Source organism: Ochotona curzoniae, unplaced genomic scaffold (assembly GCF_017591425.1).
Source record: "Ochotona curzoniae isolate NIBS_2020 unplaced genomic scaffold, NIBS_Ocur_1.0 scaffold_4683, whole genome shotgun sequence".
Taxonomy (NCBI): Eukaryota; Metazoa; Chordata; class Mammalia; order Lagomorpha; family Ochotonidae; genus Ochotona; species Ochotona curzoniae.
In genome coordinates, this window is record NW_024467121.1 from 12,727,142 (window position 1) to 12,871,320 (window position 144,179).

General features: G+C 42.2%; 4 protein-coding genes across 5 annotated transcripts; 2 read left to right on the forward strand and 2 right to left on the reverse strand.

Annotated features, from left to right (window-relative positions):
• Nucleotides 1–32,067: 32,067 nt before the first annotated feature.
• UCN3 (urocortin 3) lies at nt 32,068–32,571 on the forward strand. Its single transcript, XM_040968223.1, has one exon. The coding sequence runs from the start codon at nt 32,068–32,070 to the stop codon at nt 32,569–32,571; it is 504 nt and encodes a 167-aa protein (XP_040824157.1).
• A 10,789-nt stretch (nt 32,572–43,360) lies between these two features.
• Nucleotides 43,361–57,102, reverse strand: TUBAL3 (tubulin alpha like 3). Its single transcript, XM_040968293.1, has 4 exons — nt 56,902–57,102; nt 47,704–47,947; nt 45,712–45,860; nt 43,361–44,305 (listed from the first exon to the last, which is right to left on the reverse strand). Exons 1-4 carry the CDS (start codon nt 57,100–57,102, stop codon nt 43,361–43,363), a joined length of 1,539 nt encoding a protein of 512 aa, XP_040824227.1.
• A 36-nt stretch (nt 57,103–57,138) lies between these two features.
• On the forward strand, nt 57,139–94,774 carry NET1 (neuroepithelial cell transforming 1). 2 transcript variants are annotated; one of them, XM_040968329.1, is made up of 12 exons: nt 57,139–57,281; nt 68,614–68,680; nt 73,373–73,432; nt 86,723–86,830; nt 87,288–87,455; nt 87,830–87,892; nt 88,236–88,332; nt 88,466–88,542; nt 89,240–89,497; nt 89,881–90,051; nt 90,562–90,748; nt 91,533–94,774. In XM_040968329.1, exons 1-12 carry the CDS (start codon nt 57,154–57,156, stop codon nt 91,925–91,927), a joined length of 1,779 nt encoding a protein of 592 aa, XP_040824263.1. In that variant the 5' UTR covers nt 57,139–57,153; the 3' UTR covers nt 91,928–94,774. The 2 variants fall into 2 exon arrangements, with proteins under 2 accessions (XP_040824263.1, XP_040824264.1); XM_040968330.1 differs by lacking the exons at nt 57,139–57,281; nt 68,614–68,680; nt 73,373–73,432 and adding an exon at nt 81,604–81,874.
• Nucleotides 94,775–119,950: 25,176 nt separating this feature from the next.
• CALML5 (calmodulin like 5) lies at nt 119,951–120,834 on the reverse strand. The gene has a single exon (XM_040967926.1). The coding sequence runs from the start codon at nt 120,736–120,738 to the stop codon at nt 120,289–120,291; it is 450 nt and encodes a 149-aa protein (XP_040823860.1). The 5' UTR covers nt 120,739–120,834; the 3' UTR covers nt 119,951–120,288.
• Between the last annotated feature and the right edge of the window lie 23,345 nt (nt 120,835–144,179).

Below are 144,179 nucleotides of genomic sequence, written 5' to 3' on the forward strand. Positions count from 1 at the left end.
ACAATACTGAGTTATAAAAAGCCTTGAGGACTTTGAAATGGGACTAATAATAAACACAGGAATGATAAACTTCTTACTAAAATTATGATAAAAACAAAAATGAAGAAAACAACAGTAATGTGGATGGTGATTTTTAAGTACACACCTCTTGGAAACAGATTTATGCCATAAATAAAGAAATGATCCCTGTCCTGAGCAAGTCTGAAGCCTAATAGTTGTTGGTTTTAAGTAACAGATAAAACAAACAAGTCTGAGAAAAATAGGTGTATCTATCTTACATGCATCACCAAGCCCCAGATAGGCCATAACTACAGAAGAATGGAATCCAAGACCCAGGGCTTCCATTTGTCTTCCTGAAGTCATCATCTGTGTTTTCCTGTAGACCACTCCTCTGCTCCTTCAGTCCCGTGGAAGAATCTAGCCATTCCACAATTTCCCATTTTATGTTTTGCACTGCTATCTATCCCTGAACATTAATTCTGCATTCTGAAGGAGGAGTATTCAACTGGATTATCCTGGGGCAGCTATGTAATCCCAGTCCAAACAAATTCACCTGTTAAGGTGGGATTGAGCAGGGACAAAGGGGTAGTTTGGGTAGAATAGAAAATAATAGAAAATGCAAATGAATGGGAATGATGCAGATAGGAACAAGATCGCTAGCAGGCAGAACAGAATACCTTGACAGGTCAGGCATTATGTTATAAGAGCACTTGCCCCTAACACTTGTAGAGCCAGGATAAGCACGAATGGAAGCCCCGCTTCTCTTACCTGTTTCCTGCCACACCACAGCAGCCTTATGCATATAAACCTTGACATTCAAGCCCACATACTCACTCTCTGCAACTTGCTGTCCCACGCAACCCTTTCAGCAAATGGTTGTGCACTTAATGACACTATTCTTCAGAGAACAAATCCAGAGGAAATCAGATCCAGAATGATCCAGATCCAGAGATTCCCAGCTCCAGAGGAATGGAGCTTGGGTGATCTAGACATGACTTCTAAGTTCTGAAAGTGAAGGATGTAGAATCAGATGGGAATTCACTCTTTCTCTCATGGGAAAATGCTGGCTACCAGACCAAATATGGCCCTCAAGAGATCAGATCTCGTAATGAATTCTTAAATTAGATACTAAAAGCGTGAGCAATAAAAGGAAAGATAAGTTTTATTTCATCATAATTTAAAACTTCTATGTTTTAAAGAACACTATAAAAAATAATATTAAAAAGGGCGTGGTGTGATAGCTTAGTGGCTAAAGTCCTTGCCTTGAACATGCAGATATCCCATATGGGCACCAGATCTTTATTTTTTTTTCCTAAGATTTATTTATTTTTATTGCAAAGCCAGATATACAGAGAGGAGGAGAGATAGAGAGGAAGATCTGCTGATTCACTCCCCAAGCAGCTGCAATGGCTGAAGCTGAGCCTATCTAAGCCAGGAGCCAGGAGCGTCTTCTGGGTCTCCCACACAGGTACAGGGTCCCAAGGCTATGGGCCACCCTCGACTGCTTTTCCAGGCCACAAGCAGCGAGCTGCATGGGAAGCAAGGCTGTCAGGATTAGAACCAGCACCCATATGGGATATCAGAACATTCAAAGCAAGGACTTTAGCCGCTAGGTTAGCATGCTGGGCCCTTATATGGATGCCAGTTCTAATCCCAGCGGCTCCACTTCCCATCCAGCTCCCTGCTCATAGCCTGGAAAAGCAGCTGAGCACAGACCAATGCCTTTGGACTCTGCACCTGTGTGGGAGACACTTCTGGTTCCTGGCTTCAGATGGGCTCAGCTTCAGCCATTGCAGCCACTTGGAGAGAATCAGCAGATAGAAGATCTTCCCATTGGTCTCTCCTCCTCTCTGTACATCTGCCTTTCCAATAAAAATGAATAAATCTTTTTAGCAAAAATTAGAAACAGTTAAGATACTCTTCTGCAAAATCAGAACATCCAGGTTGGATATGCAACTCTGGATCCCAACTCCATTCTCCTTAGAAGACTTCTTAGAGTCTTTTAAGAAGCTAAGGTGAAAGATCAAATAACGAAGTTGAGAAGTGATCAAGATAACTTAAAAAGCAAATGATTCCAAATGATTTTTCAACTATGCCCTTGTAATAATAATATTGAGTACACACTTCTGGGTGCTGTGCAAATAATTTTTATGTAACTTCCTTGTGGAGTTTATTAAAATACGCAGTGAGATACAAATTATTCTCCTAATCTTACAAATTATAAACATTAGGAACTGGAGAACAAAAAGTCGTGACTCTAAAATTTAGTTCTTGATTCTAACTAGAGAACATCACTGCTAGGGATGACTCCATGTCTTTGCCTGTAAAATCTCCACTTTTTCTTATTCATCACCCTGTCTTATATGCTATATGCTAAAAATCCACTTGTGTAATAATCTGTCTCTAGGGATAATAGCAAAAGAGCAGCTAATTGATGTGGAAGACTCAACCACAATACACTGTAGTCCCAAGGAGAGATACACATATAGACACATTGGACAAAGCTGTAGTTTATTACTAACTAGATCCATATTTTAAACGAAATTCTTAATACCACTGAGGTACAATGGATTCTTTAAGTCATTAGCCAAAGGCCACATGGCAAACCAGGAAGAATGGTTTTATAGAGCTGTCCTTGCCAAGTCTCAAACTTTAAAAAACTTTAAAACTGGGGTTAGCTCTATGGTTCAACTAACCCTCTGCCTGTAAGTGCTGGCATCCCATATGGATGTCAATTCATGCCCCAGTTGTCCATCCAGCTCCCTGCTTGAGACCTGGGAAAGCAGTAGAATAAATAAGCCTTTAAAATTAACTTTAGGTATTTGCCCAAAGGATAGAAAGATTCAGAAAGACAAAACCCCAAGGAAAAACAACAAAAGGAAGCAGCTAGAGGATTGGTATGGGATTAGTCATTCTTCCTGCCAAACTTCCAACCCTCACAACAAGGCCCAAATTCCATGACACTAACTGATGTCATCCTTTCTCCTCAGAGGAAATCCTTTGGAATATCTTAACCTCCACCCTGCTTAGCAGCCCGTGGGTTCCTGAAGCACACTCAGGTTTAGTGAACTGACTTCCAAACTGTCCCAGGATAATAATTTGGAGACACAGACACACACAGAAAAGTCTTTGCCATCAAATGACGATACAAGATGCATAATGACAATGCAAGATGCATAAGTACTGGGGCTATTTTATTTTAGCCTAAACATGTTTTAGGTGTTTATTTGAAGTGGAATAAAAATATGATTGTTCGTAAGTTCTAAAAATAATTCTAAAGCAGTATATTTTTTCCATTCAGAAATTCACTCGATTTAGTGTCGCTCTTTATTATTGATGTCTTTGTATATCTTTTGGGGCAAAACCTTGGACAAAGTTCCTTCTGCATGTATATGTTTGTGTCTCCTCCTTTACACAGGAGTTGAGCCAGTCCACTACAGAATCCAGATCTCTCTAATGATCCGGAGTGGTCTCAGTGGAGAAGAGAAGGTTGGGAATGACATCACAAAGGATAAGAACATCCTGGCACACTGAGCCGGGCAGCTGATAGGATCTGAGCATTGAGGAGAAGGGTTTCAGTTGCTGTGTGTCACTTGATCCATTAATTCTCCAAATAGAACTCTGAATGTTCCCATTGAACAAAAAAGACTGTGTTCTTCTCTTGAAAGTGCCTTAACTGTCGAACTATAAGGTAAAGGACTTCGGTCCAGGAATTCTGGCAGTTTATAAATACTCTAGGCAAGTTTCATCTGTAGAAAGAGGTGATAGTCATGAAGACTCTGCCTTGGAGAATTGTTGACAATGTTCTCCAGGCACTGACATCAAGCACACAGATTTCCACTTAAGGGGGATAGTACCTGTAGCATCATTATACCTTGATCCCACCTTTAGAGCAGCAGAGATCTGATGGGATCTAGATGTAGTTGGCCAAGCCAGATTATGAAAAATGGCAGGGACAATGAATTACCAAGTGTGCACCCCCCTGAGGAAGCCCAAGAAGAGGCCATAAAAGTACTCATAGAGTCAGGCGGGAGCTTACACCAAATGAGAACTTTAGATTAATAACTAACAGTAATTCATCTAAACTCCTGTAGCTGTTGAGCCTGAGACTTTTAATTATATTGATGTAAAAGTATAACTTCATTATAAAACTCAAGTTATATTTGGTCTTTGTTCCCTGTGTCTCATAATAACATTTGGCCTTTCACATAATTGCATTGTTTGCCCTCGTGTGAAAATGCTCTGCTGACAGCAGCATCCATACTAAACTGGTGCCAGCAGGTACCTCTCAGGTTCAGTCCTACAGGGAATGGCATCCACCGCAACTGTATCACACTTATTAGAAATGTGAGTGCTTGCAGCTGTTGTGCAATTACCTCCTCCAATCCTCACTCCTAAAATTCTACTCTGTGGGCCTTAGGTTGCATTCTCATATGTTCCTGTAGAGATTATAAATTGACATACTCTTTGGGGGGAAATTTAACAACATTTTTTTCAAAATTACAAAAGTATAGATACTTTAACCCAGCAATTTCACTCCTAGGAATTTATCCAACACTATATACACATACAGTAGCTTGTTTGTAATAGCAAAGAATTGGAAGCACAGAACCATCAACAGGAGACTAATTATGGCATATTTAAACAAATGAATAAGTGCTATCCATTTTTATCATTTGTAAGGGGAAAGGGAAAATCATGGATACACATACATAAATGTGCATATGTATGTGTGTGTTCTTTTTCTGCATTAACTAGATGCAAAAGGAAATGCAAAAATAGGTGTTTGATTTCCTATAGAGAGTGAATTATATGGCAAGGGAGCCATAAATAGAAGGAAGGTTTTTTTTTTTTCCCAATGTGGTTTTGTTACCTTTTTTGTTTTGAGTCATAAGGATGGATTACTTCTTCAAATAAACAAATAATTTAAAATCACAGACTTCCTTTCTTTTTATGCTAGCAAGTAACACATTTAAGTTTATAGAAATTTTACAATATTTTCACTGCCTTCTCCTTAGGTAGGCAGAATTAAACATAAATGCCCATTGATTAAAGCAGAATGCCAGAGACCTAACAAAGTACTCTGGGTAAATGGTAAATTCATCTGTTGGAATTATATAATTTCCAATCATCCTCCAGTTTTAACATAACATATAGTTTATATGCATACAAATCTTTCCCTGGCTTCAAGAATTTGAAGGCTGATGTTCCACATCTTCAGAACACTCTGGACTTCCCTCCCCATGGCAATCATCACTTCACTGGCCCCCACTGCCTGTTTGTCCTTCCCTTGTTCACACCAGCGTATCCTCCCAGTGATGCTGATTCAACAAGCCTTAACTTGAGTTCTCAAACCTGAAGCAGAGATATAAATGGGTATAACTGCAATAGAAGGCAATGGCCATATTTTCCAATGTTCCTTTTTTTAAATTATGAAAGTATAGATGTCTTGAGCCAATGGTTCTTGCACAAAATGACATTTATTATTAGGGTTAAAGGATGAATAATAACTACCAGTTCTAAACAGGAAATGAGTTCTTAGTTAATTCCTTCAGCGCTGCCCTGACAGCGAGAATTTTGACCTTGACACGTGTTTTTAATGTCTAGCAGACAGAATCATCCCTACAACCACAGACCCAGTAAACATTTCAATGAATAAATCATCAAATATTCCATATTCCCTTCATAATGTAAAATTCCTTTTCAAAAGACCCATTAGGTCCCTACTTCAGAGAGGACAATAAATCATAATCTGAAATGGCAAAGCAAGACATCTCTGAAGCATTTCTGTTGTTGAATCTACAGTAATATTTATTACTGACATTTAAGTTTTTCTCCCACCTACTCTCCTATTGCAAATTTTTCCAAAGATGATCCATCTCAGAGACTTACTTGTCTTAATTTTCATCTAATTCTCCCCAGATGGCATTCATTGGAGGAGTACTAGAAAAGGTTAGGGCATTAGAGAAATGTGACAGCCAAAAAGTAAATTCAAAGCTTCAATCAGCAATTAGTCAGCATGAGTAAAGCAGCAAAGAAACTAGATGCTTTACTTAGTAGCAGCAAAGGACTATCGTTGCATGTGACTGACTAATAGCTCCAAAGAACACACACACACACACAATCACAGTCACACACACACATACATACACATTCATACACACAGATACAAAAACACTCGCACACATACAGACACACTTACACACACACACAAAAACACACAGCCACACAATCATACAGACACAAACACGCACATGCTCATACACACTCACACACACATACAGTATTCTTGCCTAGGACTCCAGATCCATAAACATGACCCTGAACAGGTAGACATGACATCCTGGGAAATGTTTACTCACCTAAGGAGACACATCTTCCTCGCATGTCACAGAGGCCTAGAATAAAGGACTCCTAAGGTATCTATTGGAATAAGAAATACTGACCATGAGTCTATAATCAGTAACAACTGTGAGAAATTGGCATTTGTAAGTGAGAGTGGACCCGGTTCCTGTATTTGACGAAAGTCAAACTGATCCTAAAACAACCTTTCTCTAATTTGTACAGCAATCTTTCCCCACAGGACATGTGACATTTGCTGAGAAACAATGATTTAAAACAGCAATTCTCCAGTTTTTGTTCCCAGAATCTCTTTATACTCTCAAGAAAACTTCCCTAGGCAGATAACTTAGCCAGTTGAGTCCTGACACTAAGTGGCATATCCAAATGAGGTGTCCAGTACCTGGAGTCAGCCGGGTCCAGCCATAGATCTTGTGAGCATATGAGAATGAACCAGCCTTTCCAATAATTTAAAGAAATACAAATTTAAAGAAGACTCCAAAATATTTTTGTTTATATAGGTTGTATCTATCAAATTATGATAATCCCCATTAAAACTAGGACTTTTAAAAATAATTCTTTTTATAATTAATCAAAATTATTGGTAATTTCTATCAATAATCATTGACATTCCTAATATAATTGATATTATTAGTAATATGTTAATGATAGATTCATCTATATAGAATAACAAGAGTAACTCTTAGCATATTATTATAAGACTATAAAAAATAACTACAATCTCCAAAACAAAAGCTTATTCGGAGTAACTTTTCTGTAGTGTTGGAAATGTTTCAAATATTAAAGAGGATTCTTTTCATAAATATTAGACCCAAGTCCTTTGACAGTGTGAGCCTCAGAAGTATGGTTTCCCAGACTGAGTCTCAAATTTTCCCTCTTAATTCCATTAAGCAAGTCTTGTTTTTATAAAGGCAAATTTGTCAATTATTAAAATAAATCAGGCTTTTTTGCTGTTATTTCTTTAAAAATGTTTTTGGCTATACACAGGCAATGAACCACAATACAAACCCCATAAATGAATCCCTGCATCCCTGTGGAAGAACAGGAAGTCGCTCCTGACTCCTGGCTTTGGATCAGCTCAGCTCCAACCGCTTATGGAATGAACCATCACATGGAAGATCTTCTCTGCCTCACCTCCTCTCTGTATATCTGATTTTCCAATAAAAATTAAATAAATCTGCAAAAAAAGTACAGATAGTATTGAAAATTCTTGCTAGAGATATTAGGCAAGGAAGACAAATCAAAGGACTAGTGGAACTCAGAGAACTTAGCATGGTAGCAGGATGCCAAATTAATGGACACGAATCAGTGGTACTAGAATATACCCATAACTCCATGGCTGAGAGAGAAATTCTAAGCACAGCCTCTTTAAAAATAATAGAGAGGAATCTCAAGTACCTTGGAATTAACCTAACTAAAAATGTGAAGACCTCTATAATGAAATTTACAAAAATTTTTTTTAAAAATAGAAGATATTAAAAGGCAGAGAAGCCTACCATGTTCCTGGGCTTGCAGTACCAACATCATCAAAATGTCCATATTTTCTAGCTCTGTGTACAAAAGAAAAAGGATGTAAAAGTAATAACATCCCAGCAGTAAAGAACACACTAGTGAATCCTACATAACACTACTTCTGAATACCGCTCCCCACTAAAAAGAATCAGGGGTTCCTGGAGCAATTTTTGATCTAGAAATGGGTAGCAAAGTACGAGAAATTAACGATGTGTATTGTGTTTTTAATCTAATAGGGACATGTCAATGGACATAGGAACTAGCATCAGTGGGACACAAGGGGTACATTTGAGGTAACAGGGGAGGGAGCAATCATAGCATCAAATTACGATATTTGGGTTTTTTTTTTTAAGAGTCTTTAAAATGAGGGAGAAACAAAACAGGAAAATAGTCAGAGATTGAGACAAAAGCAGACAAAGAAAGGTATTGGAGGCAACAGCTCTCATGCACAAAAGAGTGCCATCTGGAGCCTATTTGTGGCATAGCAGGTAAGGCCACTGTCTGCAACATGGATGTCCATTATCAGTGCCAGTTCATGTCCAGGTTGCTCCAAGCCTTCTTTCTTTTTTTTTTTTTAAGATTTATTTATTTCTATTGGACAGTTAGATATACAGAGAGGAGAGACAGAGAGAAAGATCTTCCGTACGATGATACATTCCCCAAGTGACCACAACGGCCAATGCTGAACTGATCCAAAGCCAGGAACCAGGGGCTCTTCCAGGTCTCCTATGCGGGTGCATGGTCCCAAGGCTTTGCTTTCCCAGGCCACAAGCAGGGAGCTGGATGGGAAGCAGGGTTGCCAGGATTAGAACTTGCGTCGATATGGGATCCCAGCACGTTCAAGGCAAGGACTTCAGCCGCTAGAACACCACGCCAGGCCCCTGCTGCTCCAGTTCTGATGAAGCTCCCTGCTAAGGGCTTAAGAAAGTAGCACAAGATGGCCAAACTACTTTGTACCCTGTCACCCTTGTGAAAGACCTGGAAGAAATTCCTGGTTCCTGGATTTGGCCTGGTCAAACCCTGACCATTTCAGACATCAGGGAGTAACAAATAGGCTCTCCTTCTCTCTCTCTCTCTCTCTCTCTCTCTCTCTTCCCCCCTTCCCTCTCTCTCTCCCAGCCCTTCCTCTCCCTCTCCAAGATTTTCAAATATATAAACACAGCTCAGCACAATGGCTTATTAGCTAAATCCACACCTTGCATTCACCATGATCCCATGGGGTTTATGTCCCAGCTGCTCCAGTTCTCTTCCAGCTCCCTGTTTGTAGCCTGGGAGAGCAGAGGAGGATCACCCAAAGCCTTTGGACCCTGCACCCAAGTAAAGACTGTGAATAAGCTCCTGCTTCATGGCTTCTGGCTCTGGGTTTCAAATCAGCTCAGCTTCAGGTGCGTAGCTACTTGGGGAGTGAACTAGCAGATGGAAGATTTTTCTCTCCGTATATCCTTCTCTCTGTAAACCTGCCTTTTCAATATAAATATATATATATAAATGAATAAAACACATATATCTATATATATTTAAAAAGAGAATGCCAGTCAATAAATATGAAGGAATTACAGGATAAGCTAATATTCATTTTACAATATTATAATTCATTCAATCATGTGTAGTGAATAACTGCTAAACCCAGCAGTTGAAAGTTTGTTGAGAATTAGCATATTCACATGTTCTAAATACCAACAGATAGGGGAAAATAGAGAGATTTCATAAAAATCACCTTAACCAAGTAATCAAAATTAACTTTGCCATCAATGGGACCAACTGTTATGAAGCACTTCTTAATGTGGCATAGAAACAAAGTGTAGGCAACTGCCTAACTTGCCTTGTACTTAGGCAAGTGTTATACTGCTGGGAAAAAAGCAACCAATAGCTGGGTATTCTAGACCTGGACAATGTCAAATATTTGCTAAATATACCAGTGTGCCAGCATGGTCCCTATTCTCTTTTTCAATATGTGTGGAAGGCTAGAGACATGACACCAGGACGTATTGCTCCATCCCCCAGGAATGCTACATGCCTCAGGCTGTGTGGCAGGGTGGCTGCAGACTGACTGGTGAAGCGGGGATGTGTTGGATGGACGCCCCTGAAGGGTATGTTTGACAGGGGAGGAGTGAATTCTGGGTCTTCCATAGACCAGGCCAATGCACTCACAGGTCAGTGAGGGAACTGAGGCTGGGTTGTTTACACGGTAGAAACCAGAGGGCATGTCTGGGTCAGGCCAAGGTACCTTCCAGCATGCAAGACCTCAGCTGGGCTGTGTAGCACCATCTGCTACATACAGGACCATGAAAGAGCTGGGGCTAAAAGGCATGCCTGGCTGGGCTGGGCCACAATACCCAACCGTGAGTGTCAAGGCAAGGGGTGGGCCAAGTCAGGCTGGGCTCTAACACCCACCAGAAGATAAGAGAACCAGATATGTGGACAAATTCTGTAGGGAATTTGTGGTTCACCTCTGTGGGACTGTATGAGAGCTGTGAGTGATGACAAGGCTGGATGACGGAACTCACCTGACATTCACTGGAAGCAAGGATACAGTACCTGACTGTACATACAAAGGACAGGACTGGGGAAAGACCATACCAGTCAGGATCATGGCTCTCACCAGTACACACAGATCTGGTTCTGGGAGCAGACCTGGTAGGGAAACTTGAGGAACTCCCCTGCTAAGCCACAGTTGCCCCTGGAGATTAAGAGAGCTGAGATTAGGGTGATCCAGACAAAGCAAGATTGTAGCACTTAGCATGTGTGTGGGCCTGGTCTGTGGCCAGTCCAGACTGGGCCAGGCCATTGGTACACTCGAGAGCCAGGATGAGGTATGGGCCATGCCAGGCCACTAATGAGTGTGAAAGCTGGGACTGGGAAGGTCAAGCTGTGCTAGGCTGCCACATCTGCTGACAAGTGCCAGGACTAGGTGTGAATCATGTCAGGTTAGACTATAGAACCCCCTGCAAACACAAGATCCAGGGCTGGGAGCAGGCCTGATGGGGCAACTGTTGGTACTCCATTGCTAGACTGCACCTCCTGCTGGCAAATTCAAGAACCAGTGTTGGAGGCTGACAAGGCTGGGCAAGGCAACAGCACACATCAGCATACATATGGGCTTTGTCTGGGGCAGGTCAGGCAGAGCTAAGCCATAGCACCTGTGAGTATGTATATGAGCCAGATGGGACGTGGGACAGGCTGAACTAGAATGCAGCACATGCAGGCAAACACAGAACCCAAGGCTGGGAGCAGACCTGGTGGCTGTTTTGGGGGTTGCCCTGACTAGGCCAAGCCACCTGTTGGTATGCATGAAGACCCAGCCTGTGGAAGTCTGGGCTGGGCTAGGCCGCAGCATCCATCTCCTCCAGAGATGAGACTGGGGGCAGAATAGACCAAACAGCTGCATCCACCAATATATGTACTGACTTGTACAAATGATGCACCAAACCTTGCACTCCCCCACTGTGTGGCTGGACTCAAACCCTGACCACAGGAAAAATCACAAGATAAATGGTCTGACCTTAGAGTATATATATTGGGCCTGAGCCTCCTCAGTTGCTGAGGCCTGTGCAGTGGACAGCATACCCAGATGCACACAAGGGATGTAACGGCTACTTCATCTAGGCCAGCAGATGATGTCAAGTGCCTCATTGGAGGATGGAAACTAGAACAGGTTGGACAACTCTCCTGGACAAGCTTTGCAGCAAGTATCTGTGTCTGTAGATGCACTAAGATGGACATGTTCAACCTACAGACTTGGAAAAGTTTTCTCAGTCTTGGAGCAATTAAGCCAATGATGTCCAAGAACTTCCCAAACCACTCAAGTAACATCCTTGAAACATTCTTCTCAACATCAGGGTTTCTAAGGAGTCATCAAATAACTGTCCCCTATTTATGAATGCTGATGTAGTTTGACAGCACAGGGTGGCACCTCACCTTCCCACCCTGTACACACAGGAGGGGAAAAAAAGAATAGTGCTAAAATATTGTCTGCCTCCCTTCCTCCATGCAAGAATCCTCCCCACTCTCACTGGAGAACCACATGTGCTTGTATCTCTCCCAATCACATAAATATTAAAATTATGTAAAAGCAAAAGAGAAAAAAGTACACACAGGGCCGACAATGTGACATAACAGGCTAATCATCCACCTGCAGTGTCCGTATCCCACTCCCTGCTAATGGTTTGGAAAAGCTGCAGAGGATGGCTCAAAGCCATGGGCTCCTGCACCCACATGGAAGACTAGGAAGAAGCTCCTGGCTTCAGAGCAGCTTAGCTCTGGCCTTTATGGTCACTTGGGCAGTGAACCAGCAGATGGAAGATCTCTCTTTTTTCTTTTCTCTCCCTCTCTGCCTCTCCCTCACTCACTGTTAACTCCTTCAAGTAAAAATAAATAAGTTTTTAAAAAGTAGCAAACACCACTGATGCGATATTCTTGCAAAAAAAAAAACTAACCTGAGAAAACAAATAAAGGCAAATACACGCCATTCTTTAAGGCATCTTGTTCATTGTTTTAAAAGAAAAAAAAGAAAAAAGAATGTTCAATAATTTCTCATTAGGAATGAGTTGGTGAAAGAACATTCCAATGTTCACTATCCTTTTATTTCCAATTTCATGCGGACCAGGAATTTTCCAAAATAAAAAGCTGGAGATAAAAAGAAAACATATAAGAAGTTGTTTAGGCAACTCTTTATTTCACAAAATAAGGAAGCCATAGTTAATCTTCATTGTAGAGCCTTCTTTTCAATAACAAAGTCCGGATGTTTGAAAAACAAGCTTAGGAGAAGAGGGTAAGTCCTTTGGGAAGCGCCTCACAAGCAGCTCAGGTGCAGACCCTGGGTCTGCTAATTACTGTGATGACTCTTTCCAATAGGAGCTGTATAGGCTCAACAAGCCATTCTCTTACAGAGTGCAAAATTAGAATAGCAAGGTTATTATCCTCATAACACCAATTGGGACAAGTGTCAGATGTCCATAAATAGAAGTATCCTTTTTAAATAATTGAAAGTATAATGGGAGGGAAACACAGCACTGACAATAAGATCTATGCGTTGGCTACAAGCAAATGACACCCAGCTTTCCTCAGACTATCAAACCCCATGTCATGCATTTGTCTAAATGCCCTGAAACCTCTAGTGTCACATTACTCTAATTTCCAATGAGCTGTTTCTGGGAAAAGACTTACATGAACTACTGAACACAATTTTTATTCGACTTCCAGCCCTATCTCATAAAACATGTATGTCCTTCCTAACCTATAGATCCTAATAGGACCAAAATGATATTAATCCCATCAGTTTTCACTGCGGTGTAGTTAAGCTGGGTTCCAAATAAATAATCATTTCTGATATTCTCGAGAGATTCACTTTCAATTGTATAATTTCTCAAACTAGTCTTCAGAATAATTCTTGAGATAAAGCTCTTGGTTGGTGCTTCCTGTAGCATCACTTCTTACTTGGGTTCTTAATGAAGTGTCAATTCCGGTTCAGTAGTGCTGGAGTCAGAGCGTCTAGCAAGTCACAGTGTTGCTAACATTGCCAGTCCATGGATCACTGCTTGTGTAGCCAGATTTGGAAGTACAAAAAACTATGAATTGGGATGCTTAATACCTACATTTCTTATACAGCATAAATATGCAATAAATGCCTTTTGAAGGGATGAGCAAATTTACAGAAAGTTTCTATCAAAGTAAAATAAGGGAGACCAACTTCAGTAAGACATCTACCATTCACTCTTCCCATGTTTCACATTGTCTCGTAGTTACAAAATTAGAGTATTAGATGAAAGCAAAAATGTTAAGGTGTGCTTACCTTTTGGCCCAGGCATCAAAACAAGAGATAACATTAATATTTTATAGTTATCTATTCTAACTATGGATCTGTGTTCCTAGGAACCAATTTTTACAATGTATTGCAGCCCCCATCCCTATCACCATAACAATTACAGGCCAAAATTATAGATTTATTCATTGTTTACTCTTTCCAGTGTCATCTATTGCACGCGCACACACACACACACACACACACACACACACACACACACACACACACAGCAACAGTCGCTTGTTAAATTACTTCTTCCACCTTTACAGTGGAAATTCATTCTGTTTTACACTCTCAGAAGCAAGCTGTCAGTGGTGTTGCTGCCTCCTAACCCAGACACAAAGCAATACACACATCCTTCACCCTTGCTTGACTACTGGAGATAAAATATAATCCTGATGTCATCTGACTCCCTATGCTTGTCTTTTGAATAAGTATCTAATGATCTCTCACTTTTATTTCATTTCAGCAGTATTTCATTTTCAGTTATAGGCCCCATGTCTAAAGCAATCATCCACTCTTGAAGAATTCTTTCCTGTACTTGTGGTCCAAAATGCAGAGCCATCCAGTTCTGCCCAGAACGAGACTCTTGACAACAACAGTGTCAGGAAGCCTGAGCATCTACAGTAACCTGTGCGTGACCCTCACTAACCACACATATGTCTGTTTCTTCCCATAAATGAAGAAATTGCCCTGAAATTGGAGGTCCCTTTGGCCAAACATTCTATGATATTGGGAAAGTGCACTCCTCAAAAATCATTTAAAATACCTAAACAGATTCTGTTTAAGTATATGTGATTATGAGTAATATACACATAATTTTGCTAGTTCTACATTGTGTTATATCTTACAGACTAGCAAAATGAAAATTACCACCATACAGGTCTAAGAACTAAGAGCTTGGACCCTTTCCTCACTCAGGGACTCCGAGCACGTTTCTGTCTGCCTTAACCCTATCGTCTTTAAACAATGTAATTTTCAGACTTGTGGCCTGGAAAGGATTTTTGTTTCCTTTTAGTCTCAGTTTGTTTCACTAAATTTGATTTTTAAAATAAAAGCATTGCTCTGCAAGAATTATTATGCAAAACCCCTGTACAAAAACAAAATTTGACATTCGAGTTACAGCATGAAAGACAGCCTAATTCTCTGCTTCCTTGATTTCCACGAACTCCCACACTCGCCCAAAAATTACATTCTAGTTACACCATCCTGATAAACAGTCGTCATTTCATTATTGTAAAATTTCAGTGACAAGAATTTCTTAAATTCCCTCTCTGCCTCTCTCTCTCTCTTTCTCTCTTTCTGTGTGTGTGTGTGTGTGTGTGTGTGTGTGTGTGTGTGTGTGTAAAGCAGAATCTAAAAGATTCCAGACTAAGAAAACTTTACCCTCGATAATTTTTATTCACTATACCTATTTCTATCACCTGGCATATATATATTTTTAAGTAGAATGATTATAAGAGACCAGTTGAGATACTGATGTCCTGTATCAGAGTGCCAAATTGCAATATTTGACCCCACTCCCAGCTCCAACCTCCTATTAACACAGACTGTGGGAGGCAGAAGTGATGGCTCAAGTAAATGGGACTCCTTCTACCCACAAATCTATGGAAAGCATGGATTTGGTTTCCATCTCCAAGTTTCAGCCTGGCAAGTACTGGGCATTTGGTAAGAAACAAGCAGATGGAAGTTACCTGTCTCTCTCTTTCTCTCTCTGTCTTTCTCAAATACATATGAAAACATTAAGCCGTACTGTTAAAAAAAACAAATCCCTCTTCCATATGAAGTTCTTTCAATATCAGCTCACATTTCTGTCTTCTCCAGACAAAACCTCTCCCATCTCTTTGGCTTCTGCAGCAGATTTCATGTCCTTCAACATCTTGCTCAGTATTTTCAAGTCAAGCTCATCAAGCTCCAGTGAATCAACATCACTTCAGAGAGACCATGTACATGACATAACAGCTCTGAATACGCATTTAACAGCATTGCCAAACACAATGTGTGCTTTTCATTATCCTAATATCTAGAACCTTTCTTTCTTCATGAGAACGCTAGAACCTGAAGCATTTGTAATAAAAAAAAAAAAAACTTTTCAGGGGCCAACATTGTGGTCCAGTGGTTTAAGCTGCCCTTGTAGGCTTCTCTTTCTTAGAGACATGCTCCTCAGTGTCCCACATGGGCACATGCTCTTCCCCCATCTCAGCCCACTGCTAAGTGCATACTAAGGACGGCCCAGACATTCTGCATTTAAAAACAAGACAAATAAATCATTTTTAAAATTTTGGCAAAGGAAAGCATCTGGTTCTTGAACATGTATTTGCAAGTACCTGCTCTGATGTCTGCAGTGCCAGACTAGATCACTCCTTTAGATAAGAAATAATTCCTCGCATATTTCTTCTCCCAATGTAGAAGGAGGTTAATCATTCATCTATTTCAGTTTTCCAATTGTGTCAAGTATGTAGTCATGAGGCCTGATCAAATGATACATTCTACAAGCTCTTTGTAGGGGTTAATGAATTGAAATATTCCAGGAAGATATCCTACTTCTATGATAGAAAAGTTCCTCCATATTTCTTCCACATTTTCTGTATAAATGATCAATATTTCTTTATGAATTACTTTAAATTAGATGTATGGCAGTCACAACAACAAGGAAATCAGTTGCCCTGCATTAGAATAGCTAAGAAAACGAGGAACAGAGATAACTTGATCCCACAAGTTCTGCAATCTACGTACACAGATAGCATTTTGACCTGTGAAATTGGTTTTGCCTCAGAACAGCACCACTTTTTTCTTCTTTTCTCCTATTCAGTCAGTCAGATCTGCTGTTAAGTACTCAGAGAAGAGATAAGGCAGGCAGATAAACCAGATATCTCCCTGAGCTGGGTTTCCAAACTCCAGCACCTAAGAGGATACTTCCAAAACTTCATGGGAAATGCAATAGAATAAGTTTATTTTGGTGGCAAAACAGCTTTGCAATTCATGTATACAAGGCATTGTGGGGTAGACCTTCAAAGAGTTTATGAAAACCTGTATTTTGAAAAAATTGCAGAGATTTGAATGTATTTGCACCAAAATAGACGTGCTGTTTAAATCTATTTTTTCCATCAACTTCAAGAAGCATCTTCATTTAAAAGTAGCAGAGGAAATAAAACAAATGTTTTCTTTTTTTTTTTTAAGATTTATTTTATTGGAAAGGCGGATATACAGAGAGGAGAGACAGAGAGGAAGATCTTCTATCCAATGATTCATTCCCCAAGCAGCCGCAACGGCTGGAACTGAGCCAATCCGAAGTCCGGGTCTCCCACGCAGGTGCAGGGTCCCAAAGCCTTGGGCCATCCTCGACTGCTTCCCCGGGCCACAAGCAGGGAGCTGGATGGGAAGCGGGGCGCTGGAACTAGAACCAGCGCCCATATGGGATCCCAGGCGTGCAAGGCGAGGACCTTAACCACTGCATCACCGCGCCTGGCCCACAAATGTTTTTAAGAAATAAAAAGAGTCAAACAAAAACCAAGAATCTTACCTACCCGACAAGCTAAGAAATTTCACCGAGTTTAACAGGAGTGATAGATCAGAGGGTTAAGAGATATAGAAAAGAGAATGAGCACAGAAAGAGCAAAGAACCCAGAAGAGTTTCAGAAATGCTTTACCATTTTATTACAAAGAAAAATTAACTAAAGTCAATGAGAGGGTTCAGCATATGGCTCAATGCCTAAATCCTTGCTTTACACTCACTGGGATCCCACATGGGTGCCGGTCTGTACCCCACGTGGGTGCCTGTTTATGTCCTAGATGCTCCATTTCCCATCCAACTCCCTGTCTGTGGCTTGGGAAGGTAGTCAGGGATGGCCTAAAGCGTTGGGTCTCTGCACCCACATGGGTGACCTGACAGAAGCTCTTGGCTTCAGATCAACTCAGCTCTGGTCATTGTGGCCAACTGGCCAAGTGGATAGAAAATCTTTCTCTCTGTATTTCCTTCCTTCTATAAATCTGCCTTTCCAATAAAAATAAATATTTTTAAAAGAATGAGAAAAATTGGCAAGGATAGGAAGAGATGGTTTATCTCCTACACTGGAGCATGATTTGAAAAAGTTAGTAGATAATTGCAGCTAACAAAAACTGACCTGGTGTAAGCGTTTTTCTCAGCTGAGGTCCTGGACTAGGCAATAACATACACTATCTCATTTCATCTTCACAAATGCCCAATATGCTGGGAATAATTATCCTCACTTCTGCTGATAAGGAATCTGAAGTCCAAAGAACTCCAACGACTGACAGTAGATCACCCACAATAAAATTAGGCAGAACAATTTTGTAACAATAAATCTGTCACTTTAAAGTACATCTGCATTTGGCATGATTTGATTTCCCCAAACGCGATTTAGAAGAGCACTATCCAACAGAAATATCATACAATAACATATGCAACTTTATTCTAAGCGACCAAGTACGGAGTAAGAAAGACATTAGGGCCTTATGCACTGGTTTAATTGGTTAATGTACCCCCTTTAAATACCAGCATCCCAAATGGGTGTCAATTCATGTCCTGGCTACTCCACTTCCCATCCAGCTCCTTGCCTGTGGCCTGGAAAAGCAACAGGAAATGGCCCAAAGGTTTGGGACCCTATGCCCACATGGGAGACCTGGAAGAAGCTAGTGGCTTCTGGCTTTGGATCAGCTTAGCCCCAGCCGTCGTGGTCACTTGGGGAATGAACAAACAGATGGAAGATCTTTGTCTCTGCTTCTCTCTTTAAATCTGCCTTGCCAATAGAAACAAATCTTCTTTTTAAAAACACATTAATAAAATAAATTTGAATACTATATTTGATTCAATTCAATATATCCAAAGTATTTTCATTTCAGTATACATAAGGATATAAACATTATGAAAAGGACAATTTGCTTTTTTGTACTAAATCTTTGAAATCAAGTGTGTATTTTTTACTTATAGCCTATGTCAATTTAAATTAACCTCATTGCACATGATTGAGAGCTACATGTGTCTACAAGCCACTCTCTAGGACAGCACAGAGCTGGAGTATCAGAGCAAACTTTTCTTCCAAACTCTGTAATAAGGAGTGTAGGTATTTGGGGCAGTACTTAGGACGCTGCTTGGGACACCTGAATCCCATGTCTTAGTGCCTGGGTTCAAGTTTCAGTGTCTCCACTACCCAACTGAAAGACTCAGATTGAGCCCTAACTCCTGGTTTAGGCCTGTCCTTTCAATTCTTTTTCTTCACCATTTTAATTAATAATTAAGTAACTTCTAGAAAAAAGTTTGTGATGAGGAGCTTTCACTAAACAATACCAGAGGTATGTACTATGTGGTACAGTCTTGCAAATCATCTTTTTAAAAAAGTCTACCATTCGGGCTCAGCGGCGTGGCCTAGCAGCTCAAGTCCTTGCCTTGAATGAGCCAGGATCCCATATAGGCGCCAGTCCTAATCCCAGCAGCTCCACTTCCCATCCAGCTCCCTCCCTGCTTGTGGCCTGGAAAAGCAGTCAAGCAGCCCAAAGCTTTGGGATCCTGCACCTGCATAGAAGAAGTTCCTGGCACAAGGCATTAAAAAACTAAAAATCTAAATGAAAAATACATAAAATAATGCCACATTTATCCTTAAGGAAGATTACTGTTTCTGGTATTCAGGGATATTGATTTAAAAAATCTCTGTATGGCAGAGGAGAGGGTTTGGGGCCATGCAAGATTGTTAGAACTGAAAACCCTATAAAAAGCTCTTTGTAAAAGCAAAACTTTCATAAAATAGGGGGCTAAGAAAAAGTTCACCATTGACATAATAAAGTTTTCAATATCTAGTTTCTAAAAAAGAGAGAAAGAAAGTAAGAAACTTCATTTAAAAAATTGAAGCTCCAGTTGATTGTCTCAGGATTATAACTTGAATTTAATCACTGTCTCCATAGTCCACAAACCTTCAAACTAAGAAACTAACAAAAATTGATGCTAAGCATCTTATATATCCAAGACAACAAAAAGAAACAAACCACGCCATATATGCAATAAAAGCTTCTAATAGCTCTGAACATGTGCCAATAAGCCAATAAGCCATTATTAATAATAAATACCCAAGAAAGAAATATGAATGAGAGTCAACTCATAAGAATAATCGAAGGACTGAAACAGCAGGTATTTTAGATAAGAACAATCTAGAAGCAGTAATAAAGTGTACACATTTTTAAACTATTGGCAGGGCAGAGAGGAGATGTGGAAATCCTAAGAAAAACAGGTATTTTTCAAATTTAGATTGGAAGCATTTTAGGTACTCAAGATTTTTTTAATAAGTAAAATATAAAGCTCTTCAATAAGATGTAAACAATGTGTTAGAAGAGTTAAAGAAGTAGCAAGCGAACTGACAAACAATATACAACAGACACAAAAAACAAAATAAGTTAGGTGAAAGAAATCATGATACTTAGAGGAAAACAATGCCAAATGCAAATTATCACTCAAGGTTATCTTTTGGCTTGCAAAGTGTTGAGTCCATCTCCCTTCTTTCAACTTTCCCAGCCTCGCAAAAATTTCTCTGAGGAATTCTGGTCAACTCCTAATGAGAATCATAAAAGGCAATTCTGGGAAGCATAATTAAGTTAAGCACAATCGGCACATCATAAAATTCCCACAGATTATACTTGAATCAAGAAGGAATGCCCAAAGGACATAATAAAGAATGGGGAAGAGGCATACCCAAAAAGGTAACTGGGAATTTCCAGAATTCATAAATTCATAAAACATCAAATTAGAGCACAATAAGTCCTAACATGAAAACAAAAAATGTTGGACCCAGTGCGATAGCCTAGCTGCTAATGTCCTCACCTTGAACATGCCAGGATCCCATATGGGTGCCAGTTCTAACCCTGACAGCCCCACTTCCCATCCAGCTCCCTTCTTGTGGCCTGGGGAAGCAGTCGAGGATGGCCCAAAGCCTTGGGATCCTGCATCTGTGTGGGAGACCCGGAAGGGGCTCCTGGCTCCTAGCTTCAGATAGGCTCAGCTCCAGCCATTGCAGCTGCTTGGGGAGTAAATCAACAGATGGAAGATCTTCCTCTCTGTCTCTCCTCCTCTCTGTATATCTGGTTGTCCATTAAAAATAAATCTTTAAAAATATATATGGTTGTGAAACTACAGCATCCCAAAGGCAAAGAGAAGGTGATAGTAAAATCATCAAGTAACAAACTGTGAATTATCTCAGAGGGAAACCATGTAGACCTACAGAAAACTTTACAGCAACCATTTCAAAGAGAGAACAGTGGAATAATGTCTTTCATAAATAGAAAACATCTCTTATCCAGAATTGGATTGCCAGATAAATGATCTCAAAAGAGGGAGGACAAAATAAAGACATCTTCAGATGTCGGAAAGACCTGTGAGTCATAGTTTCCTGAATAATAAGGGAGGTTCTTCCAGAAGACAACAATTGAACACTGGAGGAAGGTGCATAGCTCAAGGAGTAGCATCTACAAAGAACCTGATAAATACCTGAGTAAATTTAAACAATCATATGATTACAATCATATGAAAGACTAATTTTGTTGGCATAATAGCTAAACAGAACAGAATTTTAAAATATATCTAAAATAGTATGCAACAATATCATATAAAAAGGAAGGAAAATATTAGCTAATTGATCTAAGATCTTCTTTATTGCTTAAGGGTAGAGCAGCCATATTGATTAATTTTAAATTTCATTAAGTCAAATAAACATCCAAAATATTTACATAACTGCATTGCACATTTGGCCTAGCAGTTAACATGCTTGTTAGAATGCCTGAATCCAACATCAAAATACCTACTTCTGACTCTGTTTCAGCTTCTGATTCCAGTTTACCACTAAGACAGACGGTGCAAGGTAGTAGTTCTGGCTCAAGTAGTTGAGTTCCTGAGACACACGTGGCAGATGCGCACTGAGTTCCTTGCTCCTGGCTCCAGGCTACCTTACTGCCAGCTATGGTAGGCATTTGAGACATAAAACAGTGAACAGGACTTCTCTGTCCCTATCTCTGTCTTTCAAATGAATCAGCAAAATTCTCAAAAATACATAAAGGAGAGTAAATCTCCTACAATGTTTGATAAGTTTTAAATACAATAAAACAAAGCACAGTAATTGAAATGAAAACTTTTACAGCAAAATGATAAAAAGGAATTATTTGTATATACCTCACCCTGTAAATTTGGGCACATTTATACAAATGTGTACAAATACACAAAGCAAACTGGACAGATCTACAAGAAGAAATTTGTAATTCACAAACACATGGGGAGATTGATATACCCCTTTTAAATGTAAGAGGTCAAGAAAACTCAACAGTCATCTGAGAAAATAAGACAGAACTAAACAAAACGATGATGATATTCTATACTCATGTAAAATTTTATCAACCCATTACAATATCAACTTAACATCAATCTTGATGTAAAAAATAGGAAAGATACATCAATATACACTTTTATAAAACAGGAAACAGCACAAGAATTTTAGTGACAAAAATAGAATAGACAAAGAATTGACAAAGGCAAAAGTGGAAACTGACTAGCCTGTCTCCAAATTGAAACCTTTTCCCAATACATCAGATTTTCTGGAAATTCTCTAGTTTTTTAATTCTGTTATTTTACTGCCAAGCCCAGATATTGAAGAAATAAGTATACCATTATCTGGAAATGCTTTCGACATCTTTGAGAAATGGGTATATAAATATAAGCTGCTTCTGTTCCTAGATAAAGCTGACCTGCTCAATCCTCACACCTTTTCCCCAACACGCATTCTCTACAGAGTACCAGCAACCCTAAACAGCCTTCCAGATCTTGCTGCTGAATTCATGAACGATACCAATGGCTCACCTTGGCCAGAGAGAAGTGCAAACACTGCAACATGCACATTTTCACTTCAGCAATTGGTCAGGAGGGAAATCATTATTTGCTAGAAATGACACCCCAGAGATTTTGCTCAATAAGCATTCTTTTACTTTCCAGGATGCTTCTCCATCAAATACAGACAGAAGCCGGTTTCAGGTTGTAAAGTGAATGCACTGCTTGGTGAGATTTTCATTTTTGAGAAAAGTTTGCTTAACTCAGCACCTTTTCTCCCTCCCAAGCCCATGGGACAGCCAATTCCATTGGCTGGGCACTGGTTCCAATGGGTACCAATAAGCTTGCTCAGTGTTGGTGAGCAAACAGGGCTCAGGAGACACCCAGGCCACTAGGGTGCATCAGTCCCAGGGAAGTCTGGCCTAAGGGAGAAAGGTTTCTAGAAAGTTTTGCGTAAACAGGACAGATCCCTGAAAAAAGACCACGCTATATTGTCTCTATATTGTCTAAGGAAGTGGCTATCTAATGGGCGAAACTTAGGCATGTTGCTAAGCATCTTACAATGCTCAGGAAATTCCCCAGATCAGGAAATGCATGGTCAAAATGTCAGGAGTGTCAAGATTGAGAAACCACCAGCCAAGACTGCCTCTCTGATATAACAGAGCTCATAAAGTCAGGGAAGGGCACTAAACTCACATTTCCTGCTATCTACCTCTTAACTTACAGAAATCCTACTTCTGATTATGTCAAGTTGAAAAACACTAGAAAAAATCAAAGTCCAGAATAGAGGAAGGAAGGAAGGAATGGATGGATGGATGGATGGATGGATGGATGGACAAATAACAAAGCAAGAGATTTGGATTACAATACATTCAATTACATGTTGTTATTAATCTAGAAAATATTCCAGTCCAGAGAGCTGTTGTTAGAGGAGCAGGATTGAGGTCCCATTTGCATCTCTGGAAAAATCCTGAAACTGGAGGAGATCGTACTTCTCCACCTATGGCTTTTCATACAACTCTCAAAATGCTCACGCATGTCTCAAGATTTTCATGACTTCAAAAGTACACTGGCCTCTGCTGTTGTGCAGGATTTTGAGATCCCCAGAAAATCACTGAGTCTGAAGTCAGTGCTAAAGCATAAATGGCAGTTTATTCAGGTTAACCCAGGTCTTCAAGCCACCACCCCGCCCCCCACCCAGCCCAACAGGACTGGGCAGGGGAGGGCCAGCTGCAGCCAAGGCTGCAGCAGGAATAACAGGGCTGAAAAAGAGAGCAAGATTGAACAGCACAGAATTCTTATACATTTCAGGCTATTAATTATACAGTCGTGATTGGTCAGTTTAACTGTTAAATTTCAAAAAGAGCAAGTGGCAGGCTTCTATTGGTAGGTTTGAAGCAAGCAACTTTCAAAAGGTACATACTGATGGGCTATAGGGCAGTGAGTCTTATCTAACTCCAGGTACCTTCTTGCTGAGGAGTGCTCTGCCAACGTGACCTGCCAGGTGTCCTGCCGCGAGTCACGTACACTGTCAGGCGTGGAGTTCACACAGCCCCCAACCAAGCAAGTAAGACAGAAATCACAAAAGCAGAAAATACCAGATTCTTCACTGCCACACAAGAATCTCATAGGACACCGGTTTGTTTACCAGGTTTCCCACTTTTGATTTAGTTCCCCATTCCTACGCCTGGAAAAGAAGCAGAAGATAGCTCAAGGACTTGACCCCCTGAATCCACGTGGGAAACTGGGAAGAAGCTCCTGGCTTCTGACTCCTGGCTCCTGGCTTTGGACTGGCCCAGCTCCTACAGTTACAGCCATTTAGGGGAGTGAACCAGTAAATGGAAGACTTTTCTCTCTCTCTTTCTCTCTGCAACTCTGCCTTTGAAATGAAATAAACCTTAAAAAAAAAAAAAAGTAGTGGGAAGGGAAGAAAGAAAGAAATGGAAGGAAGGAAGGAAGGAAGGAAGGAAGGAAGGAAGGAAGGAAGGAAGGAAGGAAGGAAGGAAGGAAAGAAGGAAGGAAGGAAGGAAGGGAAGAGAAAGAAGGAGGGAAGGAGGGAGGGAGGAAGGAAGAAATTTTGAGGGAGAGGAGTAGCTGTCCATGATGGGGCCAAGTCTGGCTGACACAGCTGGGGAGCCACAACATGCTGCCCACTCCCTCAGTCCAAAGTTCAAGTGGACATGCAAAGTACAAGGCCCAGCACGGTACCTGGCTCTTTATCCCATTCCGTCAAGCCCGTATGTGTAGCCTGGGTAAGTCACTCCTCAGAGCCTCAGTTTCCCATCTGCAAACTGAGGCATGAGCTGTCTGAACTGCCTGACATCTCCCCATCACTTATACAATAAAATCCATGCTTTCCAGGGCATTCATCAGGGCTTATCCTGGTGTAGACCAGCTCTTAACTCCCCATGACTCACCTCCAACCTGGACATCTTCCTTCCCAGCCCCAGTCCCTCTCTTTCTTAGCTCTATTCATCCTTTCTGCATGATGCTCGTTCTGTTCCTCTCCTGACAAATGTGCTGTCTTGAGTGAACAGTGTTATTCCCTTGTGACCTGCATTTGCCACACGGAAGTTAGATCTGGTCTTGGCCTATCGTACTAAACTGTGGGAGCCCTGTAAGAACAGAAACCACAACTGGTTTTGCTTTCAAACCCTGAGATCCTGGCAGTCCCTGATGCACAATTGATGTACAATGAATATAAAAGGTATAAACTGCTGAAATTCAAGTGACTTCCTAATAAAAGCATGGTCAACACTAGCATAGCAAGGCACAGGATAACAGATAACACATTCAGAAGCCACAAAAATGGCAGAACAATAGATGCATTTCGAATCATCTTCTCCACTTGCAGTGCTCCTGGCTTCAGATTTCCTTAAGGAGGGCTGGAGTGGAGATGTAAGTAAGGCTGTCAGTAATCAGACATTGCGTCTCAGTTTACCAGAGTGGTGTGGCTTGTTTGTTTGTTTTATCAATGAAGCAAGTTGCTAAGGGCTGGAAGGGAATTGGGAGGTGAGAGGAGGGGAGGGAAGTGGGAGGGGTCAAAGCTGTGGAGCTCCTGTCATCAGCATGACGTCGACAGCTGGTTCTGGTTGTATTTTAAATGAAATCTCATCCCAGTGTAGACACTACGTCTGGAATTACGATCGACCCTGTGATCTGTCTCTTTCATATATATACACAGGGGATTGAGGCAGTTTCCATAGAGAGAGACTTATCATAGTTCACGTACTAACAATACAGAAGAAAGAGCCAGTGACACTCCAAAACCTGAAGAAGTTCAAGGGGATGTGCCCGGGGCAAACCTCCTGACCCTGAAGCCGTGCCCACCTGCCTGAACATTTCAAACTCCAGAGTGAAATCCATTCACAGGTAAGATTGTCACTGGGGACTGGTTTGTATAGGAAAAATGGATTTGATCTGAGCAGTACAGCAGGTGCTGGGTACCAGACAAGTGTGTGAGATGAGAGTTGTTAGCATCCTGGGAGGCATCCATGAGAGAGAGTATCGAATTCCCATGCAATCTTATTTTTATTTGGCATAAATTGGCCACAAAGAGAGAAGTTTCATCTTTTTCTTGTTGGTAGAGAGAGATATGCTTTGCACAAAATGCTAGAAGAGAAGCAGAATGTGTTTGTTTCTGAACCGAGTTCAGTTGCGTGTGTGAAAGGCAGTGCTTGAGGTGCTTGGGGCAGAGCTTAGTTTAGTACCTAAGGATGGGGTGGGGACTCCGGTAAAACAGAAACTATAGGACATCTGCCCATACCACCTGCAGGGTAGTAACTGTATTTGAATTTATTTACAGTGTGCCAGTCGTTAACCTTTCTCTCCTTTCATTCTATGATACACCTGGGAGACAGGTAATGTCTTTTTACGATTGAGCAGCTGGAACAGAGAGGGTAAGTGAGTCATTCGAGGCTCGTTGTAGGTGAAGCAGTTTTGGAGCCCAGGTCCTTTCCTGCAAAGCCCAAAGTCCTTTCCTTGCTGTGCTGGACAGCGGGTGTGACGAAGAGCCAGATAGCTGCAGTGATTAATCTCCAACTGTAAAGAGAGGACGTAAAGATGGGTGATCGATGTCCATATTGTAATGTCCAAATTTTCTGAGAAATCCCTATCTGGGAAAACAGAAAGAAAAAGCACTTCTGAGACCAGATTGAGTAAGATCCCACCGTGATTAGGATGTCAACAGCAAGCCAGTGTTCTCCTGGCTTTTCTTACCTCAGAATGGGATGCTCCCCATGTGGATAGTCCTTCCTAGGCACTATGAGAGTATAGAATACAAACCAGCTGTGCTCACCTGTGCTGCACGCAAACCCTTCCACAAATCTAAATGAAGTTTTCAAAAAGCTGATTTTGAAATGCTTAAAGGGTTCCATAGGTGTTGCAATCACTGCTTCAATTTCCACGGTTCCTTTTGTAGTTAAAATCGGGTCATCCGGAGGAGAGCTCATCTTCAGTGCCACACTTCACATGACAGTGGAATTTGTGCCATATTCCTCCTGGCTTCTGGATCCTACATTGTTTCCTCACACTTTAGCTTTAGGTCCGTCACAGTTTTTAGAAGCATCTATAACCCTTTACAGCACTATTAAAAGTTACTACTACACTAAGAACTCAAAGGAATGATTCCATTTCAGGCATTCAAACAGAAAAATACAAATGCAGAGCCTTTTCCCTTAAATACAATAGAGTGCTCAGTTTCCACAGAAAGTTGTAGGAAATCTTCAGCCTTTGTGTTATTTCCCGGGGGAGTGTGGTGAGAGAGTCCCCAGAATGCATGGGAGTAGCTTAGGAAGCAGACTAGGTGAGGAGCTAAGGACATCTTTTCCGTGTGAAGAGTTTCATGTATCTGTGTTTCCTTTCATGTTTAAAAATCCTAAAATGATAAAGATACCTAAATCTGATTTCCAGTCCACAGACACTGACTTTGATGGTGAAATATCGAGGATGGCAAAGAGTCTTATATTTTAGATAATCTAGAACGAAGATCAGCATGATGCATTTCTATCAGGTGCAATTCCTGGCTCTGGGGAGTTCTTTTTACTCTGTAACTTTGCATCAATGCTGAAGACAAGGAGATGCTGTCCAAAACCCCGGCTGCCCTGCCCATGCTAGAGTCAAAGGCTTGCAAAAACATACACAAGTTTTGCTAACCTGCATGCTTGTAGAGCAGAACTCCACGTAGGACATTTGCTTCAGGGAACAATTTTTGTGTGATTTACGCATTTTAGGCACCCCTGCCACAAATACTGCTGCCTTAATGGGAGTCATGGGATTTGAAAAGTAAGAGGGAGAGAAAGTAAATTAAAAGAAATCTCCCATCCCTGGCTCCTGTGGATTGCTTTTGTAATTGAGATGAGTTTAGCCACTTTTGCCGGAGGCTATGTCCTGAGGCTAGCCCACCGTCCTGGAAACTTTCTATATTTTTTTGCTGGCAAGACTGCAGAAAGGAACTGATTAGTGGGAAAGTCAGTGGGAATCTCTCCAAACCAAAGTAGGAGACAAAAGAGCAAAGTGACAGAAACAGGAAGTCTCTGTAGATCCTCTGCTGGCATTAACCCTTTCTGATTTGAATTCCTTTAGGGTTAACAAGTTATTTAAATTGTTCCCAAGCATTAAAACATCTTCAAGTTATAAGGCAGCTAAAACCTCAACCCAGAATTTATGCAGAAACAACTAGTGGGTCCTTAGTACAAAATAAAATCATTTATCTGGTGATTGATTGCAATGTTTAAAGAAATATTAAGTCCATTTTAAGTCAAGCCACCTTGTAAAACATTCTCCAGGTCTGGTCTATAATTTTTGGAAGTGCAGAGAAATTTGGAATCCATGCAACAGCTATTGTTCAAGCGTGGTCCACAGAGCCACACCAACAGTCTTATCTGGTCCCCGAGAGAACTGCATGATAGCAGCTGTGTAGTTAATTCACTGAATCAGAAACTCCAGAGACAGGGTCCCTTACTCTCAGTTTGCACAATCTCTTCACTGATTCTGAAGCTCTCAGAGTTAGGGAAATACTTACACAGTTAAAGGAAAAACTCACCAGAAATAGACAAGATGTATGAAAGCGTACTTTAGCCAACAGCTCCAAGCCAGAGATCAGCACAGCCATGGAACTGACCTGCAGAAACAAATCACTAGCTCATGCCATCCTGCATTCCTCTGGTATGTACGCAGATCAAACGTTCTAGTAGGATCTGGAGATTACTTGTGGGTAAGTAGATATGAACCAGCTTCTATTATGTATCTGCTCACACCAAGAGCTCTTACTGATTAACATTTTAAATTTAATTTTTCACTTAGCCTTTATGAAGTAGCTGTTGTGATCCTATTTATTAGCAAAGGAAACAAAATTCTCAGAGGTTAAGGAACTTACGCACGGTCGGTCCTCAAGCAAATAAAGATGAAGGTGGAAACTGACGAGTGTCTGTCTAGCTTCAAAGTTTCTGATGTTTTCACAGCATGACACAGTATGCCCAAATCTGGCTAGTGCATATATATTAGCTCACATAAATAATGGTGAATTTTTTCCTTCAAATATTGTGAAAAGTATCATTCAATAAAATAAGCTACAAAGGTAAAATAAATAAATAAATAAATAAAACAGAACCTGGTTTCTAGAAAAAAAAAATTTTTTAATAAGGAGCAGAAAACACTGAAGGTTAAAAACAAGTGACTGATACAGGAAACTTATCAAGTGAATGCACACGTGTGTGGCTGTGTATGTAAATATGTGCTCGTATGCAGACGTGTGCAAAAATCAAAGCAAATACACATACATGCTTTGTGTGTGCAAGTGCCAAGTGTGCACATGTGTTTGTGCATTGTTTAAATGTGTGTATATGGTGTATATGGTTGTGTGTGATTTATGTCCAAAGTATAAGTAAATTTCTCTGTACGTATGAAAGTATGCATGTGTACACATCGTGTGTACATGTGTGTGAATCCTGTGTGTTGTATGTTTAGTGTATACCCATGTATGCTGTGCACATGTGTTATTTTGTGCTTGCATGCAGATATATAGATGTACGTCTGCATGAATCCCATGTGTGAAGTATTGCACATATGAGTCATGCATTGTGAAGCCTCTGTATATGTGTGAGATGTGTGCATGTGTGCATGGAGTGTGAGATATATTTAATGCAGTAGTAATCTGTGTGACTATATTGAGATGCATATATGAGAGGTGTGTATGTGTGCAGTATGTGTTTGTCTGTGTTTCTATTTGTGACTATCAGGATATTTAAGACATTTTTCAGAAAAACAGAATTAAAATAGGTTTATTTTGTTAAAAAGAATTTTGAAATCCATTCATAGTTTTTTTCATAATGTGTGTTTTCCACAAAATTTTTTGGACACTCCTGTTTGCACAGATGTGTGTCTATTCGTGTATTTCCAGGGTAAGTGAAAAAGCAGGAATCTACAGGATCCTCTTTTGAAGCAGGCTTAATTTAAGGGCCAATTCTAGTCGCACCCATCGCTCACAGCCTAGGGAAGTCTGCAAGGACCTTGGTTACACCCACTCATTTTTGTGGAAAACAGCCTGGTCCAGGTCATACTGAGAGTGAATTGCAGAGCTGAGCTTGGAACCAGGCTTCTGCTGCCGACTCAGCCTGGCTCTACGTTCTGCTGCCACCAGAGAAATCAAAATGATCCAGCCAGCCTCACACTATTTAGGGCCCCAGATAATCTCCTCATTGATTGGTTAGCCAATTGTTCATAGCGATTTTTGAAAGATTAACATAAGAAAATCATTGTCCCAAGTTTCATGGTTAACCACACGATTCTTGCTCCTTAATGGAAGCCAAGTGTGTCTTAGCTAATTAAAAAAAAAAAAATCTCAAATCTAAGTAATATAAGGCAATGTGAACACTGGAGAATGTGCATCCCATATGATAGCCTGGGGCAGGTTCATTGTCATGGCACAGCTTAGGGGTGAGCCTTAGATGTCACACTGTGAGGACACCAGCCGTACATGCTCCAGAATGGCTGGACAATTTAATCTCACTTTTGTCCTCTCTTGCATGATCAGGGATGACAAGGAAGCAAATCAATCTCATGTCCTTATGTAAGAGTCGTGTGTGCCACAGGCCAGACAACAGGACTAGGGTACAGGGTGACTTTGGTTCCAGAGTGTAGGAGGTAAACTCTGCCCACACTGCAATTTCTCTGAGGAACAGTGGCCACAGACAACCCTTCTGATGTCCTTCAGGGACACCTTCCTGTGGGCCGTTATGTCAAAGAAACCTGAGCAAGAGGACATGCGTGGCTCAGCCTAAGTCCTTGTCTGTCACAGGAAAAACAAGCGATGTGAAGTCTTAACTGATGCTGCTGGTGGTTGAGGGTCCCCACAACTGTATCCTATGGCTTCAAATGTAAACGCTCTGAGGAACAGGATGGCCACTGATCCGGTTGACTTCATTGCTAACATATTTCACATAATAAACCTTAGTTGCTTTTTATAAGACAAAGAATGGATTCAGATCATCACTCTTAAGCCAAGTTCCTTTAATATCTCTCAGCATCTTGTATCTTGGACAACTGTATATCTTACCCAGCATTTGGAAATAACAATGAACACGCACCTGAAGAAGGTATTAAGCCTCTCCCAGAGAGTGGATCCTCAACCAGGGCTGTCTCCAGAGCGACCTTTGCGGTCTCAGAAAACCAACCAAGTTTACAAACCCGTTTCTTGTTAAGAAACTAGGAATAACTGACCATGAAACTAACTTTAAAGATCTGTTTTAAAAGTAATCCATGGATACCCAGTCATGATTTTTCAGCTGTAAGCATATGCCAATCAACACCATTAATGACAAAAAGAAGTTTTTCATTTAACCATCCTCATCAACCCAATCAGGTTACTAAATGCCTACCAGAATATCTGATGTTCACTTTCAGAGCCAGTACCTACCTGCATAGCTGAATTAACAAAACCTGTTCGAAAAGTCAGGAGCTTCAAACTCTTAGAGATCATCAAAAGCATGTGAAAGTTTGTTAAAACGCAAATGTTGGGCCACCGAGTTTTTGACTTACTAGTTTTGACCAAGGCCAGATAATTGTTTCCATTTTTTAAAGATGTATTTATTTTTATTGGAATGTCAGATACACAGAGAGGAAGAGAGACAGAGAGGAAGATCTTCCACCCGCTGTTCACTCCCCAAGCAGTCGCAACGGCCAGAGCTGAGCCAATCCAAAGCCAGGAGCCAGAAGCCTCTTTCAGGTCTCCCATATGGGTACAGGGTCCCAAGGCTTTGGACCATCCTTTTGTTGCTTTCCCATGCCACAAGCAAGGAGCTGGATGGGAAGCAGAGCTGCTGGGATTACAACTGGCGTCCATATGGGATCCTGGTGTGTTGAAGGCAAGGACAACCTGCTATGCTACAGCGCCGGGCCCATTATTTGCATTTCTAACAAATTGTCAGATGATGCTTAGGCTGCTGATCTGTGCACCATACTCTGGGAACCTTTGCAGTAGAATAGCAGTGCCGTACAGGTGCACTGCCATGTCTTTCTGAGTTCTAGCTGCTTCTCACACCCCCTCTCCGCACCTCTCTTTCCTTTGCAGGGAGAGATGCTAAGGTCAGCTTATTTCCTGCTGCTGCTGCTGCTGCTTTTCCCAGAAGGTCCACGGACAGGCCTTTCCCATAACCTCTACAAAGACAAGCCCACCTTCAGCTGCCTCAACACTGCCCTCTCTGCAGCCAAGAAGAGCCAGCTGGGAGACGTGCCCCCGCTGAGCAAGGCCAGCTTCTTCTACCTGTCCAACCAGGATCCATCCTCAGAAGAAGAGCAGGAGGGAAAAGAAAACCAAGACAAAGTGAAAAGGACTTCCCCTGGCTCTGGGGGTAACAGTGGATCTGGAAATATCCGATACAAATACCTGTCCCAAGCACAGCTCAGGGGCAAAGTGTACCAAGACAAGGGCAAGAGCGACCGGCACAGCAAGCTCACTCTGTCCCTCGACGTTCCCACCAACATTATGAACATCCTCTTCAACATTGCCAAGGCCAAGAACCTGCAGGCCAAGGCCGCTGCCAATGCCCACCTAATGGCACAGATTGGGCGGAAAAAGTAGAAACAATAGCCAGGCAGGTGGCAACATGTCAAGGACAGAGTTTAGGGGTGGAGACTGATGGAGGACTGAGGCTGTGCCTTCTAGCTGGTTTGCATTACTGGGGATGAATCCAGTTTGTACAGGCTGCTTTATTGCTGAACCCCCCATTGTTTTCTTGTCTGCAATCCTGTTTCCCTTCTGATCTGTAATTGCCCATAGACATACAGTGTTATTCAGTCTTCACAGATGTAAGATGGTTCATTTCTCTCCCAGTATTCTGTGTCTTGTTTCTCCTTTCCCAATGGCAAGAGGCGAAGGTCTCCCATGCCTCCTCTCCAGGCTTGTCCCCACTCACCTCCTGTCTGAGAAGGGAGCCCTCGGGGCTCCTCTCCTTTGTGTGCATCAACTCCTGCCAAGCAAGAGAGAAAAGGAAATACCATTAGGATCATCTTCCCACCAAATCCCTTTCCTACCTTTTCAACCCCATTGAAACCAATGGCTCTGGCCCAGCACGATAGCATAGTGATAAAAGTCCTCGCCTTGCACACGCCAGGATCCCATATGGGCGCCAGTTCTAACACGGTGGCCCCACTTCCCATCCAGCTCCCTGCTTCTGGCCTGGGGAAGCAGTTGAGGACAGCCCAAAGCCTTGGAACCCTGTAACCACATGGGAGACCCGGAAGAGCTCCTGGCTCCTGGCTTTGAATTGGCTCAGCTCCAGCCGTTGCGGCCTCTTGGGGAGTGAACCATCAGACAGAAGATCTTCCTCTTTGTCTCTCTTATTCTCTGTATATCCGCTTTTCCAATAAAAATAAATAAATCTTTAAAAAACAAACAAACAAAAAAAAACAATGGCTCCCTGAGCTCCTGGTTTCAGTTCCTCTTCCTTCAAATTCTGATATTGGAAAAGGGAAGGCTAATGAGGGCTGCTTCTGATGAGTTAATTTCCAGTCTTTCCCAGGAGGCAAGTGTTCTGGGGACGTCTTAGGAGTAAAATAGAGCTTTATTCATCAATCCCAATGGCTTGATTCTACCCAAGGATTAATATGGGATCTGTTTCAGAGTGGGAATCCAGGCTAGAAGGAAGAGGAAGCTTCAGACTATTCACTGAGGGATGAGTACTGTGGCTCAGCAGATTCTCACCCCTTGGGATGCCCACATTTGGTACTGGAGCACCAATTTGGGTGCTTGCTATTCCGCTTCTGAACCAGCTTTCTACTACATTTCTACATTGCCCAAATGCAATGATGCCTCTTATTTGTTTGTTTGTTTGCATTGGAAAGATAGACTTATAGAGAAGGAGACAGAAAGATCTTCCATCTGCTGGTTCATACCCAAAATGGCTGGAACAGCCAGAGATGAGCCAGTCCAAACCCAAGAACCAGAAACCTTTCCTGGGTCTCCCATGCAGGTGCAGGGTCCCAAGGCTTTAGGCCATCTTCTGCTACTTTCTCAGGCCACAAGCAGGGAAGGATGGGAAATGGAGCAGCCTGGATATGAACCAGTGTCCATGTGGGATCCCAGCACTTGAAGGGGAGGATTAGCCAGTTGAGTCATTGAGCCAGGCCTTACTTAAATCTCCCTTTCAAATAAAGAAATCTTTTTTTAAAATCTGGAAAGGATTACATGTGTCATCTGACTTGAATATCAGATACCAATGTAACTCAAGTATACGAGTGTACTAGGGATTACCCTTTTCTTCAACCAATGGAGTTCTTTCTGTAGACAACGATGGGGCTCTCCATGTTCTACTAAGGCTTCGAGGAACCAGGCACAGTTCAATCATTAAGAAGCTCAGCAAGCTGAGAAAGCAAAGATTAAAAACGTAATCTGGGGAAGTTAACCCCAAAAATACTAGATAATATCTTCTCTTAAAATTTGGTTTTGCTCTGTTTTGTTTATTATTTTAAGAAAGAGAGAGACAGAGAAAGACCTACCACCTACTGGCTCATTCCAAAACTCCAGTAACAGCCAGAGCTGAGCCAGGCCAAAGCCAGGAACCAGGAGCTCAATCCAGGGAACAACACAAGTACTTCAGCCTCATCTACTGCCTTTCAGGAATGCGCATTAGCAGGAAACTGTACTCCGAGGCAGAGCATGGTGCCAAACCCAGACACCCAGATAAGCTATGCGGCGTTCCAAGTAGCATCCTGACCGCTGCACCAAACACCCACCACGAGGGTAAGCACACTTAACCTCAAGAGATAAAGCTCTCTCTCTCCTCCATTGCCAGCCTTGACCGTCCTTAGGCTGAACTCCTTTGCCACCACTGTTTCCCTCATTTACTGACAGTTGTGCCAGTCTACTTCACTTTCTGCTCATTTCAGCTTGTCTTTGTCGGTTTGTGTGTACACGTAGACGACCTCTCCATGGCCTGGCTCACTCCCATGCCACAGACTTTACTGCTACAAATCATAAACTTTCTGACCATGATCTTCTATTGATGCAGATAATTCTTTCTGGGATTCCCATCCCAATAATCTTTTAGCCCCTCTGAGAGCAATAATCTGCATTTCCTGTTCCTCTCTTATTCCCACCCCCCGACTCCTACATTACAACTCCAGTCCCTCCCTAGCAATTCCTGCTCCACTTTTGCTTTGCCTTTTAGATAACTTTGATCAACTAAAACACTCTATGATTGAGCCTTTGCATGCTACAGCTCAACACATAAGTGCATATGCTGACTGATGTCATGTTAAAATCCTCGAAGGACCACTTGAGTAAATGCTTCCCAATACCTGGCGGTTACATTTCCTCATGGCATTCGTAACTGCAGTATCCTAAGGCTTTATTAATTTTCCTCTCTCCTGATAACTTCTCATTTGATCCTCCCTTCAGATCTCTTCAGTGACCTTCCTTGCTTTAAGAATTGGCTACCGGCACAGTAGCCTAGTAGATTAAGTCCTCGTCTTGAACACGCCAGGATCCCATAGGGGCGTCGGTTCTGATCCTGGCAGCCCCACTTTCCATCCAGCTCCCTACTTGTGGCCTGGGAAAGCAGTTGAGGATGGCCCTAAGCCTTAGGACCCTGCACCTGTATGGGAAACCCAGAAGTTTCTGGCTCCTGGCTTTGGATCAGCTCAGCTCTGGCCGTTGCGCTCACTTGGGGAGTGAATCATCAAACGGAAGATCTTCCTCTCTGTCTCTCCACCTATCCGTATATCTGGCTTTGCAATAAACGCAAATAAATCTTAAAAAAAAAAGAATTGGATGTTCAGCTCCTGGAAATGTATCCAAATGAAATGAAATCAGCCTATGAGAGAGCTCTCTGTACCTGCATGTTTACAGCAGCTCAGCTCAGTTCACAACAGGTGATATGTGGACTCAACCCAAAGTCCATGAGCTGATGGACACACACACACACACTGGAGTACTAGGCCACCATGAAAAAAAAAATAACAAAATCTTGTATTTTGCAACCAAACGGATACAACTGAAAAACAGATTGCTAAGTGGAATAAGACCCAAAAGGACAAATGATCTGTGATAGCTAATTCAAAGAGTACTAAAAACAGAATCTCCATGAGTGAGATCGGTATTTTGGAATTTGATTATTGCTTGCAGCTTTTGTCTATAGTCCTGAGGAATTGTAGCCTTTTTGTTGTTGTTCTTTTGTTTTCTGCTTGCTGTGAGTTCGTATTTTCGCCTAATGGAGTGTGTTAGGCCTGTGATCAGGAAATGAAATGAAAGTATGTCATTGTAGAAAGTAGAAGAAAAATAAACAAATAAGGAAGAAGGAGGGAACGTGGACAGGAAGAAGGGTAGGGTGGGGAGTGTCACTCTAAATCTGTATCGTGAAATACACGAAACGTGTTCACTTCATATACGTAAATAAATAATGGGATGCTTTGGAAGTGGAATGTCACAGGAATTCCACCGTCATACACTTCCCCAAGAGCATCCGTAGTCACGTACTCTACCCTCCATTCTATTAGACAAACTCTCCCTGATCCAATGTACGGATAACCCTTGTGTTATGTGCTAAGTTGCTATATGCTGTCAGCCATTTAAGATGCAGATCCAATAACTTCTACCCTCCTGACAACGTCTTTCACCTCAACATATGAACCCATTTTTGCTTCTTCATGTAAAGTCTTAAACTAACTCACTCTTCCAGAAAGTAGCCCATTTCCTGCTCCTTTTTCCAACACCTTTTGAACAATTAACTAACCTCCCTCAATCCTCTGTTTTATAAAACTTGTCTCATCCAGGGTGTCATCTCTATCATTCCACTGAAACTGCCCATCAGGCCAGCCAGCACCTGACACGATGGTCAAGTCTCAGCCTGGGCACACAGAACTACCCCCTTCTTGACATGCTTCTTTACCTTGTTTTTTTAAACATTGAACTGAGTTCCTTCTCCCTCCATAGTTTCATCTTATAAATTTCAAGTGAATCCTCTCTCCAGAATATTCTTTCTCCAGGTATCTGCCTTCTTTATTTCTTCCTGAGAATCATTGCCAAATGCTTCTTTCTGGATAACTCAGGATTCACTCTAAAACTACAATCGTGTAGCAGGTATTTGGCATAGTGGTTAAGAGCCCGTTTGGGGCATCCACACCTCATCTCATTGCGCTTGGATTTTGAGTCCCAGTTCCAGTCCCAATTCCAGTTTCTTGCTGATATATACGGAAGTAGCAGGTGGCACCTGGCTTTCATCTGACCCAGTCCAGCTGTTGGAGCCGTTTGGGGGAATGAACCAGTAGAGCAGAAATCTCTCTCTCTCTCAAATAAGTCGATAATTTACAATTCTCTCTCTTCCATGTTCTGTTGTTTTCCCAAGCTTACTCAATGGCATGTAACACAATGTATTTATTATGTTTAGTGGTTACTGTCGCCTACCTTCAGTGCAGTGTCAGCTCTTACAAGAGCAGGAATCGTTTTTGTTTTGCTCATGATGCATTCATACTCCCAGAATAGTATATAAGCACATATATCGTGCTCAATAAGCAACTGGTGGGTGAATAAGTCAAATAAACATCTACTGTGATAAGAAAAGTGTGTATATTTGGCACTTAAAATACAGCATTTATAATGTTGAAGATTACTGGAATAATAATCAGCATTGAACTCTAACTAAAAATATTGATAGTTTATAGACAGTTTTGGAACACTTGTCAGTACTATATCACCATACTTACAGTATAGTCTTTTTTTTGTTTTAAATTATTTAGGGTATTTGGGAAAGTTTATTAAAGTTCCTAAAGACAATTAAATCTGCTAGATTCATAGGTCATCTAAACATTTAAGGACATTTATCTAAAATCTAAAAAAGACCAAAAGTTTGCATTTAAACACATTAAAGTTATTTAGACGAATTCATCAGGCATATAAATAAGATTCACCCATTGAACTAAAACAAGAAAAAATTGGGTTTTGTCTGCACTTCAGCAGGTTATTAACCTTTAAAACTGGAAGAAAACCCATCGTCTTTAACAGGATTATAAATTCATATGTACACACACACACACAGGGGCGCACACCAATGTTATTTACACAATTCAATAGTGCCCTCCAGTGGCCAAAAAGAGAAACAACAGAAGTACATTGAAGGGAAACCATCAATAACCCGTAAAAACCTAACAGATGTGTAACGTGTTATGTTGAAAATACAAATGGGTCCTACTGCAATATTTCCCATAAAGTGGGGGATTTGCATAAAATATGTCAATTATGCAAACATCCAGGTGAGAATCCATGGCTGCTCTAGGCTGCTTTGGTGGCAGAAGGTGACACTAGCTAGAACTGGGTTTGAAGCAGAAATTACATATAACGACAGAGAAGGAAACAAGGAGAAAGAACTCAGCAGGATCAGAGGGAAAGGTACACTGAGAAATGCTGAGCAATCTCATTTGAACGTAATGCAAGAGGTCACAGTGAAGGATAAGACAGAAAATGTAAGCGGAGCTTAATTAGAAAGGGACTCTGAATGGCATGTCTTAGAGTCTGCGACTTATGTCAAATCGAGGGGAAATCATTAAAGCTTGTGTGAAGCAGCAAGATAATTCGAGTAGGCTCAAGTCACAGAGCAGTGGAGGTCCAGATCATGGTCCTGACTTCTCTCACTGGCCCGGCTCCAATTATAGCCATTTGAGCAGTGAACCAGTGGAAGAGATAGACTCTTTTAAAATAAGGGAGAGAGTACAAATCATCCGTGCCTTCTACGTGGACAGCACGGGAGAACACAGTAAAAAGAACTAGCTTTTACGGGGACAATGACATAAGCAAGCAAATAGAGAACTCTGAGTTTTTTAAGGAGATTCTACAGCAAGAGTAGTTAGATGCTAAGTGTAGGCAAAGCTTCTAGGAAGAGAGGCCCAACAGGCAGTTGGAAATTTTGATATAAAGAGAGAAGCAGTCACCTACACAGAGATCATGTAGCTGTGAGTAGTTATCTATCTTATGATCAAGAGAAGAAGACAGATGTAGAAGAGGAGCCTGGGAACACGCCAGACATGGGCAAAGACTCTAAAGTGCCCCTGGTACATGGAAAGGCTTCCAGGAAATTGCCAAATGCCTAAGGCAAGATACCCGAATGCTGAGATAAATATGATATCACTGATAATCTTCAAAACCGTTGCTTCAGTAGAATGGTGGAGAAGATATTAAATTACAAAGTTGGGGGAGAGGAGATAGGTTGTGGGCAATACAGGCAAATTCTTTAGAGAATTTTGACCGAATGGGATACATTATGAGGATAGCTAAACCTATGGCAGGAGTGGGGAGGGGTGTTGATTTTTTCAACAAGAAAACATGGACATATAAGTAGGGAAAAGAACATAAGAATATAAAGGAAAAAAGAACATAAAGGAAGGGAAATAGATTGCAAGAAAAACCTAAAGATTTTCTTGTTTGTATGATGAGCAAACTGACAGCTTAAGGCACATAATTATAGAAATGAAAAGAAATATACTAAAATGCTCATTTAATCAGTGAATAAAATAATGCATGTGTGGAAATAGCATTTATAATAAATCTATGCTATTTTCCACCTCAGGTACAGAAAGAAGGAAAAAGTATAAACTTTAGGGGTTCACAACCTCTTGGCTAAAAAAAAAAAAATGAGGAAGCAACAATCCAGGTTTTCATTCTGATAAAAGACAAACAAAAATCACTGCATAAAGTACCCCGGTATCCCAGGTGTAGGCAACTGATACAGACTGCATTGTACCTAGGTGTTACATTCCTGGGATAAAAGCAGTTAATAGCTGCCAGGCATCCTGGACCTGGTTAATGCCAAATTTGTGTTAATTATACCAGTGTATCAGCATAATTGCTTTGTGTGTGTGTGTATGTGTGTGTGCCAGCATAATTGTCACTGAAGTACCTTTCAGGGCAGCCCAACACAACCATCCACAGGGGAGTCCTTAGCTGGCTGAGCTGGGTTTTTTGGTATCGAACACCATCTATGGACACACATACGGACACAGCTAGGGCTGGGGGGACCTGCCTGGCAGGTTCGACCACAGTATCTCTCAGTGAGTGTCAGGGCAGGGGATGGACCATGTCATGCTGGGCCATGACACTAGCCAGCATGTGAGAGAGTCAGGTCTGGAAGGAGATTCTATGGGGGATTTGTTGACTCACCTTCATGAGACTGCCGTGTCAGCTGTTTTGCTGGAGAATTCAGAGTGGTGATGGGCTGAGCTAGGCATAACCATGGAACTCACTAACACTCATAAGTGCTAGGGTTGGGGACAGACTGGGCAGGTCCAGACTGTAGTACCTACAGAATTGGTGTAGGGGTGGGCCATGCTGCAACATCCACCAGCACACACAAAGGCCAATACTGGAGGGCAGACTATGCCAGGTAAGGACCTAGCACCAGCTGGCACATGTGAGATCTAGGTCTAAGAGTAGGCCTGGTGGGGGAACTTGGGGAACTCCACTGGTGGGCCATAGCTCCCACTGGTGAGAATGTGAGTTGCTCATGTGTTAGTCAGGCTAGGAAGGGCTGCTTCACTTGTTCGCAGGCGTGAGAGTTGGCTCTAGTGGGGGGCAGGAGAGGGGCAGACCAGGCAGGGCTAAGGCAAACCATAACACACTAGCATGCACAGAAGCCAGGATGAGATGTGGGCCATGCTGGGCTAGGCTAAGCTATCACACCTACTGGTTTACATAATAGCCTGAGATGGGTGCAGACTGAGCAGGGCCAGGCTGCAGCAACCACCATCAAAAGTTAGGACTGGGTATGGGCCAGACCAGATCAGGCTACAGCATTTGATGGCAAAGGCCAAGACAGGAGACGGGTTACTCCATCAGAGCATAACCACTGGCATACATAAGATTTGTGGCTGGGAGCAGCACTGGTCAGGGAGATAAGGGGATGCCTCAGCTGGTTTGTGATTCTCACTGGTGAGTGTGACAGCTGGAATGGGGGCAGAAAATTGGGCTGGACATGGCTACAGCATCCCTCAGCATAAGTGTAGACTGGGTCTGTAGTGTGCCAGAATAGGCTGGGCTCCAGCACCCACTGGTGTTCACAAGAACCAGAGCAGATGTAGGACAGGCTGGGTTAGGTCTTAGCACCTGCTGAACCACACGAGAGCTGGGTGTGGGGAATGGGCCAGGCAGGGTTGGACTGTAGCTCCCAACAGTAAGAACTGGAATGAGTGTGAACCGGTTGGTCAAGGCTGCTGTTCCTGCCAGGAAAGCAGGTGAGCTAAGTCAGGCCGGACCAAGAATCCTCCAGTATATGCAAAATTTGTGACTGGGAGATGACTTAACAGAGGAACTTGGGAGAAATGCTCTGTCAGGTGAATGCAAGAGCTGAGGCTGGGAGCAGCCCAGACCAGGCTAGGTTTACAGTACTCACTGGCATACATGTGGGTCAGGTCTAGGGGCAATCCAGGCTGGGCCAGTTCATAGCAGCCAGTGGCAGATGTGAGAACCAGGATGCGGTGCAAAACTATCTAGATTGGGCCCTCATAACATCAGCCAGTTCACACTGGGGCTGGGGCTAGCGGCAGTTCAGGCTGGGGTATGTTGTAGCATCCACCAGGAAGAGCTGGGACTAGGGGCAGACCAGGCCAAGCCAGGCTGCAGCACCTGCCAATGAATGATAAGGTGAAGCAAGTCATGCCAGACTGGGCCATAGCTCCAACCAGCACACTTAACACGCGGGGTAGGGATGGTGAGTAAGGTAAGAGACTGTGAGTAATCCCTTGCTAAGCCTCTGCTCCGATTGGTGACCATGAGAGATTGGGACTGTGGACAAACCAGGCTTGACAGGACTACAAAACCTACAAGGCCTATATGTGAGCTGGGTTATGGGGAGAAACAGGCTGAGCTAAGCAACCATATCCACTGGTACATGCATGAGCCAGTTAAGTGCAAGCTGGTTGGGCTTTACAACAGCATCCGCTAGCAGGTGCTGGAACTGAAGGAAAGTGCTGTCAGGATATATTACAGAATCATCTGGAAAGTGCAAGATCTTGGGTTGGAAGTGGGCCTTGAGCTGCAGCTCCCACCAAGAAGCAGGGGAACCAGGGCTGGTGGTGTACCTGGCTGGACAGGCAGTGGCATTCACTGGCATGAGTGTGGGCTGGATAGTGTGGTTGGTCAGGCTGAGACAGGCTCCAAAACCCATTGATGTGTACAAAGCCAGATGGATTAGACTTGACCAGTCTGCTACACACAATGACATGCATAGGAACCAGGACTAGAAATAGGCCAGATTATTGGGGGTTGCTCTGACTAGGCTGCAGTTTCCCCCCTAATATGCATGAGGGCTGAATGTGGTGGGCTGGCCTCAACATCCATTTGTTTGCATATAAGATAGAACTGAGACAGAACTGACTAGGCCACGGCAACCATCAATGTGTATATACTCTGAGGTAGATGAGGGACTGAGCCAGACTCCACATTGGCTGGCACACACATGTGTCACGACTGGGGTCACCTCTGATGAGATTTCTTTAGGAACTCCCCAAACTGGACCACTTGACTCAGAACTCCAATCACAATGAAAATCACAGGATCTGTGCTCTGACTGTGGAGTATATATGTCAGAACTGGGCCTCCTCAGGTTTTGAAGTCTGTACAGCAAACAGCATGCCCAGATGTACATTGGGGACATGACAACCAGTACATTGAGGCCTACAGAGGACATCTAATACCATAGAGGGCAGAACAAATTGGATAGGTCTCCTGGCCAAGCTTTGACAGCAAGTATCTGGGTAAATGGAGATTCTAAGGTGGCCTATATCAGCCGGTGGATCTTGGAAGGATTTCCTCAACCTTGGAGCAACAAAATCAACAACATCTCAGAACTATCCAATCCACTTGAGCAGTGTCCTCAGAACATGCTCCACATTGGAGACCCTTGGATGATGTTGAGTGGCCATCTCCATCCCCAGGTTCTGATGCAGTTGGGCTGCGGGGAGCAGCCCTCTCCCCTTCTCTTTCCACTTTCTCCTGATGCAGGAAGAAAAAATGTGATTGGAAACAGTTGTCTCATCCACTTCCCTCCATTCCTTAACTGTCCCTATCTTAATCTGTGATCCGCATGGGGTTACATCCTTCTTAACTATGTAAATATCATCAAAAATAAAATAAATTTATTATTTTTTAAAAGTAACCCACTAATTCAAAGAACTCTGAACCCTAGAAAGGTGCTAAGAATCAGAGCTGAATTAGACAGAAAAATATGTAATCTTTGTTAATACTAACCCACATAGATTAGTATGAAAAGCAGTCTTGCCTGGTTTGACTTATTCTACTAATCAAAGAACTGCTTTTCACTAAGCATATAATGGCTTGAAGGGAAAGCACATATTTTAACTTAACATTTTCACCATTCATGCTTTCATCAGAAACCATGTCCCATTTCCTCATAATCCTTCTCCAGGGCTGCCAGATCTTCCCTGGCCTCTGAGAACTCGCTCTGTTCCATGCCTTCTTGAATGTACCAATGTAAAAATGCCCTCTTGGCATACATGAGGTCAAACTTGTGATCTAGGCGGGCCCACGCCTCCACAATGGCTGTGGTGTTGCTCAGCATGCAGACAGCCCTCTGGATCTTGGCCAGGTCTCCTCCTGGCATCACCTTTGGAGGGTGATTGTTGATGCCCACTTTAAAACCAGTTGGACACCAATCTACAAACTGAACAGAGTTCCTCGACTTCAGGGTGGCAATCGCGGCATTCACATCCTTGGGGACCACATCCCCTCTGTAGAGTAGGCAGCAGGCCATGTACTTTCCAAGATGAGGATCACACTTGACCAGCTGGTTGGAGAACTCAAAGCAGGCAGCAGTAATATCTGACACAGAGGGATGCTCATGGTAGGCTTTCTCAGCAGAGATTATGGGAGCAAAGGTTGTCATTGGAAAGTGTATCCTTGGATAAGGGACTAGGTTGGTCTGGAATTCAATCAGGTCCACATTCAAGGGCCCTTCAAACCGAAGAGAAGCAGTAATGGAAGACAACACCTGACCTACCAACCTATTAATATTGGCATAAGAGGGGCGTTCGACACCAAGTCTATGATGGCAGATGTCATAGAGGGCCTCATTGTCCACCATGAAGACACAGTCTGAGTGTTCTATGGTGGAATGGGTGGTGAGAATGGAATTGTATGGCTCTACTACAGCTGTGGCGATCCGAGGGGATGGATAGACAGCAAACTCCAATTTAGTCTTCCTGCTGTATTCTACTGAGAGCCGCTCCATTAACAGAGATGTAAATCCTGAGCCCGTGCCTCCTCCAAAGCTTCGGAATATCAGAAATCCCTGAAGTCCACTGCATTGTTCTGTCTGGGGAAAGTAAAGCCACTGTGAGAAATCATTCAAATCTAAAGACAGTCAGCAGGAGGATAACAGTAGGATATAATTCCTTCAAACAAACAAAAACAATCCAGAAATAACCAGCTTACCACTAACTCTGCCACAAACATAGCTACTTTGAAATATGCTTGAGGGTATTAATCCAAAAACAATAATCTGGAACAATAATCTGGATCCTGACATGATGCCACAAGTGAAAAATTGTATACCTGATTCAATATCATGGATTGTAGTCAAATGCAGATATACTAACAGCATGGTACAAAATAACACAAACTACCAACTTTACCCTTTGCTTATAAGATGTATATGAAACATAAATAAATTTTATGTTTATATGTGGGTTTTATCACCAAGATAACTCACTTCATACATGCAAATATTTCAAAATTTAAAGAAGACTAAACTCTAAAGCAACTTTATTTCCAAGAACACCAGATAAGGGATACTTGATCTGTACAAGCAAAAGTATGAAGATTAAACTATCTTTCATTGTCATCTGTGTATTTATCCTTGTGGGATTTAAAGACTTTTTATCAACAACAAAAGCAAAACCAAAAATGATGAGCAAAATGTTCAAATAAGAAGGCCTAGCAATTAAAAATGTTGCTTAGGATGCTGGTATCCTATATCACACAGCCTGATTCAAGTTGGAGCTCCTCCACTTCCTACTAAAAAGCATCCTACTAATAAGCATCATAGTGATGTATCAGCTTGGTCCAGGCCACCCACATGGGAGACCTTAATTATGTTCATGGCTTCTGGGTTTGACCTGGTCCAGGCCAGGCTGGTCCTTGTGGGTATCTGGGGAGTGATCCAACAGATGAGAGATTCGTTTGTCTCTCTGTCCGCTTCTCAAGTAAACAAATAAACATATAAGATATACAGAGACACAAAAGAGGAAATGTCCACCACTTCTGAGCTCTTGTGTACAGTGCTGATAGAAAAGATTTGGTGTTACCCAAAGATTATAGTAAATACCAAAGCACTTATTCAACAAGGTATCTCCAAACTCAGGTCCCTATAGAAGAGTTAACTGTCAGTAACTTCACAAATAGTGGTGACTATTGGAAAAATAGTGTTCTGAAGTGGTTTGGAAGCCTCTTACAACAAGGTAAGCCTTGGGTTACCAGAAGCAAGGAAAGATGGGGCTACTGACAAAGAACAAAGGCTTTTGGCACCTTTCCCATCTAACAGTGCATAACCAAAGCCAAGGTTAAGATCCTTCTCTAGTTCTGATAATTTACACTGATGCCCCAAGTAAAAGGGTTAGGTGACAACGGTGAAGGTGAGAGAAAGAGAGAATGTGAGGGAGCCCTGCCACAGGGTCACAGCCACTCAGATAGTCTGGTCAGAGCAGAGGAAGAGACACTTGCCAGCTTCCGGATCCTCTCTAGCACAAGATCGATGATCTCTGACCCCACGGAGTAGTGACCTCGTGCGTAGTTGTTTGCTGCATCCTCCTTTCCACTAAGCAGCTGGTCTGGGTGAAAGAGTGAACGATACTTCCCAGTGCGGATGCCATCTGCAGAGAGCAAAAAGAACTTAGCACCGGTGGTTCAATTGAGCTGTTAGTTGCTAATCCTCCCAGTGTCCCCTATCTAGAACCCCAAATGTTTCTCTGGAGGATAAACAATGGCTATTGCTGTAAATGAACAATTTCATGTGATTCAAGCAAACAGTGGAAGGGATGACTATTCAGAGATTCACGGAACATCTCAGGAGGTAACTACATTTGCAGCTGCTCCACCTCCCATCCAGTTCCCCACTTGTGGTCTGGGAAGGCAGTGAAGAATGGCCCAAATCCTTGGGACCCTACACCAATGTGGAAGACTCAGAGGAGGCTCCTGGCTCTTCATTTCAGATCAGCTTGACTCTGGCTGTTGTAGCCATTTGGGGAGTGACCTGGCAGATGGAAGATCTTTGTTTCTCCTCTTTGCAAATCTGCCTTTCCAACGAAAATAAGTAAATATTCTAAAAACTAATGAGAAAAATTAAATGCTGGAAGGAACATGAAGAAAAGAGAACCATTACACACCACTGATGGGAGTGTGAATTTGAACAGCCATTTTGAAAACAGTATGGAGGTTCCTCATAAAACAAAGAAACAGAATTATCTGATAATCCAGCAATCATACTTCTGAGTATAAATCTAAGGAAGATAAAACCCATCTTGAAAGAGACAACTGTACTCTCGTTTTTATTGAAGTACTATTCATAATAGCCAGGAAATGATGAAGTACCCATCAGTTGCTGAGTAATAAAGAAAACGTGGTACATGGGCCAACACCACTGCACAGCAGGCTAATCCTCCACTTATGCCACTGGTATTTCAAAAGGAGATGAGTTCTTTGTCTAAACCAGCACAAGACCCTCCAAGACAACATCCTTCCAGGCCGAGTCCCAGAGGACTTGGAACTTTCTTCCTGTCTTCACCTTCTGCCTTTCCCTCCTCTGATTTCTTCATCTTTGAAAGTTGTGCTTGATTCTCCCATTTACCAAATATCTTTGGATTGGCATAAGCTAAAATATCTGCCTAAATCTCTAATACTGGGATGTGACTTCTTATCTTGATCCCAAGCTAATCTGCCAAAGTTCACTGAGAACATATTTTCTAGCCTGTGCAGCTCCTGCTAAGATCAAAGATCTCTGCTAAGACTCAGAGTTGCAAACTCCTATTTGTACGAAACAAAAATATAGATATTCTCTCAAAGCCTGTGTGACTCAAGTCAGAACACAACACAGTTTTTCATCTTAGCCTTTGGTAAGAGCCTCATCTATATCTATTCTTAAAGACATCAATACTGTCTTATTTCTTACTCTCTCATATTCTCTTTCAGAGTAACAAATAAATCCACATATAGACCTCAACAATTCTTAATTTTACCCTCTCAAAATTATTGATCTGTTCATTCACACTGACATTAATCTACTTTTCACTATAAGCTTGTAACTTATTCTACTCTATTCTGATAGGAAAAATCAACTCCAGTCTAGGATGAACAGATGATGTTTTATAATAATAAAGATGGCAAAAATATATCCCATTTAATATGCATTTCTAAAACCTCATCATTATAAAACATGGGGTCGTAAGATGTTTTTTAGCAATTGACTCAAATCCAGCAACGTGTAGATAAATTGAAAAAGTCTAAGCTAATTTCCTCACATAGGAAAAGTCTAACCTGATCTGCCCTTTAGCTACGTTTTTCTTTCTCATACAAAATGGCCATTGAATGAGGCTTTATGTTTCAGGAAATTCCACATGACTTTGTCCAGGCAGATCGGTATGCTCCGGGTATCCCAAGCACTTGGCTTGTTTATTTTCATTAGGTTAAGTACACACTGGAGTACAAACCTTACATTACCTATTACAGTTGGTTCCAAATCCACGAAGAGTGCCCTGGGTACATAATTTCCAGCTTCTGTCTCAGAAAAGAAGGTATTAAAGGATGTACTCATGTGCTCCGTGTTCGTGTTTTCCAGCTGATCCTCTTTACTGTTGAGAAGGATGCCATCTGGCTGGATTCCGTGTTCCAGGCAATAAAGTTCCCAACAAGCATCTCCAATCTGGACACCGGCTTGACCAATATGAATGGAAAGGCACTCCCTCTGAAACAAGTCTTTGTAAGTTAGAACCAAACAAGAGTTCTTAGGCAACATCAGCAGCATTACTCAGCACCTCTTGTTATAGCAGACAGAAACCAAGTTAATACCACAAATTCCTTATAATCAAAAGTGTCTCATGAAAACAAACAAACAAAAAATCACACAGGTAAGCTCTAGAAACAATCAAATCAAGGACTCCAATCTCATTTAAACAGTCTCTTTCAGTAACATAAATTAAGTACCTACTGTGAGAGAGAGACAGAAAGATCTTTCGTTTGCTGGCTTAGTCTCCAAAAATTACCTAGGCTGGAGCTGGGCCAGTCTAAATCTGGGAGCCAGGAGCTTCTTCCAGGTCTCCCATGTGGGTGTAGGGGCCCAAGGCCTTTGGCCATTCTGCTGTTTTCCAAGGCCAGGATAACATGCAGCTGGATGAGGAGTAGTCACAACTCAAATCCCAGTGGAAGATTAGCTTGCTGCATTCTAATGCCAGCCACAACAATTGCTAATTTTAATGATGTTGTATTTTGATTGCCTGAAAGTAGTCTATGCCAAAAGTTCACTTTAATATTTATTTATTCTTATTAGACAGTGTAGAAAGTCCACATGGTGCACAGCTTGACTATTGCATCTCAGAGTCCTTCGAGCAGTTTGACTTTATAAACTGCAAGGCAAACCTGTATTTGTCCAGAACTATGCTGCCCCTTAGACTAAGATTCCTCTACAAAAGGACCTCAGATTCCTCTGTCAATCATTGGCCTTTGATCTATGCAGATCACTGGCCTGTCAGGAGAGGGAGAGAACCCTAACGGTCACACCCCAGCGAACTGACTTGGACTCTGTTCCTGCACAATGGCTTCAAGCCCTTGTACTTTGTCTCTGTGATTTGTGAGGTGTAGCATAGTTCTCTCTGCCTCATGAGGAACTCAAGCTCTGTGCTTTCATAGAACTACCGTAGTTCTATGGTGTACAGTCACGCAACGCAAATGTAATGTCCTTCATTTAGAAAGCACCGCATTTAGGACTGCTGAATATTCCAACTTCTGTTTGGTACATACTAAACTATTTCATCATAAATAGCCTTTAAATTCTCTAATCTTAAAAGCAGTTTCATTTCTTCATCCCTTCTGTCAGATTTAAAATGCTCTAAATACATTAGCTACTTTAGTCACATCAAAACTTTGTTTCCTACATGTAAGTTACTACTTAGAATGAGGTGAGCTTTGTTTCCCTGTTACTAAAACCTCTCCATCCGTGAAGTCTATGTGCAGATTTCATACACTAATTTCCACCCTTAGCTGTCTACCAGTCAGTCCTAAGACTCCATGGAGATACATTCAGGAAACTTGCTCACAGAACTCAGAGAAAAAATTATTTTAAAAGTGCTGTTCTTCATGTAGTTTGTTCAGCAAGTGATTCGGATATCAAAGAAATAATAATACTTTTTAACTCAGTAGGAACAATTTGACCCAACAAACACCCTTTCCTGACTTTTAGAAACAGAGTATGAAATTGCCTTCCCTTTATTTGCTTAACCTTTTCTTCTTTCCAAACCGTGAGTCTCAGTAGAACACAGCATAACATTGTAAAATGTTCACTGAATGTCAACACTGGTAAATCTCAGCAAATTAAAGTGTTGCTAAAAAGCATATATGAGTTACTAGAAAGGCATAACTTAATAAACTTTCAATTTTGAGATCATTATAGATTCATATGCAGTTGTAAGAAATAACTCCCAAAGGGTGAGTATTTGGTACAGTGGTAAAAATGTCACTTGCATCTCATAGCACGATATCTGGTTCAAATCCCAGCTCTGCTTGCACTCCAGCTCCCTGCTAATGTGTGCCTTGGGAACAGCTAGTAAATTCAAGAGGTTGAGTCCTTGTCAACCTTGTTGGAAGCTCAGACTGAGTTCTTCTAACCTTAGCCTAGTTTAGCCCTGGGTATAGTTATTCACGGAGAGAGCCAGTGGATAGAAGACATTTTCTCTCTCCCTCGCTCTCATTTTCTCTCTTCTCTCTCTCCTTAACCCCTTTTTTCTCTCCCCTCACCCTCTCCAAATAAAATAATGATAATAATAATAAAGATCCTATTTCTTTGCAATGGAAATATCTTTCAAGTACAACATCACATTCAGGATGTTGACAGTGAAACAATCAAGATGTAGAATATATCCCTTGTGTTGAAACACATAATTTTTAAGAAGTAGAATGATTAGAATTGGCCTTGTGCCATAGCAAGTAAAACCACTGCCAGCAATGCTGGCATCCCATATGGGCACCAGTTCAAATCCCACCTACTCCACTTCTGATTCAGCTCCCTGCTAATGTACCTGGGAAACCAGCTGAAGATGATCCAAGTGTTTGGGATCCTGCAACCACATCAAGAAGACCCCAAAAAGTTCTTGGCTCCTGACTTTAGGAAGGTATAACACCAAGCATTTTAGCTATGTGGGGACTGAATCAACAGAAGGAATACTCTCTCTCTCTTGCCCTTACTTCTCTCTCCCTCTTCCTTACCATATCCCTTTCTTTGTATGTGACTGTCATTCAAATAAAGGAATATTTTAAAAAATCAGAATATTTTAAATATAATTAACATTAGAGTGTCTAATGATTATAAATAAAAAGTTTGAAAGATTGCTTCCATTGAAGAATTAAAAATCCGATACTGAAAATTGATTCACACAAAAGCAATTTAAGAGTAATAAATTTAAGACTTTAAAGGGTGGACTCAAACAGAATTCTTGTAAGTATTGTTTATGATTGAACTAAAAAAAAGTAAACTCCAGGGAAGACAAAGAAGAAAAGATATCTATGCACTTTACCCTGCTACGCATTTATAATCTTGGCAATGGTAACCCGGGTCTGAAGTTCCCAGGAATTCTGACAACATAACTAAAAAGAAAGTCGCTGATCTCTGCAGCAAAACCAGCATGCCGGGTACAAACAAAGGAAAAAAGTAAAGGAAGGAATGTTTCTTGCTTCCACACTTCAAGCAGTGGCCACTAATTACTGCAAATCAAAGGAACTTTACTGAAAAGAAGCAAAACTACAGAGCTTCCAAACTATACAGATAAATATTGGCAGAATATTTCTGCCAAAAATGTTTCATCAAAAATTCTTCTCTCATAGGAAGCACTTACTGAGAATATCAGAGGGTGGGAGGCTGAGTGGAAGTGCCAAACATAATAATTAAAACTTACTATAATACCAGATTGACACTGTCAACAACAGACAAGGACCATAGCCACTTACCATTCTGAGCTGAGCGTGCCCTTACTGCCCTGTGGAAATGATTAAGGAACATTCCTAACTATGCTTTTTTATCACCAGCCCGGAAGTGGCTCCACCTGAGCGCTGAGAAGCCAGCTTCACTTAAAGCAGTAGAGTCCCTTTTCAGTTCTCTGGTCTCCCAGTAGTGTGCTGGACCTGAACAACCTGTGATTAAGTTTGCACATAACTGCAGATGAACTGACCATAAGTTATTCAACTTTGCTTCCAACTTTCATCTACGATGAAATTAACCAATGTTCATTTAAAAAGTCCTCCTCTCTTATTATGCATGATGGGGGAAAGGAGAGAATGTGAAGAAAATGTGTTTCAATAGCAAATCAGCTTTTTGTATTACATGAACACAACAGGAGTATTCTGTTAAGTAACAATTCAACAGGCCCTAAATACATGAAGCAAAATAGGAACGTAATAAATTTTTTTTTTTACCTCTTTCTACCCCTCATGCACCTCAATCATATCATTTACATTGCACAGGAAATTTGGAGAGTTTGGTTTATCATAATTTATTTCACTGTTACATATAATAATTCTTATATTTATTTCACTGTTACATATAACAATTGGATTGAGGCCGGATAACATTCCCTTGCTAGGATTCCCTTTATATACTGTTATGGGATCAACTTTTTAAGATGTTTCAAAACTACTTAAAAGCAATTTCATTCTATAGTTTTTGGGTACAATGTTTTCAGATTTGGAAGAACTGATTTATTAAGTAGTTCCATAATAAGTATCAATTATTTTAAAGGCTGTGTTAATATTTTCTTTTATTGTGTATTTGTCTATTATTTCTTTTTCTGTTGATTTTTGCTTTATGTATTTTGAGACTGTTATTAGGAACTCAGATTTGAATTTTCATGCTTTCTGTAGACTGAGACTTTTTATCATTTTTGACTGACCCTGCAGCTGTACAAAGTATTTTGCCTTAAAGTCTTTATGATAAATACTAGTAACAAAATGCCCACCAAAAGAGCAATTGATAGAGAAGCTGTGGTGCATTTACTCCATGGAATACTACTCAGCCATCAAAAAGAACAAAATTCTACAGTTTGCAACAAAATGGTCCCAACTGGGGACCATTACACTCAATGAAATAAGTCAATCCGAAAAGGACAAATGTCATGTGTTCTCTCTGATATAAGGCAACATTCATGCAAAATGCAAAGCAAATAGATATATATGTAAACATATATATGACATATATATATACCTATATTCTCATAGATGAACTGTATAAAGATTAGCATGCCAAGGTGTAAAGATACAGTGGAGCATACATCTCAGCTCCTGAATAAAAGGAGGACTCTCAATGAAGCTGTTACATTTATCTTGACAATATAATACTAGATTTTCTATTGTTGTCTAAACCTACAATGCTATGATATACTTAAATAAAAGAATGTTGGACTTGTGACTGTTGTTGAAGACCTAGACTTTTGTAAATAGTGGTGGTCAATAGTGGGGTGGGGGGAGAATGAGCAGGGAGAAAGTGGAGGTAAAGGGGGAACCTTTATACCTACACAACTGTATCATGGAAAATAATAATGATAATAAGCAAAAACTCATTATTACTTTAGTGTAGTTTGAGAAATAATATTCGTACATCTTTCCTCCTCTTTACATTATTACACACTTAAAATCTTTTAGTATTCTAACATTTTTATGTGCTGTTTGTATGTATAACATGACACCATTTTTTTCTACTTTCAGACTTCAATTAGAGAATGTAGTCAGTTATATATAATTCAATGTCTGTATTAGTTATACCATCTTATTTTGTGCTATCGGTTTGTTTTCTTGTGCCCAAGTTCTCTTTTCTCTCCTTTCTGGTTTTCTTTGAAAAAAAAGACATTTTAGCATGGTAATAGTTGTATTATACAGTAATTAAAACACATTTTAAATTATTCAGGGTTGATGATTTATGCCACTTCTTCCTCACAACTTTGGAAAAATGCAAAAGTCATGGAGATCTCCATCAGTTTCACCCTGAACATTTTATGTGTTGTAATATTCATAAGGCCAATTGTGTCTGTCTCTATTTGCTAATTTTTAGGACTCTGGTAGTTCCACATATTAAGGAGAAATAATTAACCAAGTTTAACTTTATAAAATTAGAGTGACACTAGTTTTTTTTTTTTTTTTTGCTACACTGACGGTTTTTTTGTTTTGTTGTTGTTTATCTATTTTTGTTTTGCTACATCAAGTTTTTTCTTATTCACACCCGACATTTTCCATTTGAAGGAAGCTGAGAGAAAATATGATAATTTGAATATACCATTTCTGGTCCACTGACACACTCAGAAATTTCATTAATTTTTGTAAAAATTCACAACCTCAGAGCTGTGAGTAACTTAAATTTGCAAAGAACCTAGCATAATCACCCTTGTAATAAAATTTAAGAAGGATATCTTATCTTTAAGTCATTTTTTTCTTGGAAATAGTAACTCCAAAAGAGGGAAACTCAACAGGTAAGTGGAACTTTGAGTCTGAAGAGGTCTCTAGAGTGAAGATCAGCTCTGTGTGTGCTCTTGGCTGGGGTACCACCCCAATATTCACTCAGACACACTGATACAAATGTTGCCATGATGACATTTTGTCCTCTAATTAAGGCACCGGTTTTAAGAGAAAATTTGAGTTTTATTTTATTTCATTCTATTTTGAGGAAGACGGAATTTCTCATGGGTAGCAGCCTCAGTTTCAGCTGCAACACCTATCAAAGAGTTTTCACTTACCAGCTTAACCTTTAAATTTTAGGTGACAGGGCCTGTACATTGAAAAAAACCAATCCCTTGGAATATATCATATACAAACACACACACACTGTGATTTCAACACACTTAGTGCCTATCCTTAGGTACTAAGAGTGAGAAAACTTCCAATGGCTACATCTGTGATGTTTACAGTTAGGATTTCCTTTGTTTTTAAAATAAGATTTATTTATTTTCACTGGGAATGCAGATTTACAGAGAGAAAGAGAGGCAGCAGCAAGAAACATCTTCTATCCACTGGTTTACTCCCCAAGTGGTCACAATGACCAGAACTGATCTGATCTGAAACCAGGGATCAAGAGCCTCTTTCGGGTCTCCCACGCGGATGCAGGGTTCCAAGGCATTGGGGCCATGCTGCACTACTTTCCCAGGCCACAGGCAGGGAGCTGGATGACAAGTGGAGTAGCCAGGATATGAACCTGTGCTCATATGGGACCATGTGCATGCAAAGAACTTAGCTACTAGGCTATCAGGCTGGGCCCTCCTTTGCTTTCAAAGTTCCTTTCATTAGAATGCTTGACTCGGCCAATTCATTGACCAAGTAATAAAACAAAGAAAACCCCCTAAGCAAAGAATTCTATTTAAAAAAAATACTCAGCTCCAATAAAGAATTCAATTTATATTTTGAAATTCTGAAGTTCTCTTCAGATAATTCCACCAGTAGCCTTAGTTCCCACAGCAACAACAATAAAAAATTGTGCGTTTCATCCAACCCCCACTTCCACCCAGTCATCACATTCAAGTTTCTTTCTTGTTTCTTGTTTCCATTTACAGAATTCAGCCTTTCATACCCTCAATGATCTTGGTCAGACGGCCTGTGCATCAACGTCTAAACTAGTCTCAGTCTATCTCTGATTAATTGTGCCTTCTCTAGACATTTTTCTTCTCAAGTTTTATTCTTCTCTAAAACCAAACTGATAACTTCTCAATTTGGGGCTTTCTGTTTTCTTCACAGGAATATCGGAAAGCCAATCAATGTAGTAAATAGGGAGTGAAAAGCTGGAAAGGGGAGTACGACTTAAACATCCCCCGCCACGCCCCACCCCTACATACACAATGACCCATTTAAGGGTCATAAGCTTGATACTAATATTCTACTCAGTTGTACCCATGAGGACTCTGCCACTTGTCTATGAACTAAATTTTTCTTCTTAAGTTTGCCATAAAAGAAGCCTTCTCATTGGCAGTTTAAGATCATAATGTCCTTAAAGCATTCTGGTTCTAATTCCTATTTTTCTGTGAAAAACACAAGAACTGAAATTGATGAGATAACAAGGAGACAGTGAGACTTGTTGGAAATGGCAGAAGAAAAATGAGGAATAGAAATTTCTGACTGTTTTTCCCTGGAAGACTTGAGTTATGCATCACCAGTCCATGCTAGTATGATCTTTACTCTTGCTTTCAGAAAAATAAAGCACTTTCATGTCAGCGGGCAAACAACTTCTGTCCCGAGCCCCCAGGTCCCTCTACCCTGCTCCAGCCTCATGAACTCAATTGCTTCTTTTGCCCGGTCTCCACAAGCCAAACAGAAGGAATCCTGACTCAGTTTCTTTCTTAGTACACCCTGAAAATTCAACCTCCCAGCTGTGATCAATAGCTTCCCCTAGGAATTTCAGAGAGCCAGCCAGTGAGCTTTCAATCTTGGATGATGGTGGAGAAATGACTGAACTGCACCTGTCTGTCTCCCTCCCATCAGCTCCTGCCTGTGTCTCCCCCTGCCTGTGCTGCCAAGGCTGTCCAGTTGTGTCCACTTCATATCACTGTCCATGGTCGTGTCTGGGAGCTGTGGCTTTGCCAGTGGCATGGAACTCCACCACCTTCATTTTATGAATGAGTTTATGAATATCCACCAAACTTTCACTCTCCACTGGTTGCAAAATGAAATTTAATAAAGAGAATGACAGCTAAGCTAGCATAGTTTGGCCCTGTCAATAAACCTTCTGAATGCATATTAACAATTGTTATCATTGCCATCTCTGTACATGGTTTACAGATGAAGAACTGAAGTGGTAGAGAGGTTATTCAAATCTAGTGTAGTTAAACGAGAATCTGAATTAGCCTGGTATGACAGCCCACATAATTACTGAATTAAAATGTCTTCACTTGGCAGAAGCAATTAACATTTAATATCACCATCTAGTAAATGATTTTGTAACTTAATTATAGGTATACTAAATATAGGTGTTTTTTTGTTTGTTTGTTTGTTCGATTATTTTTCAATTTCAGGGGGCAGTATGGCAGCTCAACCAGCTAACTCTCCAACTGTACCTTCCTCCGCTGCTTTCCCTAGCCAAAAAACAGGAAACTGGCTATTACATCCCAGAGTTTGAAGGGAGAGTATTAGCCAATGTTGCCATTGTGCTGGGCCCAAGGCAATTCTTTTTTTTTTTTTTTTAAGATTTAGTTATTTTTATTACAAAGTCAGATATACAGAGAGGAGGAGAGACAGAGAGGAAGATCATCCATCTGATGATTCACTCCCAAAGTGACCGCAACAGCCGGTACTGCGCCGATCCGAAGCCGGGAACCAGGAACCTCTTCCGGGTCTCCTACATGGGTGCAGGGTCCCAAAGCTTTGGGTGGTACTCACTGGTTTCCCAGGCCACAAGCAGGGAGCTGGATGGGAAGTGGAGCTGCTGGGATGGAAACCAGCGCCCATATGGGATCCTGGCGCGTTCAAGGTGAGGACTTCAGCTGCTAGGCCACGCCACTGGGCCCCGGCAATTCTTTATATAATCACTTCTCCCCATAGGCTAAAGATCCGGCAACCTAAAAGGCTCTTTCCCTTTGGTGAAAGTCATAATAAATGGGAGAAAGGCTATAGAGGCAACGGGCCTTGGAGATTCAGGTTTGGAGTCAGAAAGAAACTCAAGCTTTTCTAAATCCCATTTCTTGCTCTCCTTCCCTCCTCCATGAGTCTGTGAAGAACCCAGAGAGTGGGAGGGGCGGGACTCTTATCTCCTAGCAACCGCAGCCTGCTCGCTGATTGGCTGATCACTGCGCAGCCGCCATTTTCAAATCCCCGGATGACGGTGTCAGCGGCTTTGGGCTGGCGGATACTTTCTGCTTGGCGGACGCCGGTGGGCGCCGTGCCCATCCGTGCCGGTCTCCCGGGCACCCGGCCACCGCCCCACCCCCTGTCCACGCCATGGAGCCTGAGCCGGCGGCGCAGAAGCAGCCCCGACCGCGGAGGCGAAGCCGTCGCTCTTCTGGGGTCGGTGTGGACGGCGCCGCGGGGCCTGCGGCGGAGACCCCGGGGGAAGGAGCAGAGGGGAGGTGAGTGCTGGGGCGGAGAGGGCCCGGCTGGCCGTGGGTGCCGGGCACCAGGTGAGGATGGCCGCCGGGGCTGGAGGACGGCGATGGGTGCCCCTGGCAGGTGGGTGCCAGCGGGCGGAGGAGCCGCCTCGGGCCTGGACCGTCCAGCCCTGGGAGGGACGGCCGGGCTTGTTGACAATCTGCCGGCTGCTTCCTAGGGAGATGTCGGACAAACCACGGGTTGTTTGGTGACCCAAGACCCAACTGGTGGCTTCAGGGGTTAGAGTTCCCAAGTACAAACACTGAGACCAAAGGAGTACCGGAACTGGTCATCGGCGCAGACACCAGACCTGGAGCCTCCCAAGTTGGAGTTTTCAAACCTTTTCTCGGCAGCAACTGGCATGTCTGTGAACGCAGCACAGCTCAAAGCTCCAGACCTTCAGAGGAAGGAAATTAAAGCCGCTGCTGGCCTTTCCAATCCTGGGTCGCATGCATCTCTGTGTATGGAAAGGGTGCAAACGAGATGGCATGTTCTGCAAGCTGTGTCTCTTGAGGGGAAAATAGAGTGCAGTGTGTCCCCGTCGAGGTATTGCATGCAGCAGCCCCAGTCACCGAGGGTTCCCTGTCTGTAAAACTGGTGCTGTCACAGTACCCACTTCGTGGAAGGTGTGAACTCCATTGGCTCTAACAGTGAGTGTGCTCAAGATACTGCCCATGTGGAGAAGGCGCTCAGCTTTTGTCTGTATCTCCACCTTTTCAAAAGTCTCCAGTTGCATGTTTAACATTGTTTAGATAAACTACAGCCTTTTATATAACTTCTGTTCCTGTTATGCCTAAGTATGCCCGTCCTTTTAAATTTTTTGTTGTTCATTTGGCAAGGAAGCTAGGAACTGAATTACTTGAGCCATCACTGGTACCTGCCAGAATCTGTTGGCAAGAAGCTGGAGTGCAGAGTTGGGACTTAGAATGTGGGTGGGCAGTCCTCACCAACAGCTTCACTCCTAGACCAAAGGCCTGCCCTTCAGTGCCCTGTGGCACCTTTGTTTTTGTTTTTTTTTTTTTTTAAGAATTATTAATTTATTTGAAAGGTAGAGAGAATGAGCTTACATCTGCTGGTTCACTCCCCAAACCTGGAGTAGCCATCATGTCCAGGGCTGGTGCAGGGCGAAGCCAGGAGCCAAGGACTCCTCCTGAGTCTCCCACATGGGTGGCAGAGGCCAAGAGCCTGGGCTGCCTTCCCAGAAGTGCTAGCAGGAAGTTGATCGGAAGCAGAGCCCTCTGAACCCCTCAGTTCCTATTTGGAAAGTAGGAAGATGCCCTCTTTCTTCAACAAGACAACTTTATTAACTTGTATGTTACTCTGCAGAGAACCAGGCTTTCTAAAGCAGCCAGGAGGAAGTCATCATCTCAGAGGCTGAGAAACAGGAGCCATGAAAAGATTAGAAAAGAGAATGTTTGAAAGATGAAATGGAGGGAGTGTCAAAGGATTCTGCATCTGTTCAGCAATGCCATTGAGCACCTGCCTAGTGCCAGGCGTTGTTGTAGCTGTTGGAAATTCTAGTTAACAGAACAGATGAAACCCTGCCATGAGGAAGCTTGAATTCTTGGTGGGGTAAAACACGAAGACCAAATATACAGAATATCCCAACAGACATGTTGTAAAGAGAATTAAAATATGACAAGGGGGGGTTAGTGAAAGAGACAGGTAAGTTCCTGTTTCTGAAAGATCCCAGGGAATGCCTCACTAGTGATAATGGGGAGAGACGGGGAAGTGAAGAGGAACTAAGCTTTGTGATTATTGGAAAAAGTGTTATGGACAAAGAGAAGAGCAGCAACAGGTTGGTGTGTTCAAGGAACTCAAAAACAAGGTGGAGTAATGTTGTATCTGGTTGGCCATTACATTTAGTGAATTGGGAACCTAGAAGATATGATGTGATCTGTATTTTTAAAGCATCCTTTGGATCTTGTGTGGTACAGATAGAATCAAGTTGAGACATCATGTGAGAGCCAAAGACATGGGACCTGGAATGATAGCCCAGTGGCTAAATCCTCACCTTGCACCCGCCTGGATCTCATATGGGTGCCAGTTTGTGTCCCAGCTGCTCCAGTTCCCATCCAGCTCCCTTTTTGTGGCCTGAGAAAGCAGTAGAGGACGGCCCAAAGCCTTGGGATCCCGCAACCATGTGGGAAACCAGGAAAAAGCTCCTGGCTCCTGGCTTCAGGTCGTCTTGGTTCTGCTCTGACTGTAACAACCATTTGTGGGGGGTGAAACAGTGGACAGAAAATCTTTGTCTCTGTCTCTCCTCTCTCTGTAGATCTGCCTTTCCAAAGAAATAAATAATTCTTCAAAAAAATTAGAGTGAAAGATACGATTTTTTATCCCAGATAGTGGGGACCCTATCTGTTGTTTCTTTGAATAATTTTTCTGTAAGCTTTCTTTTATCTCTTGTTGTATTATCCCATTACATGTAGTTGAAGGGAAAGCTGTTAAGAGAAAACACATTTTAATGATTCCTTTATTTTTATGAAGCAGTTATACTTAAGTAATTTACCTTAAGGTAAAAGAATATTACAACATGCTTTTATAGGAAAAAAGCAGTGATAAATATATTATGTAAGTGTAATATCATTGACTGAAATAGTTTTTATTTTTTTTTTGATTTATCTTTATTTTAGATATTTACATAGTTGATCAGGCTGGGAAAGATCTAGGGTTAGGGAACAGTGGATGTGATCATTGTTTCCAAGCTTTCTGTTTCTTTGTCCCATTTATGGGGGGGGAGGGGGGGGAATAAGCCATACCCAGCCTCTTAACCATCCCAGTACTCAAGGATGGAGAAGGGTCACCCAGTATCAACCCAGAGTCACAATGGCACATCTTCTGAAAGTTCTGCCCAGGTGGTGGATGTGATAGTTGCGAAATGTTGTCGTCTTGCTGATCTATGATTGAGGAATCCCTTCAAATGTCCATTGGTTGACGCCTCCAACCTTATAGTCTCTAATCTCCCAGATATTTGCTGTCATCGTTCGACTGGGATAGTTGTCCCTACGTTCTGTTCTCCATTCTCTGCTATGGTACCAGATGTCCTCTGTAGGCCCCAATGTGTTATCATGACCTTCGTGTGCATTATGGTCTGCTGTCCAGCACTCTATCCTCTACACTAAGGAGGACCAGTTCTTCTAGGTGGGCTCATGGACCTGAACCAGGCAACCAGGGCCATGCCAAACCCCCCACCCTCCAGGAGGAGCTCATGGATCCAGTGACCACCTCCATGCCAGGCCATGCCACCCGGAACTCGCCGGAGCCCCCCACCCCCACTAGTCCCTACCACTCAGTTGGCCTGGTGACCTGGCCAGGAGACCCTGGCCCCACCCCTGGGACTCACAAGTTCAGCACCCCCCAGGACCAAAGCCCTAAGCCATGCAACCCCAGGACCCACTGGACCCCTCACCCCCAGGGCTCACAAACCAGGCTCCAACCACATAGGCGGGCTCAGTGACCTGGAACAGAGGACCCAGGCCCCTCTACGCCCCCCCCCCCCGAGACTCATGGATCCAGCACCCACTGCACAGGTGGGCCCAAGGACCTGGGCGAGGAGACCCAGGCCCCTCTTGACCCGCCCCCACCCCTGAGGCTTACGGACCCACCATGCACTGTGTAGGTGTGCCCTAGGACCTGGGCCAGGAGACTCAAGGCCAAACTGGGCCCTCCACCCTTGAGGCTCATGGGTCTAGCACCCATCATGCAGGCGGGCCCAAAGACCCAGGACCCACCAGATACACCATCCGTGAGACTCAAGGACCCAGTCTCTACCACACAGGCGAGCTTGGTGACCTGGACTAGGACAACCAGGGCCCTCTGGGCCTCCCACTTGTGGTGCTCACAGACCTGATACCTACCACCTCCACACTGACATGGCTCATCCCTCTTTGGCATCCACCAGTGGGTACTTAAGCTACAGAGTCAGTCCCCAGTCCTGGTGCAAATGTGAACTGGCTGGTGATGCTGCCTGACTTGGGCTCGACTTGGCCCTACTGCACCCCATCCTGGATCTCAGATCTGCCATTGAATGTTATGTACTGGCCCAACCTGGCCTACTCCCTGACCTGACCACCATGTATGCTGGCAGGTACTGTAACTTGGTCTGGGTTGGGCTGCCCCTTGGCTTAGTTCTTGCACTTACCTGTGGGTATTGCAACTTGACAAAGAGTTTACCAGACTCCTCTATCTGGTCTCTTCCCAGTGGTAGATCGTGAACATACTGGTGGGTCCCTGGCCCAGGTTGGGTTTGTCCACTTGTTGTCCTGGCAGGGATGGTGTCCTTGCCCAATTGGCCTATACCCTTTCTGGTTCTTACTGTTGGGTGTTGCAACCCATCCACACCTGGGCCATACCCAGACACAATTCTCACATGGTTCAGCAGGATCCAAGACCTAGTCTAGCCCATTCTATACCTACCCTGACTCGCATGAGTACTAGTGGGTGCTTAGGTCTAATCCATGCTGAGGGAGACTGAAGCAATGCTCAGCCCAGGACAATGCACGGATTCCCTGCAACTCGCATTCACCAATGGGAATTCCTGCCCAGCCAAGGTGTCTGCTTAGTCCCCAACCAGGCCTATTCCCAGCCACAGTACTTGCACATACCAACAGATATGGCTGTTCCACATGGGTGAACCCATATTTTGACCTGCAAATTCTACTTCCAGACCTGATTCACCCACATATTTGTTGACTTCATGGCCCGACCTCACATAACCTGTTCCCTTTCCTGACATTCTCTGATGGGTTCCATATTGTAGCCCTTCAAGTAGAGTGGCCTTGTCCATGAAATTTCCAGAGAAGTCATTCCTCACCTGGATCTGAGCCCTAAAGTCCTTGATGATTCCCCACCTGTGCCATCTCTCAGACTCCCTGTAAGCCCCACATTCCCAAAATTCCAAAGCACATTGTCAGGCAGCCCACAGGCTTGGCTCGGGTCCCCCCCAGCAGCTGCCAGGTAGCTGGGGGAGTCTAGCATCTGTTCCTCCAGCTTCAAACTCACCTGGGCTCCCCCAACTAAGATGGTGGTGGTGAGTAGAACCTGGGTCCTGCGTCTCCCCAGATCTGCCTGAGATCCACCCACAGTGTAATTTTTGTGGCAGGAGGAGTTTCTCAGGCTTCATGACAACCTCAGGATTTGCCCACCTGACTTTGGTGGCCGAAGCTAGGATCCTATGCATTCCTTCCTTTTGTTATATATAAAGAAAAATGGGCATCATTTTCCTCCATGGTTTCTTCAGCCCGAGTCTGGGTGCAGTGTCAAGCTGGTGGGGGAGGAATGGGAGATCTAGAGAGGCTTGGAGCCCTGCAAAAGAAGCTGGTTAACAGTTTGGTTAAATTTTTTATTGTTTTACATTTGAGTGTGGATGGCACAGGAACAGAGGGAGGGGTTACTTATCAGAAGTCCTATTGAAAAGGTGGCTTGAGTTCTGAGGCTCACAGGAATGCGAGTCTCTGAGGGTTGCTCTGGATGAGAAACTTCAGTCTCTGGATAGATCATGGCAGGTGTTGACAGGCAGCATTCCAGCCATCCTTGGATGGGAGTGTCTGCTTGGCTTTGGCAGGATACTGTGGTCACTGCTGCTCAGCCCCAATATCTCAATCTTTGTTTTATGGTATTGGTGAGGAGTGTTAGGCTGGAACATGTATGATCAGAGACTTGTATCGGCCTATGCAAAGTTGGTTAAAAGACAGTCTAGTGATTCCTTGAGCAACAGGGTGTAAAAAGAAGAAACAAAATAACATGTGTGGTTGTGGGAAAGAGAAACACTTCTGATCATCTAGTGTGCATGATCTAGCAGGATGCTGTGGAGTGGAGCCAGTCTGGCCTGCTTCTAGTCCTGTATTTGCTCATTCCCTCCCTGCTTGTGGGATGCTAGCTGTTGTCAGGAGCTAGGGTGACTGAGCTGAGCAGGAGCAAAGTAGGGGCACAATTGTTAATATCACTACCAATGTCATACAAAGAGCATTTTGGGATTGGAAAGGCGTCATATTCAAAGTGATGATACTAGTTTTTCAGACATGATTTTCATTTTAACATTAACATTTTTTTCATTTCCTGATCATTTCCAGTAGTTCATTTTAGAATAAAAGAACTAAAGTCCAAATAATAACTCTTCCTTGTTCAAGTAAAAAATGGTATATTACAAAAAGGAACTTCACAACTGATCACACAATTCTTTTTTTCTCAAGACAACCATAATTTATTACTACTTTATCCATAAGGAATCTTTCCCTGACAATTTCTATCTTTTTAATTGTAACATTTAATCTACTAACGTTTTAATGTCAAAAGATGTAAAGGTTTGTTTCTTTATTTATTGAAAGGCAAAATTGGAGGGAGAGGGATTTCTTGCATCCATTGATTCACACTTCCTAGCGGTCACAACCAGAGACGCAGGACTTTATCCAGGTCTCCCACGTGGGTTGCAGGGCCAAGTACCTGAACCATTTTTTGCTGTCTTCCTTGGCACATTAACAGGGAGCTAGATCAAAAGTTAACATCTGATGTCTGTGTGGAATGTTGGTATCTCAGGCAGTTCTTGTTTGTATAAGATTACTGTGTTTTCTCTGGCTGCTTTTTACAGTAGAGAAGATGGGACCCAACGTATAAATGGAGGGTGTTTGGCTGCAGATAGTACAGCTTTTCCATTATAATGAGAAAAACAGGTTGTGTGGCAGGTTGGTAGGTTGGACAGTGTAAATGTATGGGGTAAAAAGGTGTAGTCATACTTGAAAATGAAAGAGTATTATAACTGTTAAGAGAGAAGAAATTGAAATAGGTATTTCAATTCAATTCAATAGGTATTTTCAGAGAAAGGAAATGATTAGGTAAGGAATATAACATGATTCAGTCAGGGATATAAAGTGAAATTTGTGAGCATGGGTATTGGGTTGTATGAGTGAGAGTGTGTGTGTGTGTGTGTGTGTGTGTGTGTGTGTGTGTGTGTGTGTGTGCACTACTCAGTCTGCAGGCCCGTGCTTTAGTCAGCCTGTCCCACATGGTTGAAACTCATTTCTAGACACATCCACTGCTAATTGTTAAATTGGTGGCCATCCGAGTGAGAAACAGGCTAGAGAGTGAGCTAGAGAATAGAGATCGGGAGAATGTGCAAATACCAGGAAAGATTGCTTACTGTCTTAAATTTGTACCAAGTTAAATAAAGGATTATGAGCCTGGTTTTGTCTCTGCTAAATGTATTTTAGGTTCTTGCATTAATATTATGCCATCCCAACATTTCCTTCACGCTGACCCTCTCCATCCTAATCAAATCAGAGGCCCACATGGGTCTGCAACCCCCTCACTTTTGTAAGGGGATGTTCAAGGCAAGGCCACACCACTGGGCCCAAGCTAGCACTTCTATAAACTCAGATCAGAGAGTTCCTGTTGTTTTTAAGGAGATTTAACTTTCTAATAGATTTTTTTCATCAATTATTTAGCTTATTTATTTGGAAGGCAGAGAAGACAGCGAGATCTGGTTCATTCTTCCAGATGCCACACAGCCAGGGGTGGGCCAGGCCAAAGCCAGGAGCCGAAATAACCCAGCTATGATCTACTACCTTCTAGAGTATTCATGAAGAAGGAGCTGAAACTAGGAATAGAGATAGGGTTCACGTACACACAGTCCAATATGAGATGCAAGTTTCCAAAGCAAAATATTCAGCACTGTGCTCTATAACTATTCCCTTTGAGCAGCAGCTTTTATCATTTTAGTTAAGCTTTTTAAAGTTAAAACTAGTTTGGCATAAAAATAATTTATATTATTCATACATATCTGAAATGATGAAAGCATATGTGTTTGAGCCCCAGGGAAAATCACAGTGCAATTAAACAGGAAATACAATTTAATATACAAAACAAGTTTCATAACATGTTAGTTTATTTTTGTCCTTACATGTTTTAGTTATTTGGACATATGAAAACACATTGGATCAGTGGATCAGAAACGTTTCACAATATGGACAGAAATTGTTGTGCTCTCTCTCCATTTCAACCTTTATGCTCCCCTGACAATGTCTTGCGTATCTTCTGGAAAGGTCACTTGTAATCTTAATATTTTATGAAATTGAATGTTTATCCCATAAGGATTTAAAATAACTGTTTGTTTTTAGTCTGACCTCTGAAAAGTGAGTGAATGTTTTTCCAAGAGTTAGGAAAATTGGCATTCTCTTACAGACTTTCTGGGCATGATTTATTTTTTGGGTTCCTTTTTCCCATGGGCATTCAAAATAAACAGATATTTGTTCTTAAAATAGGAAAAAAAAATAGTATTGCTGTAAAACCAATGATAAATAGCCCTGAAAAGAATCTTATCAAATCTGGACCAGTTTTCAGTGCGCTAACCCTAATATTTTTAAGCACTATTTTTCTTTCTGGATTTCAGAAATAAATTCCATTCTGAAGTCAATATAAGTCATTCTGGAAGATAAATTAGTACCTTTGGTTTTGTGATTTTTCATAATACTTTGCTTAATACCTAAAAAAATGGATTTTCGTTTGTTTGGCTTTTGGTTGTAAGTTGTTTTTTGTTTTTTTGTTTGTTTGTTTGTTTTGTTTTTTGTTTTTTTTTTACTTTCGAAGTCAAATTAGAGAGAGGGGAAAGAGGTTTTTTTCATCTTCTAGTCCATTTCTAAGTTAGCCACCAGGACCAGACCTGGGTCAGGCAGAAGAAACCCAAAGCTTCTTTCAGGTGTCCTTTGTTGGTGAGAGGAAGGAAGCTGGATCAGAAGTGGATGTGGACCGGCACCCATATGGGAAGCCAGTGTCACCATAATGCAGGCCCCATAAAATGAAGTTTTCAAGGAGTATTTTAAGTGCTACCTAAAATACTACTTTTAATGTGTGTGAGTGTTTGGATGGTAGTCTTTCCTTGTAGGAGATGCCTAAAATCCAACACTGGTTCAAACTTTAACATATGTTGTTTTTCCCACTACAAAAATTTAATTTCAAATTAAGCACAATGATGTGCTCACAGCAATAACTAAAACGAACTATAGCAGTATACTGTGATTAAAATTATGTGACTATGATATTTCTGTCTTCAAAGAGTCAGAACAATATTTTCAGATCTGCATTTATCTTAAGAAATTGCAATTATGGAAAATAAAGATACAGGGAGATTTACTCTCTTTGGTTTTAAATAACCTTTGAGAAGTCATACAGTATAGGAAGGTACTTTAAAAACCTCACGGAAATTGAAGTAAAGATGAATTAATTTTGATACAAAATAAATTTCAGTCCATGTATACAAGGGGCCATTAAAAGATTGTGAAAAATGTATTTTAGGGAAAAACTGCATAAATTTTTTTACCTTCATTCCATTTTCATGAACTTTTTGAAGTATCCTACTGTGATTTCCTGATTTCCTCTTTCCCCTTAGAGTCATTTTCCTTCGTGTGCCTTCTCAAATAGAAACAAAATTCTCTATTTACTTACAAAACTATAGGAGCTCTTACATCTTGGAAAAACTTGTAAATTTTCTCAAGAATGACAATCACTTGCCATGTTTTCATGACTTAGGGTGAATGAGACCAATGTGGAGGTCAAGAGTAAAGCCAGGTGAATGGGCAGTAGCTTGACAAAAGCTGAGGATTTCATTAAGAACTACCAATTTCCAAATTCTTGTCTTTTTTCCAATTTAGAACTAAGTATAGCAAGTCAAGTGTGTATCTAACATCAGTCACAATAGGTTGCCTGCTTCTAGTTATCCCTCCTGCCACTTCTGCCAACAGTCTCAGTTGAGGCCAACCTGAGGCCTTCCCTTTCACTGTTAGTATACAACTTCACGCTCTGCCTCTGAGTCTCTCCTACACCTCCATGATAACAGCTGACTCCCTTGCCTCCACATGCTTCTGTGTTGTTGCTTTTGTCATTGGCTGGCCTGCATTTTGTTCCCCAAGGGAAAGATTATTTGTTTTACTCTATGCATTTATGTCTCAAGTCTACACCTGTGCTAGCTGTGGTCTGTGATTTACATATTTGTAAAATATGTAGAAATATGTACATTTGTTTTAGAAAGGAAGACAGGTTTTGTCATAGGATTTTATTGCTTAATTTCTTTACACTGAATGGAAATGAAACGCCAAAGGAGAGTCTGCCACTCAAATGCTACAGAGCAAAGCTTAGTCATATTCTCACTTGAGAATTTTGTCTCAGATATACTTAAAACTTTTTCATTTGTTTTATTTGGTTGTAATTTTTTTAAATCAGAAAGGCATAATAAAGTGAAATGCAAATATCTGTTACTTTAAGAATATCTCTTATCAAAATTTTTGTATCTGCTAAAAAGTTAATTTATTTAGCCTATTAACACAATATAAAATATTACTAGATTTTCATGCATGCATTTCCAAGATAAACTTAGATTAGTTTGGTGGATTTTTTAAAATAATCTTTCCTTTTTTAAAAGGAAATATGTTTTTTTTTTTAAGAATTACTTATTTTTTTCAAGAATTTTTAAAAATAATTTAAAGAATATTTTTTTAAAGAATTACTTATTTTTAATGGAAAGTCAGATTTACAGAAAGAGAAGAGACAGAGAGAAAGATCTTCCTTCACTGGCTCACTCCTCAAGTGGCTTCCATGGCCAGAGCCGATCCAAAGCCAGGAGCCTCTTATGGGTCTCCAATGCGGCTGCAGCATCCCCAGGCTTTGGGCCATCCTCTACTGCTTTCCCAGGCCATAAACAGGGAGTTGGAAAGGAAGTGGTGCATCCAAAACAGAAACTGGTGCCCACATGGGATCCTGAGGCATGCAAGGCTAGGACTTGAGCCACTAGGCTACCGCATCAGGCCCAATCTGCCCTAATTTTTTACAGGTTCTTTCACCATGAAGATAATCATAATGACCAGAGTCTGTGCCTTGTTTTGTTATTTTGTTTTTACACATCATCTCTTATTTCTAAAGTTGGATGGCTTGGACACTTTTTTTTAGATTAAAATACATTTATTTAGGTACAAAATTTTTTTAAATCAATGCTTTTTTGTGATAAACACTTCTGAGAATATTTTGAAGACCCCCTCATTTTTCTGATTTCAATTTTTTTTTCACATCAACACCAAACTTATCTTACAAAATTTTATAGTGTAGTTATTTGAAGGTAGAAAGACAGATGGAAAGAGATAGAGCAAGCAGGGGAAGAGCTAACACCTGTCTACTGGCTCAACTCCCTGAATGCCTGAGGTGACCAGGCGAGGCCAGGTGCAGGCCTGGAGCCAGGAATGAAATGTGGTGTTATCTCACCAGCACTTTTGTTATTATACTGAACTAACTTTGCTTACTGTTTGTTTTAATTTTATTTTATATTAACAGATATTCCCTTCGGAGAGGTAGCTCTTTCACATTTCTAACACCCGGCCCCCACTGGGATTTCACTTTGGTGAGTAGATAGCTGTATGTTTTATTCCAAAGCATTAGATAGAATTGTTTTGGGGTGTTTTCGGTATAACATATAATTGGGTTGTCTGTACTGCTGAGTATTTGGAGGGCAGATTTTCTATTGCCCTGTTATTTTAAGTAAATATAAAAGATATTTTGCAAAGTAATCATATCTGTTTGTGCTTCCATAGGAGTGTATGTCCGTAAGCATGTGTATCATAAGATATCTTTTTGTAAATAGTCTAACAGCTTTTTTTTTCTTGGTTGGAAATATAAAGTAAAATATAACATATGATTTTCTGCTATTAATTATCTAAGAATGGTGTGACAATATTATTTGTACATTTAATTTGTGTAAATTGACACTAGAAAGTTGTTTTTTTATACTTAAAATCATTACCTGATAATACACATATACAACTAAAGTGTATACAAATAAGATGTAATTTTTATGCTTTTTGTATTTGGGGGAAATAGCAGGAGTGTGTCTTGTTTGTCAGAATTTACCTGTGTGTACTGAAGAGCTGATGTAGCCTGTTCTTTTCTACATGTGTTGAATTCCTGTTGGAGATTATGAAGCCTTTATGAGAAAGCTTGCAAAAAAAAAAAAATTAAAAGAACACGCAATGTCAAATTAACTGGTGAGAATTGAGTATTGTGTGAAGTCAGTAAGATCATAAAATATAAACTTCATAAATTAAATAAAATACAATAAATCCATGCATATTAGTTCATAAATTCAGGGCATTTTTAATAGTTGTCTCATTCGAATTTAATCGATGTACAGGTCATGTGGGGAGAATACATAGCCCAGAACGGAACAGTGTGCAGGCTCACTGTGATAGTTACTAACATAGAGTGTGATATGGGCAAGGAGACAGAAAATGCAACAAAATTAAAAATCCAGAAACAACTCCACATGTACATGAAAACTTATATCACAGACTGACACAAGAGTGAGACTCTGAACAAATGCTGTTAGGAATGGGGGAATTAGCTCTGCTACCTAATACCACATACACATGAAAATAGATGTTGGATAGATTGAAGCAACAAATATGAAAGACAAAACCTGAAAATAACTGAAGGAACTTACAGTCAGCTGTTTCAGAGCCTGTTCTAGGTCTTCCCACCCCTCCTGTGTGCATGCACTTTCAGATGTGCAAGCAGACATGCCTTCTTCTTTTTGTTTGCCATTCCTCCCACTCCTCCCTTTTCTTCCACTAGTGAGCCCTCCCATCCCCAGCCTCCCCCCCCCGTAGCCTGTTTCCCTTTGTGTTTTATTTAGATTCTTATTTGCTAAGCGCAGAGATATACATGGGAGGATTTTGGATCATATTTTTCATGGTTTCCTGCATCTACGGCATATGACTTGAATCAGTAAGGATTTTTTGAGATCTGTCACCTTAATTTTTAGTTTTTCTGATTCTTTTTTATATTGTTCTTTAGATCATCTTAATATCCTTAAACTTGATTTGAAATGGCGTATTATAAATTTTGCTCTGCCTTTTTGAGAATTTCTTTCTGATGTGCCTTCATTCCCTAATTCAGACGTGTGAAGCCTTTTTTTCCACTGAGAGACCTTTGGATATTTATAACATTCATTGATCATACAAAATTATCAACTTAAAAATTAGTTTACTGTAGTTTTATTGAATTTTGTGAAGTTTTTTTCTAGTGAAAAAAAATGTGTTTACTTAGAAACATTCAAAATGTTAACAAAATAGAGGCCTGGTGAGGTTGCCTAATGTCTGAAGTCTTCACCTTGCATCCACCATGATCCCATATGAGCACTGGTTCTAATCCTAGATGCTTCACTTTCCACCCAGCTTGTGACCAGCAGAAACAGTTGAGGATGGTCCAAAGCCTTGGGACCCTGCACCCTGCGTGGGAGATTCAGAAGAAGCTCATGGCTCCTGGTTTTCGATCAGTCAGCCCCAGCTGTTTTGGCCCCTTGGGGCGTGAACCAGAAGACGGAAGATCTTTCTCTTTCTCTCCTTCTCTCTGCAAATCTGACTTTCAAATAAAAAAACAATTTTTTAATGCAAAACAACTGCAGCTTTGTTTTGTTTTGTTTGCTGTTACTGAGATTTTAGTTAATAATTATTTCATACAAAAGCTGTATCAGAGGCAGCTAAAGGTTGAAAAACTGTCATTTCCATATATAATTAATTTAAGTTGTGCACCAACAGGAACCGGCTTTAAATTCCCATGCTAATTTACAACCTGCAAACTGTATGTATAAATTATACCAAAAATTTAAAAAGCCACGGTACAGTTTACAGTTCAAAACCAAATGTTACACAGCCTTGCATTTCAATTTTTTCTTTGAAGAGATTGAATTATGTAAAAGGAGCAGGGTTAAAGCTTGATACATACACACACGCACACAACCCTGTACTAGACCCAGTATTACCATCTCCCTCCTTGTTTTCCTCATCCTTCTCTCCTTTTTCCTGCTGTTTCAGCCTTGGTGACTCTTTTTTGCTGCGTTAGGTTTTCTTTGAGTGCAGTATTTTTCCTTCAGCTTAGCAGAATTGCTTTCATGACATTGCTGGTCATGTGCAGCAGTGTTACTCCATATCTGTCCCGGTTGCTTTGCAGCATCACCAATGGATAGGCAGGGTGTGGTACTTAGAGCAAGAAAAAGGCCAAAGGAGGCCTCTTGGGTGCACTGGGATCTTTGAACTTCTTTTTTGTCTCTACTGTCGGAGAAATATAGATTTTTGTTTCTATTTCATAACAAGTCTTTGTCCACCTTTGCCACATCTTCACATCGTCTCCTCTCTTTAGCAGACATGATCTTCCATCTCTCTTGAGTACTTAGAATGAGTACTTCTTAGAAAACTAAAAGGTGATGGAAGCATTTGGGCCCTCAGGTGCCTCCCATCAAGTTTGTCCCAAGATTATACACAGTGAATTAAGGGGAAAAATACTTATTTTATTGGAAAGACAGATCAAATTTACAGAGAAGAGACAAAGATCTTCCATCTACTGGTTCACTCCCCATATGGCTGCAATGGCCGGAGCTGAGCCAATATGAAACCCAGAGCTTCCTCTGGGTCTCCCATGAGGGTGTAGGATCCCAAAGCATTGAGTTATTCTTCACTGCTTGCAGGGAGCTGGATGGGAAGTGGAAGAGCCAGGTCTAGGTGAGGATTTAGCCATTGAGCCATCACACCAGGCTGCACAATGAGTTTTTGGCTCTCGCTTCGTAGAATCTCCTTCGTTCATGCTTAATTTTCTGTAGTGAGACACAAGCGCATAGTGTTCATCTGGCTGTTATTTCCAGTGTTGTCTCTGTGGAGTTCAGTTATTGAATTTTGAGTCCCACTTGGGGTTGCCTTGACAGGGCCAGACCAAGTGAATTTGTGGACCTTACATGGTCCATAGGCCAGACATTCTCCATCCCTGCCAAATTGAGTGCTATTCTGTCTTTTATCCTTTTTTTCTTAGAATGATTTTGTATAAGATTTGACTATAATTTTGTTTATTTTGGATGTGCATTTGGCTTTCCTAAACTTTCATAAGGAGACTTGATTCAAAAATAGCTGTTTTAACTTCCCAGAATCTCCTTTGTTGTTTCGTGTTTTCTTACTTTGTAAGACCTTCTAGCTTTGTTAATTTTCCTACTTCTGTCTAGAGTCAGTCTTTTGTTTTTCTTTTCTCTATTGACCTTGTCCTGCTCAATTTGATTTTGATTACCAGCAGTTTCCCATGTAAGGACAGGAAAGGTACTGGTGGGGAGCCCTGAGGGATCATTTTTACAAGTTTACAAGAATTAGACTGTCACAAGTAACCTGCAAGGTTTTTTTTCCCTCTCTCTTTTTACTTTTTTTTTTTAAAGATACATATATGGTTCACTCCCAGAATGACTGCAACAACTGAAGCTGAGCTGATCTGAAGCCAGGAGCTTCTTCTGGGTCTCCCAAGCATCCAAAGGCTTTGGCCATCTTCCACTGCTTTTCAGTGCCATAAGCAGAGAGCTAGGTGGGAAATGGAGCAGCTGGGACACAAACTGGTACCCATATGGCATCCTGGTGCATGCAAGGGGAGAAGTAGCCAATTGAGTCATTGTACCAGGCTCTGAAAGGCTATTTGAAATAACTACTACTTAAGCATGCATGCTCAATGAACCAGAAATGGTAGATTTGTAGTTTTTCTACTGTTAGTGCTAGAGGAGCTTTATGATTACACTCAAGTTCTCCAGCAACCTAGGTGTTCATCTGCTAAATCCTGGGTGATCAGTTAATAAATCTGCTTCAAGCAGCAAATCTGAGCCAGGAACAAAAGATACTCTATTTTCGTGCAAGGACCCCCTACCCTTCCAATAGGATAAACAATATGTATTCCTTTAAAAAATATAAATAACTAGTTGTCTTTCTGTATAAAATGTATTTCACCTTTTCTCTAACAAGTTCTCATAGCCTTTGACTTACCTTAAAACTCTGTCCTGGAAGGCTTTTTAAAAAAATACGTTTTCTAATAGGGTAGAATCACAACACAGCACAAGATAGCTAGTTGGGGGTTAGTACTATTTAGAATGTGTGTGAATGTCTCTCATCAAAATGATTTCCTTTGGAGCACAAAGGCTTAACTGCTTAGAAGTGGTTTTCTAATTGCATGGACTCGTTCTTTAATGGGGTGATATGAATTCTTTCTATTTGAGAATGATTTTTTTTTTTCCTTACAGAAAAGAAAACGAAGAGAGAAAGATGATGATGTTGTGAGTCTTAGCAGCCTGGATCTGAAGGTAATCTTGCTGCTTTATTAAAGTAAAGCACTTTAAAATAGGCAGAGTTGTGTTTTTTTTTTTTCTGTGCTATATAAAAAATATGTATGTTGGTCATCTTGAAGGGGAGTACATTTTTCATTATGGAAGGGTTTTCTTAGTTTATTTTATGCTACAAAGACATTATTCCACATTTCCTATTTTCTTCTGATAGCTTTAAATGGTGCTCATAATTGTTGTTAAATGTAAGCTTCTCTATATTTTTAGGTGAGGAGGCCTTGGGATCCTTTATAGCTTCTCAGCTCTAGAGCTCCCACCTCTGTTGTATTCACAGCTGATTTTTATTTGTTTTAAGATTTCATTTACTTACAAAAGGCAGAGTGACAGACAGATCTTTCTGTTGATTTGTTCCTCAGGTACCCACAATACACAGGCAAAAGCTAGGAGTTGGGAACACCATCCAGTTGTCATAGGTGGGTGGCCAGAACCCTAGTGATTGAGCCATGGTCCACTGTATCTGAACTATAGAGTAGCTGGGATTCACCCCAGGCACCAACGGTTTGGAATGCAGGTATCCCAAGCAGGCAGACCAGCATGGTGCTCTGTAACAGTCACCCTACATGTATTTTTATATATGTGGCCTCATACCTTCTGATATTTTTCATTTTGCATCCCTCTTTGATTTTATCTTTGCTTTTGTGCTCTTTTGATTTCACCTCTGTCATCAGGGTTAATTTTGAGAGTTTATATAACCCAGCTTATTCAGTACCTTTTTGAATAATGTTTTTGTTGCCTTTACTTCCCAGGTGAGGTTGCAGTTCTCAGACTTAACATGCTATTGAAGATCTATTGGAACTTAGTGGCCTTTCCTCTGTTTTTTCATTCACAAGTGCTGATACCATGGGAATCACAACTGTCTGATTTGTCACTCTCTTGTCATATTTTGAGGTTTAACAAGAAACTTTGTCTCTTCAGTTTATTGTAGACTTTGTCTTTGATTTTCTCTTTGATATGTTAACTGCTCTATCATTTTTTCTTTAAAGACTAAAACTTGTTAGGTATTTAATTAAATTATTAGTGATAGAACCAAAAGGATAGATCTCAGCAAAGGACTAGGAAACGCTGGAGCAAACTAATAATTAATTTAAGACAGATTAATTTGAATTAAGACAGAAATTCTCTCTTAAGGTATGATCCCAGGGAACAGGATTACAGTACAAAAACAAAGTGGTTTGTGTCAAGTCAGACATTGTGATAGTCATTGCTGTGGGGCAACTAGAGGCGATCTTGCTGGGACCCTCTGAAGAGCTGTGTAGGACACTGCACAATTGTCTTCTCAAGGAAATGAAGTCAGGGGATGGAGGCTTATTCATTAGTTTCCATATTCCATTAGTCAACTGTAGCCCTTCGGATGCCCGTCCCTCACACTCCTGGGCTATGCATTTGCAGGTGCCACACAGCAGTATCCAAAAAGTACAGGTTGAAGACAGCAGGTGCACAAGGGCAGCTGACATGGAGTACTGCTGTGAGGTTACATGTATATGAAGCTCATTGCTGCAGCAGTGCCTGAAGTTAGAATAGGCTTAGAGAAGGAGGCTGGGATAGTAACATTTTCTCTTCAGTTTGGGCTCTCAGCAATTCATGAGAAATGGGCAGCACCTCCTGTTAACTAAAATAAGTGTTCATCTTATGTTATACTGGGAATTATTCATAATCCTTTGTCCTTAAGGTTAAACGTCACCACTAGCACTTATCCTTTATGTGACTTGCTATTTGTGTCTTCAGTGAAAAAAGAATCATTTCCTTTATAATACCAAACCTCTTAGCTTGTCAGTTTGGTTTATGATTCTTTTTAATAGCATTTAATTTGTCTATACTGATGATCTTTTCCCAAAGCAAATTCTTAAAACTAGGGGACTTTCCAATTTGTAATCCAAATTTTTTTAAGAATGCGAATCTACATGCAAGTAACTTCACTAATGATTTATTTCATTCTTATCTAGCCCAAATGTAACTGCCTCATTTGTATTTAACTTGTTATTAAATATTTTGTACTGTGGTTTCTTAATTTTTATTTTTCAGTTGTTACTTCCAATTTTTATTAGGACTTTAAATTCTAGCTGACTTATGTTCAGAGAATTATGTAGTGATATTTGTAATCTTGAACTCTAGAATTTTTTTTAAAAGATTTATTTTATTATTTTTATTGGAAAGGCGGATATACAGAGAGGAGAGACAGAGAGGAAGATCTTCCGTCCGATGTTTCACTCCCCAAGTGAGCGCAACGGTCGATGCTATGCCAATCCGAAGCCAGGAGCCTCTTCTGGGTCTCCCATGCGGGTGCAGGGTCCCAAAGCTTTGGGCTGTCCTCAACTGCTTTCCCAGGCCACAGGCAGGGAACTAGATGGGAAGAGGGGCCGCCGGGATTAGAACTGGCGCCCATATGAGATCCCGGGCGTGCAAGGCGAGGACCTTAACCACTGTGCCACCGCGCTGGGCCTGAACTCTAGAGTTTTTAAATAGAATATACTTTTCTTGTATTTAGAAAACAAACCCTTAAAATATTTCCTATGAGCCATGGAATCTTATGTATTTACACAATCTTTAAATAAATTCTCAGTAATAAAACATGAAGGCATTTCAAGGACTGAAAATACAAAGTATAGTATGACCCATATTGTTCTACAACTTAAAAGATTGTTTATGCGTTCATTCGTCTGTATGATTTTCTTTTTTTTTTTTTTTTTTTTATTGTTGCTTACATTGTATTATGTAGTACAGTTTAATTACAAAGTTAAAAACACGTTGATGGTTGCATTTCACAATGCTCCCTGAAGAGGGCAGCAGAAGTCTGTTTTCCAGTTGGAGGAACTGCAATGGCAAGCAGCCCAGCAATCTTTTTATAGCGGAGGGAAACTGACAGTGTGTAACAAGTACTTTTGGCAAAAATGTAATGATTTTATGAAGCTGCATTATTATTTTTGAAAAGCTGTGTTTTTTTAATTTTCAAATTCCGTTTTCTACAAAGCAAAAACAATCTGTGCCTCAGTTTTACTATTTGTAAACTATATTGTAAAATATTATTGGCTGGAGAGGGATGAAAGAAAGGAGTATCATAATATTCTTAGAATTGTATCTGTGAACTATATTGAATCTGTTTAAAAACTGAAAATTTTAAAGCAAAATTTAAAAAGAAATACTTTACTACCTAATTTATACTTGCTATTCAAAACATGGTAAAGTGTTACCATTGATTGAAATATGATCTCTTCTGACTTTTGTGTTTTCTTTTTGTCGCCCATGCATTGGTTATTCTGTGGCACATTTTTTCGATTCCATGGTGCTGTAATTTTGCTGTTGTTTTAGTTCATACCGGTTGTTGGCCTTATTTTGTGGCTTCTCATTTATGGGAATGTATAGTGATGGAGTAATAGAGATTACCACATCCACATATGGGGATACAATGCAATGTGCATCCCTGCTTTCAAATTAAAGATGGACTCACAGTGAAACTGTCGGAAAAATGTAGGCAGTGGGATGCTGGACTGTCTGAGATTGTCTGTACCAGCAGTGTCGGGGCACATGTAAATAACATACCGATTGAATCATGACTCCTGTGAAGGACTATACCATTGTAGCAACGTGGGGAAAATCAGTCGGGGGTGGGATCTTTGGGGAGGGGAAATCAATCTACAAAATTGTACCAAAAAATTCAAAATAAAAATTTAACAACAACAAAATAAGGAAATACAGTTTCTTCTAAACTTAACAGCTAGAACTGCTATAGTTTGCCTGAGCTGCATCTCATTATGCAAGTGCTCTAAGAAAGATAGTCTCGACTTTGCTTATGGTTTATATCCGCATTGAATGTTGGCAGTTATTTAATGAACATTAAACTAAATAAATAGCCTGGAACTCAAGAAACTTAATTTTGAAAGTCAGTTCTACCACCGGTACTGAGCACCTGATATGTTCCAGGACACATGCTAGAAGTTAGCGTATGTTATCTGGTTGTCTAGAAGGTAAGTTGCAATAGAAGTTAGCAGGCCAGATTCATTTGCTACCTTTCTTTCACCACTGTCCTTCACTCAGCCACATGAAGCTCATGAACCTGGCTGGGGGCTGGGATACACAGTTCTTAGCTTTGAGAACATAGGCAAATGAGTGCTGTTACCTATAAAATTAGGGTTCCTGAAGCCACAGTTTCTATCTGACTCCACTATAATTATATAGAAATAGATTGAAGGGTCTGTTGCAATGTTTCAACTAGCTAATCCTCCTCTCGCAAGTGCTGGGATTCCATTTGGGCACTGGTTTGTGTCCCAGCTGCGGCACTTCCCATCCAGCCCCCTTTTATGGCCTGGGAAAGCAGTGGAGGATGGCCCAAAGCCTTGGGACCCTGAACTTGTGTGGGAGACCTGGAGAAAGTTCCTGGATCCTGGCTTCAGCTCCAGCAATTGCAGCCAGTTGGGAAGTGAAGCAGCAGATAGAAGACCTTTCTCTCTAAATCTGCCTTTCCAATAAAAATAAACGTATTTTTTAAAAGATAGCAATATATCACTTGGGGAGTGAATCATCGGACGGAGGATCTTCCTCTCTGTCTCTACTCCTTTCTGTATATCTGACTTTCCAATAAATAAATAATCTTTTTAAAAAAAGATAGCAATATATTTTAAAATATATAGAGTATATCATCTGTACTTAAAGCAAAACACTGTACACATCTTGTCTACGTGTAGAAAATAATGAAATGTGACCAGCCCCTGTTTTTTTTTTTAGAAAAATATGTTCTCTTTAGACAACAGAATCCAAAATATGAAGCACATTTGTAGGTATAGAAAGGCAGCAGTGGCCCTTTCTGCACTGAGTAGCTTTGTCCTGCTGCAAACCTCAGTAAATTGCTTTTATCAATTATTTGTCATTGTAAGTAACCCATGACCATTACTTTTCTAGTTACTTCAAACTCTGTTATGTTTACCTCTGTCTGTATTGCACTGAGCTAGCACATTGAAGATGTACATTAAACTTATAGTCACTGGGTAGGGCTTTTGGCACAGCATTTAAGATGCCTCTTGGTGTACCCACATCCCATATCAGAGTACCCGGATCTAAGTCTCACTGTGCCTCCAAATGCAGCCTTCTGAAGATGCAGGCCTCAGGAAACAGCTGGTGATGGTCCAGGACCTTGAATCCCTGCCATCCACATGGGAAACTGGATTGAGTTCCCAGTTCTTGGCCTCAGCCTTGGCTGTTGAAGGCATTTGGGTACTAAACCAGAAATCAAAGTGGAAGTTGGTACTTGATGTCTTTCTTGCTCATTCTGCTTTTCTTTTTTTTTTTAAATATTTTTATTTTGAATTTTGAATTATGTGGTACATTTTTGTATAGGCTGGGATTCCCCCCCAAACTCCCACCCCCTGTCAGATTTTTCCCATTTTGTTACAATAGTGTAGTCCTTCATAATGAAGCATAATTCTGTCAGTTTCTTATTTAAGTGTACCCCGGCATTGCTGGTACAAAGTCAGACAGTCCTGCATCCCATTGTCTACACATGTCCAACAGTTTCATTGGGAATCCATCTTTCGTCTGGATGCAGGGATGCATGTTCCATTGTACCCCCACATCTGTATATGATAGACATCAGTACTCCATCACTATACATTACCATAAGTGAGAGGCCATGTAACAAGGTCAGCAGCTGGTATGAGTTAGAACAGCCACATCAACAACAAATTATAGCGCCTTGAAAAAATAACGTGCCACTGAGTAAGCAACACATGAGTGACAAAAAGGAAACACAGAAGTCTTTTGGGAAAAATGATGCCATCGTATAATTCATGAGCACATGATGAATTTGACTAGAGAAAAGACATTATTTGGAAGGAACCAAACTGAAAAAAAAAAAAAAAAAACATATGGGATACAGCCAAAAAAGCAAATGAACAATCAAAAAACAGTATGGATTGGACTACCAGAGTTACACTTTCCATGTTGGTTTCCTTATGTAAGAGAGAATATATGGTATTTGTTCTTTTGTGATTGACTCATTTCACTGAGCATCACTCTGCTTTTCAAATAAAAGAAAAACTATAATTCAGAGACTGTAATCATTAAATTGTAGATAATTTTTTTTCTTGGCATCTTTACTATAATTAACATTTTTCTAATTTTGTTTTTCTATTGCTTTTTACAAAATTTTCTTTCCCTTGGCATTCCTTCAAAGGTGCGTCCTTAGGCTCATGTCTTTTGTCCACATCTTCTTTCCCAGACATTTAATTCACTCCCCAAGCTTCCATTGCACTCTCTGCATCTGATTGTCCTTTCTAAATCTAACCCAGGCTTTTCCAAGGTGTTGTCCACATTGCTATCTACTCCCTAAATAATATCAAGTCAGAATCAGTATATCTAAAATGAAACTAATGAAAAAATTATTTGTGTTAACAGTTGCCTCTTCTATTTTTAAAATCTTAAGCATTTGTGATTTCTTGAATATAGCCTTTTCTTTTCCCACTACTGTGTGCCATAGCAGTGACCTGATTATGATTTATGCATGTACCTAGTAATCTTCAATTCATCTTCAAAACTAGAAATATGCAAAGATATCTCTTTTTTTTTAAGATTTATTTTATTAGAAAGGCTGATCAGATTTATGGGGAGAAGAAGAGACAGAAGGAAAGATTTTCTATCCGCAGGTTCACTTCCCAAATGACTGCAGTGGCTGGAGATGAGCCAATCCAAAAACAAAAGCCAAGAGCTTTTTCGAGATCTCCCACAAAGGTTCCAAGGCTTTAGGCCATCCTCTACTGCTTTCCCCTAAGCAGGGAGCTGGGTGGGAAGTGGAACAGCTAGAACAGAAAACTGGTGCCCATATGAGATGGAGACACTTGCAGGGGAAGGATTTAGCCTTTGAGTCATCGTGCAGGCCTCAAATATATCTTACTTTATTGCAGCTTTCATTAACCTTTTCTGCTCCCTCTGACTACTCATGGCTCTTAACCCTACGTTGTGGGTTTACTCCCTTATCCTGTTGCACTTTTGCTCAAATCTGTAAAAATAATGTGGCATTCAAGGCCCCACTGAAGTAACATCTTAAAATTTCCCCCCTAGTCTTTTCTAGCCATGTCTTAACTTGAAAGTGGTTTCTCATAAACTGTCGTAGCACTTACTAGTTATACAACTTATTTTGGAATTTGCAAAAGCCATCTTGTTTCTTCAGTAATGTCCTGTTACTCATGGATTTGTTAATATTTTAGGAGCAAATATGAAACTGATCTTTCCCTGAGTCTAAGTGTCTAGAATAGTGCCTTAAATGTACCAGAGTTCTCTGAGCTTAAAAATATCCTAAAAATAGAAACGCTGTTGGAAATTACTAGAACCACATTACAGCAATACACGGTTAATATAAAAATCCTGACACTTGAAATAGAGTACAGTATTTTGTATTAAGGGGGAAAAAATCTTCTTTGCAGGCCTTCCACCCAGCAGACGTAGGTTATATAATATTTAGGATATACAGAAAAAAAATCTCTCTTAATGCTCAGAAATCCCAAACTTATTTTAAATAAACTTTTTTCTGTTACTAGTGATTTATTTACTTGAAAGGCAGTGATGCATAGGGAAGGAGAAATACCAAACTTTAAATATCTGAAGTAACCCAATTATACTTTACCCATAATCTACTGGCAGTTTTACTTTAGGAAAAAAGTGAATGCAAATGTGCCTACTGTATTTACACGACTGGTCGTAAGGAAAACTGATGAGAACCTCTTTAGAAAGACTGCATAGTTTCACAGGTGTGGCTTTTCTTTAATATACAGTTATTTAACCCTGAATTACTGTTTTCTTGAAGTTCTGAAGTTGTCCATGCTAAAGTCTGTCCTAAACTTTAGGGTGCAGTAGAAAAAGTGTTTCTGCCAGTCTCTTAGCAGCTGGTGTAGGTAACAGCAATTCCTTTTCCTTTGGAACCTCTCTTTTTAAGTCCGGAAGAGACGTTTCTGCTTTATGCCAGCCCAGGTTCTTCCTTCCTTTTCCTCTTACTGTAGAAATCCCAAAGCTTTTGATAAAGAGCTTTCTCTGGCGCAGGGAAACCTGAGCCGCCTAAGGTGTGTCCACCAGTTAACTGAGTCACGTGGGCGTCCGGCCCCGCCCCCGAGCCTTGTTGGCTGTGCCCGCCCCCGGAGCCCAGAGGTCTGCGTGCCTGGTCCTGCTGCTAGCAGAAGTCAGCTCCTCTGCTGGAAGAGGCATGGGCACATGGCCGCCAAAGGTGGCTGAGTCCACAGAAGAAAAGCCCCTGCGCCTCCGCAGCGCTCCCTGACAGGGCTGACTTGGATGTGGATTAATTTGAGAGATTTGAAGGAGCACTGGTAAAGCATGGTGGCGCATGATGAGAATGGAGGTCTCCTACCCATTAAAAGGACTATACGAGTCCTAGACGTTAATAACCAGTCCTTCAGAGAACAAGAGGTAAGACTTTAAAACCAAAGGAATGTTTCCTTGCCGCAGAATTTCAACATTTCTAGGTTTGTTAACAGTGTAATTTTAAGGTTTGAATTTAGTGAGTGCTGATGTACAGATTTGATACATATGCAAGCGTGAAATGTTTTTCTGGATTGTGATCTAAATAGGTTTATATATAGCATAGCTTGAACATATGCACAAGTTTGCACAAAAAGATTTTTAATCTGTGTGCCACTCTGGTTATATTTGTTCCATTTCTGATGCTTAATGTACTCGGGTTTGTTTTTGAGTGGGGTGTATATTATCCTCTCTTAAGAACTGCTTTATTTGAAATAAGAGGGGAGGGAAAGAATCTTCTTTTGGGCGTTAACACTGGTGAACAAATTCTGTGCTGACTTGGTGTGCCTGTTTATTTTTAAGACACCCAAAAAGTTCATTACATATTACATTTTATCCAGAAAGTATAAGATAATGTTAGTTTAACTTACTGAATCATTGTTTAAAATCTATCCCTTGATAGTCTGAAGGATAGACTCTCCTTGATAGTCTGAAGTCATTATGTTTTTATTAAGTCACTATGAACATTCTTCAAAATCAAATTATTTTTATGCCATTCCGTTCAATCTTGACAGTCGCTTTAGTAATTATGGTGTTCTTTTTATGCAACATATTGTCAGTGGTATATACTACATTGTCACTTACACCATATAAATATTATTCTACATTTGTATTTTGATTGTGGTAATGGTTTTAAAGCCACATACATATATCAGAACTTAGGTAATTATGTACTTCAGGTATGTGTGATTCATTATATATTTCAGTAAAGTTCTGTGTCCTACACAAACATACTCACACGTTTTGCTAGTTAAAATAGCTGCCTTCTTTATGATGTGTGCTTTTATTCCTTGTGGTTTGGCTTTGGTTTATTTGTTTTTGCCTTTTGCTCATACGCGTCAGTTTTTTTAAGTATATAAGCGTTTCCTTTGAGTACAAGTCACAAGTGAGGTCATCAGTACAAACACTGAAACTAATAATTTTCTTGACATCAAGAACTAGCTAACCTTTTTGTTTTCTGCTTAGTCTCAAACATTGGTCATATTTCTGGCATTTGCTTATTCTGATTATTAAAAGTACCAAGAATGTTGTCAGGATTTTAGAACTAGCAACGCAGCCTTAAATAAATAATTAGAATAGTCTGTTGCTAAGTAGAAAGGGGAGAAATTCTAAGGTGACCATAAATCATTTTAAATTTTCTTAAGAAGAACTTTTTTGTTTTTATTCTTTTTACTTTAAAATTATTACCAGGTAGGAGAGGAGCAGTAACCAAAAATGAATATACTCATTTACTGTTGTATTTTTAAGTGTTGATTTGACTGTGTAAAATATGTCCTCTAAAAATATGTCCTCCTAAGTGGCATCAAACCTATGTTTAAAAAAAAATGATACAGTCACAAAAGGAATTTTCCATTTGATTGAATTTATGTATGAGGTACATCTCAATAAAGAACTTTAGCAGTTTAAATATTTAATGTTTTAATAAAAAACTGAAATATTTTAGAGCACAAAACCCAACTGCGAGTGGATTATGGGAACTGGTTAATCAAAAGCCCAGTTTGAATGCAGATCCTGTGTAATCATTCATGTGACTGCTTAGCTAGGTAGTCTGATTAAAAATTAACGTAGGTAAACAACATAAACTTAGCTTGCAGGATGTTCGGTTTTTTCCTTCCCAAGTGAACTTTTACCCTGGTAAAAGGATGCCTACAAATGAAATTTCCTTGAACATGTAAAATTTGTTGGTATTCTTTGTTTATTCTCATGGATTTTCAGATTACCTTCTGAGAAGATTGTGTAGTTTTAATATCCATGTTTGTCAGCCTGGTATCTACCTTAACTTGTTGCCAGCACTCAAAAACAAACAACGAATAATGAATGATGCAAGCTTTACTTTTGGTGGTGGCTTAGAGGGATAAGTTCTTGCTCTTTTTCTTCATCACCTCTAACTACTTAGTACCTGAGTCCTGTCCATGGGGCAGGCAAATGGAGGTCTACTGCCTGTTCTGTGAAAGCCTGGTCTTAAAATATGTTATGACAGTACAGTTTCTTGATAACCAAAGCAGATCATTAAAATGGTTCGCCTGAGCTTTTAAAGATAAATACGTTTGTGACTCACCGTAACTCCAAAGGAGACACATTTCTTCCCAGTATTTTCAGTGGCCCACAAATGCCTAACCCATATCACTTTTCCACTAGTCTGCTGTTTGACATTTTTTCAGATATTGCATATGTCTTGAAAGTAGTATTAGGCTTTCAGTATTATTTCTTTACCCTTCATAAATATAACTCTAAAGTTGTTAAAATTTTTCATACTTTTGAAATATATCTAGAAAAAGATTGTGCTGTGTCTGTCCACCATTCTTCACAGATACCGTTTGAGGAGGGCAGAAAATGACTGTTGGGTTGTCAAAACAAAAACTGCGGCAGACCCTTCCTCTTCGCCCTTCCACATTTCTTGATTTAGCTCCATACTGGGTTAGCAAAGCATTTCATATTCGATCAGCTCTGAAAAGTAACATGACCTTTGTGGAAGAAAGATTATAGTTGGGCTTTTAAAAACCAGGACATGCTTGGCCATCAAACACTGGTTAGCATAATATCCTGCCCCTCTAAAGAGACTGTGTGAACAAAATCTATATTCATTACAAAACATTCTTCAGACATATTTACATTTAGTTATCAAATTCCTTAATTTATATTTTAAATATCACATAATTTTTATATTACCAAGAAATTAGTGATTATGCAGTAACTTTGGAGGTAAGAACTTTCATTGGTTTAATTTTGTATGATACAACAAGTATCACTTTTTTTTCTTTCTAGTTAAATTTTTCCTTAATTCACAAGAAGGAACAACTTTTCAGAGACCCCAACTAGCAATTAAATATTGTGGGAACTCAAAATTTATTATGTTTTAAACAAGGAAGAAGAGTTAACCTTTGTTTCCAAAAAAGTATAGCTAGCCTTTGTGGCAACTGCCTTGTCTGGTTGATATTGGCATATCTTACTTTGTGAGGTAATTCTATCTCCGTTCAAACAGGAGCCTCTTTGTACTGTCTTTACTAAATGGAAAGGAATGCCTTGTGCTGGCCTCTGCACACGCATGTGTCACTCAGTCTGCACAGATGTGTGTAGTGAAGACATTCACTCATGTCCTCAGCTACACAGCTTGTGCCATCTCATTATACATCTCGAGGGTTCCTCTTTCAGTTCAGTCAACATTCGTGCCTTATTGGCCTTAGAGTCACAATTTTCATTTAGAGTTCATTATTTAGGAGTTGGAAAAAGTCATACAACGCCACCTTGTAAATTCTTTCGAGGTCTGAATTTTCTATCTACAAAGTCTCTTTACTCTGGTAGTTCATAATTCTGAAATACATTTATCTTCCAGGAGCTTTGATAATTCTAATTTCTTCTTTGTATGTTCAAATTATTTAAATGGGTTTCCAAATACTTTTTTTAAAAACCCTGTCTGCCAGTTTATTCTTAAATTATTTGAAAGAGATTATATTTACTTACTTTCCTCACTTTATTTCTTAATCATGCCAAAAAATTTTTTAAGAAAAAAAAATCTGTTATTTTTTAAGCAACTTTTACTTTAAAACCATAATTCTGATGTAATTTTTAATTATATATTCTTAAGAATTATATTGTTGGGTATGCCATAATTGTCAACATCAAATGCAATGAAAAAGTAAATAAACAAACAAAATATGCCCTTGGATGTTATAAAGATTAGATCCACCTGTTTCACTACTTTATTTCAATTACTGTAGAGACACCTCAGGGTATGCCTCCATTTTCCTAGCAATAAAATTAGATGGAGCAGTTTTTTTGAAGTATTGAGAACCTGTAAAGATCAGCAATATATTTGCCATATGAATGACATTTTTAAGTTATAGTAACTAGCTATTCTGAATTTTTTATATTTTTAAGTTAATAGATATATGGGAGAGATCCAATTTTTATAAATTCCAATGCTATGTAGTGTCAATATCCCTTAAAAATATTTATAGTAATTGAAATTCACTGTGTATCAAGCACTGCTCTAAGCTCTATTTACTTATTAAGTGATCAAAACAACTTTCTAAGAGGAATTCTACTAGCCCTATTTCACAAATGAGGGAACTAAGACTGCGGGTGTGCCTCAGCAAATACTAGAACCAGATTTTGAGTCCGAGAATTTGATTTCAGAAACTGAGAACTCATTGAACCACTTCCTCTGCCTTGGTTTAGCACCTTTTGACTCATTCAGATATCATGTTTGTATAAAGATTATTCTGTAACTGAAACAGTTAAAAAATGAAATCAGAAAATATCTGGGAGTTGCTTGAAAATATTCAAGTAAAGGCCAGAAGTGAAAGAAGTTGTTATATAGAACACTATTGAAGCTGAGTGATGGATATATGGGACTCATTATACTATTGTCTTAAATGTATTTGAACCTTTTTAAAACTTTTCTCCATGTTAAGCTAAATAATTTTGTAGAGTTTTAGAATCTAACTTTTTTCTTTGTTTTAAAATTAGTTTTCTTCTAATTGTACTCTTATGTTCTCAAAGTGATATTCAGATATTGACTGGCCTTTCTTCACCATATATATTTTGGTAAATCACTGATAACTCAATAGTACTCTTACTGTATTCACAGGGAGAATATCTGTTCATTGTCAGACTTTCATATTTCCTGCGTTTACAGTGTACAGATAGTTTCTGAGAGGCTTAACTTTGTCTAAGCTTGTATGAACTCATTGCAGATAAACACACATTTAGTGTAACCTGATTTTGTTTTTATAGGAACCAAGCAATAAAAGAGTTCGACCTCTAGCTCGAGTCACATCCTTGGCAAATTTAATCTCTCCTGTAAGAAATGGAGCAGTCAGACGCTTTGGTCAAACAATACAGGTAAAAAAAAAAAAGCAGGGGAGGGAGGAAATGTAGTCAGGAGACTTTTTAGTAAAAGCCTGAAATTAGCTGTGTTTTGTTTTGGTTTGGGTTTTTTGTTTTTAATATTTTTTTGTTTGTTTTGGTTTGGGTTTTGGTTTTTTAGCTGCACAGACAAGTTTGCACAAGTGTGCTTAAACATGTTTTCACTGTGGAATATACTGATAAGGAATATCAATACTATAATGATGTTATATAAGCTCATTATGTTAAGTCACATCTTTTATCTAGTCTTGAATAATTGATTTCCAGAGAGCAGTTTTAGCTGGTAAATATTTTAGGATGATGGATTGAAGATTACATAATTGTATTGAAAATCCTCAGAATTTTGTTTTTAATTTAGCTTTCTCTACTTAAAGAAGAGAATATTTTATCCTCCAAATTTTTATTTATCTTTTGCCTCACTTCTTCTTTTAAGTCATTTACACTTCGTGGTGACCACAGATCCCCAGCCTCTGTCCAGAAGTCCTCTAGCAGGTCAACAGTCCCAACACCTACCAAAAGACGAAGCAGTGTGCTGTGGTCAGAGATGTTCGACGGCAGTATGAAGGAGTCTTTAACCACCAGAGAAATTAAACGTCAGGAGGTATGTTAGCACTCCGGACCGGAACAAACCTACTAGACAGTACCAAAAATATGCTGTTTTTTTAAGTATGTGTATACTGTCAGAAGATTAGAGAACTAATTCCTGAGGCAAAATTAAGTTAAATTTTCATATTTGAGCAACAGTTAGCATGGCAAATAATATGACATGATGCCAACAAACTAAACAGCTTTAATAGGACAAAATTAGCAAATATGTGACAACCTCTTAGTTGAAATTCCATTCTGAATTTAGTTTTCAAGACTGAGTCGCAAAATACTGCTCAAAGCTTCAGTTATGTAATGTAAATATCAGTTGCATATATTTGCCTTTATTAAAGCAATGGGTGACCCTGATGTTTGGTGGATGTTTTTTAGGCAATATATGAAATGACTCGGGGAGAACAGGATTTAATCGAGGATCTCAAGCTTGCAAGAAAGGTCAGTAAATAATTTTTTGTTAGATACTATATTTTTTGAAGTTGTATTTCACAGATGCTTGAAAGATCATTTTCTTAATCTTTAGAAATATAAAAGTAGAAAATATCTATGTGAATATATGGGGTTTTTTGTGAATATGTGTTTTAGATGAGAGTTAGACATATCACTATAAAAATGAGTGTTGGTAGGAGAACATACTTAAGGATCAATGTACTTTTTGATTGTTTTATGTGTAGTAAACAACTTCTCTGCTGGTTTTTATATACTTAGCCATTTTTGCAATCCAGATTTTTCATGTTGTTTTTGCTTAATCTGTGTTTGAGACTGTGTCTCTTTCTGATAGGCCTACCATGACCCCATGTTAAAGTTATCCATCATGTCAGAAGAGGAACTCACACACATATTTGGTGATTTGGACTCTTACATACCTCTCCATGAAGGTGAGACATGCCACTTGATTGTCATTAGAATTTGAGCAGCAGTAACACAAGTAATTTTAGATTTAAACTTCCAATGCAATGCTGACCTGTTTTTTAAATAAAGCTGTTCCTTGTCTTTCTTTTTACACCTCAGATTTGTTGGCAAGAATAGCAGAAGCAACCAAACCTGATGGAACAGTCGAGCAAATTGGTCACATTCTTGTGAACTGGGTATGTGGCAAGTTGTCAACCACAGATTGTTTCCTAGATGTTCGTGTTTATGATGAATCTCAAGTCAATTAGATCTCATAACTAGATGCTACAAACAGATGAGGCATAGTTAAATCATGTGAAAGTAAGAGTTACCTTCCTTTTTTTATTATGTTAAAGAAAACTTCATTCTTGGTGCTACAGTTTCATTGTCTTACATATCTGTTTACGAAGGTATGTGTCTGCTTTGGGCCGAACCTCCCACATTATCTGCTCTTGGTTAATCTGTTGTATTCTTTTCCTTGCTTTTTGAGTGCTGTCTAGATGCTGGGCACTCTTCAAAGAAGATCTCACTGGGGAATTTAGTGCTGATAGAGTCTTTGCATCTACAGTCTAGTGAGAAAATAGTCCAGTGTATTTAAGCGTGGTAGAAGGTGCTTGGGTGTTTTGGAAACAAAGGTGACTGAGCATCTGTCTGAGGGTGCGAGCAGTAGTAGTTATAAATCTAGTTGAACTGAGCCAAATGAGGGAATTAGAAAAGGAGATTCTGATGATGGCCCAGAGTACCACTCAGTTCCTGTTGTCATCATTAGGAAAATATCCAAACTTGTTCTGTGTGTCAAGATTGGCTTTATGTTTTGTATCTCTTGTTTACAGGCTTCTTAATGCAGTCAGTCTTAACAAATAGACATTACACATTCTCCTTTTTATTATTCAGTTGCCAGGCTTGAATGCCTACAAAGGATATTGTAGTAACCAGCTCGCTGCCAAAGCTCTTCTTGATCAAAAGAAACAAGATCCAAGAGTCCAAGACTTCCTTCAGCGATGTCTTGAGTCTCCCTTCAGTCGAAAACTTGATCTTTGGAGCTTCCTTGATATCCCTCGAAGTCGCCTAGTCAAATACCCTTTACTGCTGAAAGAAATTCTTAGGCACACTCCAAAAGACCATCCTGATGTTCAGCTTCTGGAGGAAGCTGTAAGTACTCCAGTAAATGATTCTTTTATTATTCAGGTGTATACATTAGATGCCTTAGAAAGGAATAAAATGTGATCATCTCAAATTTTTTATATATTGAATCAGCATTATGAAGTGTTTTGTTAAGTACCCAGTACATTAGTGCACTGTTGCACTTACCACATTTTACATTGATGTGCTAACCAAGGGGCTATATTTTAATCTCATCCCTTCAGTTGGGCTGGGGCTGTTTCCTCATCCGAATGAAGGCACCTGCTGAAGTAACTGATTTTTAGAGTCCTTCCAATGTGGAAAGTCTATTTTATGTGACATTTTTGCCCAGTAGGAAAGCAGGATGAATCAATATACTGAAGTTGCTCCATCAATATTTTTATAATCTTCAGGTGCTGATAATACAAGGAGTTCTTTCTGATATCAACTTGAAGAAAGGAGAATCTGAGTGTCAGTATTACATTGACAAGCTAGAGTATCTAGATGAAAAGCAGAAGGACCCTAGGATTGAAGCTAGCAAAGTGTTGCTGTGCCATGGGGAACTGAAGAATAAAAATGGACACGTAAGTTCTTTTGAATACTAAAAAGAAGTAAGCTGTGACTTCAACACTCAGTTTTTGCATGTAACTTATGAAATAGATTTGTAAAAATCAATTAATGGCATAGAGAAAGAAGGTTATTGGTTTTTATGTTATCAGCTTTGTTAAAGCACATTTTGGTTTCTATAACAGAATAAGTAACTTAAATACCTCAGAGGAGACTCACTAATCTTTGCTTTTTAATTTTGAAGCATAAATCTACTTGTTCTTAACATACTATTAAAATTTTTTTGAGTTTATAGTTATAGAAAGTCTTGTTACTATTCATCAAATTTATTCAGATTGAATGAAAACAAAATTTATGTCCAAAATATTAACTATGAAAGAACCTACCAGAACCAAATATTATAGAATTGATGTTATTTCATTATGAACTTTTCAAACACCTGCTTTGTAAGTTAGGATTTTTAAACAGTATATTTCATTTAAAATCACAGAATTTATTTAAAAAGCATTTGTTTTCCCCTTTTCCAGAAACTTTACATTTTTCTGTTTCAAGACATTTTGGTTTTGACTCGGCCTGTTACACGAAATGAACGCCACTCTTACCAGGTCTACCGGCAGCCAATCCCAGTCCAGGAGCTAGTCCTGGAAGACCTGCAGGATGGGGATGTGCGCATGGGAGGGTCCTTCCGAGGAGCTTTTGGCAACTCAGATAAAGGTAAAATCTAAGTTTCAAAATGATTGAAAGAAACAATTTCGGCCTATAATTGGGATTTTTGTTTTCATTCTTCATTCATTTTCATTTTATCTGAAAGACAGAGATCTTCTGTGCTGGTATACTCTCCAGACACCGTAGCTGGGATTGGGCCAGATTGAAGTCAGGAGTCTGCAGCTCAGGGAGCCGGGTGGACTTGAGTGTCATCTGTCGCCTCCCAAATACACATCAGCAGGAAGCAAGAAGCAGCAGAGCTGGGGTTTAAACCCAGGCACTCTGCTACAGGTTGGGCATGTCCCTGGTGGCATCTCTACCCACCATGCCAAATAGCTGCCTCTGAATTTAGTTGTAATCTTTAAGAATCTAAACCTGGAATAATTCTGTGTTCTTGTACTTGTTATACTTACTGAGTCATCAGGCTCTCTGAAGCTCTTAACACCAGCAGTTATACATAATTTAATTGTATAACCAGGGGCCACACTTGGCTGAGCAGTTAGCCCACTAGTTGACATGCTCCTGTTCTCATCTGGGAGACACAGTGCTAGGAACTGGATTCTTGTCAGCTATTGGGGAGACTTGATTGAAGTCCCAGCTCCTGGCCCTGATCCACCCTTTGTGTTTGTATCTGGAAAAGAAACCAGTGGGTAACAGCTCTGTCTTCTCTGTCTCATTTTCTGTTTCTCTCGCTATCTCTCAGACACTTGCATTCAAAAATCTAAAAAGGTGTGGCCACTGCCTGTAGAATAAACAAAGTCTAATTTACTTTTCTCAACTTTTATCTTTTCAGCTAAAAATATCTTTAGAGTTCGCTTCCAAGACCCCTCTCCAGGCCAGTCTCATACTCTGCAAGCCAATGACGTGTTTCATAAGCAGCAGTGGTTCAATTGTATTCGAACAGCCATTGCCCCTTTCCAGCAGGCCACCAGTCCACCAGAGCTTCAGGATTTGCCAGAACTCCACGAAGAGTGTGAGGAGAACAAGCCTTCTGCTGGGAACCTCAGGGCTCAGAGAAGGGCATCGACAGCCTCTAGTGTGATTCAGGTAGAAGTTGATGAAAACACTCCAGAGTGCAGTTCCAGTGTACAAACAGAAGATACCAAGGCCCACCGAGCACAGTCTGGCTTCCACAGAGCAAGGGACAAAGCCCAGTTAGGTGGCAAGCGGAAAGAGACTTTGGTATAAAGGAAGCTCTGTGTATTAACTTGTGGAGAGACTGTTTATTTATAAATGTGTACAGTTTAATTTTTCTTGTAATGTGAGCATGGGAGCATCATAGAGTTACTTTGTTTCAGCTGTAACATTTTCATTGTTTTGGGTATTTTCTTTTTTTGGTTTTTGTTTTTTTTTTTTTTTTTTTTTTAATGGCAGCTAAAGATACATGAATTACTGTCAAATTACAGGGTTTTGTTTTTTTTTCCCCCAAAGATATTTTCTTGGGTTACTTAGAACATACAATCTTGATATTTTTTAATCAAATGAAATACTTTTGAAATGGATTTTCTCCTAATTCTGAACTTGTGACTTTCCAGACCTACCAGTTGTAATATTAACAATATTCTCAAAAACTTAGAATTTTACAAGTACTGAAATTCTGCCAATGTTTATTTGATAAACTTTGTGTGCAGAATATGAAGTTTGAATATTGATACCTAAAATCCATGTGGAATATATGGTTAGAGGACTTTAAAATTTATAATGAAACAGTTTCCTCAGAAAGCAAACTATAAAACTTCATAGACTTTTCATTTCATCAAACTGGAATGCTTCATATTAGTTTGTTGCTCATTGCACATTCCTCATTTTTTTCATTCATTTAACCTGCCAATTATTTAATTTTTTTATTGTAAAGTAGTTTTTAGTATTTGCTTTTATTTTTTTACTTTGATGCCTTTTTAAATTGGCATGTCTTTAAAGTGTCTTTCTTCCTGATTAAAAATGTATGTGTGTGTGTATATATATATATTTTTTTAATCATATTAACTTTACCAAGTGAAACCAAGCCATACTGTGTTTGAGCCGATTAGAAGGTTATAATTTTTACATTTTATAGCATATCAGAGTGGTGAAGACACATGAAATGAGTCAGTATGTTCTAGACTACTGAAAGAAAACCACCTCATGGATTTTGTTGAAAGTTTTAGTGTTGTCTGAAAAGCAAGAGAGAAGGCAGTCTGGTGTAAGTAAAAAAATAAAAAGAGGGGAAAGAGAGTAGATTTGTCTTAAAGTAAAAATGTCTGGTTGTACCAGAATATGAAAGGAGATAGAAAAGTTCAATTTGAGAGAGTATAGTAAGTTGTAGAAGGCTCGAGGGGAAGTGGACTTTATTTGTCTTGGTTTATAGTACCTGCAGATAATGAGTTTGAAAAGAAACAATGAAATGTCTTAAAATTGGGCCACATTAGATCAGTTTTGGTGGATGTATTCATAATATGGAGAAAAGATTGGTGAATCTGTTACTGCAAAATGCTTCTGTTAAAATGAAATGATAATCATTACAAGGAGGGGGTGGGAGGATTTTTATGCCCAATGTCATATAAATTTATAATGGTGATCAATTCAAGTCATTGTTGACTATTATGTGAAATATGTTTGGCCAGTGGAAGTGCAGAATTGGAAAAAAATTGTAAATAGATCAATCCAAATGATTTTTCTGTATAAATGAATTATACAATTAAAGAAAGCACACACATAATCACCCTAAAGGTTTCTTGCCTGATGGATATTTTGGGAGCATCTACTAGAATATGTTGATGTGGCAGGTCTCTGAAAAGTTAAAAGAAGTTTTATAATTTCAGCATGCACTGATGAGTAAGAGAAAGGTTTAGTTACATCAATATGGTGAATCTTATGAGATAAACGTGAACATAGCATACTCATATAATGATCGTATGAACACAGATGAACATCTGGGCACTTACTGGCTGTGTAATAAAACTAAGAGCAAAACATCCCAATTAATTTATAAATTTGATATTTCCATTTAGGTGTCTCAGATCCTAATATTGGAAATTCAAATTCAAAAATGTAGGCTATACCAATAATTGATCTGTAACACCAGACAGCAAGTTTTCTAATCATCTTGGAGGTACCACATTGAATATCATTCCTTTCAGAGTTACCTGGCTTCTGAAATTATGGAAGCCAGTGGCAGTCCAAGTATAGGAGGAATGATGTTGTATCTAAAACATGTGTTTCTTTGGTTTCTTCCAAATTAGAAAGACTCAGAAACTGATATGTGAAATGAATAGCCTTCATCAACTGCATTTATGTTTGAGAGCATTCAGTCTTACAGCCCAGGAGTTCTAAAATTTGTTTCAAAGTCAGAGTCACAAGTGGTGTTTAAACGTGCCTATAGCATTTTGATGAATCCAGACCAGGGTTGAGGGAGAGTAGAAGGTTAACCATTTATGTTTGCAAATGCACCCTCCTAGTAATTCTTTGGATCTGCATTAGGTAATCAATTACCTAGTCAATGTGCTTTATGTACGTGACTTACAATAAGCCTTACCATCTTTCCTGGTTGCCTTCCAACTTGGAGCTGAAGAGAAATCTTCCAGAGAATAGGCTTATGTATTTTCAGCAAACTATAAATAATGCCTAACTGGAAGTTCTTCTTAAACTCAGTGCTCCATTTCAGGTTGTGTGCACATAAAATGGTAAAGGAGGAGACCAAGTCATCTAATTAGCCAGCAGTCAATAAGGTGATAACCTCATCAAATCACCATGTATTAAAACAAATGTCACCTGACCCTCTACAAGTGTTCAGCTACTTTCATGCTACTTTGTGTTTAATACTTCTTTAATGCAGATGAAGCACACAATGCTTGCTTATTTTATTTCAGATTTAATTGGCTAACTGTAATGTTAACAGATTTTATAGGCATCAGAAAATGCATCGTTAAGACCTCTGTGAATCATGATGGCCGAGATACAGAAAAAGTGGCCATTGTTTTTCTTTATCATCCTCTATGTCAACTCCTGCTTCTCCCTCAAGATGAAACTATTTAGTAATAAACTTTGTCTTTGGGACATTTAGGAGCAGTCGGGTTGCAAGACATAGGTGATCGCAGCCACAAACGGGCTTTTTTTAAGTTGACAAACACCTTTCAAAGAGTGATACACTTTATCCTTGAAGCTTCCATGAGCTTCCTTGTCTGCATCTGAGCAGTCATCAGAATAGCCACAAGCCAGAGGACATCTCCCGTATGAATGGTTATTCAGTTCCAGTAGTACCTACACTGAGACCTGAAGATTTTGAGATACTAAGAAATGCTAGGGACTTTCTCCTCAAGAAAAAGTTGATGTGTACATGCGTGTCTACACAACTGAGGAGGCTCAGAGATATTCCACAGGCCACTTTGTGAACTTGAAGCTCACCCAAGTGGGTGTCCTAACCAGGATTCTTGGGGAACCTGCTAGAGAACAAGTATTCACTTTTCCCAAGATTCACACTTGTTACAAATAATGATCAAAAGTTCACTTAGTGCTGCAGCCACACTTGGTGACACATTTGATTATTCTGAAGATAGTATTCTTTGGGGTAATATAAAAATGTCAGGTCTGCTTTTTGGAAAGTACCTTCAACATATTACATAGCTGTACTTCCTTTTTCTAAGTGCTGTTTTCTTCAGAAACATAAGTGTCCCTCCACTGCCTTCCCAGCAGATGGGCTACCCAGGAAGCGATGAATGTAGACCTGAGTAAAACCCTCTTCCATCGCTAAGCATGAGGGCATGCCGGTAGCCAAGTGTACAAGTATCTCATGGGTGGAGCATTGGCTGAAAAGGATTTCAAACAACTAGTGTCAATGAGGATCATTGTAATCTACAACTCTTTGATCATTCTTCCTAAGGTAACTTCTAATCCACTTTGGAGTGTCTGAGAGAACCATCTTGGTGCATTGAAAACTAGCAAAGGGAAAAGATCAGGCATTTATTTTATCCTTTCCTTAAGGATATGGCTAACGAAGGGGAGTGTTCCTGGATAGCAGCAGCCCAGGTAACAAATGAAGACGGAATAGTAGACGCTCATTGTCATGTAATACTCAGGCAAACACCACACACCACACATTTACAGTCCTGCCAAGAAGGCCAGACCAGGAAAGTAAATAAATGAGCGTTTCTTTTTCAATAAAAATGGGCAGCACGGGGATGAGAGATGAAGGACAGTATCTGCAATTTCCTTCAAAATTACAGAGCAAGAATAGCTGGGGATAAAAATGAAACAAAACTGGCCATAAATTGAGAATTGTGGGAGTGGGTGAGTCTACATCGGAATACATTCATTGCATATCCTTTGGCAAGTTTGAAATTCTTTACCAAAAGTAAACATTAAAAGGTGGGCTCTTGGGCTAGTAATTGAGACAACTGCATCCCATATCGGAGTGCCTGGATGCAAACCCCACTCTGCTTCCTGTTCCAGCTTCCTGCTAATGTGACACAGCAGTGATGGCTCTAGTGATTGGGTTCCCACCTCTTGTGGGGAGATCTGGAGTGAATTTTGAACCAGTGTGTTGGGAGCGTGTTTCTTTTCTTTTGTTCCTTCCACTCTGCTCCCACGCACTGAACAGGAACAAATCTATCAAGTTAGACCTGGAAGCCCATACATTTAGTCTCATTCCTCCTTTGCTAACTGAGGAATCTGAACCATATAAACATCAAGTGATCTGCCCAGAGTCACAGCTAGTTTGTGGCAAAGCTGAGATTTAACTCCAGTGAGCCAATTCCCTGAAGACATTGTGTTGTTCCTCTCTAGACGCTGCATTTTTGCTGTCAGCCTTCTGCAAACAGACCTCAGAAACAAGTACGATCTGCCCCTGTATTCACAGGTTCCCATATCCCTGGACTACGCCAACTATGGACTGCAAAAGAAAATGCAATGTACTGTACTATGAACTTGCACAAACTTTTTTTTACCGTTTGTCCCTAAATAACAGCATTTTCTTGTATTTGTCATTGTGAGTAATGTAGAGAGGATTTAAACTATATAACCTGCACAGGGTACATACAGAATGACATAATTTCAAAGACTTGTGCATCTGTGAATTTTGATATCCACAGGGGACCTGGAAACAATCTCCTACAGATACTGGGGGACAGAGATGACTCTACACCCCCTATATAGAATCTTGGAGAAGCTCATCTCTCAATTTCTAAAATAAGAGAAAACTGAATTGCTTTATAGTTCAATTCCCATTGCATAGGCAACTGTTGCTAGGCTGGCCACTTCACTTCCCTGGACTGCTCTAATGGACACAACTAATGATTGGGTCCCCAGGAACAGAATATTTTCAAGTGAGAGACTAAAGTAAGAGCACTGCCCATCCCCTTTGAGCAGTTACCTTTTATAGGGGTTCTGAGATAATCAGAGAGTGTTCTTTCCCTTGGATCTGTAGATTCTGAGTGAGACCAGCCACTCAATTGTGGTTGTTGGCAAATAGAATAGAAACCAAGACTTACTCCAGGTTGCGTCTCCTGCACTCACTGTGTTGCTAACTCTTCAGGTCCTAGAACATGCTGGGAGAGGGGTAGTGTTTTACAGGTAGATCTCTGTAGTCTGGCATGGCTGGTCAGCAAAGGGGGACTTCCCAATGTGCACCCTGCAGGGCAGCTGCATGATTGCCTTCAACCTTTCTCAGAGAGCCTGTTCGTTCTCTGAGAGCAGCCGCTCAGTCGGTGTGTGCTCTTTAACTTTGAAATAAAGGAGAGCAGTATAGTGATTGGCAGAAGCATTGAGAGTGAATCTGAATAAGACATTCTACTCCTCTTCCTGGTCTAGGTATTAGGATGTTTAACCCACTTTGAAAAGAGTCCCTCTGAGCTCTTGACCTAGCAGTGAGAAGGCCCGAAGGTTACTGGACAGTTAGGTCCCAGTCCTCTTGCCAAAGAACTAGATCCCCTAGTCTAGAAAGCAAAGGCTTAGCTGAAACTTAGGTCCCTTGCCATTTATTCTTCAGACACCTAGAGTCTGTGTTTCAGAGAGACCTCACGCCCTTAGATTTTCCAAGTGCCTGGTATAATTATCAGACTCAGCCCATATGAGGGAACTCCCAAATCCCATTACTCAGCAGCCACTGGTGAAGGCCAACTCCAGCTCTTAGATTTAGACCAAGTGATTGTATTTCCTGTTACCCTCCCGCACCCAACCCTGCCCTTCCCCTTATGCTGCATGGAGTCCTCACCAGGTTCCCCTCCTGTTGAGGAGGTTCTTCCTCACCCTCCTGCACTCTTGTCGCAAATACAAGAGTGTTCACCCAGAATGCTCCAAGTGTTCTGCTCAACAAGCCCCTACTCTCAGGGACAGGTAGGCTCTTTACCACGCAAGTCTCAGCATGCATCACCTCCCAGGACCACCTCTCGAGGTACTGTTTCCCCAAAGTCCTCTCTCAACTACTCAATTCTTCTACTCAATTCTTCAATGATCATGAAGCAAAAATTTGGTCACGATAAAAATCAATTCATCAACACTTTACAGCCTCAGCATCTCACCCAGGCCAGCCTGTCCTGATTTTTGCTTGCACCTGCAGCCCTGGGCACATATGTGGTTGTGGAGTCAACCTTTAAGTGCAATGAACAAAGCACCTGGGGTGAGGGAAGGAGACTGAGGGTGCCCCAGACAGTCTCAATAGCAACACCCTGATCTGGGGAAGACAGAGGTCACCACCTCTTAATCCTCCCTGAGTTCTTCGTGTCTCCCTTCTCTTTCCTGCCAGGGTGACTTGCTCTGTGCTCCAGAATACCAGGCCAGAGCTAAGGAAGATCTGAGCCATGAGATCGTGAGGGCTCAGCAGCTTCTCTTTGCTACAATGTATTGCTGTCTCGCCTACAGGCCCCTGTTTCCACAGCTCAAACTAAAACTCAGTTGCACGTGACTGGAGAAGTTGGCATCCAGCCTCTCTCCGTGTCTGGAAAACTGCCGAAGGGCTGGAAACAAATGTCTGTTATCTGACGTTACTTGCTTTTGCCAAGCGTGGAACTTAGACCTTGCCTGGCGGACTCAGGCCCACGCAGGTTCTCCCCTTCTTGGAGGATTTCCAGCTGTGAGCTCAGCCCTCCGCTCCCCCTGCCTCACCCTGCAGTCCAGGGAGACACCTGGGTACTGCAATAGCTAGGGGAAGGGAGGGCTAGAAACAAGGCATGAGGGACTCTGGGTGAAGAGGGGGCCAGGTAGTGAGAGCAGAAGCTTCCCAGGATTGACTTTGGATATAAAGGACCCAGACTTCAGTGGGGCTGACCCCACTTAACCCCCCCAGTGGAATGGAGTTTCCATTTTGCTACTTTTTCACTCATGTATTAAAGGCCCATGCTCAGGACTTCTCTGTGCACAGGACAAGAGGGAAGAGATTAGCAGAAGGCTTCACTCCTAGGGAATGTGTAATCTAAGACACGTGAAACACTGCAGGTAGATCCTCCAACAGCCTTATAACCACATGCATTAGCAAAACAACAGCATGCTTTACTTTTCCCCTGCACAAAACGTATGTGTGTGTGTGTGAGTGTTTTGCGGGGTGGCAGAAGTGGCTGAAAGCATAAAACAACCTTAAAATTCTCAGAGACTGGCAGGTTTATGAGTCCCTCATATCCTTTTCAGACTTCACCCCATCCCTGCAGGTGGTACACTCTTGCAAACAAAAGAAAACCACGGAGCTCATAGACGCACTCACACATGCCCTATCCCAGAGCAAGTGGGAAACAAATGAAAATTATGTTTGAATCCATGCAAAGGAGCATGAGACAATCTTTTCCATGAATGGAAACTCTGTCATTCTCTGTGATTGCAATTTTACAGCCAGGTCCTCCCTAACTGAATCCTTCCAAAACTTCATAGCAGGTTTCTTGGTTGCAGCAACAAATGTGCCAGAACCCTTTCAAAGGATGAAACTCTGCTGGATTTGGATGGTTCTAGAATCAGAGCACCTTAGAGAAGTAACCTCTGAACCCCAGCCATGCCAGGTTAGCAATGGTGCTAAGCCATGGCTTGCTCTCTTCCCCCTTCTGGAACTCCATCCTTCCCTCTCCTCCCCCCTCCATCTTCCTGGGGACCCTCCCACTCATCTGTCAAAACCCAGCTGAGCCTCACCTTTCTGAGGCCACCTTGCCTGCAACACCAGTAGAACCCATCATTTCCGGTGCCTCATCTCCACACATCCACTCCAGGCTTCTATTGCAGGCTGTCTGATACTTCATATTTTTCAGACTCAGCATTACTTGGTCTCTTTCATTATGTCTCCCACAAGCTGATTAGCCTTTATAGGCCCTGAACCAATCACCTTGCCTGATAAAGAGAATGCATTCAAATTTGTTGAATGACCCCTAAAAGCTGAGTCATGTCAATGCTGTTAGCAAGTACCCATGGCACAAGGGATAGTGGGTCCAAACTCAGAGTTTTTCAGGTCTGTGAACTCCCTTGGTAGCTAACCTTCCAGGTGACCTCCAACAACCTGGCCTCCTAGGATTCACAAGCTTTCCTCAGTGAATCAGCACTGGTTAAGACAAATAGGATAAGATGGAAGTGGCAGAGTGTGACTTGCAAGGCTAGATCCTAAAAGATGCTTGCCCCATCCTGGATCCCCTACACTGGAGGAAGCCCCCTATCACAAGGATATTGGAGCTGCCTTCTGGAACAGTCCATAGGATGAAGAACCACCAGCCTATGGTGTGAAGGAGCCACAGTGAAGCCTTCAGGTTCACAGCCACACCCATATCTGATTCTTTGCTTAGGCATCTCAATGAGGCAGGGACACAGCCACCAGGCTAAGTGCTCCCCACAGACACCGTAAGAGAATGTATACTTACTATTTTTTATGATATGTGTTATGCAATAGCAAATGAATTTAAGTCCCAAACACTGGGTTTAGTTGTAACTGTGGAGACAGTATCGTGAGACCTTGACAGTGCTCTAAGATCTGGAACAAAGCAAGGGGAATAAACAAGAATTTCAGGAAGAGACACCAAGATTTTATCTCCAGGGACCAATACAGAGGGGCAGACCACGCGCTTATGATCCAAGGCCTGAGGCTGACACTCTGTCCTTGAATTTCATGTGTCACTGGACACAGCAAATAAGCTGACCCAGAATGCCTGAATCTTACTCAATCTCTTTTCTTTTCACAGCAGAAGGGAATGAACTAGCAGATGGACATCACACCCTGAGTAGCTATAAAGCAGGGACATTGCCCAGTGCCTCTGGCTTCATTACACACTGATGAAGAGACCAAAGTTTTCATTTTGCCTTCTCCCACTCCAATTCCCTTCCATCTCTTTTCTCACTCTTTTGTGTCTTCCTCACCTATCTTGCCCACACAGAATGTTCCCCACCACCCTGACCCTCACTGCATAACAGTGTACAACTTGTCAGATGTGTGAGCACTGTGGTTTAGTAGAAACCCAGGCATCACCTTCCTTCTATCCTGTTCTCACCATCAGCAAGGTCCAGGGGTGGAGGGGAACACACGTGGAGTACTCTAATCCCACAATCTGTCCTCGTTACCTGTCAGTCCTGGTTGTTTACCCTGCACTGAAGGACCTGGACGGTGCTCCACCCCACTTCTCCATGTTCTGTCTGCATTCCCTCTCCCCAAGTCACCAGTCCTTGGGCAGAATCCAGCTCCATAGCTACAAGTAAATGCAGACTGGAAATGCGTTTGAGGCCTCTGGAGAAAGGATCCAAGGTCCCTCTACCAACAATGGGATTAGAAGTACAACTCTGGTCAGCGTGACCTCTAGGTCCAGCAAGCATTGGCTAAAGAGGTGAGACTGGAGAGCCCCACAGTGGACTCTAACATCAGAAGCGTATGGCATGGTCTCAGCACCCCTGTATTTAGAGAACATTTCCAGGCACTTAAAAAAATGTTCTTTTTTTTTTTTTAATTCAGTTCTCACTATGAACATAGAGAATTGAAGAATCCTCATTTGCTTCGTTTTACCCAGCAATAGAGCCAAAACCTGGACCCAGCTCCTCCTAGCCACACAGACAGGCACAGGGACATGTGCTCAGTGCCTCTGTCCCTACATCTCAGTCACAAACGGACTCTGAGAGTTCCTGAGAGCTTCGCCCAGTGCAGTGAGGAAGGCAGCCAGGCCCACCCTCGCCCAGCCTGACCCCAACCATTCACTGCCCTCCAACCCCATTCAGCACACGTGAGATTGGCTTTTTTTCCCCAAGATTTATTTCTTTTTATTTGAAAAGCAGATCACCAAAGGAGAGAGAGGTAGAAAGAGAAAAAGAAAGGGAGAAAGAGATCATCTTTCTGCTGGCTCACTCCCCAAATGGCTGCAATGGCCAGAGCTGAGCTGATGCAGAGCTAGGAGCCAAGATCTTCCTTCACATCTTCTATATAGATGTAAGTGCCCAAGAATTTGGGTCATCCCAGACCACAAGCAGGGAGCTGGATTGGAAGTGGAACAGCCAGGACCACAACTGGCATCCATACGGGATGGCAGCATAGGATTAACCTGTTCAGCCAGCATGACGGCTCCAAACACAGGCTTCTTGCTGAAGTCACCCTCCCAGGAGGCTCTGGTTCTTCAGTCTCCAGGAATATACTCCTTTGGAGTTTAGCGATGTGTTTATAGGTTGCCAGTGAGCCTGCTGGAGTGACCCAATTGTAGCACCACAGGCTCTTATGAACTTGCTGCATTGCCACTAGTCCTCTCTTAGGAGACTCAGGAGACGAGTTGGTGGATGCAATGACCAAACCCTAAGAGACAACTAGCAGCACCGACCCTGCCCCTCTGCAGGGAGTCCAGTTATGCTCTCTGCCTCCCATGAAACCCACTTGTCCTGTAATCAAGGGGTGTGGGAGCCAGGCTGTGCCTTCCCACACCCCCACCCCAAGCCTGTGCTCTGGAGAAATCAGAGGCATTTGGCTCAGACGTCAGAGACCTAGTAGCTGGTAGGAGCCTGTGATCATTATGCGTTATTCCCAGCTATAATTTCATGCATTTCCCCCCACAACATTGCATTGTTTCCATTTATTAACTCATTTTTGTAAATATAATTAAGCTCTCTCTTACTGCAACACAAGAACATGCCAGCTCAATATTTTCCTTGAGTTGAGGTTAGAATGGCCTGACCTAGACTCACTGGGTAAATATTCTTGAAATTTACTGCGGGCCACTTGGAGGGCATTTGGCAGCCATCTCAAGGAGACTGACTGTGACTCTCAGCAGCACCGAGAGACTGTAAGGGGCACACATGTGGTTTACATGTCAAGATCTCGTGGACAGGGAGAACACATGAAGGCTTCTAATATTAGCTGCAAACAGCAGTCACAGTGCCAGGGCCTGCACTCACAGTGTCTGTTACTGAGTTGCGTCTGTGGTAGTGCCTCACCTTTGCCCCTTGCAAGAGGGGAAACTGTGGGGATTAACCTGCTTAACTCTGTTTAATGATTCTCCTGGGAAAGGCCAGGGAAGCCCTTTGGTTCTATATTCATGTCACAACTAAAGTTTTGAGCAATTCTGTACTAGCCCATAGCCACTTCTTTCTGGCGCATCCTTTGCATCTGGTTTTGTCTTTCTAACATTTATTTACTTATTTGAAATGCAAAGTGACACACAGAGAGGGAGAGACACCGAATGAGAGAGATCTTCCATCCACTGGTTCGCATCCCAGATCCTGCAACAATCAGGGACAAGCCAAAGCCAGAAGTCATGTATTCCACTTGGGTGGCAGGGACCCCTAACAGTTAAACCAACATCCATCGCCTTGCCGAGCTCATGAGTAGGAAACTAGATGAGAAGCAGAGTAGCCAGGACTCGAATTGGACCTCTGATATGGGATGTCAGTGTTGTAAGCAGTGGCTTAACCTATTGTTAACACTGACCCCTGAATTTATTTTAAAAAGTCATTTCACTACTCTGGTCCTGGATAAAGTGTTTAAAGGCAACTGAAGTGATTACTTGTATCCCCAGAATTAAGGATTTCACACGAATTTAAGGGAAATGTCTTAGCAGCTCGGCTCAATGTGAGAAAGCATAGGCTTTTTCCGTATGCTGACGCAGCTTCGTCATTCTCCAATTTTCGACACTTCATGGGCAGTCAGACCTGCACTTGGCTGACTCCAGGGAGGTTTTGGAGGACAGAGCCACTCCTCCTCAAGTGCAAGGGGCAAGGGTAGAGCTATAGGGGCACAGCTGAGGGTGCTACTGCACCTCACCCGAGACTTCTACCTGAGAATTTCAGGATATAAAGGGGGATTCCAGAGACAGTTGCAGGTTTACCAGTTGGCCTTTCTGCTGTTGCAAAGGCTTTTTTAGCATCTGCTTACAGTTTCTTTTGGGCTTATTTCAATTAACCTTCCTTCTCTCACTTTTCCAGATTCCTGGGTCATCAGGTGCTCCATTTTTCTTCTTCCTTTCGGTCAGGCCAAGGAACATTAATTCTTCTAAGTCTACCTGCTCCTCCGCCCCTCTCTGCTGGGTTGGGTGAAAATCAAATAGGTCTCAGGCAACAAATGGCCACCAGTGCTTTTCTTGTTGTGCAAAAACAGAAGTTTCAGAGACTCAAGGGACTTTTGCAAAGCTCTGGTGAAATGAATCAGCAGAGAGGAAAGCTATCCTTTGTGTGACTGTGGCCAAAGGTTGCCACTGGTCTGGGCCCACATGACCTGGGCTTCAGTAGGGAAGGTAGCCCAGCAATGCTGTGTCCCTTCCTAGGGTGAGCACCCCTGCTGTGAGGGGCTGCAGGGACTGAGCAAGGGGTCCATCTGTGGCTCCAGGGCTAGGAGGCTGAGGGCTCTGAGGCCTTGGCCCATCCCTGGAGCTCAGCAATAACTCTCCATGGGGAAGTCTCAGTAAACCAGCTGTCCTCTGCATCCCACCCTGATGCTGTGTTGTGCCTTTCTTGTTTGATTCACACATACCCTGACTCTACCACATTCTTCTCTCCCAGAAGGCCCCTCTAAGCCCTCTCCTTGCAATGGCCTGGGTCTTCCCCTCAGACACGAGAGGTTGGATGAAATCCATTATTTCCAAAAGCGCATTCATTTGAGTGCCATCACCATAGTTTTACATGTTTCAATAAATTACATATTTGATATTTTCAGCTGCACTCTATCTCCAGTAAATGTGTTTCAGAGAAACACTTTGTGTGTCATTTAGCGTGAATGGAATATTAGCTTCCTTTGCTATACATAAAAGGAAACAACAACAATAAGCATACTAAAAACAAATTCATGTCAATAATCTCTTTCTAGATGTTTTTGCCTCATCTTGTTGGCTGAGGTCAACCCTAATATCATCCCAGGGAATGCCAGCAGTGGCACCAGCCAAATGTTGGCAGGCACAGGTTTACCATGTCAGTGATTAACATTTCTGTTTCTTTCTGCCCTCGCCTTAGCCACACTGTAGACTTCCCTGTAATCATTATAACATACGTACAACACAATCCTTTGACCTGAAAGGACATACTTAAAAGGTTTTTTTTTTCCCCCATAGCTGGCTCTCAGAGCGAGGCTTTGCCATTGTGTTTTGAGAGAGATAAAGAGCTGTTTCCAAAACCCCTCCCACTGGCCTGGACTGATACCACAGTGGTTCCTGAGAGGAAATTCCCCTTCTGCCTCATGGAAAACCCAGTGAAGTGAGCTGAGCAGAACCAAAAGAGCCAGCAGCCTTTGTCAGACACAAGAGAAATGAAAACATCTGCCATCTTGGGCTTCAGGGTGCGGATACCTACAGGCTTTGATCAGCAGCAGGCAAGTGCTATGCGCACTTACAGGGACACAAGTGCTGTGCACACACTTAGAAGGACACGTCTATATACACACAAGAATACAAGAGCTACACACACACAAAGGGACACACAGGCTACACACATGTTTACAGGGACATCAGCTCTACATACACACACAAGGACACAAGTTCCACACATACACTCACAGGGGCACAGGTGCTACACACGCTTACAAGGACACAAGATCGACACACACACTTACAGGAACACAAGAACTATACATACTCAAGGGACACAAAAACTACACACAAGAATATAAGAACTACACATACATACAGGGACACAAGAAATACACACAGAAGAATACAAGAACTATACAGACAGGGACGCACATGCTACACACACTTACAGGGACACAAGGGACACAATTTCTACACACAAACACTTACAGGAACACAAAGCCTACACCATGATGGTGTCTCTGTGGTGTGTGGACTATAGTAGCCAAAGCCACATGTTTGCTTTTTTTTTTTTCTTTTATTGGAAAGGCAGATCAGATTTACAGAGAGAAGGCAAGATAGAGAGCTAGATCTTCCATTTGCTGATTCACTCCCCAAATAGCTGCAATGGCCAGAGCTGAGCCTATCTGAAACCAGGAGCTTCTTCCATGTCTCCCATGCTGATGCAGGGGCCCAGGGCTTTGCGCCATACTCTACTGCTTTCCCAGGCCACAAGCAGAGAGCTGGATGGGAAGCAGAGCAGACAGGACACAAACCAGTGCCCATATGGGATCCCAGTGCTTTTTTTTTTTTAACCTTTTTCTCATTTTATTTGAAATAACATACAAGAATGTAGTGTGCAAAATTTAGGAGCAACATCATAAAGAAGTGTAATGAACTGAAATCAATTTCACAGCTGTGATTCCTAACCAGAAACACCACTTGGTAAATAACAGAAGAAGGCATGATTGTAGTGCAGAGCAAAAGCAGCTGTATTGCCAATGTATTTTCTCTCGGGATCCCAGTGCTTTTAAGGCAAGGATTTAGCCATTGAGTCATTGCACTGTGGCCCCAATGTGGTTCTTACCCAGACTCCTACCCATCTGATAAGTCTGCAAGGGAAGAGGCATCTTGGCCTCCTTCTTGCGAAGGGGGAAATCATGGCCAAGCAGTTCTACCCAAGTTCTAAGCCAGGAAAGCTTTTTCCACTCAAACAACAGGAACACCTTAAACCCATTTCTTGCATTCTGTCATTTCTTCCTTCCCTTCCAAAGTCTTCAAAGGTGGTTCCCAGATCAAAGGCATGCTCACCCCTGTGACAGAACCTTGCTACCTTCCCTGCTGCCTCTCATCCCACCATAGATGGTCTGCAGGAGGTTTTATCAAATACACTCCAGATAATTCCAAAACTTACATAAGGATTAAGTCTCCAAGGCCACTCACGAAGACATGAGCACCAGCATGGAAAGGAGAGAAGAGCAGAGCTCGTTAACAGTCCCAATCAGGCCTGTCCCTCTACAGCCTCACAAGGTCATCCCAGGACTTCCTCTGCTGGTAATGGGGTGAAGGAGCACCCTCTTCCATTTTCCCTTCCCTGAAGGGTTGTGATGCCAGCCCTCAACATCTGCAATAGCCCCAGATTGCAACAGAGTACCAGTTTCAGGGATGGGTAGTCATGCCTAGCACCACCCAACCATTCCCCTGCCTAACCCTATACAGTCCTCCTCCTCTGATGCCTGGCAGATCATGAGTGGAGGCCCAGCGGTATGCTGAGGGCAGCTTTGTGCAGCTAGAGCCTGTCCTCTGTCGTGGTTTACACACAGACTTTCTCAGAGACTAGTTAGGAAGCCCAATCCCAAGACTCGCCTCACTTCACCTGACCTCAAAGCATTGAGTGAAAGTAGGTTCAAGATCAATTTGAATGAATTGCACTGACTAAGTGAAAGCACTGGGATCCCATATGGATACTAGTTTGTGTCCTGTCTGATCTACTTCCCATCCAGCTCTCTGCTTGTGGCCTGGGAAAGCAGTAGAGGATGGCGCAAAGCCCTGGGCCCCTGCATCAGCATGGGAGACATGGAAGAAGCTCCTGGTTTCAGATAGGCTCAGCTCTGGCCATTGCAGCTATTTGGGGAGTGAATCAGCAAATGGAAGATCTAGCTCTCTATCTCACTTTCTCTCTGTAAATCTATCTGTACAATTTGATCAATCTGCAAACACTTCAGTTTGCCAGACTCCTTGGCACTAGCCTACAGGACCTACCTCAGTTTAACTTTGCTTGTTGCCTGTGAAGTCATCCATCTTCACAGAATGCCAGCCTTTTACAGCTGGAGGGGGTCTTCCAGACCATTTGGTTCAATGGTTCCTTTTATTTTCTTAAGATCTATTAATTTATTCAAAAGTCAGTGTGACAGAGACAGAGATATTTTCCCTCCTCAGGCTCCCCAGTGGCCATAATTGCCGGGATGAGGCCAGGATAAACCTAGGAATTAAAAACCAAGAACTCCATCCAGATCTCCCAAATGAGTGGCGGGGACCCATGTACTTGAATTATCATTTGCTGAATTCCCAGGCAAGTTAGCTGGATCAGCAGCAGAGGTGTCAGGACTCAGACCAGCACTCTGATATGGGATGCCAGCATCTCAAGAAACCTAAACCTGTTGTGCCACAATGCCAGCTTCAGTCCAACAGGTTCTAACCCTTGTTCTATCAAAGACCCCTTCTATTTCCTGAAAGAGGATTTTTAACCAAATAATCCATGATACCTGTGCCACGATTTATCTGTTTTCCCTATGTATATTGACCAAAGCCTGATAAAGTGCTCCCTGGGAACCCAAAGCAATAGGGAGACCCTTCCGTGAAACATCTGCAATGAGGGTGCTCAAAACAGCACAACCCACTTTGGAATACTCACTGACACTTTTAAAATTTATCTTATTAGATAAAATTCCTACATCTACACAGCAAAATACTACCAACTGGAATGGTTGGAGCAGAAGAAATGTTGCTTTCCCAATTCTGAAAGCCAGAAGTCTGAAATCCAAGCTGCAACAATGTTGGTTTCCACTTGAGGTCAGAGGGAGGTTTAGCAGGTCTCTCTCCTGGCTTCTGCTGGGAGCCAGCAGTCCTTGGCTTGTGGCAACATCAATCCTCTCCCCACTTCTGTCTTTACCTGACTCTTCTTTCTCTCTCTGGGTTTGTGTGCTCTTCTTCCTTCCCTTCTATTCCTCCTTTCTCCTTTCCTTTCTCTTCCCATCCCTTTTCCTCACCCCTCCCCACTCTTCTAACTTTTCTGCTCCCTAGGAGTATTAAACTATTAACTGTTAGTTTAGCACTTTGGAATGTAAGTGCCTGCATGAACTTGGAGAGCCAAGTCTGCCAGAATAAGTCAGGCTATGCACTAGGTAGAGGATAGAGATGTACTTGGGTACTCAATTGGAGAAGTGAAAGGGTGGATGGTGTGAGAGAACTCTCAAAACTGAACAACCACAGCATGATGAAAAAAAAAAAACTATATTCCTTACACAAATAAGGTACTTTTATAAAATTTCCCTGCAGACTTTAAAACCCCAATGAGATGAGAATTCTGTCTCTAGCTGTCTTTGGTACAGATTTTGAATTTTTTTAAAGTTGATGTGAATTTCAGATCTACTGGAAAGGAAGTACAAAAGGCAAAGCGTCTGAAGTACTGTATCTTTAAAATAAGAATACCTTCTTAGTAGTATCATGCTAAGGATTAAACAGAGAAATGCATATGGAAGAAAAAAAAAGCAAAAGCTATAAGGCTCAATAGTTACAGAAAGCATTAAAACTGTTTTTATGCATCATTTATAGGTTTTTTTTTTTATCCCACACTTCTAAACATTTTTGTTGATGCATTTGGAACAGGCATTTGGCTTGGTGGTGGAGACACCCACACCTGATATCAGAGTACCTCAGTTTGATCTTCAACTCTGACTCCAGCTTCCTGCTAATGTGGATCCTAGGAAGCAGCAGGTGGTTCTTACTGCCAGGTGGGGGACTGGATTGAGTTGCCAGCTCCCAGCTTCAGCCCTGCTCAATGAATGAACTGGCAGATGGAAACTCGCTGCCTCATAAGTAACTCTCTCTCACACACACACACTAACTCACACACACATTGTCTCTCAAATACACAAATAATTTAAAACATTATAATGTACTATAAATACCTAACAACCAGCTCTCTAGGAAAAAGGGCCCTGTTCTGTGAAATTCTGTGTGTATATACTCCTACAATAAACAGTTTCACGTCACCACCATGGTACCATTGAATCATTTGATTCAATATGACTTAGCAGTGTAGTTGTGGAAAGAGTTTTATAAGCCACCCCATGAGTCAGTGTGAGTTGTCTCTGGCTATAAATAAATGCTCCCAAGTTTGGACAGTTTAGTTTTTCTTTACACAAAAAAGTGTATGCTTATCAAGAAAAACTGGAAAACACAGAAACAAAGGAAATCCTTCACAATCCCACATCCTACAAATGACTCTTGCTTATCTTGAATGAATAATACCCTCCTATTTTATTCATGCATATACATGTAATTGGCTTAGCGAAGCTGCAACTGTAGAATAGACATTGTTTATAAACTGTATCAAGTTTTATATAAACTAAATAAAAAACCAACACAATCCAACCCAATTGCAACCCAACCCAACAACAAAGTAGAAGTAAATTGCAGGGAAAAATGCAATGATTAAAAACAGGTAGACTATTGGTCTTCAGAATTACAGTAAATGCACTATTTCCCATAATACCAGAACCTCTAGCCTGTGTTTGGAAATGATCATTGAACCTCAGGAAAGGGATGTCTGAGCCTTTCCAGCTCAACTGCATGGCCTGAATCTACCCTGAGTGTACCCAACCACTGTCTCCCAAGAGAATGAATCATCCTCGGGCTACTCATCAACTTGGAAACAACCTAGCAACTCGCATTCTCAGCTCTCATGCTAACCCTAAAGTGGTTTGGAGATGATCAGAAGGACTTCAAGTATTCATCATCATCTATGTTGAATTCCTACAGACCCACTGTCCTGAATACAGCGAGTCTTCTTGTCATTCTTCTCTGAGCAGCCTCCAGTTCAGAGTGAGGTGCCTGAAAATGAAGACAATGGCCGTGTCATTGTCATGTTATTCATCCATCCTACACTATCTGGTTTTTGGTGCTGGGACAATGGCATTTAGCAAGACAAGGTCTAGAGGTTTTGAAGCTCCTGTTTTAGTGGCAGGGGGTACAAAGGACAATGGAACTAGAGAGAGGTGCATTTAAAAACATACCGCAGTGACAGTCACTTGGTGGACATGCAGAGATGGAAACAGTGTGCAGAAGTGACAGGTGGTGTCAGAGGTCCTATCAGCTTTGTTGAGGGGCTTGTACTTACATTGAGGTCCAAGAGAGCAAAAGGAGCCAGGCCATGAGAACAGCAAAGCCGCTGAGGCAGCAGCAAAGCACATTCTGCCCACTTCACATTCTGAGTCCCCTTCCCAGGTTCCCCAGCCTTTATGCAGCTACCTTCTCTCCAGATCTTAAGCATCTCTCAAACAGGACCAACCCCAGAAGCAGGGCGGGGGGAGCCTTGCACCCCTTGGCATGGAGCCTTCCCAAGTAGCCACAGGAAAGAGGAGGCACACCTCTTACAGGCCCTTGGGATACATTTTCCTGATGGGCATTTCAGAGCTGAATTCAGTGACTTTGAGAAAAGAGGGCAAGGAGTTGGTCCAGGTGACACCGCTCATAACTCTGTGGCCCAGGGGAACCTCAAATGTCTCCGTAAGCCTGTAACACCCAACATCCAAGTGGTCACCAAAGTTCCTGGATGGTTTGTGGCCCTGCAGCCACTGATACTTCGGCAGTAAAATCTTGTGTGGTCACAGCTTCCACATGGCCTTGGGTTCCTCCCTGGCCTGAGTGTTCGTGGCTGCCTTTATCCCAGAGCACTCGCAGGGTGAGCAGCTTCCTGACTCCTAGCCCCGTGCCTGGCCATCAGCACTGCGCATGTTCGCTGAGAGGAAAGCAGGGAGGAGGGAGAGAAGGGGTTTAGGAAAAGGACGGTTGGAGGAAAAGGGAACAAAGTCCTCTCAGGCAAGGGTGCAACTGTCTGAAAGGGTATTGTTTTCCATCCCTTGTGATCAGGAGCCACCTTATCTTATCTTTCCTCCAAGCACAGGCCCAGTAGGGCAGAGACAGCCCCCTTCCCTCTCCTGGCTAAGTGGCCAGGTGGGTGGATGGGGGACAGGACTCAGAGCCTATCTGGAGCAGGATGTGCTAGGAGGGGCACGAGGCCCTGAGTGTGCATTTACAGGGGTCCCTATGTCCCCTTTTGGTGAGCACCATACCCGCCCTTCAGGTGCTCTGCTGTTTGTTTTTGGTCTCCAAATTCAGCAGATAAGACACAGTCTCCTGGGTGGGACTCCCTTAAAAGCCACATACTCTGCCCTGCTCCTGTGAGATGCCAAGGTTAGGCAAGAGGTCTCTAGACTGCCTGTGTCCCAAAAATCCTGAGAACACCCATGTGCTTGCAGCATCTGACAAGGTATGAAGTCAGGTACATATGTTGGTGGTGACCTCCTTTGTTTTTTTTTTTTTTAATCATTTATTTATTTCTCTCTCTCTCTCACACACACACACACACACACACACACTATTGTCCACCTATTCGTTCTCTTCTCAAATGGCCATTATGAGCCAGGCCACAGCCAAGAGCATGGGTCTTCCATCTTGGGTGGAGGGGCCCAAGTCAGTGAGCCATCTTCTGCTGCCTGCTCAGGCACACTAGCAGGGAGCTGAATAGGAAGTGGAGCAAATGAATTTTGAGCCAGTGTCCACATGGGATGTGGCATCGGAGACTGTGACTTTACCCGCTGTGCTACTATGCTGGCCCCAGTGAGTTCCTGATGCTCACTCCAACCCCACTTGGGCCCAGTGGGCACAGAGGCATGGCTCTACCTGGCAGTAGCTGGGGAGCCATTTTTTCCCCTGCTTAGTTCCCACCTATCTCCTCTAGATCTCCTTAAATTCTAGCCCAGCACATTCAGTCAGTCCCCCAGTCCAGCACCTCTTCTCAGCAGTCCACAGGAGCAGGGGCCCCATCCAGCCTCACCCTCTCAGCTCAGACGTCAGCCATCACGTTCACCTCCTACTCCCTCTCGTACTTCATCCTGCCAAAGCAATCTTCCTATAGCACATATTTGGCTCAACACCTTCTCTGATTAGCAACTGTCGGTGAGTCTCCGCCTTCTTGTGTGCACAAAACAACAGCACAACAGGGAGACTTTACTGAAATGGTCTTTTCTACATCCCTCACTTTGTCCTCAAAACACATTACTCCTAACCTTCACTACAGCTGAGAAAGCTCAAAGTGGCACTGCCTTGCCCAAGGTCACACAGCTGGTAAATGTCTTTGCCATGACTTGAAAAAAAAATGCTAACTGCCCAGCTTGTCTAGATGATATAATGGTGTACCACCTCCCTTTATCTCCCAGGCAAGGCATTGCTCATTCCCTCCTCCACGTCTTGACTCAGGAGACTCTCTTTGCCAAGGGTGTCCTATCGCCTGCTGACAGCTCCCTCCACCTCCAAATAGCTGGTTCAGCGCCACCTCCTCCAGTCTTCACTCTTCCGCTGAGCATGCCCCTGAGCCAGGACTCCCTAGCAAGGCACCCACTGCCCCCTCCCTTCCCAAGTGGCCCTTTATCTCCGCAACTCATCAGCAAGAAACTGATGTGACATTCCCCTCTGGTTCTGCATAGACTCACCAGTAAGGCAGCCAAAGACATAGCTGTGGAATAATTGAGTGAATGGGTGAATTTCACCTAGCACTTCAACCTAAGGGTTTCAGATGTGGAGAAATACAGGCGATTTGATTTCCCTTTAGATCAAAGGCCAACTGGTCAACAAGGGAGGAGCTGCAGGACTAGTGAAAGCTCTGATACCAAGTGTCTCTAGAAGTGGGTCTCTAGCGGGCCACCAGCGGAGTGCCATCTGTTCCCTACGTGATGCAGACTTAACTCACTACTGACCCCCACCCCAATTCTTCCCCAGGTTGGGCGCCAGTCTTCCCAGAGGGACAGAGAAGAGCTTGGGCCTGGGGAGCACCTGGTGTAATCACAGTTTCCAGAGACAGGTTAGAGCAGCGGCTTTTAATCATAGCTTCTAATCTTGGCTGTACATACACACCCAGAGAGTTTAGGAAAAGAAACTGCCACACCTGGGCTCCACTTCACATGCACTGTGAGGTCAGAAGTGCAGTTTTCAAAAGCACCTGGGGTGTTTATGCAACTGGAGTTGAGAATGAGTGGCTTATAGCAGGTGGCAAAGGAAGGCAGCAGTTGGATGGGAAGCAGGTGCTAATCGCCTAGAGGTAGGGCAACTGCAGTGGGGAAAGAGATGAGCTCACCACTTTAGAGAGTAAACAACTGCAGATAAGCAAGAAGGAGCTTGCAGAAGGAGGCCTCTGGGCCCTGTCCCAGATTATAATCAAGAAGGCCAGGAGGAAAAAGATGAGGTCACCTTTGGGCAAGGCAGGAGCCACCAGATAAGGGCAGGTCCTCACTTCACAGATACTGTAGTGGGGAGGGCCATACTTGCTCCCTCTAGTGTGCGGTGACCATGGTGGCTCAGTTGCATGATCCTACAATTTAAAAGCTGGACAGATTTCCCAAGAAAATGGGACCAAATATTTTATCTAGATCATTCTTGAGAATCTGAAATGTAACAGTATATATGGGATCTACTATTTATGATTTTCTTTAAAGATTTTCTTCTTTTTATGTGAAAGGCAGAATTACAGAGAGAAAGAGTATACAGAGAGAGGCCTTCCATCTGCTGGCTCACTCCCAATTGACTGCAACAGCTGGAGCTGGGTAGTCTGAAGCCAAGAGCCAAGAGCTTCTTCGGGGTCTCCGACACATGGGTAGGGACCTGACGACTTGGACCATCCTTTGCTACCTTCCAGGCACATTAGTGGGGAGCTGGATCAGAAGTGGAGAAGCTAGAATTTAAACCATCATATATAAAGAGTGCTGGCATCACAGATGGAGGTTTAACCTACTATGCTTTGGCACTGACGCTATGATTTTTTTTTTTTCTTTTTGGATTGGGAACAGTATGGGGAGAGAAAAATATGAAATCTTATAAACTGGCCCAAGAGGCCTCATATCTAAACCTTTGTCTATCCTACCAAGTGATACGCCCAAGAATCTTTGGACAAAGAATTTCTAGGCCAAGAGAGCATGGCCTGCTAGAATTTTAGCAGTGTTTGAGGTCAGTTCTCATGATTCTTTGTTCAAAAAGATTTATTTTATTTTTATTGGAGAGTCAGGTATACAGATAGGAGGAGAGACAGTGAGGAAGATTTTCCTTCTGTTGATTCACTCCCCAAGCAGCAGCAATGGCCAGAGCTGCACCGATCCGGAGCCAGGAGCTTCTTCCAGGTCTTCCACATGGGCACAAGGTTCCAAGGCCTTGGACCATCCTCGACTGCTTTCCTAGGTCACAAGCAGGGAGCTGGATGGGAAGCAGCCCCACCAGGATTAGAACTAGTGGCCATATAGGATCCTAGCACATGCAAGGCGAGGACTTTAGCCACTAGGCTACCATGCTGGGCCCAGTTCTCATAATTCTTAATGACATTATAAGACAGGCATCTTCTCTCTTCAGTCACAATGTGATTTTCCCTCCTCTGATTGATGACAACACCCTGAGGATTCCTTTAAGCCTGTGAGCACGTAAGAGCTACTGCTACTGAACTGAACTGAACTGAAGGAGCTCAGTAGGTATTAAAAGAGCCCCTGAGGTGCCCATCCTCACAGTGAGTGTGTTGAGAGTTTAACACACTTTCTGAGGAGTTCACAATCCTGTTTCATCATGTGTGGGTTTTATTTGATTATTAGGTGACCTGTGGAGGGAGAGTGCACCTTGTTCACATGAAATTATGGTGAAGGTGCACTTCCGTAAGAATTCATAAGGAGGGAGAGATCACATGTAGCCATTTGCTCAGGGGGGGAGGAATGTGCTGACAATCTATTCTGGGTCATTCTCCACTCTGGAAGGCTTCCAGGAGGCGGCATTTGATGCAGACCCCAGGCTGTTGGGAACAGACATAAATTAGGATTTAAAAGGGAATGTGGGATTTGAAACATCTGCATTGATCAAAAGTGATGTAATTCTAAAATCAATTTACTGATCAGTCTCTCAGAAGAGCAAAAGGCTGGTGGTCTCAAGGTGAAGATCCCTGTGTCCCACCTCAAGGTGTCTGGGATCCACTCCTGTAACCTGTCAAAGCAGAGCCTGGGGAGGCAGTGGTGACAGCTAAGTCACTGTGTCCCTGCTGTCCATGTGGGACACCTTGATTGATTCCCTGGCTTCTGAGTTCAGCCCCTGCCACTACAGGTGTTTAAGAAATGAAGCAAAGATGGGAGTACTTATTGCCCTGTCCACCTGTCAATCTGTGTCTCTACACTTGTCAAAAAAAATTTTTTTTTCAAAAATTGATTAACATTCTGGAGGAGCTAGGGGATATTTGGCTTTAGTTTTGGTTTCAATAAGCGGTTTCTCCTAAGCCAGTTCCAGTAAATTCATCAGCTCAGTTCTGCCCAGCTGAATGTCAGTTTTATGTGTGATTCATACTTCAGACACCAAGCACACACCAATTGCTTAAGACAGGAATATTTATCCACTATTGGAAATTGAGTAGGAGACAAGAACCCTGTAAAAGTCCTTGACATTGGAGTCATGGACAACTGCTTCACCTTGCAATTAATCGGAAGTTTTCCTCAATATCAAAAGCCAGTGTTTCAAAATAAACAAATAAATAAATGTCAGAACAGAGAACTTTGGTGCTTGTCAGGTGATGGTGCAATGGTCAGGGGAACTATCAGCAACAAAGACAACATGCTCAGCCGAACATAACGCTTAATATAATGCTAACGATTTTAACTGGAGAGATGTAACTTCAAAGAAATATTCAGCTACTGAGAAGATGCCTTACTCAGAGAGGTAAAGGTATTTTCTCAAGGTGGCATAGATAACAAGCTTCAGAGCTGGGATTTAACAACTATATCATGGAATAATAATCAGCAGCTAAGAGTGACAACGCAAGGGGCAGGCCTTTGGTATAGAAGTTAAGATGTCAGTTGGGACACTCGCAGCCCGTATTTTGCAGTGCCATGGTCCAGGCCCCAGCTCCGCTTCCAATTCCAACTTTCTGCTGATGCATACATACCACTGGGGGCAGCAAGTGAAGGCTAAGGCCTTGTGTTCCTGCCACCCACAGGAGAGACCCAGAGTGAGTTCCAGGCACCTGCTTTGGCCTGACTGTTGGTGACAGGGAAAGAAGCAGTGGAAGGAAGGGCTGAGCATATATATCTTGCCTTTCCAATAATTGTTCAATCTTAAAAATTTTATAAAACATGAAAGCTAAGATGTAATCTCTGCTACTTTCAAAGAGAAAAAGACCCACAGTAAAACCTTACACAAGAAAAGAAATTTCTGAGAAAAGAAACAACACATACACAAAATAGATACACAGGAATGGACAGAAAAGAAAAGGCAGGGTATCTTCCAAAACATTTACAAGGCAGCTTTGGGTAGTGAATTGCATGAGGTTTCCATTTCTTTATTTTCCCTTGCTATCCATGCTTCTGTAGGACAGGGGATTTTCAGTTTCAGGGACTGGAATCTTCTAATTAAACTGATAAAATTCAGACTGACAGGAGAAAATGGTTTATTTTGCATGAATACAAGAGTCTTAAGGAAAATAAGTAGAAATCCAAAGGGACCATTAGTCTTGAGAGGTCACATACCATTTTTGTAAGAGATTTATTCAGTTCACTTGAAAGAGTTAGAGAGAGAGAGAGAGAGCAGGGGGGATCTTCTATGCACTGGTTCATTCTACAAATGGTTGCAACAGCCAACCAGAGCTGGGCTGATCCAAAGCCAGGAACCAGGAGCTTCTTCCAGGTCTCCCAAGTAGGTGCAAACACCCAAAACAGCTAGCAGGCTGAAGCCAGAGTCAGAACCCACGATGGCAGGTGCCCAATCCCTTAAGCCATTTGTTGCCTTCCAGGGCTTGAAGGAAGCCAAGCCAGAGCTGAAACCCAATGTCAGATGTAGTCAAGTTAACCAGTCTTAAATGCAAGCCCAAATGTTTGTCACTTCTGTTTTTAAAAACCTTGTACCAAAGTGGCAAGTTTTAGGGTGGCATATTCTGATCCTTTTCACTTGTCTTATTCTACTGACTTTCTTTTGCAGTGAAAGTGTGCATGCTCTTGATGGGGTCTTGGACAATCAGTGAGTTGCTTCAGGGGACCTGGCTGACAGAGCTCAGAGTTCAGTTTCTCCTTGACTTTCTGAGCCTGGAGGAGGTCCACCCTGCTGCCTCTGTCACCAGCACATTCATTTACCATCCTGGGCTCCCTGCTGAGACTAGTGGAGCCCTGAGTTCATCTACCTTGATAACAAGAGCAGCTAAGACACAACAGAGACAACCGGTGGGGCTCAAGGGAGAGGATCCCAGATCCACTGGGATAAAAAAGGAGGCAGGCAAACACCAGAGATCAGGGGTCAGGTCCAGATTTGCCTCTGTCCTTTCTTCCTGCCTTCCTCATCCCTCTGCCAACTCTTCTGTCTTCCTCTTCTCTCCTCTCCTTTTCCACCCTCAGAGGTCTGTGGTATAACAACAGCTCCCTTCCCTGCCTCTTATCAAACCCACCTAGCACCAGCCCCAGTCCCAGCCTCTCTCATCAGCTGCCCAGGCCAAGGAGGCAGGAAGATACCTGGATGGGGCTGGAGTAGTCTCCAAAGACCGTTGAGAGGGCCGAGGGAGTTCTGTGGTAGGACCACAGGAGACGGGAGGGGTGCCCCAAAAGCATCTGATGGGGGGGGGAGTAGAAATGCAGCTTTCCTGAAGGCAGCAGGCCCTTCTTGCTGTCCTGGACCCCTCCTCACTCCCTAGCATTTTATTCAAACCAGCAAAAAGTGGGCAGTCCCCACCATTCAGTACCACTACAGGTGTGTGTCCATCACAGATGTGTGTCCATCACAGCTATCTTCCCAGCACATATGTGTGTCCAGCGCAGGTGTGTGTTCATCCAGGGTGTGTGCTCAGCACAGCTGTGCCAGGTGGAGAGAGCAGCAGTCATATTTTGCAATAATTGCCCAGGGGCATTGGCTGTACTCCCCACCAAGTTCAACCCTCTGATTGTGCAGGGCTAACCCATGATAAGGGAAGTCACGGCTGAAAATTTGAAGTAAAACTTAGTCAACCAAAATCCACAAGAAAGTCCCTTTTTCCAGAAGAGGAAGTAGAAACCCAGGCCTGTTGAACAACGCATGGACTAGGTTTAGCCTAACAATTTTTTATCCCTCACAGCAGTAACACGGATCTAAAAATGAAGGCCCTGTGCGCTATCAGGGGCAACAGGGTGACCATTCCAGACGTTAGTCTTCCTGCTTCACGTTCCTTCCTCCCCCAGCTCCTCCCTGGGGTGCATTCCTCAGATGGGAGCTGCAGGAACAACATCAGAGCTAAGAGGAGCTATGAGGACGCCCACACTGAGGAGGTCTGGGTGGGCAAGGGGAGGGCAGGAACGAAGACGCTCCTGGGGAATACTATCCTCACCCCTAGATTTCTGCCTCCCTAGATTTCTACAAGCACATTCTTGTGCACATACAGAGAGACACAGACAAGTCATCTTCAGAAAGTTCAAGCAGGGCCCAGCGCTGTAACCTAGGGGCTAATGTCCTCATCTGCCGTGCTCCGAGATCCTATATGGGCATGGGTTCCTGTTCTACCTGCTCCATTTCCCATCCACCTCCCTGTTTGTGGCCTGGGAAAGCAGTAGATCCCAAAGTCTTGGGATCCTGTACTCACATAGAAGCTCCTAGCTCATGGCTTCGGATCAGCTCAACTCTGGTCACTGCAGCCAGTTAGGGAGTGAATCAGTGCACAGAGGATCTTTCTGTCTCTCCTCTCTGTAAATCTGACTTTCCAATTAAAAAGAAAAATCTTTTTTAAAAAAAAATGTTAAAAGAAAAACTGTAAGTTGAAAACACTGCACCTGGATTTCAAACTTAACTTTTCACTCTATTTTTCCACGGACTGTTGGTAACCCTCTCCTATAATCACACACACACACACACACACACACACACACACACACACACACACACACACATGTTCAGGGTTACGGTGCAGTAGGATATGTGCAGAAGATGACATCCTTCCGGGGCTGTGGTACAGATGATGGTGGCCATCCTAGGCTCTTGCTATGGTTTCTGGTCCTCACCAGCAGCTCAAGTAGACCCTAAAGCCCAAAGACACCTGCCCTTTCCATCCCACTCTAATCCAGCCTCTCACCTTTTCTTTTCCTCAGTCCTCAGGGGAGGTAAGTGGTAGACCATGAGGCCTACTCAAGTCAGTTCTCCTGCCAGAACCAAAGGGATGGAAACTTCAGAAAATGACAGAGGTACTGAGACCTCCTACTCTCCCCTTCCCAAGCACAGAGCACACAACTGGACTTTGCATTCCTTTTATTTGGACCATTGCATAGCATAGGGACCCCTCACAACAGCCCTGTGAGGTAGGGAACACCGATTCCACCACCGAGAGGATAAGGCCCAGCTTTTGCCTAGGCTCTCAGCAGGTACAGAGGGATCTTGAGCTGCCCCAACAACACAGCAAACAGGGCAGGAGAGCAAAGTCTTTCTCACCAGTGAGAAAGTTCCCATCCACCAATCCAGAGTTTCCTTTTGTATCCCCTATCACAAAAGCAGGGACTCCCAAGAAGGCGCAAAAACCTAACAGGCCAGAGTCAGGTAGACAGACGGGGTGGAGCCAATGCCCCATGAACCTCACTCTCGGGTTAAAACACGCACAAATTCCTCATAGTTCACCTTCCCGTCCTTGTCTACATCAGCCTTTTCGATCATAGCATTTAGCTGCTCCAGAGGAAGCGGTTCTCCCAGCTTGACCATGGCCTGCTTGAGTTCTTCCACAGTGATGTGGCCATCGCCATTTTGGTCAAAGGCTTGAAAGACCGCCCGCAGGTCTTGCCCATGGGCCGCAGCCTTCAACCTCTTGGCCATCGCTGCCAGGAACTCTTGGAAGCTAATGGCTCCATCACCATCCTGGTCCACACTGGCGATGAGGGCCTTCAGCTCCTCCTCTGAGAGTTTGTGGCCCAGGAGCTGCATCACTGCATCCAGCTCCTTGACACTGATGGTGCCATTCCCATCCTTGTCGAACTTGGTGAAGGCTGCCTTCAAGTCAGCCACCTGCTCTGGAGACAGTTCCTCGGCCATGCCTGCGTCTCCTGTGTAGCACCGGGCTTCTGAGTTCACAGGCAATCTGCAGCAACCAGGGCTCGTGTTCCAGGACTCAGGGCAGCTGCTGAGCAGTGTCTGTGGGGAGTCTTGCCCTGGCATGAGAACCCCTCTCCTTTTCTGTTGATGCAAGGGAGGAGCTCCCCACCCCACCCTTCCCATGCCCTGGGGCAAGATTCTCCTCCCAAGGGAGGGACAGTTTAGTTGCAGACAAGACATGCAGGATTTGAAGTGGGAGGGCTCCTTCTAGAAGAGTCTGGTGGGAACCAGCATGGGGTAGGGGAACAATAGAATCTACTTATCTCTCCAGGCCTTGACCACAGACTTTCCCAACCTTGGAACTTTCTACCCAGGGCAGTTTCCCCTGCAGTTAATTCTCAAAGAGACCCTGACCACATACATAGCAGGGACCAGGGAAGACCCCAACTTCAAACAGCTGAGATTGAGGGAGGGTAGGGTAAGGTGAGCCTCCCTTAGGGGCAGAAAGGGTCAGAGGAAGAATGGGAGGAAGGTTCAGTGCTTTGTTCTCTTCTCTGCTTTTGACCTGAGCAGCCCTGGATCTGTCTGGCAGCCACTATGAACTTGATCCAGTTTCCAGGCCAGGGAAGACACCAGGTCTAAAGACAGGACAAGATTCACTGCCTTTACCTTCCAGAGCAAGGAGTTCTGCAGGCTTGTTGTTCAGGCAAGGAGTTCTCACAGCTGCTACTGAGATGTTGTTTATCAAATGAGCATTCAAAATGCAATTTCAGACAAGAGGGGAAAGCTTTTTATTTCCCATCCCCCTAATGCTCTCTCTAATTCATTGACCTGATGCCAAGTCCAAGGTGTGTTCCATTCACAGGTGAAACAACTAGAGTTGGAATCTTGCTAAGGAAAGATTAGAGAGTATGTTGTGGCCCTTGTGGGACAGCCCAAAGACATCAAAAGGCAGGAACATACAGATGGGGGTATGTTCATGGCTGCAGCATGAACTTGGCCAACCTCTTGGTAGAAGCATGGAAACCCATCTGGGAACCTCTCAGGGCCCATTCATTTTTCTCTAGCAGTAAAACCATCCTTGCCCACTGTTTTAAGCAGCAGGGTTTAAAACAAGAGCTCAGCCCTTGGGAGGCTATCCCTAAGACCTTCTAGGACAGGACCCATGCCTATGAAAGGACATTTGCTATGAGGTCCCCACAATAGTTGGTCTCCTTAGTGTCCCATTTCCTCCCCATCCCTGCCAACAGATAAGGAACATACTGTTTCAATCTCTTCCTAAAAAACTGCATGAATTCCACCTTTCTACTTCAGCCAATTAAGCAATCCAAGCCTTCCCTTTTCCCTCGATGTAAAAATTCTCCCCGTGTGCCTGATGAGAGAGAGATACTAGGGGAATATTCCATTTGCCAAACGCTTGCTATAAAAATATCTTGAAGAGTTTGCATCTCATCTTAGTGCTGGAAAAGTACAGCGGTCTTAGCAAATATTGAGTAATCAATTTCTTGATGAAGCTACGATTTTGGGTGGAGAATATCAATCTAGCCTGGGGATCAGAACAGGAAAGCATCTTGCTTGGTAAGAGGTGTGGAGGGTGGAGCTCTTAATAACTAGATGCAACCCAGGTCATTCAATTATATCTGAAAGAATGATTGAAGATACAAATCTGCACTTCAAATTTCCTCTTTTCTAATCCTATTAGCAGGACCTGTGGTTAAAAACCAAATGTGTAGTAATTACTCTCCTATTAATTTGCCCTGGGAATTAAATAATACTTTACCAATCACATTGGAACTTGACCTATTGGTTATCAATTCTGTCACTGATGTGGAAACATAACTTATGTTTCAATATCTTCATCTATAAACTAGGCTAACACAAACACCCAGTTGGGCCCACAGAGAATCCAAGTCACTAAACAAAGACAAGGTGTTGTTCTATGGTGAACTTCAAATTCAGTAATGAGCTGACTCATGCTTGACACCAGTCAGTGCTCAGGAAGACAACATTTGAATGGGGAGCTCATTCTCAACCTTGTTATCATATCTCTCTTGGTCGAACTGAAGAATCATATTTTCTACCTCTAGGCTTTAGTGAAATCCAAAAGGCCAGTGACCTGGGCATCAGCTGGCTTTTGGACATCAGTTCTAGCAGAAGCAGTTCCCGTATGTGTGCCTGGAACAAGCAGATGGTCATTATGGGTATGGTGTGCTCTTTCCCTAGGAGACTCTAAAAGAGTTAATCCTACAACTCCTGGCTGAGTACTTCTCCTCCCTCAGTCAGCCACGGTGTGTTTCCCTTTCCTTTTGGTACACAGCTTTCACAGAGCTGATATAAACGATAATGTGGTTTCTATAAAGTTTTCCACTCAGCCCCCACCTGAGTAGGCGAACTAGTCTGCTGCATGGGTTCAGACCCCAAAAGTGAATTACCTTCTTCTTGGGAGGTCAGCATAGGAACATCCATTCATGCGTGACTCACACTACAGGGGGTTTAGCACAGTCAACTACCAACTAGGAAAGGGATATCCCACAACGTTTGGCGTCATCCCTGAGCTTCATGGAAATTCTTCTTCCTCTGCTGGTTTAGCACAAAGCAGCCTGGGTGCAGAGTTCAGCTTCACTTTGTGGAAGGAGCAATGGACACTATAAAGGCCTTTTTCTAGCACATTTGTAAGCCTCACAGACCTTCTCATGAGGCTCCTCGTGTCCATCCTGTGCACAGCCCACTGCAGCCAGCAGGGTGGCCAGTCACTTGCTCCTGGTCCCAGAGCTGAACACCAGGGCAAACTCAAGGTCAGTGAGTGGCTGTTGTGTCACCCAGAGCTTGGTCCTCAGTGTAGAGGTGTTAGAATGATGTCATGTGGTTAGGCCATTTGGGGACACTGCCTACAGAAGAGATGGAGGCAGACCTTGTGCTACCCTAGTTAGTTTCTGGGAAGGTGAGTTATTATTGATGAGTAAACCTGGCCCCTTTCTGCACCATTTCATGTCTCCCTTTAGAATCTTTTATATATGTGCCCCATCACAGCTCTATATGTCTGGATGCTCTCAGAAGAGGCTGAGCAAATGGGCTGCCTGGTTTGGGATTTTCAACCTCTAAAACTATGAGTTAAATGATTTAGCCTGTTTTCTGTATAAGTTACCAGCACTGGGTGGTTTGTTATAGCATCAGTGAACACATGTGTGGAGAGAGGGGAGGGAAGAATATACCACATCCAGTCCCTGCCACAGCAGCCGTGGCCCCTGGGCCATGTGTGAGGAGTATGCTAGGGCCAAATAAATGCAGTTGCTGAATGGACCAGGATGAGGTTTGTTGAGAAGTTATACCTGGAGCAAGAAAGGATGAAGGTGTGATTATCAGGGGGAGAGAAGCAGGCAGGTGTACAGGAAAGCTGGAGGCTTTTTGACTGAGGGTTGGAAGCCTCTGCTCTCCCCTCTACACATTCCCTCCCTGACATGGAAAGACAGATTCTAGCCGATCCTCTCCAATGGCTGCAACTCATTCAGTGCCCACAATCTGCCTAAACTTGTTGGGTTTGTTGACAGGAGCGCTCCCCATTCCCATCTGCCAATGACACACCTAGGAATTTGGCAGGACACACATCATTCTGTGTCCCAGATCATGGTCCCTTTCATTGCCATTTCCTAGTCATCTAGTACCCGCCATCTGAGCAGTTTAGAGTGAGGTACTTTTTTTTTAATTTTTTCTGGGAAACTGTAGCATGTTAGAAATCTTCCTGGGCCTGGCGGCGTGGCCTAGTGTCTAATGTCCTCGCCTTGAACACGCTGGGATCCCACATGGGTGCTGGTTCTAATCCCAGTGTCTGTACGTTCCATTCAGCTCCCTGCTTGTGGCCTGGGAAAGCAGTCAAGGATGGCCCAAAGCCAAGGATCCTGCACCTGTGTGGGGGACCTGGTAGAAGTTCCTGGCTCCTGGGTTCGGATTGGGCAGTGAATCATCAGATAGAAGATCTTCCTCTCTGTCTCTCCTCCTCTCTATATATCTGACTTTGCAATAAGAAAATTAAATAAATCTTTAAAAAATATTCCTAAAGTATATTACATGTTTCATTACCCACAACTGTAAACAAATTAGTTAGACGATATTTGTTACACATGGTCTTTGAGACCCTCAGTCTGCCATAATTTAAGTGCAAAGACTGATGTGGGGTCTGTCTGCCACTCATGACATAATAATTTTTCCAGACAATCATTTCCACATGCTGTCACATGTCACTGTCCCATGAGGCTTCTTCCATGTGCCCTCTTCTCCTGTTTATTTCACAAGTATTATTGACCAGACACAATGATACCAAGAAACTAGGCAAGCAGTTGCAAATCAACTCTCAACCAAATACAGTGGCAAACCAGTAGTACCAAGTTAGGATTTCAGGGTTGCCAACACATTTCTGGATTCAGGCCTGTGTTCTGAAGCATTGGGATTGCCTTGAGCCTGAACTCCTGATAAAGTGAGGATCCACTGAGTCATCCTGATGTGCCTGTGTAGACGCCTTTCTTCTGACATCCTCGATCCTAGCCCTTCCGTCTGGCATACAGTAAGTCAAAAAAGGCAGCAAAGCCAAACCATGGCTTCAGATTGAAGGAGTCAGCGAGGTGCACCGAGCGGCCATTCACTGCCTGGGGAATGCAGACTGCAGTGGGGAGCTGGCAAGGCGCAGGCTGTGCACTCTGCTTCCCTACTCCCTGAGGTCAGCCTGGGGAAGATCTAGAGATGTTCCCCATGATCCCAGTTCTCTGGAAAGTGACTTGTCTTGCCAGGCAAGAACACATTGTGTTCTCAGCACCGACATGCCTCATCACTGACAAGCAGGACAGAATCGTCCTGTGTTGGTGAACAATACATTTACAAAGTGTCCATGTGACCAATGCCCTGCCCCGGAGAACCCGACAGTCACTCTTTTCCCCCTCAGCCCCACTCCACACCTGTATTTCCACCACCATATCCATGAACACACATACTCACATTTGCACTCGGAGCAATTACTACCCACATTTTAAAAAATTTTACTAACCCAGGACCTCTTTCTTAAATGACTTCTTTTATATCTACCACTCATTATTTGTTGAAAATATAAGTTCTTGAGAAATGAGCTTCTCAAGAAAAAAAAAACAAATCTAAAAGTTATGCATGCTCATTTCTTTTAGGACAGATGATGCCTTTGGCGTGGTTGGGCACCAGAGCAGAGACTGGCTTGGGGGAGTCCTCAGGGAAAGCACAGCACACAGGTCTGGCAGTAAAGGCAGCACTGCTGCTAATGCCTGAGGGACTAGTGAGGCGTAGGCAGGTCTGGATCAGCATGTGGGGAGGAAAGTGCAGGGTCTTCAGCTCCCCAGAGCAGGAAGGGATGGAGAGGAACTGCAAATGCAGATATTGCCAAGAACGAATAGATTTTTTTTTAACCTTTTGTCAGAGGTTTCAGGGTAAAGGAAATTCCCACTGCTTGATATGGAGACATGGACAGCTGTTTGATGTGATCCTTGTGTCATAGTACCTGCTGTGATGAATATCCTTTTAGGGAATTTAGTTCTAAACATTTAAATGCAGGGGAACGGCATTGCTGTACAGCTTCAGCACGGGTTAAGCCATGGCCTATAACATTAGCATCCTTACAGATCAAAGATTCAAGTCCCAGCTGCTCCACTTCTAATTCAACTCCCTTTTAATGCACCTGGGAGAGCAGTGTAAACTTGCTCAAATACTTGGGTCCCTACATCCACACTGGAGGATCTAGATAGTCAGTCTGGTTCTGTCCCCAGTCATTACGGCCATTGGGAAAATCTCTTTCTCTCCATCCTTCTCTCTCTTTTTCTTTTTCTCTTCGTCCCTCTCTCTGTCACTCTGCCTTTCACAGAAATAGAGTAAATTGTAGTGAATAAAAAATGCAAGTAGGGCCCGGCGCGATGGCGCAGTGGTTAAGGTCCTCACCTTGCACGCCCGGGATCCCATATGGGCACCGGTTCTAATCCCGGCAGCCCCGCTTCCCATCCAGCTCCCTGCCTGTGGCCCGGGAAGGCAGTTGAGGACGGCCCAAATCTTTGGGACCCTGCACCCGTGTGGGAGACCCAGAGGAAGAGGCTCCTGGCTTCGGATTGGCATAGCATCAGCCGTTGCGCTCACTTGGGGAGTGAATCATCGGACGGAAGATCTTCCTGTCTGTCTCTCCTCTCTGTATATCTGCCTTTCCAATGAAAAATAAAATAAATCTTAAAAAAAAAATTTAAAGAAAAAATGCAAGTAGATGAATGTCCAAATTGAGAAGTGAGATAGAAATATGTTTAAATAACTCTGGAAACCTACATACTAAAAAAAAAGATAGATATTTGATTATTGATAATAAAACCTCTTCATATGAATGCAAAAAGAGGACAACGCTTCTTGGATGTAGTACAAGGTCATAAAAGCAAGCATGACCATGGTGTATGTGTGTGAACAGGAAGGAGACACCTGCTGTTCATGTCTGTAGGACCCACAGTAGAGCACAGGGCCCTCTCTTCCCCAGAGACCCATGCTCTCCTCTGTGCTTGTCCTTGGTCACATTGGCATGGCAGTCAGGAAATCACACCCATTTTAACTATCTAGAGCAGGACGACCATGAGAATGAGGGCCTGGGCCCTCCAGTCTAACGCCAACTCAGGCTTAATCTGCATGTGGCCGTGATGATGCCACTGCTGCCCATTATCTGAGGAAGAGGGCGAGTCCTCTGACCCCCAGGCTCAGTGTGTCTCACTGGGAGAGGAGAGGTGGACCTACATCAGCTGTCCTGTCACCTCCCTGGAGCTACTTCCACAGGAACCTGTTCTGCAGGCACCTGCTCCGCCCAGCACAGGGGCAGTTCCATACCTGCCCCTGGATATCCAGGTCAGGGCAATTTAGGACACTGAGCTGCTTGGTTCACCCTGCCCTGTAAGAACTGTGTTAGGGGAGGGATGAGAGGGCACCCCAGGGACGGGGAGAGGACGGGATATGTCTTACTCCAAGGGGAGTTCAGAGATGGGTAGCTAGGCTTGCTAGAGAAGTTTGGCACACATGTCTGTTGTTGAAATGATGTCGTGCCCTGGTATGGTTTCTTCTTGGATCTCCCTACTGTTAAATAGATGTTGAATTATAAAATAAGACATTAGTGCCAATTCACCTAGGCTCAGCATGAAATGTCGCAAGTGGAGGGAAGTAAGGGGTCAGAAAGATCACCCCTCAAGCAATAAACACCAGCTGCCTGCAGAGAGAGCCACCACCAGCAGCCAGCGCTTCCCCATTTTCCTTGGGGAAATGTCTCCTTGGGGCTCCCCCTGTCTCCTTGGGGCTCCTCTCTGCAGATGAAATGGTTATCCCCACCACAACTCTGTGTCTTTCTCAGGCTTTTCTGCCACTTTGTCTACGCATCCAGAGGCAAGCAGCGCACGGAAGTAGTTCTGCCTTGGTTCTGGTCACTCCATCCTTCCTTCACCTGTAGCACCTTGTACCTGACCACACAGCCTGAATTGCATCTTATGGTGGGGTTACTATTACCTGTCTGTATCCCCAACCAGGTTTGTGCGTACATGAGCACACTTGTAGGTGGTGTGTATAAAGAAGCATTCATGATGGATGGGCATTGTCCCCGTAATCTTTGAATTCACTGCAGTTGTTTCTAACTCCCTTCTCATTGCAAATGATCTTTGAGGGGTCAAGTGATCTACATCAGTGGTCTGCAGAGATTCCTGGCCCTTTCTTGGATCTTGGGATTTTGTGACTATGCAACAATGAGGCTGAGGAGATAGGTGTTTCACATGGACATATTAGTGTTCATTTTTCATGATCTTTCTGCTCACTTGTGGGACCAGTTCTAAGACAGCAGTAATGAGCAACTTTATTCCAGAGACTGAGAAACTAAGAAGTTCTTTTTTTCAGAATGGAAGTCTGGGGGAGCAGGGAGGTTGGCAGGTGTTGTGGTATAGTGCTTTAAGCCACTGCCTAGGACTCCCACATCCTACATCAGAATGTAGGAGTGCCTGGAATTGAGTGATGACTTTGCATCCAATCTGACTTCCTGTGAATGAGCTTCCTGAGACACAGCAGATAATGATCCAAATATTTGGGCTTTTCCCAGATGGAGCTTCAGACTTCTGGCTTCTGCCTAGTTCAGTCCTGGCTCTTACAGGTTTAAGGCGGAAACCAACTATTCCCTCCTCTACTGTGTATATGTTTCAAATAAATTTTTAAAAATAAATCTTGAAAGGGCCCGGCCCAGCAGCTAGTGGCTAAAGTCCTCACCTTACATGCACCGGGATCCCATACGGGTGCCCACTTTGTGTGTCCCAGCTGCTTTACTTCCCATTCAGCTCCCTGCTTGCATCCTAGGAAAGCAGTTGAGGATGGCCCAAAGTGTTGAGACCCTGCATCAGCATGGAAGACCCAAAAGAAGTTTCTGGCTCCTGGCTTCAGATTGGTTTGCTCTGGCCATTGCAGCCACTTGGGAAGTGAGCCAGCAGACGGAGGATCTTTCTCTGTGTATCTGACTTTCCAATAAATAAATCTTGAAAAAGAAAGCCTTAAGACAGGAGAAAAGCTGAAGCCAGATCACCTTCATTGTGACTGATGACACCTGTCCGTCCATTGACCCATGGACACTCAGGCTTGTTCCAATGCCTACAGCTCCCAGTCCTACCCCACAGCTCTCAGGCTTCCTCCTGGGTTGCACACAACCCTTGTTATTCCCAGCGTTGGCTGCCACTGCCAAGACTTCCTTTACTTCCTCCTTCAAAGAGTATTGTGGTTTTCCACACATAATTTTTCAGGTTTCTTCTCATATCTGCTATTTTCATTTGCCACTATAATTTTCCAAATGGCCAGATACCTCTCTTCAAAATCCAAATATCCCTCACCATTCACTCCCTACTGCACTTTTTATTTATTTATTCATTCATTTATTTATTTTAAGATTTACTTATTTTTACATATAAAGTCAGAGTTATAGAGAGAAGAAGAGACAGAAAGATCCTTCATCCACTGCTTCACTCCACAATGGCTGCAAAGATCAGAATTGGGCTGGTATAAAGCTGTGAGCCAGGAGTTTCTATCAGGTCTCCTGTTGGGTTCAGGCCCCAAGGACTTGGCCATTTTCCACTGCTTTTTTGGACCCATAAGTAGAGAGCTGGATCAGAAGTGGAGCAGGATACATAACTGGCACCCATATGGAACACTGACACAGCAGGTGAAGGATTATCCTATTGTACCACTGTGCTAGTCTCAAGTTTTCTTTCTTTCTTTCTTTCTTTCTTTCTTTCTTTCTTTCTTTCTTTCTTTCTTTCTTTCTTTCTTTCTTTCTTTCTTTCTTCCTTTCTTTCTTTCTTATTCCTTCCTTTCAGGACTTATATTTTAGCAGAGTTATAGTTAAAGAAGGAGAGATGGGGAGGGGGATCTTCTATCTGCTGATTCACTCCCAAAATGGCTTCAATGGCCAGAGAGCTGAGCCAGCCAAAGCCAGGAGTCAGGAGTTTCTTCTGAGATTCTCACAGGGATGCAGGGGCCAAAGAAATTGGGCCATCCTCTACTGCTTCCTAGGCTGTAAGCAGAAATCTGGATCAAAGTGGAGTAGCCAGGACACAAACCTGCACCCATATGAGATGCCAGGACTGCAGGTGGAGTCAACCCCCTGACTCCACTTTCAATCTTGTCTTTCTTTTCTTCTGTTTTTGGTGAAATGCTCTGCTCCTGTGCTCCTTCTTCCCTAACCTCTAGTACTCCTTAAGAAGTGTGCTTGTGCTGGCCCAGAGGACTTTAAGTCCTAGTGATATGGTGTTTGTTGTGTCTCCCTTCTTTCCCTATGAGAAGACTCTTAAAGCCCTTCCTGCTTCTATTGCTGGCTTTTCCTCTTTCCGAAAATCTTGTCCAATCAACTAGGAGTTTCTTAGAACAGGGACTCTTTCTGCTTCCTCCTTTCTTTTCTCAGGAAGCTTCTCTTCCCTGTTCTTGGGCTTCCTGTGGGCTTTAACTAGTTGATGACAAGCAAGTGACAAAGATCCTGAGTAATGGAACAACTCCATGTTTCTACAACCCCAGCCCTAGTGTTTATGCTTTCCTGCATCAGTGCTCAATAAGGTCTCTGTCCTCCACTTAAATATCTGTTCCAGCTGTGCCTTCAGCACAGTGGTGAACATATCCCATGTTGGAGTGCCTTGGTCTCAGTTCTGACTCTGCCACCTGTTTTCAGCTTGCTGCTGATGCATACCTTAAGAGGCAGCAGATGATGGCTCAAGTGCTAGAGCTCCCATTACCAATACGGAATACCCAGATGCAGTTTTTTGCTGCTAGTTTCTCCCTGGCACTGTCCTGACTGTGAACCACTAGGTAGAGGATTTCTCTCTGTATTTTAAATTCATCTCAGCCTGAAACACCTGGTTACCTAGGCTGAATACAGACACAACCACAGTGTTGCTGCTGCCCCATTTACCTCAGGGAGAGGTGACATTATTATACTCTTCCATGTGCCAACTGCTTTGCCAAAGACTTTAAGCCATGACCTCATTTTGTCCTCACCCTTGGTTCTTGTTTTACAAATGAAGCAATTGAGGCTGAGGGAGGTACAAAGCTGCCTCACAGAGGAGTCAGGAATTTGCCTTGCTCCAGAACCCAACCTTACCCATTCTTATCATAGTGCCCTATTCATGATCGGAGAACTCCAGCTTTCCTCGATAAGCCATTAATGATGGGCAGACCCGTCTCTGACACTGAGACTGGATAAAATCTGCCAGGGAGGCTTTCTCTCCCAGAAGGCACGTTGTGCCCTTTCAGCTTCATCATCTGCAGGTGGTGAGGAAGCACATTTTTAGCTTCCACTGGGACTCTGTCATTGGGTAGAGGCATGTTGGAGGTGTTCTAGAACAATGATAAGACCTCAGGATATGCCACGAGGCAGTGATGACATCATCACGGCTCCATCTGTCACCCACGATGTGGTTTGGCAACACTGAATTGCTAGGACTCATTTCAGAATTTAAATCCTGTCTAATACATGTGCTTGGGTCACATGTGCTTGGTGTACATAAGGTTCTCACTTGATATTTACACAATCTTTGGAAACAGTTTCGCCAATAATACCCTTCTTTGCAATACCATGAAACACTACCTTTATCTACTAATAAGTCGGCCATGATCTCTTTGTCTTCTATGGTAAATTGCCCTTTGATTTTCGCTCCACTTTCTCTTCCTTAAAAACTTATCCTCTGTCCGGATAAATATCTTTTGCTTCAACTCTTGAATTTTTCCTCCTCGATTTTCACTATAACTACTTCACTTTTTAAAAAAGACTTATCTTTGTGCTTATTTGAAGGTAAAGTGCTGGAGGGAGAGAGAGAGCTCTTTCATTCACTGTTCTGTTCCCAAATACTCACAACAGCCAGGTCTGAAGCCAGGAAGGCCGAGAGCATGGAACTCCATCTAACTCTCCTATGAGTGACAGGAACTCAAGCACTTGAGCCGTCAGCCACTGCTTCCCGGATACATTAGTAGCAGGGAACTGAATTGGAAGCAGAGTGGCCAGGGCCACTAATTGGTTCTGCAGTATGGGATGTATGTGTCTCAGTGTCTGGCTTAACCTGCTCTGCCATAATGTCTACCTCCCCCACCCCATTTTTGGTTTTTAATGTCTAACTTTCAGCTAAAGTAGACACAATGATTTGATTACTAGAGACGCTTACCCTTCTCTCCGGAGCCTTCTTCCCCCTTTTTCCCTTTAATCCTGCAGAGCACTTCCTGACATCTTGAAAAGAGCTGAGCTGTCTCCTTCCTTGATCCTCCCATTTATGATGGCTTTGATATCTTTCTCCTCTGGTGAAAGCTTACTTCATCCTCTCCATTTCACCCCAGTCTCACCTCCCTATCCCCAATGCTGGCTCACTTTTATTACTGTCACCTTATCAGGAAGCACGGATGTTTTATTTTCTCATACTGCAGACTCTTTTTGTCTTGCCCATATATTCTTTCATCTGTGTTGGCCCTGCATCTTCCTTCAAATGGATGCTGAAATATCATCACTTACAGTGAAGTTAAACTTTAGAATTCAAGTTCCCTAAGCCAATATTTGGATTCTGTCATTTTGTTGTTTCCCTAAGCTATAACATTTCTTTCCATAAGACATATTTGAAATTCCTTCATGCATAATGAGGATTGGATCTACAGTGTAGCAGTGTACCTGTTTGTTTCATGACAGGTGGTGTGGTTTGAGTTGGGACTGGCACCACAGGGTAGTCCTTTTTTCTCTTGGTCAACACATAGAGCTTCAAACCCAGTCCCTCCAATAGTCACATGTCTTCTACGTCAATTTTGCACGGAGATTTCCAGGGTCTTCTCTCTCGATCCTTCCTTCTATAGAAAAGGGTACCCTGCCTCCACTTCTCTGCTCTGCTTGCATCTCTTTCTCACCTCGGGCCTATCCCTGACTAGACTGAGAAAATCTCAGAGCTTAGGGCACCAGTATATTGCCTTCCTCTGCAACTGTGTCACATTTGTCCGTCCTGGAGTTCTGTGGGGCTGCCTGTGCCCTACTCTCTGCCCTGTCCTCTTGAGCAGCTGTCACTTCCTATGGGTTCCCTCCTCTGCACCACATTACCAGTATGCCTAAGTGCAGTTCTTTTAGTCACCTGCAATCTTCCTTTAAAGACAAGGCCAAAACCATGCTGGTTAATTAACAAAGGCGAAAATGGATATGCAGAAACATCCTGAGGTCTTCTGCAGGTGCTCTGGACTGGATTGAGGCCCCCACAAAATTCATCCATCTCAGCCCTAATCCTTAATTGACAGCACTTGGAGATGGGACCTCTGGGAGATTAACAGGGTGAGATGAGGTCATGAAAGTGGGAGTTAGTACAAGAAATTTTCATCTTTCAAATGAAGAATGTGTCATTCATGTTTGAAAATAATTGTTAATATTGAATGAGCTCTTATTATGTGAGAAGCTCAGACACACTTCTGAATCTCCTCGTGTCCTAAATACCCTGTGACCTGGAAGCTACCCTTGTGTCCATTTTACAGACCTGAGCCATGAGAGCCGCAGAATATGCAAAGCAGCTTAGAGCAGTGCTTCAATGGGGAGAGTCCTACTTCCCCATTGGACTTCTACTCTCTACTTTCCTTGCTCCTGTACGTGTCTTAAAAGGACCAAGAGTTCCAAACAGCATGCTTTAAAACCCTGGGAGTAAATGACAAAGATGGGCTCTAAAGAAAGAGGGGCTCAACTTAGTTAATTCCCATGGGTTCCTTTGAGTCACCCATCCAGGAGTGGAGCCTGTGCCCTAAACTTTTTGCTCAAGGTTACATACAAGTCGACAATGTTCTCACTTAGCTGCTTGAGGTACACATGTGGCTGCACATATAGGCAAGTGTTCACATGCACATAGACACACATGAGAGCACACATACAAATATACCTCCTTGCATTAAATGCTGAGGCTTTCATCACAGTCATAAACTTCAAAGTCTTGGAACTTGAACAAAAGCTTTCCCTGCTTCAGTGAGCCCCATATGCCTCCGGGAAGATCAACTTGTTCTCTCAGAAATGATTATCTCATCCATGTGGTTATGGGGGCATAAAGTCACAGATAATCCCACTGAGCTGATTATAAAATGCATCTTTGTATAAAAATACTACTAGCATGTGGCCCAATGGCCTTAGTAACATCATTTCATTTTAAATCTTCTGCTTGTCTTTTTCTCTCCACCAAACATCAAGCTTGAAAGGCTAGTCTGTCATACAAATGAAGTGCCCCACTGCCAGTACCCCCAGCCAATTATCATTCTCACTCCTCTGACTTCCTGTAACCTCCAAAACCTCTACCCACACCCACACCTTTGTACCTACTACCACCCCCCACTCTCCAAAACACAGCTTCCTCCCAGGAGGGGGCAGTGAATGAACTCCTGGCAAGCCACCAGGGAAGGTTAGAATCCTGGCAAACATCATTAAGAAATAGTCCTTTTCCAAGAAAGGCAAAAAGTCTAAGAATAGATTCTTAGCTATTTGGCTGCTGTTTTCATGAGATGTATTACTCATTTGCTTATGTTTAGAGATAATCGTTTTATCCTGATATAATCAAGCTTGCTCTTGAAAATTAAGTCTAGGCCGTTGGCATACCCTTCATGCTGCCTTCTGGATAGTACAATGGGAAGCTCAGGAACTGATATCAACAAGGGAAGTAGCTTAAGAACTTGACTCTGCAGGTAATGTAGCCTCAGTTCAGGGCAAGGCAGCTGAGGCTGACCTAAAAAACAAGCCTGGAGAAAATACCAGTACATAACATGAGGACATCAACCCAGAGACCCAGCAACTCTCCACTGAATCCAATATTTTGGTTGCCTCAGCACCTGGTAGGCTTCATTTTGCATGCAGTTGAGACCCCAGACCTTCCAAACACACCCCTCTTTGCTTTGTGGCCAGGTAGAGACCTGACAGCTCCAAGAAAACCATTTCCACATGCTGGGCTTCTAAACAACCTGACTGCTTCTTAGATTTCAGTTAAATCAGTCACAGTTCCATTCTGAACAATGCTTTCCTCACCAAACTTAAACTCCAGCCCAGCCCAGGGCCAAGCCCTGCATGAAAATTGATGATTCATACAAGATTGAGCAAAGAACTGGGTCATGCCTAGAATCTGGAATGACTTTTCATGAGCAAGTGAGAAAAAGAAGGCCCAAGACCTTGGCATCCAGAGAAAATCCTTCCTGTCTATTGGAGAAGACCCTCTCCTCACAGCAAACACGTGGCTGAGAAAGTGTTGTATTTATTTCCCTGTGACCAGTGTAACATGAAATATAGAGCAAGACATACTTGTTATTTCAATCCTAGCCCAACAAATCAAGAGGAAACAGAAAGTGGTTGGTCAATACCATGAATGGATACCACTGCTGTTCAAACACAACTTTAATCACTCTCCTTAGGATCTCACCATTGTATCTTCCATCTGTCTGCCTGTGTCATTACTGTCACATGCCAGAGCATGACCTGCAAAGGTCTCAGATAACACGATAAGGCAGTATGGTCTGGTCATTACTGGAAGGTTTGTAAGGAGGGCTTGAAGAAAAGTAATTGATGGGAACTTTTCATACAAGCTGAGTGAGAAGACAGCCTGAGAAAGAAGTGGCCAGGGAGCCCAATGTGACATGGTGGGGAGTCAACTTTTATATTTTGATCTTCAATTTGCTATGTTTCCAAGCTGACTAGTCACTTGAGGAGCACCTGCCCCTCAGTGGGTTAAGTTTGAGGTTCTGAGAAAACTCCAGTAGACGGAGTTGCCTTCCCAGAATCCTCTTTCATCTTCCCTTCTGAACAACCCCCACCATCATTTCTCTCTGTTTAGTCCCTAAAGAATGACGCTGGTTAGACTGTTGGCCTAACTTTCAAATTAATCTTTCAACCAGAGAGATCTTTTTCCAACTGAAGTGACAAGAAGGAACTACATGCTTGAGGATTAAGGGCAGAGCAGCCTAGTGGAGAGAGCAGCTCACACAGAAATACTAAAGTGAAACTCGGATTGGGAGTGTTCAAGGAACAGAAAGTAAGCTGGTGGGAATGTAGTCTCAGAGTGTTGATGTGATGACAACAAGGCAGGAAGTGGTCATGAAAAGACTTTGGATTTTACTTCACCCTCTTCCAGGGCTTTAGGCAGAAAATAGCATGCATTGAATTATAACATAAATGGAGAGAAGTTATGATGTCACCAAGAAGTCCTGCCCTAAGATGGTGGCCTGATTCAGTGCATGTACCAAGATACACTTTAAAGGAGAGTTGTACTTGAGCTTGATACTTGACCTATCAATCAAAATGCTGGTCAGCATGTCTGCTTTCCATATTGGAGTGCACGGATTCAGTTCCCAATTCCAAGATCTAACTCAAGTTTTCTGCCAGTTCCGACCCTAAGAGACAGCAGTGAGGGCTCAAGTAATCAGGTCCTTACCACACATGTTGGAGAACTGGATTGAGTTATTGGCTCCTGGCTTCGCCACTGCAGGCATTTGGACATTGAAGTAGTGGATGACACCTCTCTCTCTACTTTTTCCTCCCTCTATGCCTCTCAAATAGCAATTAAAAAATGTAAATCAGGACAACTGGAAGTGCCAGGGGAAGGAAAGTATCAACATGACTCTGGATTTTGACTGAACAATTGAGTAAATTGACAACTCTTTTAAAGAAGTAGACAGACTCATGGGAAAAAAAAGATACAGATGAGGAATAAGAACTCTTCTGGACCACATCAAATTAAGGTTCTATGAAACTTGGAACTGATGATGTTAAATTTGCATGGGATACATAAGGGTTGGATAGGGAAGGTGAGTTTTGGATGTGCTGTGTCAATACGTGTCCTGAGAATTTCGCTGCATGGAAGGATATCTACATCATTGCTGCCAGACCAAAAAGACAGAGACTGAGATAATAGTAACAGCAAAGAAACTGGGATGAGAGGTGGAGTAAATGTGTAGGAATTGGACCATCTAGATCCCAATTTAACTTGTCAATTTAGTTGTCTAGTTGACAAGTAGTTGTCTAATCTTACCTCACGCTTCCTATGACATGGAAGCATAAAATGTCAGTGTAATTGCTCGGTGGGGCAAACAAATGTTTAAATAATACATTAGAAGGGTATTTATGCTTATACTCGAGGAAAAGGCAGTAGATGAGCAACTTTTAGGTTTGCTAGGTGGCTTCATCAAGAGAAAAATAGGAAGACTTTGTGGCCATACCCGCTCTAGCAGGGTCACAGGAATGGAACTAACAGAAACTGACAGAATTCTGATCTGTCTTCCATTATAACACCAAACAGGGTAGGCACATTCAAGAGGGAACTTACCATATCATTGTTAACAAAATCCAAAACAATTTAGAGGAAACAAATTACTTTGGGTATTCTAGCATTTTTCTAGTCTTCAAAGAAAGTAGCTGCAATGGTTAGATCCCTTCAATGTGTGTGTGTGTGGGTGTGTGGGTGTGTGTGTGTGTGTGTGTGTGTGTGTGTGTGACCAACACAATCCTACCATGAGTCTACAGTTCTCAGTTCTTCGCAACTCCAGCCAAGTGGATTCTGTACTGCTGGTTCTGCCTCCTGACACCCTAGAGCAGTGGGTCTCCAAGTGAGTTCCATGGATCCATGTATGACCCAGGTGTCCCAAGAACTGTCCAAGATTCTGAGAAAGTAAAACTATTTGCATAGAAATAATAAATGACTTTTGTTTTTTACATTGCGTTCCCATTATACCAGGGTCAAGATGAACAATGGGTAGAACTGCTAGTTCCTTAACATGAGTCAAGACCCCTGTCATTATGTTGTTCACTACCATATTGTCTCATCTTTTAAAAAGCCAATTTCATTTGAGAATGTCCTTGGATAAGCAATAGAATTATAAGCTGTATAAAACTTCAAGTTTTATGCATCTTTAATATTTTGATAAATATTGAAATATGATTGCTGTCACGAGAAAGACATTTTAAGTTTATGTTGTTTGTTTGTTTTAAGAAACCATTTTAGTAGAAAGATAGTAGGCAAATCACAGGCCTTAGAGTTGGTATTTGGCAAACATTTTCACAAAAAGGGCTGAAGTGAGCTCTGTCACTTTACGGAAAACAACCGATGGTATTTATTTCCAATAATAAAATTTGAGCTTCTGAACTCAAATAAGAAGTTTAAAATGTACTTATCACTGAGAATTGAGACTTTTCAACACTTAATCTTTTCTGACAGGATTGGTGATAGCATTAGTGAATGTGACTTTCTTGTTTGCGCAACATTTGGAAACCTACAGAACTATTTTCCTTATTTATTTTATAACAATAAAATAAAAACTGAATCAAGAATTTTCAAGTGGTTGAAAATCACACATGGGCTAAAGATTCATTCAAAATGCAAGAGAGGCTAACAGATTTTTAAACTATTTATTATTATTTGAAAGGCCAAGAGAAAGACTGACAGTGACCTCCCATCTACCAGTTCACCACCCCCCCTAAATGCTTGCAACACCCAGAGCATAGCCAGCCTGAAGCCAGGAGGTGAGAATTCCGTCAGTGAGGGTGGCAGGACCTGAGCCACCAAGTGCTGACCCTGAGAGTACACAGCAGCAGGCTGGAAGTGGGAGTGCCACCAGGAGTGAGGCTCAGGCTCTTCGGTGTGGGATACAGCTGGGGCAGAGACCTGCCTTCATCTTGATGCAACAGTATGCAAAAATCATTAGGATGATCTCAGATTCCACACAGCATCTAATTTTTAAAAAGCTATCACTTGTCCAGTTTGATGTCATTTCAAAAATTACACACGTTTTATGAAAACCCCCCATTTAAGTGTTTCCTCCTTTCTCAGCCACAGATCCGTGTAAAGTTGGATAATCATAGACTTCAAAACAGTATTTTACCAGATTGAATGCACATACTGGTGTGCTTCTACAAGGCCATACTTGAAAGAGATTTGCCAAACCATTTTATCTCATGCCACTCTTCTCTCTACTCCTCATTTTGGGAAACAGAGTTAAGATATTTATGATAGAGTAACGGGGTTTTATTCCTATTTTTAAGTTAAAACTACACAAAATACAAGCAAACATATAAAATTTTCTCTTAAATACAGTACACATTAATATATATGAGAGTACTTTGGAAATTCATGGACATGAGACTAAAAAGTTCTTTTGGTGCAAAATAAGTTTTAGATCCATGCATAGTTCTTTCGTAACACGTTTTCCATGAATCATACCCTTTGTATATTCTGCATAGACACAAGTTTGTTGCTGTCTACAGTAACCTTAAACAGTTAAACAGATCCTAAGATTAAAAAAACAAAAAGGTAGGAGTTCTGTGCAGAAAGCAGGTATGGGGCAAGCTGCAGGGAGTGCAGGGAGCACCATGAACTAGAAACATTCCTTTTGCCACAGTTTCCCAACCAATAAATTGCAACAATCTGGCCCATCACAAGACACTCTCTCATGAGTCATGGTGTCTTAAGTAAGGCTGTTCAAAATCCTCAGTGAGTTCTTACATTGTGGCTTTTTGAAAAACGTATTTAGGCGATGGCTGGATGCTTGAACCATATAGCTGTGATCCAAAAACCGGCAAATGCTTGCTGACTTCTTGTTGTAGGTGTGAGAAATGTTTGTATTTCTGTCTGCTTTTAAATCCTGTCAGCCACGGGACTGATTCCCCAGGAGACTATGGTGGCCACATGTTCGCATGCATTTAGTTCTCCTGACTCCTAGGGCTGCCCTTCTATCATTTGATCAACACACCTTTCCCGCAGTCAGTGTGGGAGAAGAAAGAAATGCTTAGCAGTCTCTTTTTCACTAGACTGCTGTGCTGGCAGCCAAATTTCAAAAAGTAAGAAAGATTGTGTGGGACACAACTAAAGGGTACAAGGAGGAGTCTTTATTAACCAAGCTTGGCAACAGCAGGTCTATCCACACCAAGAACCACCATGCCGCAAAGTCAGAGATTTTAAAGCTGCCACTGGTACACAACAAGTCAGGGATTTTTCCTCACAGCATCCAATCAGCAGGCCACATTTTTGGTTGATGTGCAATATAAATCATCCAATCAACTTTAACTTAACCTCAGACCACACCTTAAGCCAGTCAGCTAGCAAGCATGCTTACAGAAACAGAATGGCGGTTAACTACGCTGGAAGCTTAGTCAAGGAGCCAAGATGGAGTCACATCTGTGCACTGGTATGGAGTTATATCACCCGGCCACACCCCGTCACACCACTGGCTACTAATTATCTGTTTTTTTGTAAATAATTATAATTGTGCTCACCCTGATCTCATATCCTTGAGGACATACTGTCAGATTATCTGCAGACTTGTTAACTTCAAAGAAAGAGAATGAATATTGGGGATTCAGTAAAGAGTATATTTTCACTGGGAATTATTTCTGACTCATTCATTTTATTTTAATATTAAAAACAAAACAGTCAATACAAAAATTTTAAGGTACAAAGATACTGTATTTACAAGAAGGTTGAAAGCATTAGTGATTATAACACCCACCCACAGTATTTGCTATTAAGAGTTTAGCACATAATTATCCAGGCATTTCCTCTGAATATATACAAATAAATACATATATAAATTTAAGTATAATATTTATATATAACACTTCTTTAAAAAAAACAAATTTACTTCTTTATTTGAAAGGCAATGTTACAGAAAGAGAGGAAGACACACACATCGAGAAAGAGATCTTCCATTCACTGGTTCACTCTGTAAATGGCCACAATGGCAAGAGTTGAGGTAGTCTGAAGCCAGGAGCCAGGAGCCTCTTCAAGTTTCCCACATGGGTGCAGAAGCCCAAGCACTTGGGCTGTCCATTTCCTCTTTCCCAGGCACACTAACAAGAAGCTGGATTTGTAGTGGAGCAGACAGGACCCAAATTGTGCCTACATGGGATGCTGGCACCACAGGTGGCAGCTTTACCTGCTATACCACAGAGCCAGCCTCTGTAACTGTTAACCTACCAAATCCTAAACCTAACACATCTTACTTCATAGGTAGCCCATTTAGTAGTAATGATGAAAAGTAGATCAAGACAGTATTTACAACCAGCTCCTTATTGTTGGTGAGGAATAGTGATTTAATATTTATAAATATTAGATTATAAATATAAAGATTTATTGGGCCGGCGCAATTGCCTAGCAGCTAAAGTCCTCGCCTTGCATGCACTGGGATCCCACATGGGTGCTAATTCTGATCCTGGCGGTCCCACTTCCCATCTGGCTCCCTGCTTGTGACCTGAGAAAGCAGATGAGGATGGTCCAAACTCTTGTGACCCTGCACCCACGTGGGAGACCTGGAAGAGGCTCCTGGTTCCTGGCTTTGGATCAGCCCCTCTCTGGCCGTTTCGGCTGCATGGGGAGTGAATCAACAGACAGAAAATCTTCCTCTCTCTCTTCCTCTCTGTATATCTGAGTTTCCAATTAAAAATAAAAAGAAATCTTTAAAAAAGAGATTTATAAATATTTGGGGATCACCGTTTTGGATCTGGAACCAAGGCACAGCCAAAATCGCTTTCAGTGGATAACAGGGAATCCCTGTGTCCTAAGATTAGCAGAAATAAATAAATAATATATAACAAGGGGAGGGGAACATTCCCTCATTGCCAGTTGAACTTTTTACTGGGTGAGCTTGGAAAAGCCACATGTGCAGCCTTTGCCCAGTTCTTGGTACAACAGGGATTTAAGAATCTCTTCAGAATCCTTGATGAGTGATGGAACCACCAGGAGCCCACCCATGCAATTTACCCAAAGCTTCATCATGGGCAGAGCTGTAGCCTGTACAGAGGAGTGGCTTCAGCCTACCAAGAGAAATAATGTCTCTTTGCTATCTCTCAATCAAAGGATTTTTAAGTTTTTTATCTTTTTCTACAGGTACAGTAGAAAAAAATTAATACTCAGAGACTTCGGGCGTCACCCATTCCACCCCATCCCCATGCTGGTCAGAATGTGAGGGCTTGGGCTGGAAGAAAGGAGGAGAGGGCAGGCTTTGGTCATGGAGGTGCCAGCCACACAAATGACTCTCAGCTCCTCATCACTTTCTTGTTTCTTCCATGCACCTCCCGGAGCAGGACTCTTTCCCAAGGCTACCTGAGGTCTCCCTGTCTCTGAATTGTGCTTCTCTAACAAGCCTTTCTTCTCCAGGATAAGACCCAAATAGTTGGCGAAATATTTCAACCTTCTTGTTTATTCCAGCACAAAACTCCTGTCTTCCACTCAAACACTCACTTAGGCTTTGTAGGAATCCCCCAGCAGGAAGAAAATTGTCTCGTAGGTAACTTCTGCCCTGCAAATCAGTCTCCCCTACCACAAAGCCCTTCCAGGCAAGAATCCAAGAGCTGCTGCTGTCTGCTTGAATGGAGAAGGAGGGGTAGGGTGTTAATTCAGAGAGGAAACAAATGAGTATCTTCAGCTATAATCCCCTCCTCAGCAAACCTACATCCTTATGAATACTATTTTTTCCCATTCAGGACCTTGGCCCCTATTCTCACATAGCCAGCAATAAGATCAACAAAAATTAAGCTTTTCTTCCCCCCCCCAACCCCCCGGTTTGGTTTTTATTGGATTCCTACAAGCAAAGCAACGTCTGCCTCCACAGAGGTCCATTCCCTAGCCTTCTGGGAGGCACGGAGCTGAGTAGCTGTGCCTGGTGAACATCCACAAGTCCTCCTACCTGTGTCTCCTCTTGGAGATGTCCCTGTCTTCAGCTCAGGTTTCCAATCTACCCAGGGCTCACATAAGCCCTTGCCGAAGGCTTTTAGAGGAAATTCATCAAGGAGTCTGAAGGTCTCCCCTGCCTCTCCTTCACCTCCCCTCTCTTGCTTCCTTGCCCCACTGGCTGTCATCCCACTCCTCTACCATGGCATGCCTCCCATGTCATCCCATGGAGCCCCATCAAGTGCCTCTCTGCAGTGTGAGGGAAGCGACTTCCCCATGTCCTCATATTTCCTTCATCGCACTTATCAAAAATCTCTAACGCTCTTGCTCAAGTTGCGCTGTTAGTTCATGTAGTAACATGCTGTCTTTTCAATGAACTACAAGCCTCATGTGGACTGAAGGGTTTGCCCTCCTCCCTCTGTATTCCCAGCTTCCAGGCTAGTACCCGGACGTAGTAGGTATTCAACACATACTCATGAATGAGTGAGTGAATAAATTGGAGGAGATTTTTCTCCTACTTGTCAGGTTGGAAGGCAGACGCTGGCTTGTGTGTGTAAAAGGAAAGACAAGGTGCATGCCTTGGAAGCAGCCTGGTTCAAATTCCTGCCCAAGTCTGATAATTTTGTTGGGGATGGGATCGAAAGGAGAGTCTCTGAGCCAAGAGATAGCTCAGCATCTCAGCTCTCTTTGATCCCCTTCTACTGCTTAATATCACCTCAGGAGGAGGTCTATGAATATTTTTCTGACAAGCCACTTGTGCAGCAGTATCCACAAAGTGAGGAAGGAGGAGACATGGTGGGGACAAGCGGACCCTCAGCCACATGAGCCGCAGTCTACACACAGCCTGGGCACCCAGTGCCTTGTTGAGTTACCCACCTGACCTGTTAGGTGTGCTGCTTCATTCTATTTGACTGAAGTTCTTTGCTCACACGGGAACAAAAATCTCTTACTGTCTGACTTGTTCACAAGACACTATTTCTACCTGAAGGAAAACAAACAAACTGAACTTCCTTCTCTGAATACTTTTTGTGGCTTTGGAAACTAAAAATGAGGAAAGGAAGTTTCTTTAAAGAAAAACGACTTCTGATTTTCATCCTAGAGGGGGAAAAAAACGCCACATCAACTGAAGGAAAGGAAAGGTGCAGGTTGGCATTTTTTGAATGAAGAGTGGGAGATTGGAGCAGGTAGAAGACAAGACCAGGGAGCTGAAGGGCAAAGGGAAAACTCCAGGAAGAAAGATCAAGATTAACAGGATTAAGATCAACA

What these genes read in the sequence shown, in the direction of transcription:
- UCN3 (XM_040968223.1), top strand. Translation starts at nt 32,068, where the DNA reads ATGCTAAGGTCAGCTTATTTCCTGCTGCTGCTGCTGCTGCTTTTCCCA.
- TUBAL3 (XM_040968293.1), bottom strand. Translation starts at nt 57,102, where the DNA reads ATGGGCACGGCGCCCACCGGCGTCCGCCAAGCAGAAAGTATCCGCCAG. An exon ending in TCATGGAGGAGGGAAGGAGA is followed by an intron (nt 47,948 to 56,901) that starts GCAAGAAATGGG and finishes GACTTGTTTCAG; the next exon opens with AGGGAGTGCCTTTCCATTCA. An exon ending in TTTGGAACCAACTGTAATAG is followed by an intron (nt 45,861 to 47,703) that starts GTAATGTAAGGT and finishes TGCTCTCTGCAG; the next exon opens with ATGGCATCCGCACTGGGAAG.
- NET1 (XM_040968329.1), top strand. Translation starts at nt 57,154, where the DNA reads ATGGAGCCTGAGCCGGCGGCGCAGAAGCAGCCCCGACCGCGGAGGCGA. An exon ending in GTCACATTCTTGTGAACTGG is followed by an intron (nt 88,543 to 89,239) that starts GTATGTGGCAAG and finishes TTTATTATTCAG; the next exon opens with TTGCCAGGCTTGAATGCCTA. An exon ending in TTCAGCTTCTGGAGGAAGCT is followed by an intron (nt 89,498 to 89,880) that starts GTAAGTACTCCA and finishes TATAATCTTCAG; the next exon opens with GTGCTGATAATACAAGGAGT.
- CALML5 (XM_040967926.1), bottom strand. Translation starts at nt 120,738, where the DNA reads ATGGCCGAGGAACTGTCTCCAGAGCAGGTGGCTGACTTGAAGGCAGCC.